Consider the following 124,048-nt stretch of genomic DNA (forward strand, 5'->3'; position numbering starts at 1 on the left):
GCACAGAAATTATCACAGCAAGGCGACCCCCAGCCAGGGAATGAGAGGTTCGACTCCATGACTTCAGGAGGCTGATGAATTGCTTTATTAAGCTGTACTATGTTATACTAAACCATCCTAATTCTATTCTATACTACTACAGTATGTGAAAAAACCCAAGATCCTTTACAGACAGCCACAACACAGCTTTGACATAATTGGTCAATTGTCCCAGTTTGGAAAGCTAAGGAAGGGAGGAGCCTCCTGTGAAATGGAAAATGTTAACCCCTCCCTCCAAATTGTTATAAATTTGAAATTAAAGGGGGCTTTCAGGCAAAAATATGGTGTGGTATTTGCTGGGTCCCCAGGATGAAGGGAGGAATTGAGAATCTGATTCCATGTTCTTAGAAGGCTAATTTATTATTGTATGTATTTATATTAAGTTAAAGAACACTATACTAAAACTCTACTAAAGAATAGAGAAAGGATAAAGACAGAAGGCTTAACAAGAATGATAATGAAAAACACGTGACTGACCCCTCAGAGTCTGACACAGCTGATGGTGATTGGTCATTAAGTAAAAACAATTCACATGAAACCAATCAAACATGCACCTGCTGGTAAATAATCTCCAGCCACATTCCAAAGCAGCAAAACAGGAAGAAGTAAATGAGATAATATTGTTTTTTCTCTAAGGCTTCTCATCTTCCCAAGAGAAGAAAGCCTGGCAAAGGGATTTTTCAGAAAATATGACAATGACAATATGGGAGCAGGAATAACAGTTCTTTAATAATGAAGAAAATGAAAGGATAAAATAAACAATGCAGTGAACTAAACCAACACTGCCAGAGTCAGAACCCAGCCTGACACCCTGTGGGTCAGGCTGTGGGCAGCAGAACCATTGGAATTGTGGCTCAGCCCTCCTGCAGTGCCAGGGCTGGTTCTGCTGGAGCAGGGATCCTGGAGAAGGGTGGAGTCTCTTCCTCTGAAGATCCAGGGGAAGGAGAGGCAGCTGCTGCTCCTCTGGGGAATCCAGTGGAGAAGCTGTGCTGGTGTTCCAGAATCTCCAGATTATATCCAGGTAGGAATGCTTGGCTGGTGTTTCAGAATCTCCAGATTATATCCAGGTAGGAATGCTTGGCTGGTGTTCCAGAATCTCCAGATTCTATCCAGGTAGGAATGCTTGGCTGGTGTTCCAGAATCTCCAGATTATATCCAGGTAGGAATGCTTGACTGGTGTTCCAGAATCTCCAGATTATATCCAGGTAGGAATGCTTGGCTCCTCCCTCTGGGCTCACATCTCCCAATGGGATGCTGCAGTTCTTATCAGCCATGCAGGGACATTCAATGGCCTCTTATCAGCAGATGTCTCCCTGGCTGTGGAAGAGATCAGGAGAACTGCCCCCTGAACAGAAGCCAGCTGCCATGCAGATGGGGAATAGAACACAATTTGCTTGGCAACCCAGGACGTCAATCAATCCTAACACCATCACCAGTGCCCAATTAACAAATCCCTTTTGGTAAACAATCTCCGTAACACATTCCCCGTGTGCCAAACAACAGATGTAGCAGGTGAAGATAAAAATTGTTTTTCTTCTTCTCTGAGTTTTCTCACAAATTTTCAGCTTCCCAGGAAAATCCTGGGAGAGAGAATTATGTCTCTGTTCAAAGTTTTATGTGAATACCATACAGAAATGGGATTGAAAATGAGCCAGGCTCCCCTGCACCCCACCCTGCTCCCTTTTCCTGGGGGGCCTCTGTTTAAAGCCCTTTTTGTGCCCTGGCTCGGGCATAACCAGAAATTTTCTTGGGTTTTGTCCTTCTGTTCCGTTCTTTGCTCAAAGCAAGAGGAATTTCACCTCAGAAAAGCTCCTCCAGCCCTGCCTTCACTGATCACATCACTGCCCACAGTGACAATATCCAGTGGGTGGAATTAACTCCCACTGTTGTGCCTGACTCCCATCCTGGAGGCACCAAGCAGTGCTGAGGATGTGCAGCTGTGATGGAGCTGAGCAGGTCAGGGGATCTTTTACCAGGATTTATTTATTTCCTTCCATTTCATGTGCAAAAATGTGTCTTTGTCAAAAATTTATCTTTGTCAATCAGCCTTTTGTCACTTATTCCCACTCTCATCCGTGACATTATGACATATCAATAACATTCTGGAGGCTCATCCCAGTGCAAGATGATATTAAAAAGCTGAGGATGAAATACCCAGGTTTGTAGAAATTTTGGAGGAGAACTCTACAAGCACTGATTCCTCCTGAGATACTGAGAATTTAAGAGGCAAGTAAATAATGGAAGATTTGCCCAAAGTGACTCAAAGCAGTGAGGAAGAGCAATTTGAACCTGGACATTATTCACAGTTATCCACTAATTACTGTCCCTCCTTAAATCTCACATAATAATAAAGGAAATTCCACAGAATTCCACACAAGAAAACCTCTCTAGTGCTGTGACCTCACCCATCAAGTGCTTCTCTCCACCTTTATCACAGCATGCCCTAATAAATACCTGCATCCTAAAGCACCTGAAGAAATCTGGACTCTTTTCTTGAATTCTCTGGACTTTTAATTAGGGACCCACCTTTAATTAGGGCCACAAAGGTGCCTGAGTCTGTTACAATTCCAGCCAGTTCAGGAGAAGATTCTTGCTCCTGATTTCTCAAGCCAGCAGGAGTTTTCTGTGGGCTGGGGGCAGCCCTGTGCACCCCCATCTCCTCTGGGAGGGGCAGAAATGCAGAGAAAGTTTTGGGGGTTATGCCAAGTGCTTTTAAATCCATGACAGCCGTGGCTGGGCCCCACAGACATTAAAATAACCTAAATATCTGTTTACTTACACCTTGTTACAGCTCAGGGATCCTTTTTCCTCCAACCCAGTGCCCTCCCCCTGTTCCACAGCTGATGCTCCCTCCAGATCCCTCTTGCCCATTTCTAACAAATTTGTTCTTTTGAAATGCAGAACAGAGGCAGGAACTGTGGTAGAGGTAGAATCCTGAGTCTGTAGCTGAAGAATCTTTATTTTAAAACCAGGAGGTTCACAAACATGAAGAGAAAAGCTTTGAGGAAGAGGGGTTGGAAATTCCTTCCCAGGCTGCTGATAATTCCTTTTCTCACCCAGAACTGCTTGGGGCCATCCCATTCCAGTGTACATTGAATTCCAGCCTGATTTTTTATTGATCCTGGGATTAAAGCAAGGGAATATCAGACCCTGGACCACAGGAACACTGCAAAGCTAGAAAATGTTACAGGAAAAATCAAGAATCCTGGAATGGGTGGGGCTGAAAGGGACCTGAAATCCCACCCAGTGCCACCCCTGCCATGGCAGGGACAGCTCCCACTGTCCCAGGGGGCTCCAGCCTGGCCTTGGGCACTGCCAGGGATCCAGGGGCAGCCACAGCTCCCTGGGAATTCCATCCCAGCCCCTCCCCACCCTCACAGGGAGGAATTTCTTGCAATATAAGAATCCTCCTATACAATTTAAAGTTTTGTTACCAAGCACCAAATCCTGCTATTTTTCCTTCTATTTTAGCCCCAGGATGTTGTGTAAGGGGAGATTCAGGATGGATTTTGCCTTTTATCTTTCCTGAGACCATTTCTGCCCAGCCTGGCTTGGCACAGCTGCACAGTGCCAGTGCCTGAGCTGTCTGGAGATCAGCAGTGACAGCAGAACATGACACAGATCAGCAGCCAAACTGACCCCGTGGATCCTGTGTGGCACTGCCCCAAACCACTCTGTTCTGCTGGCCTTTCCCTGCTTTTCCTCCTCTTCCTGCTTTTTTCCTCCCCACTGTTCTTTAAATATTTTATTCCTCTCCAAAAGACTCCCAGCAAAGATTATTTATTTAATGCAGTGCAGATTCACTATTTCCCTACCACACTCTGTTTGTCCTTGTCCTGTGTGCTCCACATTCCTGTTCCAGCCACCTCAGGATCCTGCCCTCATCCAGTTCCCATTTTAAATCAAATTACATCATGCCACGACATTTCTTTGGGAATGTTTGCTCCTTTGGGTACTGGAAGGCCACAATGAGCTCACCCCAAAGCTTCTCCTCTCCAGGTGAACATTCCAAACTCTCTCAGCCTTTCCTTCCAGCAGAGCTGTCCCATCCCTCTGATCATCCTGGAGCCTCCTCTGGACTCTCTTCAGCAGCTCCAGCTCCTTCTCTCCAGCAGCTCCTGCGTGCAGGGCTTGGCCAGCTCTGCAGGTTCTTCTCAGCTGGGTGGGACAGGATGGAAGAACCTGGGAACATTTCCATGGCTCCTCTGGCCTGGCTGGGACATTCCTGCAGCAGCCCCAGCACCCCCTGACTCAGCAGTGACTCCAGGCTCACCCAGGGAGCCAAAACCCCAACCCAAACCCAGGAGCTGCTGTGGGCACAGCAGAGCTCACACTCCCCCAGTTTGCTGCACCAGGCTCCTGAACCTGCCCCGTCCCAGGGGGCTCAGGGTCACTCCTGCCCCATCCCAGGGGGCTCAGGGTCCCAGGGGGCTCAGGGTCACTCCTGCCTCGTCCCAGGGGGCTCAGGGTCCCAGGGGGCTCAGGGTCTCTCCTGCCTCATTCCAGGGGGCTCAGGGTCACTCCTGCCTCGTGCCAGGGGGCTCAGGGTCCCAGGGGGCTCAGGGTCACTCCTGCCCCATCCCAGGGGGCTCAGGGTCACTCCTGCCTTGAGTGGGGGCTCAGGGTCACTCCTGCCTCGTCCCAGGGGGCTCAGGGTCACTCCTGCTTTGGGCTGGGGGGCTCAGGGTCCCAGGGGCCTCAGGGTCACTCCTGCCTCATTCCAGGGCATTTGTTGGGCTCCTTCCCCCTCTGGCTGGGGGTGTCTCACCCTGCCCTCACCCTGCCCTGCTTTCCCCCTGCTCTCCCCCTGGTGCAGCCTCAGGCTGGGGGCAGCAGGGCTGGCAGGGCCCTGGGCTGTCTCTGCAGTACATCCTCCTGGCCCTGCTGCAGAGGCATCAATAAACCCCAGAGCTTCCTCAGCACACCCAGATCTGGGCTGCCCTTCACAGGGGACTCAGGAGAATGCTGCTCTGGCTCTTGCCAGATTCCAGCCGGTTCTGACCTCTGGAACTGCTCTCATTTGTGCTCTGGGGCAGCTCTCCTGCACACCAGTGACACATCAAATGTAGGGAACTGCAGAATATCCTGTCCAGGTACTCAGATCCTGGCACTGAGGTGTATCCAGGGAAAAGCAGCAATCCAAGTGAAATATTTGTGTGGAACAGATGGATTTATTTGGTTATCTGACACAGATTCTTATCCTGGAAAGAAATTCAGGTCAGTTGTGAAAGGAAAAGTCAAAGACATTCCCTTAGGAGATGTTTCTCTGACTAACTTCAGCAAAGTTCCACTTTTGCTTCATACTTCTGGCCAAAAATCTTTTCTGAGCAGAGTTGGATTTACAAATAGTGAATTTTTCACCAAAATCAGAGCCTGTGAGAGAGTTAGTGTGGAGCCTGTGCCTCAGTTTACCAGATAAACCAGCTGGGCTTGGGAAAACTGCAAAACTGCAGTGTCATCCCTGCCTTGTAGTGGAGCTTTGCAGGGAGGATCCAGGAGCTTGGATTCCCAGGCAGGCACTTCAAACCCTGCTCCTGCAGCAAGGAGAGAAAAGGAACAAACAAAAATATCCTTTCCATGCCCACATGCACAGAAATATCCACTGGAACTTTGTTAGGAGGAAAGGGGCAATTGCAGCAAACACAGATCACTCCTACCTGGACTTTCTGGCTCCGACCCCGCATTTTCCTGCTCTTTTTTTTTTTGTTTTTTTTGAGGCAGTTTGTTCTGTAAAGAGTTAAGCTCTGGGTTTGGTGCCAGCATTGCAGCAAGGGGATGGAGCAAAGCTGAAGGGCAGCAGGATGGATGTGCTGCATCTTTAACTGGGTGTGCCCAGCACTTGCTGCAGTCTCTGCTGCAGTGAGGGCTCTGCTGCCTCGTTAACGCTCTGCAGTTAATGACAATCGCAGCTGCTGGCACACCCAGACAGACAATCTGTCTGCACCTCGATGGGAAACAAAAATTAGCCCAAGAAGGGTGGGAAACCTCCCCTAGCACATCCCCAGCTCTGCCAGCACCCAGCCCAGGGGTCTGTCCTTGATCCTGTGCTTTGGGGAGCAAAAGGGAACTGTCCCTGATCCTGTGCTTTGGGGAGTTAAAGGGAACTGCCCCTGATCCTGTGCTTTGGGGAGCTAAAGGGAACTGCCCCTGATCCTGTGCTTTGGGGAGTTAAAGGGAACTGCCTCTCATCCTGTGCTTTGGGGAGCTAAAGGGAACTGTCCCTGATCCTGTGCTTTGGGGAGTTAAAGGGAACTGCCCCTGATCCTGTGCTTTGGGGAGCTAAAGGGAACTGCCCCTGATCCTGTGCTTTGGGGAGTTAAAGGGAACTGCCTCTCATCCTGTGCTTTGGGGAGCTAAAGGGAACTGTCCCTGATCCTGTGCTTTGGGGAGCTAAAGGGAACTGCCTCTGATCCTGTGCTTTGGGGAGCTAAAGGGAACTGCCTCTCATCCTGTGCTTTGGGGAGCTAAAGGGAACTGCCCCTGATCCTGTGCTTTGGGGAGCTAAAGGGAACTGCCCCTCATCCTGTGCTTTGGGGAGTTAAAGGGAACTGCCTCTCATCCTGTGCTTTGGGGAGTCAAAGGGAACTGCCCCTGATCCTGTGCTTTGGGGAGTTACAGGGAACTGCCCCTGATCCTGTGCTTTGGGGAGTTACAGGGAACTGCCCCTGATCCTGTGCTTTGGGGAGCTAAAGGGAACTGCCCCTCATCCTGTGCTTTGGGGAGTCAAAGGGAACTGCCCCTCATCCTGTGCTTTGGGGAGCTAAAGGGAACTGCCCCTCATCCTGTGCTTTGGGGAGCTAAAGGGAACTGCCCCTCATCCTGTGCTTTGGGGAGCTAAAGGGAACTGCCCCTGATCCTGTGCTTTGGGGAGCTAAAGGGAACTGCCTCTGATCCTGTGCTTTGGGGAGTTACAGGGAACTGCCCCTGATCCTGTGCTTTGGGGAGTTGCAAGGAGCTGCTGGGCACAAAAAGGAGCCAGGCAGGGATTTCAGCACCTGCAGCATCTCCCTGTTAGAGCCTCACACTCACCAAACACTTCTGCAGAACCTGCTGGTGTGGCACTTACACAGAGATCATGGGGCTGCTGAGCTTCCTTTGCAGTTTTAAGTCCCTTAAACTCATCTATGTGTGGCCATGGAAGATGCTGGCTCCTAAAACTCCTGAGAAGCAGCTTTTAGAGGATTAGGACAGAAATTATTTTGAAAGTGTGTGTTATGCCTTCACAACTACAGTGGCAGCTGGGCTGTGTCCACTGGTGCTGGGAGGGTTGGTGATCCAAAGCTTTCCATGGGATGCTCTGGGGATCCAAAGCTTTCCCAGCCTCCTTGAGGGCTTGTTCTCTTTATATAAAAACAGCCATTTGTGACAGAAGTATCATTAAAATCCTGGGGAATTTGTTTGTTCTAAACTTGGTAGACAGTGTTTGCAGCTATTTTAGAGACATTTCTCAGCACACCTGGCAGCTCCTCTCTGTGCAGACACAAAGTGCTGCTCTCAGAACAATCCCAGTGTCACAGCTGCACTCACTGCTCCAAACCTCATCCTTTTTTAATTGAGGTTTTGATCACAAAATGCATCTGAGACTTCATCTTCCTTCTGAGAAGCTGGAGATGTATTTTTTTTAACCTAAATCCGAGAGTGATACTTTACCACAATAAAACTATAATTTCATTGCTGCTTTAATAGCAGCTTGCTCACACAGTCACGACTGGGGCTCATGGGTATGGATGAGCTCCTGCAGGATGTGTGGGATTCAGATAAACCTGCCTGCTCCTGCCGAGGGCTGATTGAGGGATCAATGCCTGCAGTCAGGGGAGGGCAGACACCATCCCTGCCCTCCCGAGGAGGGCTCGCTGTGCTTTTGGCACTGCAAACGGCAGAAGTTGTTCTGCTCCCACTGATGCTGTGAAAATTCCCCATTCTGAAACCCCGCGGAGACTTCAGGGGCTGCAGGAAGCAGAGACATTTCCCTCGGGATTAGAGGAACGGCAGAGCCAGGCTGGGCAGCTCGGGGCGGGCTGGAACGGAGGGAACCGCTCGGGAGCCAGGAGCAGCATCAGCACAGCAGCGCTGCTGACTCACCCGAGCGAGCCCTCCCCGCTGCCCGCCCTCCGTCCGGACGGGCTCTGGTGCCACCAACTGCCAGCTCCCGGTGCCACCAACTGCCAGCTCCCGGTGCCACCGGTACCAGCTCCCGGTGCCACCAAGTGCCAGCCCCCGGTGCCACCCGGTGCCAGCTCCCGGTGCCACCCGGTGCCAGCCCCCGGTGCCACCAAGTGCCAGCTCCCGGTGCCACCCGGTGCCAGCCCCCGGTGCCACCAGGTACCAGCTCCCGGTGCCACCAGGTACCAGCTCCCGGTGCCACCCGGTGCCAGCCCCCGGTGCCACCAAGTGCCAGCTCCCGGTGCCACCAGGTACCAGCTCCTGGTGCCACCAAGTGCCAGCTCCCAGTGCCACCCGGTGCCAGCTCCCGGTGCCAGCTCCTGGTGCCACCAAGGGCCAGCTCCCGGTGCCACCCGGTGCCAGCTCCTGGTGCCATCCGGTGCCAGCCCCCAGTGCCACCAAGTGCCAGCTCCCAGAACCACCAAGTGCCAGCTCCCGGTGCCAGCTCCTGGTGCCACCAAGTGCCAGCTCCCAGTGTAAAAAGGGCCATCTCCCAGTGCCACCAGGTGCCGGCCCCCAGTGCCACCAAGTGCCAGCTCCCGATGCCACCAGATGCCAGCTCCCGGTGCCACCTGGTGCCAGCTCCCGGTGCCACCAAGTGCCAGCTCCCAGTGCCACCCGGTGCCAGCTCCCGGTGCCAGCCCTGCCTGCCCCAGCTCCCTTCCATCCTTCCCAGGGAATGCAGTGGGACCATGACGGGGTCTCTGGGGTGACCCCGAGGTGTCAGAAATTCTCTTTTTCCCAGCCCCGAGACCAAAGAAGGAGACAGAATTCCTTGGCTCTCGTTCCCAAAGTTGTTTATTTTCTCTCATCTATCCCATTCCTTCTCTGACCTGCTGAGATCTGTCCAGCAGGTCGGGTTGGGGCACAGTCCCTGCCCTTGGGGTGGTGTTGGCTTTTTATACTAAGAACTGCCTGTGCTTTATTTACAATAATTTTCCAATACCTATCACCTATGTTAGACAGTCTGTCTTTGCTCTAAACCAATCCAAAAGTGGCACCATCACAGCAGAGGATGGAGGACAAGAAGAAGAAGGAGGAGGACAGGACACGCCCAGATTCCTCCATCTTGCCTCCTGAACCCCCATTCTAAATCCCCAAAATTCTGCATTTTCACCCTGTGATAAATTCACTGTCATTCTACTCAAACTCTTGTGGCTTGTAAACCTTCACACAAAGTTGGGAATTGTTTCCATGGGCTAAAATCAGAGGCACAGGTGTTTGTGACTCCATGCCAGGGTCTGGAATCACCCAGGGCAGCCAGAGCAATGTCCTGGGTTCTGATAGGACCAGAGCTCAAATAATCCTGAAACAGCACAAGAAAGGCTTGAAGTGGACATTTCCACCATGGGCCTTCAACCTGATTGCAAATTGGCTGTTAATAAGTGATTTAGCCCCGTTCTCAGCTTAAATGTGGTGACTGAAATGTCAGAAACAACAGCCCAGGAGCTGACCCAGCAGATGTCGGTCCTGCAGCACAGTTTAGACCCAAAGAAGCAGCAGATGCTTCATTCCTGAGCATGTCCTTCTCCTCCCCAGCTAGAGCCCAGGCAGGTTACTCAGCAAAATGTGCAGGGGTGGCCTGAGAGCCAACCTGGTGGTGCTGGGCTGGGTTTTGCATCCAGGGAAAGGGCTGGGAAAAGATTATTTTGAAAAATATTATTTATTCTGAAAAAGATTATTTATTTTCCAGGGAAAGAACTGGAAAATAAATTGAAAAAGATAATTTATTTTGAAAAAAGATCATTTATTTTGAAAAAGATCATTTATTTTCCAGGGAAAGAGCTGGAAAAAGATTATTTTTTTGGCCTCTGAAATCCAAATCGAAACAGAAGAGGAGGGAAGGTACAGCCTTAAACTGAGGCAGCTTTAAAGCTCTGATGGTGAGACAAAGGCACATCCTGGGGATGCACTGATCTTATGTAATGGCAGATGTAAGAGTGCCAGCACTGACGTAAACTGGGAGCTGGGACATTTTTAGGTCTTCACTCCTGAGGCTCAAGTGGACTGGCTCTGCCAGCACTCCCTGTGCTGCCTGGCTTTTGTTCTCAGCCACTCAAGGTGATTCAGGCTTGTCCTGCATTCCTTCTGGGAAGGGAATAATGCCTGGGCTTCAGAGCTCAGCTAACAGAGAATCAGAAACTCCTGCTGCTCTTTTCCCATCAGCAGAGCTGTGCTGAGCTGCACCATCTCCAGCCCCTGATTTCTTTAGAACAAAAGGTGGAATATTTTATACTGGCTAAGGATGGTGTGCTACTACAGCAGTGCTGTTCATAAGACTGGAATGATTTATAATTATAAAATAAATTTATAATTTATAATTCTAATATATGAAATTAAACCAATGTTAGCAGACAGCTCTGAGTCTTTGCAGCACATCCCTGCTGGAATGGGGACTCAGTGGAGATTTTCCCCCACAAAAATCTCCCGAATCACTATTTTCACTGACATTTCCCAAATCAGTGAAGATGGGAAGCAGCCAGAGGACAGATAATGCTCTCTGCATTTTTCTTTTCTGCTGTAGAAGAAAGGACAGAGTCCCTCAGCCTTGGCAAAGTGGATCACGAACCTCCCCAGGAGCTCAGCCTGCTCCTGCAGTGCTGAAGAAAACCTTTCCATGTTCACAGGGCTGGGATCATCAAACACCAGCTCCACTCTGCTCTGCCTCCCTGCCCTGAACCCATCCATTGATGTGCCTGAGCTGGGGCTCACTGGGAGCTGAGTCACAGCCCTGAGCTGTCACAGCTGGGCTGCAGCTGATGGATTTGTGCTTGTGAGGAGCATTCAGAGCAGCAGAGGTGTCAGAGCAGGCAGAGAGCGGGGCTGACTCACAGCAGGTCAGCCCCTCCACCCTCCTTGGCTCTGCAGTGCACACTTTGGATCAGCAATTAGGGACTGATGGAAGAAATGTGCTTATTTTCTCTTAGCACAAAAGGCTCCATCCTTCTTGTGCAGTTTTTCCTCTGCTTCTTAAGTAGTGTGTTTGTAATTCATCTCTGAGCCCTGAGTTAATATTCTGGGCTGAAAGCTCTCATCTCTCCTCTCACAGGCATTGAAGGATGTGCCTGATCTGGAATCTCACAGAGGTTAATCCTCCACCCTGAGAGCTGCTGCTGGGTCAGGCACTTCTGTCTTACACTGATCAGACTCGGATTAGGGAAGCAATAATAAAATCCAGCCTTCCTGCCTTTCTCTGCAGCTTTGGTGAAATGAGGCTGCTGTGTTAGAGATAACTCTGATTTGGGCTGAATTCCTGGGGCAGGGTATTGACAAGCTGCTCCTCGTCCATATCTACACTAAACTCAATAATTAAAATCCCAGCAAATAGGAGGACACAGAGAAGCTTTTCCTCACCCACTGCAATGAGTTACAAGTTGCCAGCAAGTAATTCTATTTTCCTTTGCTTGCTGGGTTGATTCCCAGCTCCAGGCAGTGGGTGCAGCTCTGAATGCCTGGCACAGGGAGCCCAGCACTCCTGAGCCTCAGGAACTGAGCTTTGTCAGGAATTCTCCTTGGCCAGAGCCACATCCAGCCCCTGCAGGCAGAGGCTGCTATTGGAAAATCGGGGTGACCTCGATGAAGGAAGTGATTGGAATCTGACTGCAAGGCCTTGGAATGCTGAACACTCACTTTATTAAAACAATATTATATTACATTATACTGTACTATATCTATATACAAAGAACCACTCACTTCTAACTACTGAGAAACTCATGACTGTCTGCCAACAGTCAGGACACAGCTTAGACCTGACCGGCTAATTAACATAAATAATTCCACCAGAATCCAATCAAGCAATTCCTCCAGGTAAATAATCTTCCAGCACATTCCACAGGAGCACAAACACAGCAGCAGCAAATGAGATAAGAATTGTTTTGATCATTCTTTTCCCTGTTTCTCTCACAGCTTCCCTCTGCTCAGAGGGGATGTGAATCCCTCGGGCTGGCTCTGGTTCCCTGGAGCAGAGAGTGGGAGCAGCGTGCTGGCTCTGCCTGCATGGGGGGATAAATCACTGCTGCTGCTGGGCTGGGAGCAGCAAGAGCCGCTTCCCTGCCGGAGAAAGTCTCTGCTTGTCACACGATGCCACCTTCTGTGCACGGCAGAGTGGCACAGCCACTGCTCTCAGCAATCTGTGCGAGACAGAGTTCCCAGCTCCACCCTCCCGGCTGGCACTGCCCCCTCCCAGTGCCCCCTCCCAGTGCCCCCTGCCCTCCTGGGCTCCCACAGGGACTCGGAACAGGTGATTTTACTAAAAAATCCATAAATATCCGTGTATGACGCCCTCAAACCCAAGCGGAGCTGGGATGGGAGGGGAGCCCCTGCCGAGGGGATTTGTCCCAGGGCTGGGAAGCTTGGGGGTTAAAACCCCAGAGTTTTGTGACTCCTAATGCTTCAGACAGGCGCTGGAGGTTTGGGGACGTGAGGGTGCTGGGGTTGTACTCGATGTCCCCAGCTCTGAAGGATCGTGACAGAGCATCACTGCAGAGTGCTTTCCGTCCCTGTCCCGGTGCTGCAGGGCTGCATTTCCTGCAGGAGAACACCAAACCTCTGCTCGTTCTTCTGTTCGCTGCAGAAACCTCCGGGGCCAGCAGAGACTCAGAAACCCCTGCAGGAACCCAAGCACCGCTCCCTGCCCGCAAACTGCTTTTCCCGGGGGCTTCCAGAGCTTTTCCCGGGGATTCACGGAGCTTTTCCCGGAGATTCACGGAGCTTTTCCCGTGCCCCTGGCGGTGCTGCTGGCAGGGAACCAGCCCGTGGCCGGGCCGGGGCTCTGCCCTCTGCCAGCCCCACTCGGGCTGTGGGGTGTGCGGAGCATCCTCTGTGGGGCTGGGGACAGGGCTGGGGACAGGGGAGCATCCTCTGTGGGGCCAGGGACAGGGGAGCATCCTCTGTGGGGCCAGGGACAGGGGAGCATCCTCTGTGGGGCTGGGGACAAGGGAGCATCCTCTGTGGGGCTGGGGACAGGGCTGGGGACAGGGGAGCATCCTCTGTGGGGTCAGGGACAGGGGAGCATCCTTTGCCAGGCCGGGGACAGGGGAGCATCCTCTGTGGGGCCAGGGACAGGGGAGCATTCTCTATGGGGCTGGGGACAGGGGAGCATCCTCTGCAGGGCCAGGCTCCTCTGGCTGTTCCCGGTGGGAGGCAGAGTGGAAATTTTCCAGAGTAAGAAATCCATTTTGATTTAGGTGAAATGTACATCTTTGAGTTAAGTCTGTAGGTTGCTGTTTAGTCTGACTGCCTGTTCTCGCAAAAAACCAAGGTTCTAAGAAACTGCTTCAGCCGAAGGACAGAGATAAGGGGAGGCCCTTGAACTCTGAAACAGAGAGGCTGCTAAGGAAAGCAGGGTCAAAGTGACCCAGGAATTCGTTCTGATAAAGAAGAATTAGCAGCAAAGGTCACACCATATCAATAGAATGAATATGTATGAACCTGTTGTGAAATTGCATGCATATGTATTTGAGAGGGAGCTAAAAAGGATCTGGAGTTCCCAGAGGCACACCTGTCATGTTAGGGGAAATGATTCCCACATGTGTCCAGCGCTGTAATAAACACACCGGGTTTACAACTTCCACAAAAGTTTGGAGTTTATTTGTTTCCCAAATCAGGTGTGCGGAGCATCCTCCGCCGGGCCGGGCTGTCCGCCTGCCCCTGCCCATGCCGAGCTCCTGGTGGCGCCTGGCACCGGCAGCAGCGGCTCCTCCCGGCCTCGGGGCAGCAGCAAGGGCTGAGATAAAGGGTTTGGGGCTCTCTGTACAGGGAATATCCAGCCCCAGCAGCGGGATGGATAAAACCTCGGAAAAAGCAGCTGAAGGATGAAGGGGAATGGCCCTTATTAGATTTAGATGAGATTTTAGGGAAGGAATTCCTCCCTGTGGGCGTGGGGAGGGGCTGGGATGGAATTCCAGAGCAGCTGTGGCTGCCCCTGGATCCTGGAAGGGCCCAAGGCCAGGTCGGACAGGGTTTGGAACACCCTGGGACAGTGGGAGGCATGACTGCCCATGGCAGGGTGGCACTGGATGGGATTTAAAATCCCTCTCAAGCCAAACATTCCCTGATTCCTGATTCTCTTCTCCTCCCTACATCCTTTGATTTTGGTATTTAGTGAGTCCTTTGTTAAATTCTGTTCATTAATTCTCACTCTCAGGGCTGTGGGATCTCTGCTGCCCTCAGCTCTGCTCTCCCTGGCCCCACAGCTGAGATTTCCCTGCCCGACGCAGCTGAAAAAGCTCTGCAAGCAGGGAGCACCAGCATCGCCCAGTACTGCCCAGTATCAGCCAGTACTGCCCAGTATCAGCCAGTACTGCCCAGTATCACCCAGTATCCTCACCCAATATCCTCACCCAATATCCTCACCCAGTACTGCCCAGTTTCACCTGGTATCACCCAGTATCACCACCCAGTATCACCCAATACCACCCAGTATCACCCAGTATGACCCAATATCATCCAGTATCACCCAGTATCATCCAATACCATCACCCAGTACAGCCCAGTATCACCCAGTACTGCCCAATATCATCATCCAGTATCACCCAATATCACCCAGTATTGCCCAATATCATCCAGTATCATCCAATACCATCACCCAGTACAGCCCAGTCTCACCCAGTACTGCCCAATATCATCATCCAGTATCACCCAATATCACCCAATATCACCCAGTATTGCCCAATATCATCCAGTATCACCCAATACCATCACCCAGTACAGCCCAGTATCACCCAGTACTGCCCAATATCATCATCCAGTATCACCCAATATCACCCAGTATTGCCCAGTATCATCCAGTATCACCCAATACCATCACCCAGTACAGCCCAGTATCACCCAGTACTGCCCAATATCATCATCCAGTATCACCCAGTATCACCCAGTATTGCCCAATATCATCCAGTATCACCCAGTATCACCCAATACCATCACCCAGTACAGCCCAGTATCACCCAGTACTGCCCAATATCATCATCCAGTATCACCCAGTATCACCCTGTATTGCCCAGTATCACCATCACTGGTAATGCTCAGTATCTATCACCCACTATCACCTGGTATCACCCAGTAGGGCCCAGTATCACTAAATATCACCCAGTATCACCCAGTATCACCCTGTATTGCCCAGTATCACCCAGTATCACCATCACTGGTAATGCTCAGTATCTATCACCCAGTATCACCCAGTATGGCCCAGTATCACTAAATATCACCCAGAATCACCCAGTACCACCCAGTACCACCCAGTATCGCCCAGTATCACCCAATATCCCCCAGTATCACTGGGTATCACCCAATATCATCACCCAGTATTGCCAAATATTGCCTAATGTCAGCCAGTATTGCCCAAAATCAGCCAAAATCACCCAATATCACCCAGTAATGGCCAGTATTAGCCAATATCACCCAGTATCACCCAATATCAGCCAAAATCAGCCAAAACCGCCCAGTACCAGCCAATATCACCCACTATCACCTAATATCACCCAGTATCACCCAATATCAGCCAAAATCAGCCAAAACCACCCAGTATCAGCCAATATCACCCAGTATCATCACCCAATATCACCTAATATCAGCAAATATCACCCAGTAACTTCCAGTATCACTCAATATCAGCCAATATCACCCAGTACCACCCAGTATCACCCAAACTTGGATTTCTGGAATGGAGGAGTTCCCATGAGAATCCAGCCTCTGGAGAATCAAACCTGGATGTGCCTGTACAATCAATTTCCTTTAAAATTTAAAGCCTTTTCCAAGCCAGAGGGAACTGATTTATGGAGGACACTGAAAGCTCTCAAGTCTCTTATCAGCAGCACTGCAAGCAGCAGCATCCTGGAAAAGAGATTATTGTGTTGCTTTTGTTTCTCTGTTGTGGTCCTCTGTATTGGGAATATGTCTCTTTCCTCTTTCTCAATGGGACAAAAGGGAAATAAAGTTAAATGAAGAAAATTTAGAAAGATAAAACTCATAAAAAGAGCCAGCATTGGATGAATGGAGAAATTCTTAGGGCTCTGAATGTATCATTGATGTGCTCACTTATTCCTATGCAAATGCAGTTGAGTCATAAAAGCAGACAGACTTTATTGTTTTAATTCTAAAATGTGTTTCTGCTTTTTTTTAGAGCATTTCTTATAAAGATCTCTAAGCTGCTTATGCAAATCAATCAAACCCTGCAAGCAAATAGAGAATTTGTGTTTAGAGAGGATGCAAAGAAGAGGCTGCCCTTAAGTTGTAAATTAGTGCTTCTGAAGAATTGCACAGAACCACTCTTTATTTGCAGTAAAATCAATCCCATCTGAGCTTTGTAGCTCCATCCCAAGGGGAGATCAGTCTGAGAGACAAAATCTGGTTTTTGAGTGGTTTTTTGGGTCCTTTATTGTCTGTGATTAGATCTAGAAATTGCTTGAGCTCATCAGCTCTAAGATCTGGATTTTATTTTTCTTTTTATTAGCATTGATTCGTTACTGAAGCAATAATTAAATGTGACAGCAGAGATAAGGAAGCAGCAAATCCTGGGAGAACACTCAGGTCCTTCCCTGCTTTGCTCTGTCAACAGAATCTAAAATTCCCATCCCAAACCAAAAGTCAGTGACTTTTTGTGAGAAGCAGCCCCTAAACCAAGGCTGAACAATCATTTTTTGGCACAAATTTCCTGAATTCCTTAGGAAAAACCCTTTACTCCTGCATGAGGCTGGAAAGGGACTTTGGGTGCATGGCAGGCGTGGCACTGGATGATCTGTAAGGTCTCTTCCATGATCCCAAACACATTTCCAGTTTAAATGTGGGATTTTGGCTCTCTGCTCTCCTGACTGCCACAATCAGAGGCTTCATTTTATAGCAACACTTTTCACACAAACCTCCCAGGAGCACAGGAGAAAAAAAATAAAATAAAAAATTACTGCTTTTAAAAGAGGGACTCATTAATTGCCATCTGCTGAAGACACGTCCCAAGAATTATTGGGAGCTCATTTCCAGCCTTGGAAATGTTGATTAAATCTGACCACACCACCCCCCTGCTGAGGACACTTTCGGGAACAAGGCATTAAAGATGTAAGAGCTGCATTAAATATAAAATAATCAATATCCAGGACCCAGCTGTGATGGATGGACACACAGAGGGCTCCTCCTAACAGGCACTTCAGAATTAGCCAGGGGTTATTAATGAAAATCCTGCCAGAACTTCCTCCTTTTAATCTTCCCCGTGGTCTGGGAAGGGAGGGAGGAAGGGAGGGAGAGAGGAAGGAGCAGAATTACTGGCCCAGAAAGGAAAATGTGAATTCAGAGTCTGGAATTCTCGTGGCACCCCCGGGTTTAGGGCAGTTCTGTAACCCTGGCTCTGGTTGAGGGTTCAGAGGTGCAGGAATAAGGGGGGAACTGGAAAAACCCCACCTGAATTCACACTGGTGTAAATTAAAGGAGTTTCTGCCTAAGATGCCAAAAAATCTCACTGAATTTTCATCCTATTAGCCCGAACATCACTCCTGATCATCTCAGCTCCTCAAGTGTTGCAAAATACCTTTTTGCTCTTAGTGCTAGGCCCAAACCCACTCCAGCTCTCCTTGCTGTGCAGTAATTAGGAATTCCCTCATCTTGTCCTTCATCCTTCAGCCTTTTTTTCCAGGGAAATTCCTCCCACAGGTGGGTGAGAAGTGCCACAAGAGCAGAGTTTATTCCTCCATGAGGAAACAAACTGAGCCCTGCCCTATGGCTCTGATTACAAACTCAGTTTAATTTCCAAGGTAAATGGGAACAGTAGAACAGAAGAAGCCCCTCAGCACTGAAATTCAGTATTTGATCAGCAATACCTTCCTACAGAACATTCATTTCCCCAGGAATTACTGAGGCAGAGAGCACAGGGGGCTCAGGCCCATTCTCAGTGTCATAAATGTCACCTTGCCCTGGGGACACTTGTGGTATATTTGGGGTGCCCCGTGGCAGGAAGAAAATGATGAATCTGACTCCATGTTCTTAGAAGGCTTATATTATATTATATTATATTATATTATATTATATTATATTATATTATATTATATTATATTATATTATATTATATTATATTATATTATATTATGCTAAAGAATAGAAAAAGGATAGAGCAGAAGGTTTAACAAAATACTAATGAAAAACTCCTGACTCTCCAGAGTCCCAACCCAGCCTGACCATGATTGGTCATTAAGCAAAACAATTCACATGAAACCAATGAAACAATCAACTGTTGGATAAACAATCCCCAACCACATTCCAAAGCAGCAAAACACAGGAGAAGCAAATGAGATAATATTGTTTTCCTTTTCTCTGAGGCTTCTCAGCTTTCCAGGAGACAAATCCTGGCAAAGAGGATTTTTCAGAAAATATGATGGTGACAGACACTTTGCTGCTGTTCCAAACCCAGCAGAATTCCCTGCTTCCTTTGCTTCTGCATAGCTCCCAACCATCCATGGAGCTGCTCTGTGGAATTACCTGCACAGAAAAAAATATTAGCTAATGGGGGAATGTGGGATTTTAATATGGTTGGAAACAAGGGGCCAAACCCAAGCCTGTGACCTTTTAGTTCTCTAGAAATTGTGAGCTGGAGGAAAGAAAAGAGGGAAGGGGAATGGGAAGTGAAGATGTGACAGAGATCTTTGTCTCCAAACATTTTGTAGTAAAAGCTGGGAGTACTAAAAGTCTGTATCTGCTCAGTTTGTTCACTCTTTTATTTCCTAGAAATAGTCACAACTTCCAGCCCAAGAGTTTTGATGATGAGATTTTACCCAAGGCCACTGACTTGCAAAACCTTCCACCAAACCCTCAGCAGCCTTCCAGACAGAGGAGCTGCAGCACAGCCTTTGCTGACCTGTTTGGGGGATGCTTGAAAGGAAGATAAAACAATTCTGCTGTAGGGAAGGATCTTGGCATCACTACATGGAACTCACATCACAGCCCTCCCCAGCACTGCTGAGACCAAGGTTTGGTGTGTGAAGTGTGGAAGGAAGGCAAAATGATTCCCTTCAGTGAAGCTGTGCTGATTTCCACCCCCTGAGCTGAGGAACTAAGCCTGGCTTCCAGCAGGGGCTCAGGCAGGAGCCCCAGGGCTCCTCTGCTGCTGCTCTGGAGGCTCTTCCTCAGTGCTTGGGGCACAACACACAGAGAAAATGCACAGCTGGGATCCCTGCATGCTCCACCACCGGAGGGATCCTTTCCCATCGTTTCCCTGTGGCATTCACATTCTCTGAAAAATCCCTTCACCCAGGATTCTTCTCCTGGGAAGCTGAGGAGCCTCAGAGAAAAAGGAAAACAATTCCTATCTCATTTGTTTCTCCTGTGTTGTGCTCACATGTGGAATGTGTTTGGAGATTGTTTACCCACAGGTGATTGTTCCATTGGATTCTGCTGTGAGCTGTTTCCACTCTTTGGCCAATCAGGGCCAAACTGTGTCAGGACTCTCTCCACAGTCAGGAGTTTTCATTATTATCTTTTTAGCCTTCTATAAGTATCCTTTCTGTATTCTTTAGTATAGTATTCTTTAATACAATATAGTATCATAAAGTAATAAATTAGCCTTCTGAGAACATGCAGTCAGATTCATCATTCCTGCCTTTGTCTGGGGGCAACCCAAATACAGCATTTCCCTTCAGGAACATTGATTTGGGATTTACACCTTCCTCCTGTACTCGCTGCTCTCTCCCTGAAGGAAGCTCAGGCATTTATCTGGCTGGCAGTGCAGCACAGGACGTGCTCTGCAGGGCTGCACATGAGCTGGGCCACCTTCAAACACTGCCCAGCCTTGCTGCCACAGCAAAAACTGATTTATGTCATTGATGCTTTGATCTGCACAGCCAGAGCTGCCTGAACAAAGGGAAATCTCCAGCTGGGGAAAGTGCTGACTGAATGGGAGCTTCTTCTGTCTCTCCTTAGAAAGAAGCCGAGGGAGGAGTGTTGTATTTGCAGGGTGCCAGACAAAGGCAGGAATGATGAATCTGACTCCATGTTCTCACAAGGCTAATTTATTATTTTGTGACACTATATTATATTAAAGAATACTATACTAAACTACACTAAAGAATACAGAAAGGATACTTACAGAAGGCTAAAAAGATAATAATGAAAACTGGTGACTCTCTCCTGAGTCCCTATGCAGCTTGGCCCTGATTGGCCAAAGAGTGAAAACAACTCCCAGCAGAATCCAATGAGTCACCTGTGGGTAAACAATCTCCAAACACATTCCACATGAGCAAAACACAGGGGAAGCAAATGAGATAAGAATTGTTTTCCTTTTCTCTGAGGCTTCTCAGCTTCCCAGAGGAATCCTGAGTGAAGGGATTTTTCCAGAGAATATGACTGCCACAGAGGAGGGGCAGGGAAGCCAAGCTTTTAAATTTTAATAAAATAGAAAGCAATGAAAATGGAAACAGCAACTGCCAGCTCTTGTGACTGCAGGGTACATCAAGGCAGAAACTCCCCCCTGCCCCAGGGCTGCTGCAGCCCCCATTCCTGTTTCATGGAGAGAAGGCAGCTTTCAGCAGTCAGGTGGCTCTGAAAAGATTTGCAGGGAATCACAGAATGGCAAAGATGACATTGCAGGGAATATTCCTCCAGAGAAAAAGCCATAAACCTGTCTGACAAATCATTGCCCTGCTCAGCTCTGTGTTACCCAATTTAAAATGGGCAAAATTGTCCTGAATCAACAGCTCTGCTATAGGAATGTGCCCTCTGTTGATGGAGTGACCAAACTATCCTTTGTCTCCTTAAAAAGGAAAAAAGCCCAGAAGTTTCTCTCCTCAGTTAGTGAAAAAGACACCTCATAGGACCTGGGGGACTTCACCTCAAACTTAAGGATAACTAATTGGACAGCCAGCCTGAGTAATTCACTAGAAAAAGAAGAGAACAAAGAAACTCATCACTTTGGTGAGGTGTTTTACCAGGGGCAGGAGGGCCTCTTGCACCTGGCTCAGTTTTTCTCTGTAAAGAGTTTTGTTATTTTGCCCTTTATTAAAACCTTTTTGTTTCCAACAGTACCACAGAAGCCATGCTGCTGATTTTATGCTTTCTGAGGTAGCTGAGCTATCTTGGGTGTGAAACAGATCTCCAAGAGCTTATGAGACCTGGCTTGAGGAGACCCATATTTCACTGTGCCCCACTCGGGCTGAGGGAATGCAGGGCTGATGGGGATCCAGGAATTCCGTGGCAAAAATTCCATGCCAGGTCCTGCTGAAAAAGGGAATTAAAGCCCTCTGGAGCTCTCCAAGGAGTCTGTGCCTGTCTATTGTTGGAATTCAGATCCCAAAGTCACTGGAACTGGGAGGCTTTGGACATTGCTGAACCCAGCTGAGTGAGCTGTGGGGGAGTCCCCACGCCTGGCAGTGTCCAAAGGCAGGGTGGGATCTGGAGATTTGGGGATGTGCTGGGCTGGGCACGCTGGCACTGGCTGGGGTTGGCTTTGGTGGGTTTTTCCCAACCTTGGAGGCCTTTCCCAACCTCAGTGGTTCCGTGCCAGGGTCTCTGCAGCTGCTGGGTTTGAGCTGGGAGTGCTGGGGAGGTGCAAAGCCAGGTGATTATTGACTCTGACACTCACTAACAAACCCAGACCTGAGTGACTCCTGGGGAATTCACTGCTCCTGGAATCCTTTCAACAGGAATCTGAGGCACTTCTGAACTCCTACAAGGTGCCTTTCAGCATCATTAAGCACCTAAACACCTTTACAGATCTGTCCCCAGGAAAGCTCCTGTCCAAATCCTGCAATGTTTGGTAGTTTTACACAAAAGCAACAACTTTTTCAGGAGCACAAATCCTATTTCCAGCCGAGGAACAGGCAGGGGACAGTGTAACCCACAGCAGCTCATGCATTGCTGCAAGGTTTGTGTCTCCTGCAAACCCACTTCAGTGTGTTTCACCTTCCTGCAGGGATGGAAAGAAATCATTTCTTTACTGCACAAAACAACAGTTTTTCTCTCCCCCGTCCAGCTGCAGGTGGGAATAAGTTTGTCACACCTTGGCTCCATCAGAGCTGGGTTCTGGTGCCTGTAAATTCAGTTTAATTCATGAACTCTGCCCTTTCTCAGAGCATGGCTGGAGCCACAGGGACTGGTGGCAGGTGAAGAGAGGTTTTGCTGAAAAAAGGTTTAGAAATACACCTGACACCTGAACAGAACACAGAATGAACTGCCAAGAGGGCAATGCAGACCAAGGGACAAAATCAACATTATCAGACAATTTGGTAACAAACTGCAGTAGAATAATCAGACAGAAAGTATCTGGGCAATGGGATTGTCAGACAATATCTTAAACATTGTTCCATGTTAAAACATGTTCAGGCAGATGGATAAACCCACTGCTTTCCTCCTTTTTGTGGGGTATTTACATATTTAATTATCCACCCTACTCTGCTGCTTCTTCTGTATGGTTTCTGCTGGGGACTGAAAATCAAGAGTTCAACTCTTACCAGACCTGATCATTCATCTTCCAGAGGAACTGACTTATTACACTAATGAACAGATGGCTTTTGTTGTATGAGGTTTTTCGTTGTGTTCATTTTTTTTTCTCCAGTTTCCATGTCCTTTCTCTTGCTAAAATATAACCTGGTTTATTCAAGGGCCCTCTTTGCTGTTTGTAAATGCACAGAACCTGGCTTGAAAGGATCCAGACTGATCCAGGAGAGTTCTTAAGCATTATCCCAGAAAAAAAAAACAACAGTTTTTTCTTTCTTTTCCCATCATTTTAGCTGTAGTAACAGTTCAACTGCTGTAGTTTTGATTTGAACACAGGAGGGCACCAGAATTCCATTTCGTATACTTCAGTTGTGCCACAAAAAAAAAGAGGAGAGGATTTCAGGAAAGTCTCTACAAACGGGGCTTCTTTTTAATGACTTTGACTTCAGATTTAAAAACTTAGAGACATTGAGAAATGTAGAGAAAGGCTCTGCTTTTGCAGCCTGATGGTTTGCAAATGTGCTGCTCTCTCAGCTATAAAGAGGTAACATGACTTTTGTAGAGCACTGAAAATGTGGGTGAACCTCAGTCACCCAAACTCTCCCAGCTCTGATCTGTCCCTCAGAATCAGGGGTCTGATGTGGCTGAGAGTTAATTTCTGCTGCAGCCTCAATTACAATTTAATGATTGATCCTGCTCCTGCTGGGGGCAGAGAAGAACAGGCTCCCACCAATGGCCCTGTGAAGCAATGGAGAAAATGAGCAGGAAAACATGGATTTGGTGATAAAAAATGAAATAAAAGACTTTCTGAAATAACTCCACCTTTCAGTGAGAGCTGAGCTCGCCCCCTGACATTGCAAATCCTGATATTTGATGGAGCATTCCCCAAGTTCCCCCACTTGGGTAAAACCAGCACTCCAGTTGCTACTTGCCTGCCTTTCATGCTTTGCTCTGGTTTTCATTTGCTGCCAAGAATTTGTTTCACCTGGGCTGGAAAAACACTGGCACAGCTCAGGCAGCTTATCTCAAAATCAGGAATCTTACAGTAAAATCAGGGCCTGGGCTGTCAGTTCCACTCCTGAGCAGAAAATTGGCAGCCAGAATTCAGCAGGCCTTGAAAAAGAGTCGGTGTCTCCATGAAAACTTTTCTTCTTTAATGATCTGGCCCAGATCTCAGCAGGTTCCTCAGTCCCCCTCCTGTCCCCTACAGGACACCTCTCATGGAGCTGTTTCTCCTCTTTTTTGGGGCTTGTGCTGCAGAAATCAATGCCCAGGCCAAGTAAAATAAAAGAAATAAAGAAAGAAATAAAACTGCCTTTCTAAGGAAAGAAACAGCTGGTTTTCCTCTGCTGAGGAAAAACATTTTAACTGATTTTGGGTGTTAGCACACAGAGGGCACCTTGAATTTCAGCAAGGAATATTCCATTCAAAGCATTGAAACTTTACAAGATTTAACCATCAGCCCTGGAGGGTGATGGATGGAGCATTCCCAGGAGGGAAGGGAATGCAGAGTGATCCAAAACCCCATTCCCCCCTGCTTCTCTTGTCGCCATACACTGCACAAAAAGGCCACAGAAAAGCCACATCCCGATCATAGCAGGGAATAGTTTGAAATCCAGGGAGTCCAAAATCAGACCTAGAAAATCACAGTTAATTGTCTTGACATCCCAGTGACCCTGCTCATCACATGAAGGCCTCAAACATCCCAGTGACCCTGCTCATCACATGAAGGCCTCAAACATCCCAGTGACCCTGCTCGTCACATGAAGGCCTCAAACATCCCAGTGACCCTGCTCATCACATGAAGGCCTCAAACATGCCAGTGACACTGCTCATCACATGAAGGCCTCAAAGCCCTTTGCAAGATGAAGTTTCCATTTATAAAGCCTGGCTGAATCTTTCAGGATTTGCCAAACCCATGAATGTTTTCTGTTCCCCCAGCTGGGACACCCCATCCCACCAGGAGGGGCCTCTCTGTGAGCCCCCACGTCCAGGGAAACCCACCTGGCCCCACTCAGTCCTTAACCAGAGGAACTGCAGCTTTTTCTGCATGAGAACAAGGATTTTATGTGCCAGAACAATGTCTGAGTGAGGCTGGCTGTGCTGAGTTGGTGTTTTATAAATAACAAATCAGTTGAGCAGCTCCAGCTTGCAAATCTCGTCTCCTTTTCCTTCTGTCCCTCCCTCCACACTGTGCTGAGGCCTCAGGTGCTGCTGCAGTTCTCAGGAGCACCTTGAGCCCCTGGAGCATCTCCCCAGCAGCAGCCCTTGGACACGACCCAAACATCATTTCAGGGCAGGGTTTGGGTCAGGGTTATGAATTTTCTATAAATGGGGTTATGAATTTTCTGTTGGTTTCTTGACCTCTGAGCCTCAGGCTGAGCCCTGCCAGGGGCTCCCCTGTTGGGAGAGACTCTCCTGGAGCTGTTTTGTGTCAGGAAAGAGAGATGCACTAAATTTTTTTGGGTGTTCAGGTTCTTGTTTATTGTTATCTTATCTAAAGTTTTGCACTCTCTCCACACCAGGCTCAGTGCACTGGAAAAACACCACAAAAATGGCCAACAATCTCTTGTTCCAAGGTCTTTCAAGATTAAACTATCCAATAAAGAACTGACACCTGGATTATTTCCCCTTTTAACCCAATAACTGATCCCAAAGAGCTGCAATGGGGACTTTTCTGCCCAATTACAAAATGCCACCCAAACCCATGGAGGAGAAGAAGAAGAAGGAAGAAGAAGCATGAAGAAGAAACCCAGAACAGCACCCCGTGCTCCCCATCTTGCTTCCATCCACAACACACTAAAAACCCCAAAACCTCAATTTCTCACCCAGTGATCCACCTACACTGCTCTCTATAATTATTTCACACTTTTGTGCGTTCCAGTCTATCTTGAAGTGCAGGCAACTTTCTCCACGAATGAGGGTCAAAGTCAGAGCTCCCCTTGGGGGTCAGGGCACCCCAGAGCAGAGAGAAAAACATTCCCTGTGGTGCCCTGGGTTTCCACAATTTTCTATAAATTAATTTTCCCCATTTGGCTGCCTGCTGCACACTAGGTGTGACAGGACTGCACATCCTGGGAGAGTAATGCTGTGTGTGTGTGTGTGTGTGTGTGTGAGAGACAAACCCAGCTCTGTCCTGGGGGTGCCAGAGCAGCACCACTGTTACAAAAACCAGGGCACTGTGCACTGAGACTGTGCCTAAGAGTGACATCGAGTGTCCTGAGTGCAGCTTTTGGCTTTTATTTGGGTTCATTTGTTAGAGCAAATTGCTGATAATTAATTCTTATTTAGGCTGCTCTGCCCTTCCAGGCGCCAGTGAAGAGGAAGGAAAACTGAACTTACTGGAAACACAGGTGAGAGAGGAGGGAGAATGGAAAACTTCCTGAACACGCCAGGCTGGGATCAGAGGGACCCAAAACGATCTGCCCAGGGCACCCTGAGAGCTGAGCAAGAACTCTGCTCTGCCTCTCACTTGCAGCGTAAAATAATCAAAAATGATTGAACTCTCCAGATCTTCGTGCTTTAATGAAGTTAAAGAAGTGGTCAGGTGTTAAAATACTCTGAATAATCACTGCTCTTTTTCATGAGAGACAGAGGTGTCCTGTCCATGGCAGGGGGCTGGAAGGAGATAAGATTAAAGTCCCCTCCAGCCCCACAGGCACTAATACAGACCCCATCCAATTACTACAGCCCCGGAGAGATGGGAACAACCTGGATCTCCTCAGTTTGGCCCTAAGGCTGGGTGAACAATGTGATTTAACACCTCTCTAGGTGTTACTGAGCACCCCTGCGCCGGGACCTTTGCCAGCCCAGCCCACACACCTGCAGGATGCAGCCAGCCCTGCTCTGGCCCTGCAGGACCCAGCCGTGCTCAGCTGGTCCCCGTGTCCCCAGCTCGAGGTGCTTCACCTCCAAGCCCTTCCTGGAGTGGCAGCTCCTGGCCCTGGAGTGGGGCTTTGCGTCACCGAGCGCCGAGTCAATCTCTAGAACATCGAGTCTCCTGTCAAGTGTGGCCCTGTGACATTTCCCAGATGCCTGGAGTGCTTTTCCAGTAACCTCGTTGTTTTCTTAGCTATTAATGAGTGACTCTGAACAGCACAGCAGCCTTGGAGCAGCCTGGGCTTGTGGAAGGGGGTGGGACAAGATGGGCACGAAGGTCCCTTCCCACCCAAACCATGCCGTGATTCTGTAGAACCCCAGAATATCCTGAGCTGGAAGGGACCCACTGGGATCACTGATCCAACCCAGGCCCTGCACACACCCCAAAATCCCACCCTGGGCACCCCTGGAGCAGTGTCCAAACTCTCCTGGAGCTCTGGCAGCTTCGGGGCCGTGCCCATTCCCTGGGGAGGCTGGGCAGTGCCAGCACCCTCTGGGGGAAGAGCCTTTCCCAAAATCCAAGCTTTCCCTGATCCCCAATGTCTCCCTGATCCCCAACCTTTCCCTCACGTCCAACCTTTCCCTGACCCCCAGGCTCTGGCTGACAGCAATCCCCTCATTTCCAGCGCCAGCGGGGCCATTTCTGCTCGCTCCCACTCCAGCCTCGAGGCAGCGATACCGAACCCAGACCCGCCCCAGTCCCGAGCGGGGCCGCTCGCGGCTCCGGCCGTGTCCCGGTGCCGGGGCGGGGCCGTGCGGGGCAGGTGATGCCGGGGGCGGGGAGAGCCGCCTCCTTCTCTTCTTCCTCCTCCTCCTCCTCCTCCTCCTTCTCGTCCCGCCGCGCTCTCCCCGCCCTCTCGTCTCTCGGCGCGCTGAGGAGGCTGCGAAGTTGGGCGTGTGCCGGGGAGTTTGTGGAGCGTGTTTGGGATCGGCTTTGGGAGGCAGGAGCGGGGCATGGCTCAGCAGCCCGGGGCGCCCGGCCCGGGGCTCCAGCGCGGGGCTGCGGCGGGCGAGGCGCGGCGCTGAGGCAGCCCCGAACCCCCCGGTTCCCCCCGAACCCTCCGGGAGCTCCGGAGCCGCCGGCATGGCCCGCTGGATCCCCACCAAGCGCGAGAAGTACGGGGTCGGTGAGTGAGTGCCCGCCGGGATGCACCGGACCTGTGCGCCCCTTCCCATCCCATTCCCCCCGTTCCGTGCCTTCCCTCTGTTCCGTGCCTTCCCTCCCACTCCGTCCCATCCCTTCTCTTCCATCCCGTCCCTTCCCCTCCTTTTCCTTCTCTCTCTCCTTTCCTTTCGCTCCCATCCCTCTCGGGCTCCTCTCCCTGTCCCGGTCGGGCAGTGACCGCTCCCTGAATCCCTCGGGGTGTGTGTCCAGCGCTGGCTTCCAGGAATCCCTCAAAGTTCAGGGCTGATTTTTATCATTTTGCCTCCTCCAGCATGTTTTACACTGAAAAAAGCTCTAGCACAGCAGAAAAAATTTGCCTGCTGGTGTGCCTGGAAGGAGATGTGGCTGGAAAAGGATGAAGAGGGTGTCATGGGCAGATTGAGGGCTCTGGGTGATGTCTGTGCCAGCGGCTGGAAATCTTGATTTAGGGTGAGGCATCGATGGGGAAAGCCTGACTGGAAGTGAGCCAAGCCAGGCTGGACGGGGCTTGGGCAACCTGGGGTAGTGGAAGGTGCCCCTGCCCATGGCAGAAGTGAAACTGGAGGAGCTTTAAGGACGTTCCAACCCAAACCATTCCATGATTCTGTGACTGACACCTTGTACCTCCTGCTCTGTCCCCTGTTTAAAAGGATTTTTCTGAGTGCTGGCTCACTTGTGTCTAACAGGAACAGAACTCTGTGGTGTTGCTGATAAAATTCTGCTTTGCTTGAGAGTTTTAAACCCACAGTTTTGAGGTCGGTGGTGAGAATTGGGCAGGGAACAGTTGGCAGGAAGCCACTTATGACACAGCGAGCTTTTGATAATTTGTGTTAGTAAGACTGGTCTTCTGTGCCACTGGTGCTCAGTACTGGACTTCTCAATGTGGGAAAAAAATTACTAATTTCGTGCTTGCAAAGTGTTCATCACCCCACTCCCCTGAGGGTGCTCAGCCTGTGAGCTTGAAGGTGAAAAACCTCACCCTGCATGATTTTCACAGCAAGTTGAGCTGGGTGACCCCTCCACTTGAGCGTGGCTGTGCAGGAGGCAGCTCAGCTCCTCGCAGGAGCTGCAGAGACATTTTACAGCCTTATCTGGTTTCTCCAGGTAACTGGCAGGGTGTGGAGTGCTGACACCCTGAACTTTGTTTCTTGCTGTTTATCCATGGAAGTGTGCACATGGCCTGCTGAGATTGCTGTGGGCATCTGTAATTTCCAAACTTTGGTGGATGATCAGATAACCCATATCCTGCCGGGGTGATTGGCTCTGCTGGTGTTTTCTGAGCACACCTTTGAGCTGTTCCCCAGCTCTGAATGGCCTTGGGCAGCAGATGAATCAGAGGCACTCCTCTGACTTCCCTTTTATTTATTACCTTCCGGGGTGAGTTTTCCGTGCTGGCCTCAGCCAGCTGCTCCTTGTGACAGCTCCTCTCCCAGAAAGGCACTGGCCTGAGAGTAACCAGGGTGGAGGGAAAAAATGCCTCTTCCTGCATGTTTCCACCCAAAAGTGTGTGCTGGGATGTACCCTGTGACTCCTGGGTGATCAGCTGGGTGAAAAAGGTGTTTTCTTTGCCAAGTGCCATGGGGGCTGTCCTGCTGCAGCTCTGGGGTTTCATTTGCAGCCAGGACTGATAAGGTTGATCCACAGGCAGTGCCAGAATTATTGAGGTTTTGTCAGGCCATGTTTGACTCATTGCACTGTAATTTTGTCAATTTGGTGTTTGCAGACACTTGGTGAGTTTCTTATCTGTGTGTCCTGTGCTGTGCTCAAGGGCCCAGCTCTCGTGGTTTGGGGTTACCTGGGAGGGTTGATGGGGTTTGAGAGGGAGATTTGGGCTTTTGGGCTGGGACTGTACCAGTGCTGGAGTGGCTGCAAGGAGGGGAATGCCCTGGGTTGTGTGGGGTGGTGATACATCCCAGCCAGGCATGAAGTGTAACAACAGCTTTTATTCAGAAAGGAAAGAAAAGACGGAGGGGGGATCTCACCAATTCATATAAACACCTCCAAAGGATGCCAGGATGGTGCCAGAGCCTTCCCAGTCATGGCCATAAAATAAAACACAAGTTCCACCTCACCCTGAGGAAGAACTTTTTCCGTGTTCTGTGGAACGGCTCCAGGGAGGGCCTGGAATGTCCCTCTCTGGTGACATCCCAAACCCACCTGGATGATTCCTGTGTCCTCTGCTCCAGCTGGCCCTGCCTGGGCAGGGGCTCGGGCTGGATGAACTCCAGAGGTCCCCTCCACCCCTAAATAGTCTGGGATCCTGCAAAAGAACACCCAGATTGTAGCTGCTGGTGGTCTCTGCTTTGGAAACTTCTACAGAACTACTTGGATTTATTTAAAACGTGACCCTGGAAGCCATGGCAGTGTAGTAGGGAATTCCAGGAAGTCAGCTGTGTGATTCAGTGTCACTTGTCTGATTTCTGCCCTTCAGAAGGGTTTCTGTCCTGGGTTCAATTTTACAGATCCATGCATGGTGAGTTCCAGTGGATTTGCTGATTTTATTCTGCCCTGAGCTGGTTGAAGCTGGGGGGGGCTCCCTTCCCCACAGATGGCAGAGGGCTGAGTTTGGAGTGGCAGCAGCAGGGAGGGCAAAACTGGGAATTGCAGTTTTTAGGGAAGCAAAGGTGAGAGACAAGCAGCTTGCAGCTTCTCCCTGGCAGTGAATTCCCAAGCAAGTGACAGATGGGGTTTGGGGAGGGACAGAAACACCACGGAGCAGCTCACAGGCAGCATCTCCTCCCTGGCTCTGACACAGCCTCCTTGCCACAGGCTTCACCTCTGATGGCAGATTGAAAGAGCATCTTCATGGGAAGCTGATCAGTTCTTGGGCCACACTGAACAAAAGAACCTCTTCTGGTCATGTGTTTCTCTCCAAAAGTAGTCCTTATTTGCAGAAATCCTTTCACAAAGTCTCCTTGCAGTCAAAGAACTCTGCTCTGAGGGAAGGAACACCTTAGTGAATTCCTAAGACTTTTAACTTTTCTTATCTATTTGTTTTAAAATTATTAACTTAGAGCATAAGGAGTCAATAATGTAATTACTTTCTTTTTCTGCTGGCAGTAACCTGGATTTGCACTTTACCTCCAGTGCTACACCTGGGTTATAAAAGCAATGCTGTCATTGCTCATCAGCTGTGCCTCACTTTGTGGCCCGAAGCCTTAATGGAGTGAGAGAACCTGGAGTCTGTGGAATCCTAAATTAGTCTGTAATAAACCCATTATAAACAAGCAGCCAGGTCCCTTTTCCTGACCCTTTCTGCTGGAGCTGCCCCAGCTGCAGAGCAGTGCAGGGTGGCAGTGCTGCCTTTGGGCCAGGTGCTTTCCCGTGGCTGCAGTGATGATGGATCGGGCACACCAGGTTCTTGTGGCCCCTCTGACTATGAACCAACAGGATGTGAAGTGTTTATTCATCCTTGTGCAGCCTGAGCTGCAAATGCACCAATTGTTCAATGAATACACAAATCTGAGCTTCCAGAATCAGGAATTATTAACTCAGGTTTGCTTGGAAGAGCCCTGAGATGTGAAAACCAGAGTAATTTGCATTTTGGTGAGGAGGTGCCTTGCACCTGGATGCACTGGGAGGGCTGGGGGGATTCCACTGTCCTGAGGGAGCAGCTGGAGCTGGGCCAGGGGGTTTTAGGTTGGATTTTGGGAAAGGCTCCTCCCCCAGAGGGTGCTGGCACTGCCCAGGCTCCCCAGGGAATGGGCACGGCCCCGAGGCTGCCAGAGCTCCAGGAGGGTTTGGACACTGCTCCAGGGGTGCCCAGGGTGGGATTTTGGGGTGTCTGTGCAGAGCCTGGGCTGGATCAGTGATCCCAGTGGGTCCCTTCCAGCCCAGGACATTCCATGATTCCTTGACCCTCATTTTTGGGGCAGTGTGGCTGTTCCACAGAGTTTGTGTGGTGGGACTGGGGAGGGAGCTGGGAGATGATCCTGGAATCACCCTGCCAGGTTTTGGTGGCCTCTCCCACCCCTGGCACCTGTCCTGGCTGGCAGGAGCAGAGCTTGGGCTGCTTTATTTGAGGAGAATCGTTGAAGTCTTTCCTTTGTCCCATCCCACTGGTGGTTGGTTCCAGTCATGGCTCAGGAATGGCAGCAGCTCCCAAACACCAAGCAGGGCCTGGCAGCCCTGGGTGACTGATGGAGCAGGACCAGCTCTGCTCACTGTGGTTTGGTTTGTGGTGACTCCTGTGATGCCTTGGAGTGGCTGCCTAGAACAGGGGCTAGGCAGAGTTAGATAATAAAGTGGGCATTTATTAATAATAAAAATTATTATTAATAATATAATAATTAAAGATAAATAATAAATTAATAATTATTAATAATATAATAATTAAAGATAAATAATAGAAATTAATAAATCATTAATAATATGATAATTAAAGATAAATAATAACAAATTAATAAATCATTATTAATAATATAATAAGTAAAGAGAAATAACAACAAATTAATATATATTTATTAATAATATAATAATTAAAGTGCATTAATAACAAATTAATAAATATTTATTAATAATAAATAATATTAAAGGCCTCCAGTAGCTACACCTTGGGCAGTCAGCAGCAGCCTCCAGGATGCACAGGGATCACGAGTTTTTCAGACAGGTATGAGTTTGGTTCATTTACATATCAGGGGTTAATTGTCCAATTACAGCTCCAGCTAATGAAGTCATTTACCCCCAGTTTGCACCCCCCAATTCACTTTTGTTGATGCTTTTTGGGGCCTGAGGCAGCAGAGTGTCCCTGGATCTCAGGCCTGGAGGGATTGTTTGTGTGGCCAGGATGTGAAGCCAGGAACTGACACTCTCTGGAGTTCACAGTGATGCACTGAGGCAGCACAGGATCTGCAAAATAGAAATGCTAAAACTTGAGGCATCACCTGGGGTGCTGGGCCATCAGCTCCTGGCCCCCTGTCCCGTTCCAGGCACCTGCAGAGCTCTCTCCTCAGTCAGTCTGGGATCAAAGCCCTTCTCAGTGCTGGGAGTTGTGCATTGTGTCAGATTAGGGCAAAATCCATATTTGTCTCAACTTGCTCCTTGCTTTTCCCCCACCATTCCTGTTCTGGCTTGGAGCTCACATCCCCTGTTGTGCCTCTGGTTCCTTGCAGGGGCTCCAGAGGATGGAAAAGCCAATCCCCCCATTCCTGCTGCACAGCACCCACCTTCCTTCCTATGCCTGCAAACACTCTGCTCATTTCTCCTGCTTTATTATCATTTATGGCTAAAAATTGGCTGATGGCAATGCCAACAAAATTCCCAATGGGAAAAGCAAACCCTTGGCATTGTTAAGAGCAAAGAATTGAATCTTCCCAGCAGATGACACTTCATTTCTGACCTAGTTTCCAGCTTTTATTGCTGTGTCTGCAGTTGATTTGATGGGAAATTTGGCCGAACTGCTTCTTGCTTCCATAGTCCTTTCTATTTTTTTTAGAATCCATATTAGCCAGAGTCTGTCTTCTCTTATTTTTGGTGATTTCCACTCTATTGCTGAAGTCATTCCCTGTGAAATTAATCCTGTGGACTTCAAAGGCTTCTCATTGCCATGAACAAGACTTGTCAATGTTCCTTATCTTACTCCTACTTTGAAAAGAAATATTTCCCCAAGTGTTTTGTGACTTGTGTTGAGTTTGTGACTGACATCACCTTCAGGAACTGTCCCACAGTTCATCTCTTTAAAAATTAAAACCCTTTGTGGAGGCTCTAAAGAGGCATCCGGAGCTGCTGGGTGCTTCTGGAGCTTGGGCTGAGCTCTGTCCTGCTGATTAGATGGGGGTGAATTGTTCTGAGGTGGCAAGAGATCATAGGAACCAACTTCCCCCAGAGCTGGGTGTGGGACCAGTGCTGAATTTCACACCAGTTCTTGATTGTTCTGGTGGTTCTTCCTCTGGCATTGGGACTGTATTTGCCAGCACAACTGCAAATGGGAGTTACAGGAGAGGAAAAGCGAAGTAAACACTCCTGAACTGAGAAAAACATAAATATATTGGTCAAGAAACAGTGACAGTGCATAATGTATAATATTCTTTATCATCATGTGTGATAATCGTTATTGTTCAGCTTTGAATAATGCACACCCCTTCTACCTGCAAACTTCAGTTGGAAATGTACATTTATTGCTCTTCAAATTGCATTTACTTGACTGGTAGGACCTTTCTCTCAACTATTGCTTTTAAAGAAAAAAGCTCCTATTTCTGCCAGGACATTAAAGACACAGCCATGACCAAGCTTAGAACCACGTCAGCCCACAGCCATAAACACATTTCCCCCTTGCTGCTGGAGCTGAGGGGATGTTTCAGGTCCAGTGCATTTAACTGCTGATGCCTGAAATCCTGCCATGGACTTGGGTGCATTTGCCAGCAAACCTGTGCTAATAAAACCAGCCCATAAATACAAGTTACTGAACAGCTTTTTGGGCTGGCAGTCTGTGGTTGCCTTCATAAAGTGATGATGTTGCAGGGCTTTAGTTGGAGCAGTTGCTAAAATGATAAAAAAATGTCTTTTTGGTGCAGTACAGGCTGTTCTTCCCAGGGAGATCTCCCTGGGCTAGAGGGGGAAGCACCATTTACAGGATTCATTCTCTGGCTCATTGTCACACAACACAGCCAAAGCCAGCAGTGCTGTGGGAGCATTCTGTGCTCACTGACACTGAATTTTGGGAGGTGGTGGTGCAATCCAAGCGCCCCTCGTCTTGGAGGGTGCTGTGTCTGAGCCAAAAGTTCATTAAGGTGCAGTGGAGATAATGATTCCTGCTCTTGGGAAGTCTGGAACTTTGATCCTCCATGGCAATAAAGCCATTTATGGCTTCAGCTCCAAAGTTCTGAGAGTGGCTTAGAATGTCAGGGGCAGGTAGTGGCCAGTTAGTTCTGGAAAAGTGCGTTGTTTTTTTTTTTTTTTTTAATTTTTTATTTTTTATTTCACCTGATTCTTCCAGCAGTTCCATTCTCCTGCTCTGACAATGCCATGGGGGCTTCAAGCTGCTGAGAGTTTGATGTAAAGGAATAAAGTAGGGAAGGCTTCAGTGCTTAATTCTTCATCTCCTGGCATCTCAGGCAGTTTAATTAAAACTTACTGCAAATTTTGGAGCAGTTTGTTCTTCATTCTTCCTGGCAGCAAAGGGATCAATATTCTTGTTTGGCTTTTTGCTTCCAGTGTAAGACACCCCCCCACCACCACCATTCCCTGCCAGAATTTCCTGCTCCTCATTTTAATCTTGTTCCCCCATTTCTTGTTACCTGGGATAGGTGGCAAGAGAAAAATGCCTTGGAATTCCCATTTCTGTGGAAATGAGGAGCTGTGACCCAGTCTGTGCAGTGCCAGTTCCCTGATGGGTTCTGTTCTGCAGAATGGGAGCAGTGAGCCCCAGGCCATTCAGGGAAGGTCAGTCTGCCCCAAAGTCCACCTTGGCTGAGCAGAATTGCAATCCCATTGTTCTGCATGTCAGGATTCTCCTTGTGTTACCCCTGCCAGCTCCAGAGAGCTCTGGGGTTTCTGAAACATAAAGGGCTTTCCCAGTGGAGCTAAAATCTTCCTCAGCACCCAATCCCCAATTTCTCCAAATGGGCTGAGCCATGCTGTGAGTTCTTTTCCCAGACTGGGAGAGCTGCTCTGCCTCCTCCTGAGCCCTGGCTGGGCAGGGAGGGTGTTGGAGCCCTTGTTACAAATTCCCAGCTGTTACTGAGGTGGGTTTTGTTTGCAGCTGACAAGGGGGGGTTCCTCAGCTTTAGCCTGGATTTGCTGTTGGTTGTGTTGAAGTTTGAGCTCAGGGTTCCTTTCTGGTGCAGTTCAGCCCCCGGGCACAGCTGGACCCTGTGCCCAGATGTTTCCCTCCTTAACCCCCTCATCTCTGCCCCTGCAGTGTGCAAACAGCAGAGCTCAGCCTGGGAGCACTCACAGCTCCGGGCAGGGGCATTTCCAAGTTTTCCTCCTCCTGCTTTGATGTTTTGCCCAGTGAGAACTGGGACAGTCATTTCAAGCCAGTGGCAAATTCAATTAATTCTTTTGTAAGTGCCACACGCTTTCAAGTTGGAAACGAGCTGAGCAGTCCAATTTATGGAGTGCTGGGGTCTTGCTTTTACAAATCTGCCTGAAACTATTATTGGGAAAGTTACTGTGTTGTACTTAAAGTACCCAAGCACAAATTGCACTTTTAGCTCAGAGGAGAAAAGGTAATTACAGTCAGACTTGGTGAAATCCAGTTGCAGTTGTGTGGGTGTTGTAAACAAACACTGCATCTTCACAGGCTGTAAAAATGAGAATTAAATCAGAGGTTGCTTTTGTGGAGTTGGATTTCAGAGCCCTGGTAGGGCTGTGCAGTTGTTAAATCAGAATTAGTGCCACAGTACTGTGGGGTATGAACTCCTTCTTGTGGAGGGCACAGCCCCAAGAATGGCTGTGTGTTCTCCCAGGTCTCTTTGTCCAAAGGAACAAAGGAAAACCATCACAGCTGAGGTGTGTTGAGTTGCAGTGAGGCCAGCAGGCTGGGCTGGACACAAACCAGGCTCTGCCCCTCGTAAACCAAAACCAGTGGCAAAACCCTTTGTGCTGTGGTCATGTTGGAGCAATTTCATGGGTCGGGGTGATTATTTAAAATGTTTTAATGTATTTTTGGGACCATACTGATCCTTCAGTCTGGGTGTTGGTGCTGGGATCCCAAAGAGGCAGAACAAAGCTGCAGGGCTTGGAGGACAGTAACACCTTTAACCCTGGCAGGATCCCTGGCAGGGATCACCAGACCTGGAACACTGCAGCCTTCAAAACTGTTTGGTGCTCAGGCTAAGCTTCATTATTTATCTGCCCTTTTCATGTGCTGCTCTCACTGGGATGCACTGGGAGCAAAAGCTGGGGCATTCCCAAACCACAGCCTGGGGAGTCACAGGATCAGGGAGGATCAGATTGGAGGAGACCTCAAGGATCATCTGGCCCAACCTTTCCTGGCCAAACCTTGAAGAGCACCATAAAGAGATGCCTCAAACCTGCTAAAATGTGCAGAGGTGTGAAGAGAGGCCAGGCTGTTTTTCCAGCTGTGTCTCTGCAAAGGGAACATTTCCTGGTGTTCCAAGGGGACTGGAATTGCAGGTCTGGGTGTTTTGGTTGGTTTCTTTTTTCTGAAATCACGGCCTAGATCTGGTTGGGTGCTGTAAATTCAGGAGCAGCCTGGCTCCTCCACTGGCAGCACTGATTTATTTCTCCTCTGGCTCACAGCACTCACTCCAGACAGAAGCTGAGACAGCTCATGTAGATTAATTCCTTATCTGAGCTTAAAACCCCCAAGGGCCCTTCAGAGTGAAAATAATAAAGGAAATGGAGAGGCCAGTGAAGAAAATGACACAGCAAAAGGTTTGTGTGTGGGTATTCACTGGGTGGAAAATAAACCAGAGTGTCTGTGAGGGTCAGAGCACAGGAGCAGCTGAAGTTTGGCTCCTTCCACCCCAAGCACTCTCAGAGACAAAACAGTTTGTGCTGGGCCCAAATCTGGGTGTTGAAGGTGTATCTGTGTCCTGTGTGCAGCTCAGATGCACTCTGAGAACTGAACATTCCTTATTTTTACACAGATACCGTGGTGTAAACACTTTGTGACAAATATTTGAGGGGAAGGTGACGAATGGGGATTCTGCAGACGTGAAAATACAGATATTATCTCTTTTTTTCCTTACAATCAGGATATCTTGTGCTTCAGCAGTTCTGAGTGATCTCAGTTTGCCTGATTTGGATCTGAGAAGCTCTAATTAAAATCCAGGGACTCATTTGTCCCTGCTCCAGAGCACTGTTGTGGAGCTGCCTGTGGGTTTGGGGTGTTTAAAGCCATAAGAGGCCATGGGATCATCCCATGGGAGCCTTGTGTAACCTTGGGAAAGCCTCCTCATTCCCATGGGCTGGGCTGTGAGGTTGTTTTTCCTAAAGCAAGCCAGGCTTTAGGAGATTAAACCATCGAGCCCAGGATCTGATCCAGCCCCGGACGGGGAGTGAGACAGGATTAGCCCAGAGATGCTGAGGGCATGGCTGAAAGCCTTCCCTGCTCCCAGATCTGGGAATGGCTTCCATTTGGGCTCTTTGGGCAGGACAGTCTGTAAAACCCCTGATTGTTCGCCTGTCCCACTCCAAAATAATCCATTATTCAGAGAAATCAGGGAAGTCCTTCAGGCTTTGATCAAGTGTGCATCAAGTCCTTGTCCTGGGCAGGTGAGCAGGGCACACGCTCAGTTGGCTTTGGCTCCTGGAACAGTCTGAGGTTGGAAGTGTTGGAAGCCTCTGGAGGGCAGTGGCTCTTCCTGCTTTTCTCCTGGTTCCCAAAGAGGGGGTGAATGTAAAACCCCACAGTTACAGCATCCAGATTACAAAGGGCATGTCCCATCCTCCTGCAGAGGCAGCTGATGTCATTGCTCAGATGATTTCATGCTCATTTTTGAGATAACCCAGTTTGGAAATGTGGAGAGCATTCATTGGGTGAGGTCAGCCTGGACCAGGGAGTGCACAAGGTGCTGCAGTCATAAACCCCCAGAATTCCAGGGAGTTTGGGGCTGGAAAGGACCTTAAAGAGCCTCTCATTCCCTGGGCAGGGATAGTCTACCTACAGCTCCTCACAGGCTGGACTCTGCTGTCTGAGGGTGGCTGTTAATGAAAGCATTTCCAGCTGCATAATCCCATTAAATCTGAGTTACTGACACCCCAGATGCTCAGCACTCACTCAGAACTTTTGGAATCGATCTGAATGGCAGCAACCACCATCCAGGAGTGGGAATTTTTCTGTAACAGTGACTAAATGTCCATATTTCCCAGTGTTGAACCATGAATTACTTTTTTCTTTTTAAGCAGAAGAAGTAGCCTGACATCTAAATCTTAATTATGCCATTCTCAGTTTGTCAGACAGAAATTCCTGAGAAGTTACCAGAATGTTTTTGCTCCATACATAAAAAAGACTTTGTTCTTCTGAAGAATGAATTCCTGGGTAGTTCCTTGTTGTTTCAATAAAGCCACTGTGTTTTTGGCTGAATCTTGGCACCGGGGACCATCCCAGGCTCCTCCAAGCAGGGCTGTCCTGCAGAAAGGCCATTCCTGGGTGCTGCAGCAGAGCTCCAATCACTCTGGTTCTGGCTGTGGGCTTTGGCTGTGGGGCTGAGGGATGGAATGAGCTGGGGCTGGGTTCCTGCAGGGCCCTGAATGGGATCCTTTGTTCTGGGGAGCTGCCCCAGCCTCTGCTGGCAGATGGGGGGGCAGGATGTGGCATTTGGACAGGGTTGTTGTGTCTTTGTGCTGGGTGGGGCAGGGGGGTTCAGAGCCAACTCACAGATAATGGATCTTGCAGGGGCTCTGTTTTCCAGGCCAATAATTCACATTTCAAGTGCTCTCATGGAGGGAAAGATTCCATTTCCTTCTGATTTGAGTTACACAGAAATTGTGTGTGACAGTTGCTGCTTCCTTCTCTTTGCATTTTGAGGCATTTCAGCCCAGCTTGGCCTTTAGGGCAGTCTTGAAAAGGAATTAATCTGTGGGAAAAATGGGTCTAGGAATTACCAGAAACATGGAATCATGGAATGGTTGGGTTGGAAGAGACTTAACAGCTCATCCCACCCCACCCCTGCCATGGCAGGGACGCCTTCCCCTGTCCCGGGTGCTCCAGCCTGGCCTTGGGCACTGCCAGGGATCCAGGGGCAGCCACAGCTCCCTGGCAATTCCAGGGAGGAATTCCTTCCCAATATCCCATCTAACCTCCTCTCTGTCACTTTGAAACCATTCCCTCTGAAAATGCCACATCTGTCCTGGTTCCCCTGAGCCCCAGCTCAGGTTCCATGAGCTGCTCACAGACCTCTTGCAAACTGAGGCTTCTCCCTGGGCTCTTGCACCAAGAGGAGCCTGGTGGGTTTTAAAGTGTGTTTTGGGGTTTTTGCTTGCAGTAGAATTGGACTATTGTTATTGTACTTGTTATTTTTTGTGCCTGGTGCTGGGGCCCTGTCCTGTGGGTGGCCCTGGCTCGGGGGTGTGTGCTGGGGCTGCCCTGTGGCCAGGGCAGTGACAGGGCCACAGCTGCTCCCTGAGCCGCCCTCCTGAGCCCTGGGGAGCCCAGGCTCTGCCAGGTTTCCTGTGCCACTCCTGCAGTCCCTGTTTTGGGGTGACTTTGGGGCAGAGCAGCCCCAGGTTGTGCAATGCCCTCGGGGCTCCTCCTCCAGCCCCGCTGAGGAATCACCCTCTGCCCTGGAGCATGAAAATTGCTGCTCATCTTCAATTCTGGCCCTGGCTGTGCCGTAAAATCAACTGTTCACAGAATTATCTGCTGCCCTTTCCAATGCTGATGGATTCCATGGGCTGGGTGCCCTTGGAAAACACATTCTTCACCTTTTAACCAAACTGAAACATAAACCAAACACGAGACGTTGCCTCCAGTCCTGCTCGAAGAAATGATCATTAAACAAACCCAGGCTCATGTTTTCCACCTCTGCCTCCTTATTTGGATTAAATTTCCTCAATTTCAGTGCTGCTTTTCATCTGGGATGATGAAAGGAGCAGGATCAACACTCTGAAGTGAATTTCAAAGGACAAAATCACAGCTGAAGTTTAGCTCGGAGCAAAAAGACTTAACTTCAGATATTGCTGCGAATTGGAATACAGAAGTCTCTGTATTAGTTTTCCTTCTTCCTTTCTTGCTGCTCTGTCAGGATTTAAGTGAAGGGGTTTTATTTTTCCACGCCATGCCCATGTTTGTGATGTGAAGCTTCCTTTTCCTTTCAAGTCAGTGAGAGGTCACAGAGGGGGCTCCCAGCACAAATCCCTGCAGATGGGATGGCTGGGGACAGCTCTGACTCCAGCAGCAGGAAACATCACTTGCAACCAGCAAAATTCCCAGGGAAAATATGCCAGCAATTTGTCTTTTATAATCTTGTACATAAGCATGAGGGAGGAGGTTTCAGACAGTGACCCTCTGTTCTGGCTTAGTTCAGTCTGGCGGGGCAAGGAAAGATAAAATTGACTTTTTTTGTTGGTTGTTTTGATGTGGGAGCTCCTCCAGGTTGTAAATGCTGCGTGTTGGGATGTGAAACCTGCCTGGTGGAGCAAGCAAGGGGAAGGGAAGGGGAGTGCAGGGGTTGGTTCTGTCTTGTGGCTGCTGTGATCTTCAGGAAGGGGAAGGGATGGCTGGGTCCTCCCTGGCGCTCTTTGGGCTGAATTAACTCTGTGTTCCCAGCAGGAAGGCTGGGCCTGTGTCCACCCACCTTTCCCTGGGCAGCAGTTGATGGGAAAAATGCTGCCTGGTATTTGTATAATGGGTGATTGTCCCAGAAAAACCCGGGGCATGTGGGGATTGTGTGTGGGAATCCCTGGGTGCAGCAGCCCTGCAGCACCACAGGGACCTGGAGGGGCCAGGCCAGGCCAGGGGGGAACTGGGGGTGCTCCAGGGCTGGAACCCCTCTGCAGGGCTGGGAGAGCTGGGAATGTTCACCTGGAGAGGGGAAATTCCAGAGAGAGCTGGGAATGTTCACCTGGAGAGGGGAAATTCCAGAGAGAGCTGGGAATGCTCACCTGGGGAAGGGAGAGCTGGGAATGTTCACCTGGAGAGGGGAAATTCCAGAGAGCTGGGAATGCTCACCTGGGGACAAGAGGGATCCAGGGGGAGCTGGGAATGCTCATCTGGATCCAGGGGGAGCTGGGAATGCTCATCTGGATCCAGGGGGAGCTGGGAATGGTCACCTGGAGAGGGAAAGGGTCCAAGGAGAGCTCAGAGCCTCTTCCAGGGCCTGAAGGGGCTCCAGGAGAGCTGCAGAGGGATTTGGGCAGGGGATGGAGGGACAGGACACAGGGAACGGCTCCCACTGCCAGAGGGCAGGGATGGATGGGATACTGGGCAGGAATTGTTCCCTGTAAGGGTGGGATGGAATTGCCAGGGAGCTGTGGCTGCCCCTGGATCCCTGGCAGTGCCCAAGGCCAGGCTGGAGCCTCTGGGACAGTGGGAAGTGTCCCTGCCATGGCAGGGGTGGCTCTGGGTTAGGGGATTTAAATCCCCTCCCATCCCAAACTACTCCACACTTCTCATTCACATTCAGCTTTGGCCATGAACATTATCCAGATTTTTCTATTAGAATGTGAATGGAATTTTTACTTCTGGGCCAGTTCTGGATCTTTAAGGTGTCTGAGCCACACACCCAGCTCACCAGTCAGCTTCAAAATCCTGATTTGCAGCCCCTTTGTGGGGAGGGAGAGGAAGGTGGGTGTGGAAGCAGCTCTTAGGAGCAGAAATCCAATAAAATTCCTGTGATCCTGTGGAAATCATGGGTTCAGAGCATTGTCCATGTGTCTGGGGCCCCAGGGAACAAACCCTGCCCTGCAGCAGAGGAAGCTGTCCCTGCCTGGGAGCAGGGATCCTGCAGGGATGCACATCCCCAGCCTGCTCCTGCTGGGATGTTTGTCACCACAACATTTGGAAGAAAGCTCTGATCTGGGAGAGAATTTCTGGTGGTGAAAGCCCCAGGCTGTGCTGGAGCCCCTCACCCCCATGGGAATGGGAGGCACTTCGTGGGAATTTCCTGGAGAAGAGCTCTGATTTTCTGATTTTTATTTATTTATTTCATTTCCAGTCCAGAGCTCCTCAACTACAAACTTTGGGAAGTCTCAAGAATTCTCCTCTGAAAATGTTTGGGTGTTTTTGGGTTTTTTTTTCTTTCTTTAGAACAAATGTGGTTGTTCACCAATGGATTTCCTCAGGGATACATAAATATGGGAACTTTGTGTTTGGGAAGATTTCATTGCTGCATTTAGGATGTGATCTATTCTTAAATCAGTATTTTAAATAAATCAGGTGGTCTGGGTTTGGTCTGCTCTGACTTTGCTGACATTTCCTTGAACCACAGCAAAAAATGTCACTGATTTTATGTCTTTTTCCTTGGTTTGAAAGGAAATTCCATTTAAACTTTCTCACCTGGTGCCAGGGAGGGCTCTGCTTTGCCCAGTGAAGCTGCAGGAGTCCCAGGGAAAAGGCACTCCAGCACTTAATCCTATTCCCCCTGGAAATCCCATAAGCATCCAGCTTAACTTTGTCTTTGGGAGGGATTAAATTCACACAGAATCATCCCAAGGTTTGGTGCCAAAATTGGTTCTTGGCTGGGGAGAGTCTTTAGCAGCAAACAAGTGTGGTTTGGTTTGGAAAGGAGTGGTCTGGTCTGGAATGGGGTGGGGTTTCTTACAGCATCCCATTTCTGATGTTTTCTGATGCTGGAGTTACTCCTGAAAAAGGCTAAAAAATGAGAATTCCAGAAGTGATGTGCCTGAGGTGGTGGTGACTCTGTGGGCAGGTTTTTGGCAAGGCTGAACATTTTTGGGAATGTTCAGTTCCCCAGAAGGTGTCCCAGGCCTGTCTGGAAGGTAAAACCCCCCCTTTGTTGTCTGTTAGTGATGCTTCCTCATGATAAAATCTGGAAATAGATACATGCTGTCCTTTCCCAGTGTATTCCATACCCAGGGTGGCTTCATCCCTTTGTTCCTTTTCCCAAACCCTGCCCTGCCTTTTGAGAGCCCATTCCCAAAGCTGATTCCCTCATGGTTTTGTCTCTTTTCTCCCCATTTTTCAGCCATCTACAACTATGAGGCCGTGCAGGACGTGGAGCTGTCCCTGCAGGTGGGGGACACTGTTCACATCCTGGAGATGTACGAAGGTAGGTGCAGCTCATAGGGGCTGGGAAAGAAAATAGCAACAAATCAAGATTATTTTTCAAATTTTAGATCTGTATTTTCAACTTCTGTTACACCCCAAAGCACAAATTTAGTGTGTAGCGGCTGCTGTAGCCTCTTAATTTTTAAAATAGTGTTAAAATGCAGAAATGCAGAGGGTTTCTCATCTCTGTGCTGTTCCAGGCAGAGTTTATCAAGGTCAGTTTTCACCCCAGTATCTCAAAGGCAGCACTAAAAGGGAAAGAAACATTTAATTCTGGCTGTTCGCTGCTGTTTTCACCTCTTTGCTTTGGCTCCTCTTTGGGCCAGGCCAGGCACCTGTGCTCATCATGGGATGAACTGATCCTGCTGGAAAGTAAGAACAATAATTTAAAAAACCCCTAGCTTTTACCTGAGTTAGGTCTTGATCTGAGTGGATGACAGAAAAGGAGAGGGAAGGGCTGATTAGTTCATAGTTCATGTTGTTTTGAGTTGTAATATCACAAACTGGCATTAAATGTTCTTCAAATGCTCCAGTTGTGGAGCTTCCATGCCCTTTTTGGGCTGTTTCTCCTCATCCTTCACTGGGACATTTTTCATAATACCTTCATGTAAACCACAGAGTGAACAAAATTCTTAATTTAAAGATTAAGATGATGCTTGAGTGTTTCGACTCTCCCTATCAAATTTGACTCTTTGACAACGATTTCATTATTAAGACTGGAACAGAGCCATTCAATCATTTTAAGGAATGCTCTGGTCACTGCTTCCCTCTCCAAAACTCAAAGGTAAAATACAAATCCAATTCTTTTCAACAAGCAGCATTGATTTGAATGAAGATTCTGTGCTCAGGATCAGCGCTGAGAGCAGGGAGCTGCTCCTTTAGCAATTTGTTCTTGGCCCTTTGTTCCCTTCCCATCCTCAGCCCTGGGAGCAGCTCCCAGTCCTGGCAGGTTCTGCCGTGGTTTTACCCCTCTGAGGGTGATCATGGTGGGGGAGAGGGGAAAAAGGGAAATACCCTGTGGAAATCACTGATTTATGACATGGTTCTGCAAAAAGACACAGGGAAAGGGGAGGAGAACTCCCTCGGGAAGAGGAGGCATCTTGCACTTGCCAAAATTTGGGGGATTTACTTTTTTCTCCCTATTTTGAACTTTTTTATAATTGTTTAACCCCTATTTCTTGTAATCAGTTCAACAGAGGCAGGAACAGGGAATGAGTACATAAATGGCACCTCTTCTTTGGCCTGAAATCTCCCAGTTTGGAGCTTTGTCAGGAGAAAATTGCCTGTGAATAGTTTGGGAAAGATTTGAATGTTTTCATGTGTGGAGGGGAAAGTGATGGTTCCCAGATGCTGAGCCACCAGTGGGGAGCAGGAATCTGTGGCTGAGGCACCTCAGAATTCCTGCAGGGCACCAAAAATGCCTTTTCCCAGCAAGAGCAGCCAGAAATCCAGGCCAGACAGTTGGGAGTGTACAGGAGGAGATCAGAGATGGTGACTCTGCTGTGGGTCTGCTCTAATTTCCCATAAATTCACCTCAAACCCTCCCCTTTCTGATATTCTGCCTGCCTGGGAGGAGCTTCTTGTGTCTTCCTCAATCTCTGCTTTTGGGATAGCAGCTCTCAGCTGTGTTCCCAGCTCTCTGGGGGCCTGGTTTTGAGGGTAAATGTTCTCACAAGAGGCTTTTCCTGCTCCTTTTCATGCTAATGCTGCCTGCTCACCACTAGAGCTGATAAAAACTGGTTTTGTTCCTCTAATCACTGCTCTTATCTGGACACACAAGCCTGACTGAGGAAAAGTTTCCATGGAAGCAGGGCGGGGGCTCTGTGGGAGGAAAGGCTGGAGATGCCCTGTGGAGTCATTTTTGGGGCTGGGAGATTCCCCATGAAGTCATTTTTTGGAGGGTTGGGACATGCCCTGTGGTGTCATTTTTTGGAGCTGGAGATGCCCTGTGTTGTCATTTTTTGGAGCTGGAGATGCCCTGTGTTGTCATTTTTTGGGGCTGGAGATGCCCTGTGAAATAATGAAATATGGGAAATATGGGAAATATGTGAAATAATTTTGGGGGGTTGGAGCAAACCCTGTGAAATCACTTTTGGGAGTTGGAAGATGCCCTATAGAATAATTCTTTGGGGTGGGAGGAGGAAGCCCTGTGAAGGCACTTTGGGGCTGGGGGATTCCCCATGAAGTCATTTTTTGGGGGGTTGGGACATGCCCTGTGGAGTCATTTTTGGGGCTGGAGATGCCCTGTGGAGTCATTTTTGGGGCTGGAGATGTCCTGTGAAATAATTTTGGGGGCTTGAAGCAAACTCTGTGAAATCATCTTCGGGGGTTGGGAGATACCCTATAGAATAATTCTTTGGGGTGGGAGGAGGAAACCCTGTGAAGGCATTTTTGGGGCTGGGAAATTCCCCAGGTAGTTATTTTTTGGGGCTGGAGATGCCCTGTGGAGTCATTTTGGGGGGCTGGGAGGTTCCCCATGAAGTCATTTTTTAAGGGGTTGGGACATGCCCTTAAAGATGGTGTAATTTTTTTGGGGCTGGAGATGCCCTGTGAAACAATTTTTGGGGGTTGGAGCAAAGCCTGTGAAATCATTTTTGGGGGTTGAGAAATGCCCTATAAAATAATTGTTTGGGGCTTGGAGGAGGAAGCCCTGTGAAGGCATTTTTTGGGAGATTGCCTGGGTAGTTATTTTTTGGGGTGGAAGATGCCCTGTGGAGTCATTTTTGGGATGGAAGATGCCCTGTGGAGTCATTTTTGGGGTTGGGAGGTGCCCTGTGGAGTCATTTTTGGGGTGGAAGATGCCCTATGGAGTCATTTTTGGGATGGAAGGTGCCCTGTGGAGTCATTTTTGGGGTGGAAGATGCCCTGTGGAGTCATTTTTGGGGTGGAAGATGCCCTGTGGAGTCATTTTTGGGGTGGGGGGTGCCCTGTGGAGTCATTTTTGGGGTGGAAGGTGCCCTGTGGAGTCATTTTTGGGGTGGGGGGTGCCCTGTGGAGTCATTTTTGGGGTTGGGAGGTGCCCTGTGGAGTCATTTTTGGGGTGGAGGGTGCCCTGTGGAGTCATTTTTGGGGTGGGGGGTGCCCTGTGGAGTCATTTTTGGGATGGAAGATGCCCTGTGGAGTCATTTTTGGGGTGGAAGATGCCCTGTGGAGTCATTTTTGGGGTGGGGGGTGCCCTGTGGAGTCATTTTTGGGGTGGAAGGTGCCCTGTGGAGTCATTTTTGGGGTGGGGGGTGCCCTGTGGAGTCATTTTTGGGGTTGGGAGGTGCCCTGTGGAGTCATTTTTGGGGTGGAGGGTGCCCTGTGGAGTCATTTTTGGGGTGGGGGGTGCCCTGTGGAGTCATTTTTGGGGTGGAAGATGCCCTGTGGAGTCATTTTTGGGGTTGGGAGGGGCCCTGTGGAGTCATTTTTGGGGTGGGGGGTGCCCTGTGGAGTCATTTTTGGGGTGGAAGATGCCCTGTGGAGTCATTTTTGGGGTGGGCGGTGCCCTGTGGAGTCATTTTTGGGGTTGGAAGTGCCCTGTGGAGTCATTTTTGGGGTGGAAGATGCCCTATGGAGTCATTTTTGGGATGGAAGGTGCCCTGTGGAGTCATTTTTGGGGTGGGGGGTGCCCTGTGGAGTCATTTTTGGGGTTGGGAGGGGCCCTGTGGAGTCATTTTTGGGGTGGAAGATGCCCTGTGGAGTCATTTTTGGGGTGGAAGATGCCCTGTGGAGTCATTTTTGGGGTTGGGAGGTGCCCTGTGGAGTCATTTTTGGGGTGGGGGGTGCCCTGTGGAGTCATTTTTGGGGTAGAAGATGCCCTATGGAGTCATTTTTGGGGTGGGGGGTGCCCTGTGGAGTCATTTTTGGGGTGGAAGATGCCCTGTGGAGTCATTTTTGGGGTGGGGGGTGCCCTGTGGAGTCATTTTTGGGGTTGGGAGGGGCCCTGTGGAGTCATTTTTGGGGTGGGGGGTGCCCTGTGGAGTCATTTTTGGGGTGGAAGATGCCCTGTGGAGTCATTTTTGGGGTTGGGAGGTGCCCTGTGGAGTCATTTTTGGGTCACCTCACCTTGCCCACAGCTGAGGGCATTCCCAGGCTGTCAGTGCCATTCCTTAGGGGTTCAGGGGGGTTTTGGGGCTCTCCAGAGGCTCTGGGTGCAGCCCCTGGGTGTTGTCACTGTCACTGCCCAGCCCAGGGTGCTCAGGAGCACATCCCACCGTGTCCCCAGGGCTGCTGCTCCTGGTGTTCCAGAACATTCCTGCATTTCCTGCTGTTGGCAGCAGCTGCAGTGCCTTCCTCAGCCACCTGGAGTTCTCTGTGCTCTGGGGCTCTGGTTCTGCAGGGATCCAGGTGGATCCATCCTGGGATGTGGCTGGGCTTTGGTGTTTGCAGTGAATGTTATCTGCTGCCAGACACAGCCCTGGGAGAGCTCAGCTGCCCTGGGGCTCAGGCACAGGCAATAAAGGGGATTTTGGGTGCGCTTTGGGGCAGCTCTGAGCTGCACAAACCTCTCCTGAGGTGGCTCCCAAACCCTCTGGGCAGTCCCTGCAGTCAGGTGCTGCTCCTGTGCTGCCTCACAGTGCCAGGAAACTTCCTGAAATTGCAAAATCCCTGCTCAGTTGTGCTGTCACTGCAAAGGCTGGAATCACAAAATATCCTGAGTGTAAGGGACCCACAGGGATCATCCAGTCCAACCCCTGGCCCTGAACAGACACCCCAAAATCCCACCCAGACTGGGGCTGAGGCTCTGAACATGCTTTGCCTCTTGTTTTCCAAGCCCCAGTTTCCAAGTTAGGCTGATGCAGTTGGGGTGGATGGTGAGTGCACCTGGGAAGATTTGGGGGTGATAACAGAGGGGGTGATAAAACAGTGGGGATCACACAGGGGGTGATAATACAGGAGTGCTCACATGGAGGGGATAACACAGAGCGTGATAAAACAGTGGGGATCAGCCAGGGGGATCAAGAAGCAGTGATAACATGGGGTGATGAAACAGTGGGGATCACACAGGGGTGATAACATGGGGTGATAACACAGGAGGGGTCACACAGGGGTTGATAACACAGGGGGGATCACACAGGGAGGGATCACACAGGGGGGATCACACAGGGAGTGAACACAGGAGGGATCACACAGGGGTTGATAACACGGGGGGATCACACAGGGGGGGATCACACAGGGGTTGATAACACAGGGGGGGATCACACAGGTGTTGATAACACAGGAGGGATCACACAGGGGTTGATAACACAGGAGGGATCACACAAGGAGTGATAACACAAGGGGGATCACACAGGGGATGATAACACAGGGGATGATAACACAGGAGGGATCAAACAGGGGTTGATAACACAGGGGTTGATAACACAGGGGGGATCACACAGGGGTTGATAACACAGGTGTTGATAACACGGGGGGATCACAGAGGGGATGATAACACAGGGGATGATACAGGAGGGATCACACAGGGGATGATAACACAGGGGGGATCACACAGGGGTTGATAACACAGGGGGGATCACACAGGGGATGATAACACAGGGGATGATACAGGAGGGATCACACAGGGGATGATCACACAGGGGATGATAACACAGGAGGGATCACACAGGGGATGATAACACAGGAGGGATCACACAGGGGTTGATAGCACAGGGGGGATCACACAAGGAGTGATAACACAAGGGGGATCACACAGTGGGGATCACACACAGCAGGGATAACATGGGAGGGAATAACAGAAGGGGGTAGCACAGGGAAGTTGATTCATTTTTCTGACCTGCAGCTCCCCTGTGCCAGGGATCCAGCAGGGGGTGACTTCCCTGGAAATGCAGCTCCAACTTGGACAAAGGACATAGGGAAGGAGGTCAGAGGGGAAACCACAGGCTGAGCAGTGTGAACTGAAGGTTCCAGATATTTCCAGTACAAGCTGTCCATGGAGTCATTGAATGCTTTGGGTTGGAAGGGACATTAAAATCATTCTGTCCCACCCCCTGCCATGGGCAGGGGCACCTCTCACTATCCCAGGTTGTTCCAGGGATGGAAACACTTCCAGGGATGCTTCTGTGTGCCAGTAACAATCTGTATAGGACACCTGAGAGCTCTCAGATCTCTTTTCTTGGATCCCTTTCCCTTTTACACACACAGAGCCAAACCCACTGTAGATCCCAGGGCTGTTAGTTCAGGTCCCACACTGCAGAGCAAGGTTTTGTTTTCCCCTCATGTCTCTGCCTGCACAGGGGCACGAGCTCTGGACAAGATTCTCCTTCCCCTGAGAAGAAGACACTCAGTGCATGTTCCTGCTGCCTGCCAAGGGTTCAGCACTCTGCACATGCTGCAGAATGCAGGAAAAGCAGGGATTGGAAAAGGAACCTTGCTGCCTCCAGGACTTTGGAGGCTGCTCCGGTGCAGGGAGTCTGTCCTTGAGCAGGGAGCTGGGAGGACACTTTGCTGTTGAGGGGAATCTCTCCACTCTGCAGGATTTATCATTATTATTGCTAGCTGTAGGATTTCAGGGGAGCTGTGGGTGGAAGGAATGTGTGCTCACATACTGTGACCCCTGGCAGGTTCTGCTCCTGCTGAAGAGAAGTTTACCTTGAATTTGTTCCTGGTTTCAGTCAGCCCTGGGGAGGGTGAAGCAATGCTCTGAGTGCTGTGGGGCAGGACAGGCCCCCAGGAGGAGGAACAGGGACCTTGTGGTCCCACATGTGACCTGGCCTTGCATCACTGGGGAGAGCTTGATCATCACTGGAGTGTTGTCCTTAGATTTTTCTTTTCCATACTGCATAAAGTCCACTTAGTGAAGGGTAAAGTTGAGGACTTGATCAATAAAAAAAGCCCAACAAAACAACAACCCCAAACTTTGAGTCGTTTCTTTGCAAGTCTGCTTATATTTTTGTTTTCACTCAGATTTCAGTCTGAGTGTTGGAGCAGCTGAAATTTTCCATGTCATCATCAACTGCAAAACCTTTCTCCATTTTTAGCCCATCTCTGCTTGGGGAAAACACTCAAACACTTAAACAGTCTCATTCCTCTGAAGATTTAAGCAGATTTTGGGGTTTTTTTTAAGAAGAAATCATGTAATTAATTGACCACCGCCCAAAGATTGATGTTCCTGTTAAAGTGATGGATAAAATTACTGAAGGTGGGAGCAGAATTCCGATAGAAGTTGCATGAGGTTCTTGCAGAAACAGCTTTGCACAACCAGGCCCAACGTGCTTTTATGCAATGATTGCAAAATATTTTACAGGAATGGGGGGAAGGCCAGGGGGCCCTTTGAAACAGGAGGAAGTTGTGCTGTCAAAGGGCTCAATGTGTTAAATGGGATTGAAATCCCTCCTGGTAAATTCCATGAGCTCTGTCTCCCACCCTGAGTAATTTGTGCTTTCCCCTTCAATTAATAACAACTTAGATAAAAATAGAACCTAAATCTTCTCATCCCTAATCCAGGACCTCATCCATGGCTCCATGAGCAATGGATAATCTTGTTTTCCTCCTGTGAAAATAAATGGAATTTCTTCTTTCTCCTAACTGATTACTGGAATATTGGAGGTTTTGAGGTGGAGGTACCTCCCCATTGCTGGAGAAAGGGTACAAAGCTGAACTTCAGAAAATAAATAAATAGAAATACAACCACATGCATATAAAAATACTCCAAAAACCTGAATTAAATCATTCTAGGCTCTAATTTATGATTGAGGAGTGTCAGATCCATGGTTCTTTATGGAACCTTCTTTGATAAATATAGGAATATTGGAGGGACCAACAATAAAACCACCAAAAAAAAAATCCACAAAAAAAAATTTAAAAACAATCCCAGAGAAACCAGCCTCCCCTCCTCTCTTCTTTGCCTGATTATTCCCTTAAACCCCTTTGCCTTCTTGATGCTGCCACTCAGCTGGACATAATCTCCTTGGATGGGCTTTAATGTCCCTCCCAACCCAACGCATTCCATGGAAATCCTGGTTAAAACCCAGGTGCCAAAGAGAGGAGAAATGTTCTCTCAGAGACGTTTGCTCTTGAGGCCTGGGCAGCACAATTGTTGCTTCTGTCTCTCGATCTTTAGATCTTACCGAGGTAGGATTGATAAACAGGATTTGTGCCAGGGCAGGGAGCTCAGCTCCTACAAACAGAGCTGTCTTCCCAGGAGTGGATCCCAAATGAGAAGATCAATAGATTGGTGTTGTAGAAAGGTGGTGAGAATCACAATTTGTATTTCATTACTGTCAACAGGAAATAATTCAATACAGATATCTGTGTTTGCCTTGCCAGGCTGGTACCGAGGATACACACTCCGGAATAAATCCAAGAAGGTACGACCTGACTTTTGGGTGACTCCCATTTTAATTTCACACCTTGCCAGACCCCATCTGGTGCTGAAAGCTCTTGTATTTCTTGTCTTAACCTCAGGCAGGACTCCTGGTCATGGTGTCCTGTCCTCAGTGACAGAAATCAATGACCTTGAGCTGAAAGTTCAGAGCCATGTGTTAGGAATTCCTCCATGGAAGCATGAGGAATGCAGTTGGAACTTCCAAAATTACCTGTTCCCATCTCCATACAGGAGATTATTGCTTTATTATGATGCTCTGGGACCTGTGCACAACCAGCATTAGTTCTAGTTAATGGGAACATCAGAGTTTTGACTGGAAAATATTCCAGAAATTACACATCCCTGGCTCTCAGCCAAGCTGCTGGAGCTGGGGCTGGAAGCTGCCTGGAAATCCAGGTTCCCCCAGGAATGCTGGCACCTCTCCTGTGGTAACATCCCCCACAGCTTCTGCTTTTAGGGGTAAAGAGGAGAGAAAAGGGAACAGAAAAGGATTCTAGCATTTCCAGAAGGTTTCTCTGTAACAACAAAAATTTGGGAATTTCTGCAGGTGCTGGTGGTGGGAGCTTTTCTAGAGAGCACAGGGTAGTCTGACAGAGGACTCCAGGAATATTTCATGGCAATGACTGGTAATTTTTAGGAACTTCCAGCATTTTCTGCAGGAAGGTGAGAGTCATTGGTGTAAAACAAGGAATCAGCTTCTCTGAGTTGCCAGAGTGGAACCTGCTGCTCCTCCCTGTCCTTTTTTCTTGGCGTACTGGGACATTTCTTACTCCTTTCCCCTGTTTTTTGTTAAATATCTTCTTGTCACAGCCTATCCCACAGTCAGATTGATTTATTTCATTTCTCTCTTTATTTTTAGGGCATTTTCCCAGAAACTTACATCCATTTAAAAGAGGCCATCGTGAAGGACCGGGGGTAGGTTGGCACTTCTTTGGCAGCAAAACCCAGGGAATTTCATTCCATTTAAACCCCCAAAGAACCAGTTGAAATAGCTGTGGCTGTCACAAAGCCAGGGTGTACCTCCTGAGCTGGACTAGTGCTGCATAATTCCATTTTTCAGGCACTGACAAAGCAGAGCAGTCGGGAGTAGGGGCAGCAGGAGATGATTTGCAGAGTTAAGGAGGCTCTGCTGGACAAGTCACTGCTGGGGAGGGTCAGCCCAGCTCCATCCAGCTCTCCTGGGGACTCCTGGAAGCCATAGCAGACTCCTGCTGGCAGCCAGGGCCCAGCAGGAGCGTGGATTCCTTCCTGTCTTGGAAAACACTGGAGGAAATGACTCCTCCTTGGATTCCTTGAGCTGGGTCTGTGCTCATAAAGTGAGAGCAAAACAGCGGCTGCAAAGGAAGGAACTTTATAAAACACTTCTTTTTCAACTCTCATTTTCAAGTAACTTTACCATTGCATGTGGGGATTCTTCCAAATTTAATTTCTGTCTCTTTATCCTGGGTTTGGAACAGATGCACAGGGAATAAGAGGGGTGAAAGGAGCTTGAAGCATTTTGCATTAAAAATGGATGATGAATGTGGATGTGTGTGTTGAGAACAGCTTAAGGGTCTTGACATCATGTGTGAGTGAATTGTGTGAACATCAATTTCTCTGGAGTTTCCATTTTTACATTTATCAAAAAAGGGTGTTTTGCATTAACTGTAAACCCTGAGTGTGAAACCTTTCTCTGGTTGTCTCCCTTCTCCCCAGGCAGCACGAGACAGTGATTCCCAGCGAGCTGCCCCTCGGCCAGGAGCTGACGGCCACGCTGCGGGAGTGGGCAGTGATCTGGCACAGGCTGTACGTGGTGAGTGCCAGGGCTGGGGCTGTGAGGGGAGCTCAGCCTGGGAATGGTGAGGGTGAGGGGAGCTCAGCCTGGGAATTGTGGCTGTGAGGGGAGCTCAGCCTGGGAATTGTGGCTGTGAGGGGAGCTCAGCCTGGGAATTGTGGCTGTGAGGGGAGCTCAGCCTGGGAATTGTGGCTGTGAGGGGAGCTCAGCCTGGGAATGGTGAGGGTGAGGAGAGCTCAGCCTGGGAATGGTGAGGGTGAGGGGAGCTCAGCCTGGGAATGGTGAGGGTGAGGGGAGCTCAGCCTGGGAATGGTGAGGGTGAGGGGAGCTCAGCCTGGGAATGGTGACTGTAAGGGGAGCTCAGCCTGGGGCTGGGGGCTGTGAGGGGGGCTCAGTCCAGGGCTGGGGGCTGTGAGGGGAGCTCAGCTTGGGGCTGGGGCTGTGAGGGGAGATCAGCTTGGGCTGGGTGCTATGGGGGGAGTGGGCAGTGATCTGGCACAGGCTGTACGTGGTGAGTGCCAGGGCTGGGGCTGTGAGGGGAGCTCAGCCTGGGAATGGTGGCGGTGAGGGGAGCTCAGCCTGGGAATGGTGACCTTGAGGGGAGCTCAGCCTGGGAATGGGGCTGTGAGGGGAGCTCAGCCTGGGAATGGTGGCTGTGAGGGGAGCTCAGCCTGGGAATGGTGACCTTGAGGGGAGCTCAGCCTGGGAATGGTGACTGTGAGGGGAGCTCAGCCTGGGAATGGTGACCTTGAGGGGAGCTCAGCCTGGGAATGGTGACTGTGAGGGGAGCTCAGCCTGGGAATGGTGACCTTGAGGGGAGCTCACCTGGGGCTGGGGCTGTGAGGGGAGCTCAGCTTGGGCTGCTGGCTATGGGGGAGTGGGCAGTGATCTGGCACAGGCTGTACGTGGTGAGTGCCAGGGCTGGGGCTGTGAGGGGGGCTCACCTGGGGCTGAGGACTATGAGGGGAGCTCACCTGGGCTGGTGGCTGTGAGGGGAGCTCAGCCTGGGAATGGTGACCGTGAGGGGAGCTCAGCCTGAGAATGGTGACTGTGAGGGGAGCTCAGCCTGGGAATGGTGACTGTGAGGGGAGATCAGCCTGGGAATGGTGACTGTGAGGGGAGCTCAGCCTGGGAATGGTGACTGTGAGGGGAGCTCACCTGGGTTGGTGGCTGAGGGGAGCTCAGCTTGGGCTCTGCAGGGGAGCTCATCCCAGGGCTGGTGGCTGTGAGGGGAACTCAGCCTGTGAGGGGAGCTCAGCTTGTGAGGGGGGCTCAGCCTGGCAATGGTGGCTGTGAGGGGAGCTCAGCTTGTGAGGGGGGCTCAGCCTGGCAATGGTGGCTGTGAGGGGGGCTCAGCCTGGCAATGGTGGCTGTGAGGGGAACTCAGCCTGTGAGGGGAGCTCAGCCTGGGCTCTGCAGGGAGCTCTGTGCCTCTGCCTGGGGCAGAGCTGAGTGATGGAATGGGGGGCTCAGAGTGTTCAGCTGTGGGGTCTGACAGGCAGGGTGACACTGTGGGTGTCCCTGCCCTGGGGCAGAGCTGAGTGATGGAATGGGAGGCTCAGAGTGTTCAGCTGTGGGGTTTGTCACAGGCAGGGTGACACTGTGGGTCACACTGTCACCGTGTCAGGGCTGCCTGGGGGGCCCAGCTCACCTGGGAGATCCAGGCCCTGCTCTGCCTGTCCTTGCCAGCCCTGCATGAGGGCAGGAAAGCCCAGCTGGGCACAGAGCTGGAGTTTGACACAGCTGTGGGCAGGGTGGGCTCTGCTGGGCTGGGAGAGTTGTAGGAACCCCATGGACTGGCTGATGCCCACCCAGAGCTCCCCTGGGAAACAGGGACAGAACCAGGGATGTGTCATGGGGGGAGACGTGACTTGTCAAAAATCCACATCATGGAATGTTCTGGGCTGGAAGGGATCACTGATCCAACCCAGGCCCTGCACAGACCCCGCAAAATCCCACCTTGGGCATCCCTGGCAGCACTGTCCAAACTGTCCTGGAGCTCTGGCACCCATTGCCTGGGGAGCCTGGGCAGCCTTTCCCAAAATCCAGCCTGACCCTCCCTGGCACAGCCCCAGCCATCCCTGCTCCCATCCCTGCCCCACAGAAGGAATTCCTCGGCTGCTCCAAGGCCTCCCATGTCTGGAGCTCTCATGTCCTAAATCCCTGAGCACAGAGTCCCCTCAGCAGTGTCACAAGCCTGGCACTGCAGGGATCTGAGGGCTGTCCTGCAGCAGGTGCTTCTTGCTCAAAGAAATGAGTCCACAGGGACTTGCTTTATTTTAAAGGCACATTAAAGAGTCAAATTTGATTTTTCTCTGAGCAGGAACGACTTCAGCCTGCACAAAATGTGCTCCAAGACTTTAATTAAGAAGAGGGAGTGAGTTTAAATGAGCTCTAATCACCCAGTCCACCCAGAGCAAGTTTTCCTATTGGAAATTTCACCAGGCCACAAATAAGTTGTGTTTGTGTGCCACGAAACCACAAGAATTTATTCCACCCTCTCAATTTAATGAGAAGCTCTACATGATGGTATTACTGTGTGAAAAGAGAGTTTTGTTCCTGGCATTTTTTCTTTCTGAATAACTTTCAGGTCCCAGCCTCAGAATCTGTTTTTTTAACAAGCAGAAATCTTTCATGTTCCTGTGCTTAACCACTATAAGTCTTAAAATAGGTTTGGAAAATGTTGTGGTTTAAAATGGATTTGAGTTTATTTTATTTTCCCTGCAGTATGTATTAAAAGAATTTTTTAAAAAGCTAGAGGAGGAAGGAGGCATTTGAGGAGAAAAAGGAAACACGAGGGGATTTTTTATTTTGGCAGCATTTAATTTCACTTCTTTAATTTCTGTGGGTTTCATTGCAGCAGTGGCTTTATCTCCACTGCAAAATAAATACAGAAATGGGGAGAGTTTTTAATTGGTCTAGTTAATAGGAATTAGCTGTGGAGATAACTCAGGTCAAATTGAGGTCTGCTCTGAAAATTCACATGAATTGCCTTTCTTTGCAAGCTTTTTTATGCAAGAACATGGGGTGGGGGGGGGTTGTTTATGAAATGTATCTCAAATATCTTTTCTATGGAGCTAAAAACTCAAGCAGCCCCTGTCAGCACCTAGGTATTCACCCAAATCGAAGGGAGGATTGTTTTCATACCTTTAAATTTGAGGGAAATATGAGTAGTTTATGTCATTCCTGTTCATTGCAGAGATGAGAATGGGGAGGTAATTGCAATTAGGTTCTTTCTGTGCTGTGTGGGAGCAGGAGGGGTTTGTATGAACAGCTCCAGCCCCCAGGGAGCACCAGAAGGTGACAGGGGCTGTGGGGGAGATGTGACCCAAACCCAGCTCCTGGCCTTTGGGATCTCAAACCCCAGGGAAGGCTCTTAATGCAAAACCAAGCACTGAATTAGGCTTAAATTTCTCCTTTGGAGCTGAATGACCTCATCACTGTGCCAGTAACTCAAATCTGTGGCAAAAGAGTCAGAATCCTCCCAGGAGCTGCCCCACTGAGGTGGCAGAGAGAGAGAAGCCTGGGCTCCCTTTTTAATGGGTTAAATGTCATCCCTGACACTTTAAAAGCTTATTTACTTATCTAAGCACACACTGCCACAAACAGGGTAGGTTACCACATATCCATGTTTAATTACAGCCTTGGAGCTTGGAGGTGCAGGAACAAGGTGTGGGGATGGGACTGATTTTATGAGGGTGGAACCAGTGAAGGGCATGGGAAGTATTTTCATTAATTAGAGATGGTAACAGGAATGGCAGGAGGGGACTCTTCACCAGGCAGGTTTTGTTCAGTGTCCTTGTGCAGTTGTGATCTTTTAACATAATTTCTCTGTGCCTTTTATGAAAAAACTCCATCAGAGTGGTCTGGAAGTGCTGGAAATCACCAGTGGTCTATTTTTAGTGGGTGAGGTTTTTCTGAAATAATGTCCCAGGGAAAGGTGAAGCCCTTAAAGATCTTAAAGGCACTTAAACCTTGGCAGTGCCAAGTGCTGCAGAATTTCCTGTGTGGCTCTGATCTTGTGGTGTCACAAAGTGCCAGGTATTTTTAGTTCAATAAAACTTGTGTGGTTCTGCAGCTGCACACATTTCAGAAAGGTTGCTGAGCTAAGGTTCCCAGGTTTTCCTTGATTAAAATTGCCCTTTTTTTTTTTGCCTCAGAACAACAAAACCACGCAGTTCAGGCATGTCCAGCAGCTCACCTACAGCCTGATAGAGTGGAGATCCCAAATCCTCTCTGGGACCCTGCCCAAGGATGAACTGGCTGAGCTCAAGAAAAAAGTCACTGCCAAGATTGACTATGGCAACAGGTGAGCTCCAAACTCCACCTGCAGGGCAGAGGAGGCTCCCAAACCCCAGGGAAGGCTCTTAATGCCAAAGCAGGCACTGAATTAGGCTGAAATTAGGTGAAATGGCAGCTTTGAGTCCCTGTGACATTGTGCCCACCTGGCAGGTGGAGATGGAGCAGTTGGTTCTTGATGTGCCACAGATCTCTGTGCCTTGCCAGGAATTCTCCTCTCTGAATTCTGCTCAAATCCTGGCACGGGGGGGCCTTTCCCTTGGTGTGTGCCTGGGTTTGGATGTGTGGGGAAATGCTCTGCTTTGTCAGCAGCTGTGGGGCAGGATTCCACAGACACCCCAGCCCTCAGTGGTTTGCAGTCCCCAGGACTCATTTATCTGCCTGTCAGCTGTGACTCAGGTCATAAGTGAATTAAGAAGAAGCTTATGGCAAAGAATAACAATGAGCTGCAATCTGGGAGCTTGGTAGACGTTCATCCACCTTTGAAACAAAGCCATTGAAGCAGGAATAAGGGAGATGTCACCTTAGGATTGAATTGCCTGACAAATTCCTTCTCTCTTCAATGGGAAAATGGGAGGGAGGAGTTTTCTGAGGCAGGAAGAGCAGTAGTGAGTGAGGTTATTCCAAGGAGTGGGATGTTGAGCACTGGCAGCCTGGGCAGGGATTTGATCTTTGCTGCTGACACATTCTGGCTCTTTTTTTGTCTCCTGGGGCTGTCCAGGATCCTGGGTCTGGACCTGGTTGTCCGAGATGACAATGGGAACATCCTGGACCCAGATGAGACCAGCACAATCTCCCTCTTCAAGGCCCATGAAACTGCATCCAAGAGGATTGATGAGAGGATTCAGGAGGAGAAGGTACCTCTGCTGTCCCTGGTTTGTCCTCTGTGCCCACTGAGCTTTTATATTCCTCTTAATGTTGAGCTCCTCTGGCAACAGAACTAAATTCTCCTGTGTTTGTTTGTCGTGGAAATAGAAAATGTAATGGAAATCTGGAATTCTTTGCAGTCCCTGCAGCAGAGTTTGGACCTCCGGGGACAGCCAATATTTAACTCCACACACACTTACAGCCTCTATGTGAACTTCAAGAACTTTGTCTGCAACACTGGGGAAGATGCAGAGCTGCTGATGAGCCTCTATGACCCTGACCTCTCCAAATTCATCAGGTAGGGGCTTTTTTGGAAATTCTTAAGCAATGTAGTCGTCAAGGTGATCATTCAAAGAAGTCAGCGGGTTAGAAAGGGACATCCAGCAGATGTTTTCCAGTTCTGTTGGTTGCTGCCCCAGTGGGGGAAGATGAATTCCAATTACTTTGGAATGAGTTTCAGAGAGATAGGAAGTCCAGGCACTGTCCCTCCTAAAGCTGGGTATTTCTTTGATCCCACATTGTCTTTTTATATTCTTAATTTTCCCTGCTGTGGCTGCAAGCCTTGGTTAAGCATTTTATTAATTGTTTCCCAGTAAATCATGGGTTTAAATGATGTTTGCTGTCCAGCCAGTGCCAGTTCACATCTGAAGAGTTGGGAGGATATGAGGAGCTTTATCAGGGAGGCAGTTCCGTGTCAGGAACACTCTGTGTCCATCACTGCAGTTATCAGGTGTGGCCATGCAGTGGGAATTGTCCAGGGAAGCAGCTGCCAGGGCTCACCCCATCCTGCCTCCATCAGTGAGTCACTTCAGAGGCATTTTGGGATAAAAGATTGGTCAAATATTCCTTAAAGGTTAAAATGCTGTTGGGCTTTTGCCAGGAAATGAGGATGTCAGGTGTTGATTTGTTAAAATTTACTTTTTCTCCCTTTCTTTGCAGTGAAAATTACCTGGTTCGTTGGGGCAGCAATGGGATGCCTAAAGAAATTGAGAAACTGAACAACCTCCAAGCAGTGTTTACTGTAAGTTCAGAGAATCCCAGAACAGGTTGGGTTGGGAGGGACCTGAATCCCATCCACTGCCACCCCAGCCATGGGCAGGGACAGCTCCCACTGTCCCAGGGGGCTCCAGCCTGGCCTTGGACACTTCAGGGATTCAGAAGCAGCCACAGCTCCCTGGGGATTCCATCCCAGCCCATCCCCACCCTCACAGGGAAGGATTTCTCCCTATTATCCCATCACTCCCTCTGGCAGTGGGAAGCCATTCCCTATGTCCTGGCACTATCAGTATCTCCGTCCCCCTCACGGTCTCCCTCCAGATCCAGAAGGCCACAATTTTTACCTGTGTAGAACTCAACAAAACCCTCCTGTGGTATTCACATTCTCTGAACAGAGAGAGACATCATTCTCTCTCCCAGGATTTTTCCTGGGGATGGAAATGAGAAGCTCAGAGAAGAAGAGAAAACCATTCTTACCTCTGCTTGCTGCTGCTGTTTGGCACATGTGGAAGGTGTTATGGAGATTGTTTACCCAAAGTGATTTGGTTACTGCACACTGGTGAAGGTTGTTTTGTTTCCTTGACCAGTTGGGTCAAAGCTGAGTCCTGGCTGTCTCAGACAGTCATGGGTTTTACTTTAGTATCTCTTTGGGATGTAATTTAGTATAGTATTAGTGTAGTATTATAGTACAGTATATATATATATAGTATATAATAATTAGTATTATTACTATTTAGTATAGTATTACTATTTATTATAGTATTATATAGTATAGCTTAATAAAGCAATTGTTCAGCCTGCTGAATTCATGGAGTCAGAGCACATTATGCCCTGGCTGGGGGATTGCCCGTTTCCCCTCCCTCCTTCTCTCCCTCCTTCTCTCTTCTTTTCCTCTCAGAAAGGACACTGATGGAAGTTGATGTGAGCTCTTTTTTCAGGACTTGAGCAGCTCAGACCTGATCAGGCCCAGGATCAGCCTGGTGTGCCAGATCGTGCGGGTGGGGCACATGGAGCTGAAGGATGGCAAGAAGCACACCTGCGGGCTGCGCAGGCCCTTCGGCGTGGCAGGTGGGCACTGCCCCCCTGGGGGCACCTGCAGGGCTCACTAAACCCCTGGGGTCCTGGGACATGGGGCTGAGAACTGGGAGCTGTGTGCTGTAAGTGCCAGCACACACTGGGAGCTGCCAGGGCCAGCATTTCTGCTCCAGGGCGGATCAATTGTCCCTCTGAGATGTTTCATGAAGGTGGTAGCTGGAGATCAAACTCTGTCACTGCTCACTTCTGTCACTTTTGTCACCTCCCACAAATATAACAGGCTGCCAGGCTGCAGCAGACTTATCAGGGCTTTATCAGAGTGGGATTTGCTCTTCAGGACTCATGGGATAAAGCTGGAGGTTTTAAAGGAGCCTTGGTGAAAGAGACTGCCAATTCTTATTTTATTCCAGGGACTTCTTGTGAAGGGGCTTGCTTGAAATCCTTGGTGGGAATCAATATCCAAAGAAGCAGCATTTGAATACAAGTGGAATTTCTTTGCCTTGAAATGCCCCAGTGCCACCTGGTTTTCTCAAAGAGTGTATTTTATAAGAGTATTTTATCAGGGTGTATTCAACATGTTCACACTCACTGCTATGCAGAGCTGACAATGCACATCATTGTAAATGTGCTTTAAAAAAAGTTAAAATGAGAGCGATGCCCTCCATTGCTGTCACAGAATCCCAGATTTTTTGGGAGTTGGAAATAACCATAAATCCCATCCAGTTCCACCCCTGCCATGGCCAGGACTCCTTCCACTACCCCAAGTCGCTCAGAGCCCTTGTTTTGAATGACACTGGCCCAAAATAAACCCTTATTGTTTCCATTCTGAGAGGGCAGGGCTCTCTCTGGGTTCTTGGCAGCTCTGAGTGATGCTCTGCTCTCGTTGCAGTGATGGACATCACTGACATCATCCACGGGAAGGTGGACGACGAGGAAAAGCAGCATTTTATTCCCTTCCAGCAGTGAGTACTGGGCTCCAGGGCTCACCCACCCCTGGCCAAAGCAGGCATCCTCTGGGGAGGGACAGATGTGTCTGGGAGCCTGGCAGAGCCCCAGGGGCTCTACAAACAGATCAGCTGATAGCAGCAGGCAGCTCTTTGCAGGGAGAGGTTTCTGTCACCCTCAGGAGCCTTTGTTCCCCTTGGTTTTCGTGGCTCTGTCAGAGACTCAACTGCTTGGGGACTTCAGCCCTGCAGCTGGAATTTCTGGGTACCTGTGGGGTGAGGAAGAGGAACACAGAGTAAAATAATGTGGGGCTGGAGGAATGTGACTTACAAAATGTTGAGGGGTTGAAAGGCAGGATTTTCAGAGAGGCTCAGCAGAGACACAGCTTTTTGTCACTGCTGTGTGGGAGCCTCTGTGCCACTCCCTGCCCGCCTTTCCTGGTCAGGCTCAGTCATAGGGAGGGAAGGGGGTTCTCCCTCTTTCTGGGGAGGAAATTCCAACCCAAATGAGTTCTGCATTTCTGCACTGAGAGTTAGACTTGTGTGTTTGTTCTGTCTGCTCTGATTGCTCCCTTTTTTTGGCACATTGGAGTGACAAAAATGGAGCTTGTTTGGGTAGACCCAGCCTTGTTGTTACAGCCCTAAATAGAGCAAAGCATTGGCTGCAGCCATTTGTTTTTACAGGGTATTTTCAGGGGAGATTTGGGTTTGTTTCCCTGCCCTTTCAGGGCCTGGAAGGATGGCTTTCCCTTTGCAGAATAATGTTAGTCTGCTACTTTTTCTTTTTTTTTTTTTTTTTTTTGGGAGTTTGATTGGTTATTTTTTATTTGTTTAGGGGTTTTTGTTTTGGTTTGGCTTTTTTGTTTGTTTGTTTGTTTGTTAATTGTTCTGGTTCGGGGTTTGTTTGGTTTTTCTAACTTGTTTGATTCGTTTTTTGTTTTGTTGGTTAGGGTTTTTTTCCCATTTTTTTTCTGCTCCAGTGAGGCTGAGTTCAGACTCCCAGCTGGACACCAGGGTGGGCAGCCTGTGGAGACCTCGTTTCTCCCTCATTGTTGGTGGTATGGGTACAGGAGTGAAGTCAGGGTCAAGATCCAAACCTCACGAGTCTTGTTCGTGACTAGGGATGGGTTCATCACTTAGGTGTTGTCACAGCAGTCATTAATTTATATTAATTTATATTAGTTTACCAATAGTTAATCTGCATAGAGACAGCTCTGAGACAAACCTGAAGTCAGGGCTTAAATCCTAAGGTCAGTGTTACTTACCTTAGGCCTGAGGGATAGACTGTGGTGCGTTTCCTAGTGCGAAAGTTTAAATGGATTTTGTGCAGGTGAAGGAATGAAAATCCCCATGGAATCCTTAAAAAACCCCCATTGATTTGTAAACCAGCCAGCTGTTGGCCAGCCCTCTCTTGCATGTGATTGGTGTCAGCCTGTCCCAATTCCTGACCCCGTTTTTGTGGTCCCCCTGCCCAGGATTGCCATGGAAACCTACATCAGGCAGCGGCAGCTGATCATGTCCCCCCTGATCACCTCCCACGTCATCGGCGAGAACGAGCCCCTCACCTCTGTCTTCAACAAAGTCATCGCTGCCAAGGAGGTCAACCACAAGGGCCAAGGTGCAGCCTGGGGCAACCCAGCCTGGGGGAGGCTCCAGGGAATAAATGGGTGGTGAAAGTCTAGGGAGCAAGGTTTAGTGGAGTTTAATCCCTTCCCCAAGCCCAACAGTCTTTGCCGTGGTTCTCACTTTGTCCCTTTGTCCCATCGCACATGGAGGTGGAATCCAGATAAAACCAGACAAAACTTGCATGAGAACAGCTCCCCCAGCTCCTTGCTTGCTAGTCATACATTTAAGGTCAATACATTTTAACACCTTTAAAATAAAAGTGTGTTATAGGGCATGAAATACTTGTAAGTGGACATGGCTGCATGTCCCAAATGGCTTTGGGGTTAAATCACATTATTCCAGATTTTTCTGGTCTTCCTTGTCTCAAAGACACTCAAGATTCATCTCTGAAAGTTTGGGGCTTGTTTCAGAGAATCTTCTTGCCAAGAAAAATCTTTCTCAGATTCAGGGACAGGAAGGACTGGGCAAGAGAGAACCAGATGGGGACATGGAATTGTCATGAAAACACAGATTTTTTTGGAAGCACAGGCTTAAATTTCACGGGTTTGTACCTGTTTATTTTCAGTAAACAAGTGTCATCTCCCTTTTCTTAGGTCTCTGGGTCTCCCTGAAGTTGCTCCCTGGGGATCTGGCTCAGGTTCAGAAGGATTTTTCCCACCTTGTAGACAGATCCACTGCAGTGGCTCGAAAAATGGGGTTCCCTGAGATCATCCTTCCTGGTAGGTCCTGTGTGCTTCTACATTCCATGGAGTGAAAGAGCCACCTGAAATGCTAGAATTTCAGTCACAAAAAGATTTATTAAAAAAAAAAAATCTGAAAACTTTATATTTCTCTTCAAATTTCCAGGTTATTTTCTTATTTTTTTGTCACAAGAAGTTGAAAACATGAGTTTCCTTTCTTATGGCAAAATGATGGTTTATGGAGCTTTTGGAAGAAAATGTCTCTTTAGTCGAAGGAATTTTTGTTGCATATGGCTTTGACCTACCCATTCCGAGTGGGTTTAACTCTAGAGAGCTCATTAAATTAAAAAACAAAACAAAACATAAGTACAGAGGTTTGTAGAAAGGAAAATGGTTCATTTTAGAAGATTTCATGTAATTTGAGACAGAGATGAAAATGGTGTGATGGGGGTGTTGTTAATTAAAGGGTAAGAGGAAGTTAGGATAACGTGGTACCCAAGGGTGTTTAATTTCAAGCTGTCACAGTGGGAATGAGAATCCAGCTCATTAAACTCTGGGAATTGCAGGTGATGTCAGGAATGACATCTACGTCACCCTGATCCAGGGGGAGTTTGACAAAGGCAAGAAGAAAACCCCCAAGAACGTTGAGGTCACCATGTCTGTGCACGACGAGGACGGGAACCTGCAGGAGGTAGGACGGCCTCTGACATCCTCTGGAGATTTACACCCAAAATCCTCCATATTTACCTTTTTTCCCCCTGCCTGTGTTTTGTCCAAAGAAAGCCATCCACCCTGGGGCTGGCTACGAGGGAGTCTCGGAGTACAAGTCTGTGGTTTATTACCAGGTCAAGCAGCCCTGCTGGTACGAGACTGTCAAGGTATGGCTCTGTCATCACTGCATGTGACCGTGTTCACAGGGGTCTTAGGATGAGGGAAGAGATGAGAATGTTGACTCTATGTTTTAGAAAGCTTGATTTATTGTTTTTTGATATATATTATATTAAAACTGTACTAAAAGAATAGAAGAAAAGATTTCATCACAATGCTAACTAAGAATAGAAAAAGAATGATAACAAAGGTTTGTGACTGACTGAGACAGTCCAGACTGCTGGACTGTGATTGGCCATTAATTGAAAACAACTGCATGAGACCAATCCCAGATGCACCTGTTGCATTCCACAGCAGCAGATAACCATTGGTTACATTTTGTTCCTGAGGCCTCTCAGCTTCTCAGGAAAAAAAATCCTAAAGAAAAGATTTTTCATAAAACGTGTTTGTGACAACTGTGTGTCGCTGCTGAGTCAGGAAGGGAGTGAGGAGACACATAAACTCTAACTCACTTCAGCTGGTTAATCTGAGTTTATTAGAAACCCATTCTTTGATCCACCCTTCTGATAGAGGTGGACCTGATTGGTCATTTAATCAACACCCCTCACACCACTGGCTAGTTAAGAGGACACCCTTAGGTAAACATCTTATGAGAAAACAGCTGTTCAAAGCACCAGCTGCAAGATTGGTTTAATTCTTTCTCTGAGTTTCTCACAGCTTTGTCCAGAACAATTCCTAGGAAAGTGATCTATTCCTGTCTCTCTGACTACACTGCCACATCCACAGGTCCCCCTTTTTGTTTAAAGGAGGGGGCAGTGTTTGTTATCCCCTGCAGGGCCCCTTGCAGGAAGGAGAACAAGCACAGCTCAAGAGTCTTTTCAGCAATTTGCCAGTTGTTAATCAGAACCTCAATCAGACGCTGGTTTAGAAGGGTCAGAGACATTTCCAACATAGACCATTGAATTCTGTCCAGTCAAGCCTTGCTCTGTGTGTTTTTCTGATAAAAAGCCCTTGCTAATTCTGAGGCAGTGACACACATCATGAGTCTGCTCAAGGGTCGGGTAATCGAACTTGTCAACAGCCCTTTTCCAGAAACTTCTACATCTGCCTTCTTCTCTGTGTGCAAAGCAGGACTGATGTAGAACAGCAGCTGCATCAGCACCAGATTGTGCTGCAGAGTGCCTGGGGAAGGGACAATGCTGTTTTCATCCTTTCTCCATGCAGGTGGCCATTGCCATAGAAGAAGTCAGTCGCTGCCACCTGAGGTTCACCTTCCGTCACCGCTCGTCCCAGGAGTGTGAGTGCCAGGAAGGGGCACCTGCAGGACTGCTCTGCTCCTCCCACTCCCACTGAGTGTAGAACTTGCATTTCTGCTTATTCACAGCGTTACAGATTTTCTTCTTCCTCAGTTTACTTATTCCCAGTTTTGTGGCAAGCAAAAAACCAAAAATAATTCAATATTTTGCACCCAAAATTTGGTGCTGGTTTTGTCCTGAAACTAAAATTTTGTAAGGAGCAGCAGTTTATCCCCCTGAAAGACAATTGTGAATGTTTGGTATTGCTTTGGCTTCTGAGTGTAGGGTGTGGCTTTTAATTTATTTCCCAAAATTCACTGCAAGGCCTGGTGGGCTTCTAATGATCTTCCTATAGGAGGATTTGTAATTAGGCTGATGAAAGGCTAATGAGAGCATTAGAGCCAGAAGTTCCATCAGATCACTTCAGAGCCCTGAAATGAGATCAATAATGTGAGGCTCAGCCATTTAAAGGCTCTCAAAGGTGCCTGGTTCTGAGGGCAGTGACATCCTTCCATATCCACAGCTCACAAACCAAAATCCCAACCAAAAGTATCTATAGAATTCTATCTCAGAGGATCATTGAATTGTTAAGGTTAGAAAAGACCTGGAAGATCAAGGAGTCCAACCATTAATCTGTCCAGAAGAAACACTAAAATTGTGTCTGGGAGATGCTCCAGGAGGATGTGTTTGTGTAGCTGCAGTTACCTGTTAAATAAAGCTGCTGATGAGGTTAGAGGGCTGCATTTGGGATTGTGTGGACATGAATAAGACAATGGCTAATGAAGATTTCTCCTGTTTTGCAGCCAGGGATAGATCTGAGAGGGCTTTTGGCATGGGCTTTGTGAAGCTGATGAATGCAGATGGAACGACGCTGCAGGATGGCAAACACAATTTGATTATTTACAAGGTAACCTGGGCATTTCCAGCCTTGTCTCATGTTTGACTCATCAAAACTCTCTCCTGGCTGATTTTCCAAGCAGTAGAAAGCTACAAAATGTGTGTGTGGGGTGGGAAATCCTCCTAAACTTTGTGGCTTTGGAAATAGCTCAGTTCATTGCAGTATGGGCAACTTATCCCTGAAATTAGGAACTCAAACAATGATAGAAATGAAAAAGTGTTTCAAACCCATTCTGGCTGTCACTGTGGGCCATGACCCTTCTCCCTGCTGTGTCCAACCAACAGGGTGACAACAAGAAAATGGAAGATGCCAAGAGTTATTTGACTCTTCCTTACACCAAAACAGAGATGGAGGAGAAGGAGGCTCCCTCAGGGAAAAACCTGCACTCTCTGGCCAACTTCACCCCCACGAAAGACAGCACAAAGGACAGCTTCCAGATTGCCACTGTCATCTGCTCCACCAAACTCACCCAGAATGGTAGGGCTTCTGCTGGGCTCTGAATTACAGAGGGCATTTTCTCCATGTTCTCCAGGCAGCTTTTTGTGTGTGGCCAGAGAGCTTCAGCTTTCATTTTGCTGCTCATGTGTCAGTGGCAGCCCCGTCCCATCAAGCTGCCAGAAGAAGCTCCCAGAATGTTGTGCAGCCCCTAGAAACCCTTTCACACAAATATTCGATCCAGACTGCCAGTGCTCTGCCCAACAAGTTTGCTGGTGCATGTGGAAATGTCACCTGTCAGTGACAGTGTCTGTGTTTTATCAGAATTTGAAGTATTTGGGGTTAATTGCCTTCTTTCCTCTGCCTGTTCAGAGAGCAGCAGTTAGGGCTGAGCTCTCCAGGGTGATGATGTGCATTAGCTCTGCCCTGCTGCCAAGGGGTCACAATGAAGAGCAGTGTGTGCCTGAGTCCAGCCTGGGCTGGTCACTGATGGGAGACTTCCAGCAGCTCTGGAAGGGCCTGTGCTGAGTCGTGCTCTTCTTCCAGTAAAATTCCTGGCTTCAGATACCTGCTCTTGAGACCTTAAAAAAACCTGCAGAATGGTCTCCAAATGTGTTATCAGGCAGCCAGGTTTCCATTTATAGCAGAGCTTTGCTGTTTTGCCAAGACAAAAGCACCTCAAGGTAACATTCTGTACCTCAGGGTGATTGCTCTTTGTGCACTGACTAAAAATAGCCTCCAGCCCTGCTGTGGGCTGCTCTGCAGCCCTTCAGGCAGCTGTAATTGCTGATTGCTCTTTGTGTCCTTGCAGTTGACCTGCTGGGTTTGCTGAACTGGCGCTCCAACGCCAGCAACATCACCCACAACCTCAGGAAGCTCATGGAGGTGGAAGGAGGAGAAATCGTGAAGGTATTCCCAGGGATCTGAGCCTCCTTGGTGCACAACTCTCGTGTGTCAGCCTGGTGTTGAACCCACCACCAACCCTGGTGTTGAACCCACCACCAACCCTGGTGTTGAACCCACCACCAACCCTGGTGTTGTCTGGGTAGGCTGGGAGGGCAGGTCTGAGTGCTGAGGAATGGGAGAATCATCAAATCATGGGATGGTTTGGCTTGGAAGGCACCTTAAAATCAGCTTTTTCCACCTTCCACTGTCCCAGCTTGCTCCAACCTGGCCTAGGACACTTGGACACCAGGGATGGGATAGCCACAGCTCCTCTGGGAACCTGTGCTCCACCTCTCATAAGTGGAATTCACCAGAATTACAGAAGTTGATTATTACAGGGATTAGGGAGAGAGCAGTGACTTTATTTTCCTCTTTATCCTTATGAAATAAGAGATACATCCAAAGCCTAACTTTTCATTTTCAACTCCTTTGTGAATGAGGAGGGGCTTGCTGTGAATCTGGGAGCAGAGACAGCCCAGAGATCTCATAGAATATTGTGGGGAGACCTGAAATGGGGGAATTCCCACAGAAAACCTGAAGGATTTAGGAGGAAGCCTTACCTGCAGAGAGGGGTCTCAAGAGTGAATGTGCTGGGATTTTGCAAGGTGATGGTTTTATGGAGCAGCTGAGCATGAAGTTAATGTGTCCCTGTGTCACTGCAGACAGGCTGAGTGCAGGGTCCTGCCTGGGACAGGGCCAGGCTGCTTTGGAGAGCTCAGGATCTTCATCCTGTGGGATGAAAAAGCAATGGAACAGCAAAGTAGGGCTATTTAGAGCTGAGAAGAAAGATCTTCCTTACTCTAGAGATGATCATGACAGTCGTGTACATGAACACAGGGCTGGGATCCCTTCTGAGATGTTTCCTCATGAACACAGGGCTGGGATCCCTTCTGAGATGTTTTCTCATGGACACAGGGCTGAAATCCCTTCTGAGATGTTTTCTCATGGACACAGGGCTGGGATCCCTTCTGAGATGTTTTCTCATGGACACAGGGCTGAAATCCCTTCTGAGGTGTTTCCTCATGGACACAGGGCTGAAATCCCTTCTGAGATGTTTCCTCATGGACACAGGGCTGGGATCCCTTCTGAGATGTTTCCTCATGGACACAGGGCTGGGATCCCTTCTGAGATGTTTTCCTATGGACACAGGGCTGGGATCCCTTCTGAGATGTTTTCTCATGGACACAGGGCTGAAATCCCTTCTGAGATGTTTCCTCATGGACACAGGGCTGAAATCCCTTCTGAGATGTTTCCTCATGGACACAGGGCTGGGATCCCTTCTGAGATGTTTTCCTATGGACACAGGGCTGGGATCCCTTCTGAGGTGTTTTCTCATGGACACAGGGCTGGGATCCCTTGTGAGATGTTTTCCTATGGACACAGGGCTGGGATCCCTTCTGAGGTGTTTCCTCATGGACACAGGGCTGAAATCCCTTCTGAGATGTTTTCCTATGGACACAGGGCTGGGATCCCTTCTGAGATATTTTCTCAGGGACAGGATTTACAGTCCAGCCAGGCTGTAAGGGGAGGAATGATCCAACTCATGCTCCTGTGCAGGATGCCAGAAGCAGTTGCCTTTCCCTACCCTTTTACTGTTCCTTTTCCCCTCTAGTTTTTGCCAGACACCCTCGATGCACTTTTCAACATCATGATGGAAATGTCAGAAAATGAAACCTATGATTTCCTGGTGTTTGATGCTCTGGTGAGTGAATCTTCTATGGTTGCAGAGTTTGTTTTCAGCCACATTTCCTGGTGATTCCAATGAGCAATTGGTATTTTGCTCTAGAATTAAATGATATTTAAACACTTCTTAAGGCTTTTTCAGGAGCCAGGACTGAAATGCACATCAGGTTTTTAGTAGGCACAGTGGAAAGAGTAATAAATTGCACACACACAGTATTTAGTGACTGTTATAACATTATTAACACTCTCTGTAGCATTAATGCTGTTGATAAAACAAAAATTATAACCCAGCAAAATAAATTAGAGACTGTTCTATTCAAGTTAGTGTGCAGCTCTGTGCATCTGTTTCCTTCTGGACTTTTGGCAGGTATTTATTATTTCTTTGATTGGAGACATCAAGTTCCAGCATTTCAACGCTGTGCTTGAGACTTACATCTACAAACACTTCAGTGCAACCCTGGCCTATGTGTGAGTATTGGCCCAGGCCTCGGGTGTCACCCAGCAGTGTCACTGAGGGCTTTGAGGATGACATCAGCTCTTGGTGATGTATTTCATTAGGTCATTTTGATGATGTTAGTGGGATAAAGGCAGCAGGGAGCAGACTTCTATCCCTTCTCTGTGTTCAGGAGAGAAAGAATCCTTCTTATTGCTCTTTTTGCCCTCTAAAAAATTCTGTTGTGAGATTTTTTTTCTGTGAAAACAGACAGAAAAGACACTTCCCTCATAGATCTTGGCTTTCCAGCCCTTTGATCAAGAACCCCTCAGCCAAAGGTCACCACCCTTGTGGTAACAGAAGTGAAAAGTTCAAGCTGAGGCCAATAGGGAGGGCAAAACCAGAAACCAAATTGCTTTTCCTCTCTGAAAATCTCCTTTTGATTTTTACTGATCCACATTAACTGGCTGTCACCCTAAAATCAACACAACTTGAAGTTCCCCTCTCCTGGAGTGCCTCCTTCCCTGCCCTGCCACACAATCACTGCTTTCCTGTTCTCCTGCTCCCCTCCTGGGAATCCTCACACAGGGACAAAGCCTCAGTCCCTTCCCCTGGGAGTGGGGTTTGCATCTTCCTGCACAGCTCTTTTTAGGGCAAAGAGCAGAGCCAGAGGGTGGAATCTGTAGACTTTCAGCCCAAGGTTTGAGAAGGAGATGGGCTGTGAGGAGGAGCCCTGGGGTGTTCCTGGGCCTGCAGTTCCTCTCTGGGGTGAGGAAGCTGGGCTTGCACAGGAACTGAGCTGTACCTGTATTGGTTCCTTTTTCTGTTTCCAAAGGAAACTCACCAAAGTCCTGAACTGCTACGTGGGGAATGCTGAGGACTCCAGCAAGACAGAGCTGCTCTTTGCAGCCCTGAAAGCCCTGAAGTACCTGTTCAGGTTCATCGTGCAGTCCCGGGTGCTGTACCTGAGGTGGGTCCAGCCCTTCCATCCCTGGGCCTCCTCTGGGAAACCCACTGGAGTTCCTTCAGTGAATATCACTAAAGCAGATACTCTTCACCAAATCCTCTATCACTGACTGATTAAGAGGATCTTTGTCTGTGGCTGGAACAAATGAGTTGAGCAAAAATTGAAATACCTGATTAGAAGGGAGAAAAACCTTTTAGTCCCCCCTAACATGCAATAAGCAGCACGTGGTAGAGCTGAAAAGTAACCCAGTATTTATTTTTATAAAGTAAAACATGGAATTTCCTCCGCATTTTCAGAAACTTTAAGAAACCAATACACAGATTTCTTCAGTCATTAGATGAGGTGGGAGAAGACACATTCTCCAGTTGGAGTAAAATCAGAGTGGTTTAATTGCAGCCTCAAAAACATCTTTCCAGAGATTGACAGTGAGGGTTTGAAACCCTTTATTCATGTCCATTCTGGATTTTTTTCCTGTTTAATACTCGGAACCCAAGTAGAATTTGCTGCAGTGGCAGCCTAAAAAGTGTGGGTTTTCCCCTATAACAGATTCCAGCAGGAAATGGCTGCTGCAAAATCTCCAATTTCCATTTTAACCCCCATGGCTTTGTCGAGGGAGAGGGCATGGAGATGTTGTTCCACAGGATGAAATCCTGTTTCAGCTGCTGGATTTCTGTGTGTAACTGGCCCTGTTCTTTGCAGTGTGTATGGGAAAAGTGAGGATGGGAATGAATTCAATGATGCAATTCGCCAGCTCTTCCTCTCCTTCAATGTCCTCATGGACCGGCCCCTGGAGGAGGCTGTCAAGATCAAGGTGAGCAGAATTTCCAGGGAAAAGTGAAAAACTTCTGTTACATCAACTGGTGCAGTTGGGAAGGGGCTGGGCCAGAAAAAGGAATGAGAGAATTATCCATGAATCCCTTCTCTTCCATCTTTCCCACTCTGCCCTGCAGATCTGGCGTGGCTGGAGGATCTTTGGATTCATAAATTTGATTTTTTTGATTTTAAAGCAGTTGTCTGCAGTTGTCCTCAGATTAGCTTTTGACAAAAACTGGATTTCCCACATGCATTTCATGTCCTTGGTTTTTTTCTTCTTTCAGGGGGCAGCTCTAAAGTATTTGCCAAGCATCATAAATGATGTCAAACTGGTATTTGACCCTGTTGAGCTCAGGTAAGTGTATGAAGTTTGTTTGTCCTCTAAACCCAGTTTATCTGCTGGGGAGAATTTTGGAAACTTGGCTGAAAACAGCCACTCTGGTTATGATCTGATGGTGCAGATCCTGTGCATGGACTCAAGGAAGTGCTTGCTGGGCTTTAGAGGAAGTCAGTGGAGTTCAAAGGATTCTCTGCATCCCAGTTTTTCAGTCTGGGAGTGTCCAAGCCCAGGCTGGAAGGGGCTTGGAGCAACCTGAGGTAGTGGGAGGTGGCAGCGGTGCAGCTGGGTGACTTTAGGGTTCCTTACTACCCAAATCATTGCAGGATTCTGGGATCCTTACAGGCACCTTGAGATTTTACTGAAAAGCAAAATCTGAGGGCAGTGAAGTGTGGAAATCTTACGCAAGTTTCCACCAGTTCTTGGTGAATGCTCCTGTAAAGTGTGACAAAGGCTGAGCCTTGGCTGGGAAACCAAAAGTTATGTTTATCCAGGAAATTCTGAGCCCTGTGGGTTCCTGGTTGTGGTGCTCAGGGCTTTGCCCAGAGCTGCCCAGCCCTGTCTCCCTGTCCTGACACAAGTGATTTGCTGGGAAGCAGCAGACAGGCAGCAAATGTCTGTGGAATTTCATTAAAGGGAATCTGGGGTTGGAGTGAGTCACCACTGCTGATGGAAGGGGCATCTGGGAGGAGGCTGTGCCTTTGTGCTGGGGATGTTCCAGCTTTCTCCAGGCTGCTGAGTCTGTTCAAATGAGGCTTTCAAACTGTCCCTGGGTGTGACAGCCACTGTGATTAACCTGTGAGGGCACAGAGCACTGCCTGCTTATAGGGTTTGGGATGCACCTGGGCTGTCCTGGAATAAAAGCTTCAGTTAAACAGGTTTGAGCCTGCAGTTCCTGAACACTGCTCAGTTTTACCTTCACAGAATTCACAGAATTCTGTGACTAGGTTGGAAGACACCTTAAAGATCATTGAGTCCAACCCATGCCCCACCACCTGAACAGGACTTCAAGTCCTGTGCTGAGTCCCTTGAAAATCACTCAGGGCTCTGTGGTAATGTGCCTGTTGGATGGAATTCCCAGAGGAGCTGTGCCTGTCCCATCCCTCCCACGCTGGAGCATCCTGGGGCAGTGGGAGGTGTCCCTGCCATGGCAGGGGCTGGAGTTGGTGAGCTTTGAGTCCCTTCCACCCCAGCCCGTTCTGGGGTGCTGTGGTTCCATGTGTGGCCCAGGTGCAGGGCAGTGTCTGTGGGGGATGGCTGGGCTGATGCTGGGTGGCAGTGCTGACCCCCTGCTCCCTCTGGGTTGCCCACAGTGTCCTCTTCTGCAAGTTCATCCAGAGCATCCCTGACAACCAGCTGGTCCGGCAGAAGCTGAACTGCCTGACCAAGATCGTGGAGAGTGACCTGTTCAAGCAGGCTGGTGAGTGCCACTTGGGAGGCTCTGGGCTCTGCCAGGGCCCACACAGCCTTCACAAGGAGCTCCCTGACAGTCATCAGGGGCAGTCCACCACTAAATCCAACTCTAGAAACATTCCTTGCCATGGAAGAACTGAGGTTTTTTGCTGTCCAGTCTTTATATAATGCCCAATGTGTGGGATCCTGATCCAGGGTGGTGATTCAGAAGGAGGGAGAAGCTGTGGGTGCTGTTTGATGGAATTTACAGAATTTATAAATGAAACAGTGGGGTTAGATGGGATATTGGGAAAGAATTCCTCCCTGTGAGGGTGGGGAGGGGCTGGGATGGAATTCCCAGAGCAGCTGTGGCTGCCCCTGGATCCCTGGAAGTGTCCAAGGCCAGGCTGGAGCCCCCTGGGCCATAGTGGGAGGTGTTCCTGCCCATGGCAGGGGTAGGATGAGATGATCTTTTTGGTCCCTTCAACTCAACCTATTCTGAGATTCCATTATTCAAATACTGATCATTTATGACTCTCCAGCCCATTTGTCATAACTCCAGTGGCTTTAAGCAGGTTCTGGTGTCCCAGACGGGATCAGAGCAGGACCCTCCTGTGAGGTGCCCATACCCAGGGCATGCTGAGGCTCTGCTCTGTCCCTTGTCACTTTGCAGAGTGCAGAGATGCCCTCCTGCCCCTGCTCATCGATCAGCTGAGTGGGCAGCTGGATGACAACTCCAGCAAGCCCGACCACGAGGCCAGCTCCCAGCTCCTGAGCAGTGTCCTGGAGGTCCTGGACCGCAAAGATGTGGTGAGCACACGCTCTCAGGGCTGCCAGTTCAGCTCAGTTCTTATTTGAGAAGTCACAGTAAAGAAACATCCTCTACTTGTGCTTTAATGAGTCAGAATTGTGATATTTATAGAAACTGTGATGTCTTGCTGTGCAGTTCTTTGTAAGGGCTCTGTCTGAAGAGGAGCCAGGAAAGGTTGAATTAGTTGTTATCACTACTAGAAGCATTTACTTCCCTTTCTAGGGACCAAAATGTCATCTCAGCTGCTTTGGTGCCTTGTTCAGTAATTTGGAGCAAGTCAAAGTATTACATGGTATAAAAATGAGGAGGTTGCTCATTCTCTGTTATAGGGAATAGGGACAACAATCACTGTTCAGCCAGAAAAATGCACTTCCCACTCTGGCCATGGGAATTGTTCTGAGTGCCTGTGAACAGAGAGGTTTGAGCTGGTCAGAGAAGAGATGTCAAAGCCCCAGGATGAGCTGATGAAGCTGGGGCAGATCCATTAAGGGAATTCTCCACCCAGAGAATCCCAGAGTGCTTGAATCAATTGCTTGTGCACTTAAATCTCCTTTTTCTACTTCCCCTAATGAAATTCAGCCCTGCCAGGGCAGTCCTCCCACACAGGGAGCTGCCCCTGGAAGGCTGTGCCTGAGGAATGGTCTCCAGTGTCCCTTGCTGGCTGTCCCCAGGGTGCCACTGCTCTGCACATCCAGCAGATGATGGAGCGGCTGCTGCGCCGGATCAACCGCACGGTGATCGGGATGAGCCGCCAGAGCCCGCACATCGTGAGAGCCCTTCCTGCCTTCCCTGCCTCTGACTGAGGGGTTCCATCCCCTGAGAGCCCTTCCTGCCTTCCCTGCCTCCTCAGAGCTCTGACTGAGGAATTCAGTCAGTCCCTGAGAGCCCTTCCCACCTTCCCTGCCTCTGACTGAGGGGTTCAGTCCCTGAGAGCCCTTCCCTCCTTCCCTGCCTCTGACTGAGGGGTTCAGTCCCTGAGAGCCCTTCCCACCTTCCCTGCCTCTGACTGAGGGGTTCCATCCCCTGAGAGCCCTTCCCCACCTTCCTGCCTCCTCCAAGCTCTGACTGAGGGGTTCAGTCCCTGAGAGCCCTTCCCACCTTCCCTGCCTCCTCAGAGCTCTGACTGAGGGGTTCCATCCCCTGAGAGCCCTTCCCTGCCTCTGACTGAGGGGTTCCATCCCCTGAGAGCCCTTCCCGCCTTCCCTGCCTCCTCAGAGCTCTGACTGAGGGGTTCAGTCCCTGAGAGCCCTTCCCTGCCTCCTCTGCCTCCTCAGAGCTCTGACTGAGGGGTTCAGTCCCTGAGAGCCCTTCCCTGCCTCCTCTGCCTCCTCAGGAGCTCTGACTGAGGGGTTCAGTCCCTGAGAGCCCTTCCCCACCTTCCCTGCCTCCTCAGAGCTCTGACTGAGGGGTTCCTCAGTCTCAGGGAGGCTTCCCTGCCTCCTCTGCCTCCTCAGAGCTCTGACTGAGGAGTTCATTCCCCTGGGAGCCCCCCTTGCTTCCCCAGCAGCTCTAACTGAGGGGTTCAGCCCCTGGAGCCCTTCCCCAGGACCTTTAACTGTGAGGTTCATTCCCTAGGAGCCCTCCCTCCTTCCCCAGCACTCCCTGGCAGTGGGTTCATCCCCTGGGAGCTCTCAGTGGGCAGTAGTGCCAGCTGAACTCATCTGTCCCTGCCCTGCAGGGCTTCTGTGCCACCCAGCCGTGGCTCCTGGTGTTTTTCTGAGGATTAGGATTCAGGTTATCCCACTCCAGTTCGAGCTGAGTCACTAGGGGTGATTTCATTTCCTTTTGGCCCCTGTGCACAGAATTTTGTGTCAGTGCAGTGCCTGACACAGGATCTTTGCTGCATTTTGTCACCTGGGCTCAGCAGGATGAAATGCTGGGGGATGAGACCCCTCAGGGGCATTTCTGACCCCTGGCTGGCAGCTGAGGGGTGCAGGCAGCTCTGGGGTGTTTTAATTCACCCTGGAGTTCATGTACAGAAGGATGGGGAAGCCAGGAGCTGGGGATTTACCTGATTCTTGGTAAGTCTGGGATCACTTTTATGAGCCACCCATGAGAATTGCAGCTGGCCCTGCTAAATCTGAAAATCAGAGTCAGCTTGGAAAAGATCTTTAAGATCTGATGGAGTGGATCAATATATATAAAATAAAATTCTGTGTTTGTAGGATGTGTTTCTCTTGTGATCCATGGGGAGAAAGAAGGCAACACCCAGATTTCAAACTTGAATTTTAGGAATTCTTGACTGGTTTAGAGGAGCAGTCTCAGGTTGATGTCAGGACCCAGATAAGGAGGATTCTGATCAGTGGTATTTGATCAGGTCACACTGACGTGCCACACTTAGCAGTTAGAGTGCTTAACCCAGGAGAATACCCAGTGATTTGTGGTTTTCCCTCTGCAGGGTATTTTCGTGGCCTGCATGACAGCCATCCTGAGGCAGATGGAAGATTTCCATTACAGCTATTACATCAACACTTTCAAAACCAGGCAGGACATCACTGTAAGTCAGCCTGGCTGGGAAGTGAGCTCAGCCCACCCAGCAGCAGCACTCTGCTCTGCAGGCTCATTGCTCTGCTCAGTTTGGGGTGAGCAAACCCTCAGCAGTGGCTCCTGGGGCCACAGTTTCTGGGAATTCATTCCTGCCACCCTTGCTGGGTATTGGGGGGTTGCTGACTCAGCAGAGCCCAAGAGCAGCATTTGTGGCATTGAGGAAAAACATCTTTAATGGGTAAAAAATGTTTGATTTGAGTCAGGAACCAGAAGAGGGAATGAAGATAGAAAAGAAAAGCATTTCATTGTCTGGCTCTCACTTTGTGCCCCTGTTCTCTTATATCTCATTCTTTTCCCTCCTCTGAAGTTTAATTAAATGCTTGAATCTTGCTTTAGTGGCAGCAATGCAGAAAGTTCTCAGAATGTTAAAAATTCACATCCCCAAAAACTCTGGGTGTGAAACAAGGTGAAATACATTTCTGAGGGGTTTTCTGCTTAAAATTAGCAGAAAACAAACTCCCCACAATGGCCCAAACTAGTATCTCAGGAAGACTGGTGCAGAACACAAGAACTGTTGGAGCTTTTATGTCCCTTTATTCCTTATTTTGCAATTGGGAGGGGGCTGTTTATTGAAATACCAGCTGGAGAAGGGCCTGGAGTTGTGTTCTTCCTGTACCAAAACCCTCCAGAAGGTTTGGAACTCAGTTTGGGGAGCCAAGGTGATCCCTTTTTCCCCTGTGCAGTTGGAATTACAGAATTTCACAGAAAATCACTTGCAAAATCAGCTCTTGAGGCAGCGTGGAGCAACACAGCCATCTACAGGTCACTCACACTTCATGTAGGTTTGGGACTGCTTTTATCTTACCTGAATCATTTCTTGGGAAGGAAGGAAAAAAAGCTCAAATCAGGCAGATTCAGGAATTCTGGAAGGGTTCATCCAGTGAGATTTTCAGGATGATCATGGGAAATAATAATTTCTAATCTGATTTTTCTACACCTTTAAATCTACAGGAGCAAACCTGCCTTTGTAGTGGTGTAGTAGTTGTTAATACCAACAGAAAATTTTGTTTTACTGCAATAACTGCTTTTATTTTTCTTGTTCTTTATTGGGTTTCTTTGTGCTGGTACTTCCAGCCCTGCCTTGGCATCATTCCCTGTTAGTTTGGCACTTTTAGGAGTTAATTCATGTCCTCAAGGTGCCCGTGTCAAGGCCAACCCTCTCATCAGGCTCTGATTTAATAATGCTGAAAGGATTTTTACTGAGGCAGCACCAAGTTCCCCATTTCTCCATCAATATCTTGCCAATTCTTCAGCCCAAACTGTTCAGCTCAACAGATTTTTTGCTGGTGATCATTTCAAGGGGATGGCTCCTCCTGTGACCTTCTTTGTGTCCCTCTCACATTTGAATATTAACGTGCTGCTGCAGAGAATAGAATTGATTTAAGAGCTCAGAGTGGCTTTTGTACCTGCAGAGACCACAAGGAGGAGATCAATATTCCTGATACTCCCTTCTTTTGCTCATCTCTGTTCATTTTCCTTTTTTTTTCTCTTTCATTCTGCAATTCAACCTTGTTTGTTCCAAGTTTGAAGTCTTGTTTGGAGGGTGTTGGTGCAAAATGTGTCTTTTCTACAATCATGTAGGATAATTCTAAATCACATCTCTGATGTTATATTCACTGCCTCTCCTTAACTGTTCCTAAACAGGACCAGGGAAGATTTAACTCTAATTAGTGAGTGAAAATACATTGTAATTTCAGGCTTTCTAGACCATTCTGTTGCATTGTCACCACTCAGAGATTTGGGAACAAGCCCTGCAATATTGGTTTTGCTCTCTAATCCAGCTTGTGCACGGCTCCAGCACAGCTTAATGCAAAACAGCAAAGACAGATATCATTAAACAGACCAACATTCCGTGTAATTGTTTATCCTTGTGCCACTGGATGGATGAGATGTCAGGAATAATTTCATTATTGGGCTGTATCCACAGAATGAGAGGCCCCTGTTAGGCAGGGCAGGGCACTGATTGCCAATCAGCACGATCATTAATCAGTGCACTCCCAAACATTTGCATTTCATGAGGTCACAGCAGCCTCTCCTGTAATCCCATGGACACAAACCCACCACGTGCAGCCTGATGGGTTTTATTTTTCCAACAGGACTTCCTGATGGAAACATTCATTATGTTCAAGGACCTGATTGGGAAGAACGTGTATGCACCTGACTGGATGGTCATGAACATGATGCAGAGCAGGTACAGGCTTAAGTCTGGGTTAAGTCTGGCTTTGGAGCATCCCTGACAGGAGGGTGACTCACACAAGGCAGTTTTCTTGTTTTTTAAAAAAAAATTGTTTATTTTATTTATGCCCTTTTATTAATTTATTTCTTGTTATTTTTATTTATTTATTTTTATTTCTTAAGTCTGGTTTAAGTACAGGCTTAAGTCTGACTAAAGTCTGGCTTTGGAGCCTCCCTGGACCTGACAGGAGGGTGACTCAAATGTGGCAGTTTTCTTGTTATTTTTTTAAATTTATTGATTTCATTTATGTTTTTTCCTTTTCATTTATTTATTTATTGATATTTTTATATATTTTCTTCTTATTTTCTCCAGCCACTTCAGGTTGGTTTCAATCAGATCCCAGCTATTTTTAGTTCCTGTGCATTTCCACTGGTCGAATTGGAAATCTCTGTCCTGCCCAGAAGAATGAAATCAAACCCTGGGGTCTTTTTTCCAGCTTAAACCAGAGAAGCCTTTTTGGTCTCTGTTCTGGGGGAATCACATGGGAAACCTAAAGCCAGGACTGGCCAGTGCTTAACCACTTTTCCAGAGAGAAAATTTTCCCTGATATCCAATTTTCCCTGAGCCTCCCCAGTGCAACTTGAGGCTGTTGAACCAAGGGTTAACTTTGCCTGAATGTTCCCTGCTTTAGAGGAATTCCTGCCTTTTTGGGAGCATCTGTTGCTGTCTGCTGAGCTTACACATAGGAGCTGTGAGCCTAGAGCTGCAGTGTCATTGATTTTGGGTACAGAATCACCTTTATTTGATGGTTTTGTCTCTTCAGGGTTTTCCTCCGGGCAGTGAACCAATTCACCTCCGTCCTCAACCGCTTCTTCCTGGATCAAACTCATTTTGAACTCCAGGTGATTGTCCTGTTTTCTCTGGATTTTCTTATGGATCCCAGTCCTGTTTTCTCTGGATTTTCTTATGGATCCCAGTCCTGTTTTTGCTGGATTTTCTTATGGATCCCAGTCCTGTTTTCTCTGCATTTTCTTATGGATCCCAGTCCTATTTTTTCTGCATTTTCTTATGGATCCCAGTCCTGTTTTTACTACATTTTCTTATGGATCCCAGTCCTGTTTTTTCTGCATTTTCTTATGGATCCCAGACCTTCTAGAACAGCTAAACCCCACTGTTTACAGGCTGTAGCTCACTGAGGTTCCCCTCCTCATGGAGGGAGCTCTACATTTGGGGCTGGGCAGCTTTTTTGTGCCTGTTGTTGTTTTTCCTTTGTTTCCTCCCCTCGGGTTTCTGTGGTTGGGATGACCCTGAGGTGTTAAAGTCTCTTTTTCCCAGCCCCGCGACCAAAGAAGTTGAGATTCATCAGTTCTGCTTTTCAAGGTTGTTTATTTTCTCTCATCTATCCCATTCCTTCTCTGACCTGCTGAGATCTGTCCAGCAGGTCGGGCTGGGGCACAGTCCCTGCCCTTGGGGTGGTGTTGGCTTTTTATACTAAGAACTGCCTGTGCTTTATTTACAATAACTTCCCAATACCCATCACCTGTGTTAGACAGTCTGTCTCTGCTCTAAACCAATCCAAAAGTGGCACCATCACAGCAGAGGATGGAGAAGGAGAAGGAGGACAGGACACGCCCAGTTTCCTCCATCTTGCCTCCTGAACCCCCATTCTAAATCCCCAAAATTCTACTTTTTCACCCTGTGATAAATTCACTGTCATTCTACTCAAACTCTTGTGGCTTGTAAACCTTCACCCAAAGTTGGGAATTGTTTCCATGGGCTAAAATCAGAGGCACAGGTGGCTTTGACTCTGTGCCAAGGGCTCTGAGCCCCTGCCAGGGTCTGGAATCACCCAGGGCAGCCAGAGCAATGTCCTGGGTCCCAACATCCTCCCATTTTAATCTCCTTTCTCCCCCCCAGCTCTGGAATAACTATTTCCACTTGGCCGTGGCCTTCCTCACTCACGAGTCCCTGCAGCTGGAGACCTTCTCCCAGGCCAAACGCAACAAAATCATCAAGAAGTGAGTTCCCATTTCCCTTTTTGCTGTCAGGAGGCTCCGTTTGGGCTGGTCAGACACCCCAGGGTGGGAGGAGGGGCTGTGGAAATGCTGATTAGGGCACTGTGATAAAGGGGTGGCCAGGACAAGATGTCAGGGCTGTAAATTAGAGCTGGCTGAAGTTTGCTCAGGCAGATCTTGAGCTGTTGCAGCACCTCCAGGGGTCTCTCCCTCCACTGGAAGGTCTGTAATGGAAAGGTTGGCATGATTCCCAAAATTCCCTTATGCAACTCCTCAGCTTTTGTGGAAGGTGGGTCAGAGGAGTCCTAAAAGCCCTCCAGCTTTTTAGTCCCCCACCTTTTACTTTTCTTCATTTCAGAGCCATTCATAGCCCCAAACCAGCAACTTTTAATTACTGAGCAGCTTTTACCTCTCCATTCCCTTGGAATTGGGTGCCTGGATATCTCTGAGGATCTTGACACAGACTTTTGTTAGGATTTGTCCCCTTTTTTTTGCAGAAGTGGCTTGAAGAAGCCTGATAATGAAATCTTTTTGCATTGCCTTGATGTCAGAGGTTAAAGCTTTAGGAAAAAACACCCAAACCCAACCAGAGTGGGGTGGAATTGCAGGAAGCAGAAGGGCTGCAGCTTTCAGGAAATCTGAATTCCCAGGAATTCTGCAGTGCCCTGGCAGAGTGAGCTGTGTCCATTTGTGGCTCTGCCATTCACTCCTCCAGGAGCATTCCCAGGATCATTGCAGTGCTTGGGCCTTTCTCATCTCTTCTTTCAATGCTTCATCTAGGTATGGGGACATGAGGAAAGAAATTGGCTTCAAAATCAGGGATATGTGGTATAACCTGGGTGAGTTCCAGCTAAAGAATTATCTTTATTCCAGCTCTCAAGCTGCCTTTCAAATCCTTTATTTCCTCATAAAAGCTGCACGTGTTTAATGTGAGGAAATGCACTTACAGTTCAGCTGTTTCAGCACACAAAAACCTCTTTTTTCTGTGAATAACTTGGAAAAGCTGATTTTCTCCTCACATCAGCTGCTGAGATAATTTCTTAGATTCCTTCCAAAGGATGTTCTGCCATGTAAAGCATGAGTGGGATTTTTCAGTGAGCCATTTTTGTGATTTACAATTCAGCTCAATTAGTCCTTGGGCTATTCCTGAATTTTGGAGCTGTAACCTGTTAATTCTTCCTTAAGTAACATGCACATAAAATCCACATTCTGAGCAGAGTGGTTGTTGTGTGAATAATGTGCTTAAACATTGGGAAATCCAAATCCTGCCACTGGATGTATTTGACTCTAAATTTTTTGCAGGTCCCCACAAAATCAAATTCATCCCAGCAATGGTGGGGCCAATCCTGGAGGTGACCCTGGTCCCAGAGCCTGAGCTGAGGAAAGCAACAATTCCCATTTTTTTTGACATGATGCAGTGTGAGTTCAACTTCAGTGGGAATGGGAACTTCCACATGGTAAGGGATGCCATATATAACCCAAATATATAATAATACAATATATAGAGATATTAAATGCAATATAATATGGAATATATATATATAATGATGAAATAATTATATAATAACATACATCCTAATGAAATGTATATAATAAATTTAATATGAAATATATATACAGTACGTAAAAAGACACAATATTTTAGTATATAATATTATATATACAGTATTATGCACAATGTAATTATATATTCATTATATAATAATGAAATAATTATATAATAATATATAATGAAATAATTATACAATAATGAATATAATATGAAATACATATACGATATGTAAGAAGACACAATATTGTAATATATAATATTATAAATACAGTACTATGCACAATGTAATTGTATATTCATTATATAATAATGAAATAATTATATAATAATATATAATGAAATAATTATACAATAATGAATATAATATGAAATATATATACAATATGTAAGAAGACACAATGTTGTAATATATAATATTATATATACAGTACTATGCACAATGTAATTGTATATTCATTATATAATAATGAAATAATTATATAATAATATATAATGAAATAATTATACAATAATGAATATAATATGAAATATATATACAATATGTAAGAAGACACAATGTTGTAATATATAATATTATATATACAGTACTATGCACAATGTAATTGTATATTCATTATATAATAATGAAATAATTATATAATAATATATATAATAATTTAATATATAATATTGAATATAATATGAAATATATATACAATACATAAAAAGACACAATATTTTAGTATATAATATTATATATACAGTTTTATGCACAATGTAATTGTATATTCATTATATAATAATATATATAATTTAATATATAATAATTACTATAATATGAAATAGATATATACAATACGTAAAAAGAGACAATCTTTTAGTATATAATATTATATATACAGTATTATACACAATGTAATTGTATATTCATTATATAGGACTATAAAATAATATCTATATAAAAGTATATATATATAAAGACACTATAATACATGTATTTGCAATATATACACAATACTGCTATTTTCACTACAACTATTCTGCATTGTCCCTAGGGCAATAGAAAAATAGAATACTTAAAGAAAATTAAAAAATCCCTACCCAAAATTGTGCCAAGCCCCTTGGGAAGTCCCTGTGGTTTGTAGGGTTCAGGACTTTCCAGTTGTGTCCTGACTGAGCCTTTCCATGACATTGATGATCCCTGAATTCCCCTTTTTTCACCCTTCCCCGCATTTGCAGAGCTGTCAATGCTCACCTTTAACCTGGGAAGAGTTTGGAGACCCTCAGAGGGTCTAAAATGCAATTTTAGCTGTTTATTCACCTTTACAACAGCAACAGAAATCCCCGCAAGGCGCTTTGGCAGTGAGTGCCTGCAGAGAGCTGCTGGGCAGTCGGGATCAGGGGTATCAGGGTTTCATTGCACCAGAACGTGCCTGGCTGGGCTCACACAGGGAGCACTTGCTCCAATCTTGGCATTTGGGAGTTTTATCCCTTTATTCTGCCTCAGCCCTGGGAACAGCCTGGGCCTGGCCTGCAAAGCCAGCGTGTGCTGGGGGCAGGCTCAGAGCCCCAGGCTGCTCCTCAGAGCTGCTCTGTTTCCCTGGGGGCTTTGTCCTTGCAGTTTGAGAACGAGCTGATCACCAGGCTGGACCAGGAGGTGGAGGGGGGCCGAGGGGATGAGCAGTACAAGGTCCTGCTGGAGAAGCTGTAAGTTTTATTTTGTATCTTTTATATTATATACATTATTTCTATAGATTTTATTATTTAATATTTTATATTTTATATTTTTTATTTAAAAAATTATGTTACATTTATTATTTTATATAAATAATAAAATATTTAATAAATAATAAAATAATTATTTTATGTATTATATTACATTTATTTTTTCATATTCTATATTATCTATATATTATATTTTAAACATTATCTTATATTTATATATATTATATATAATATAATATATATAAAAATATTATATATTTTTATTATCTTATATTTTATATATTATCTATATATTATATCTTTTAAATTCTTTTATATTATATATATTATTTACATATTGCATATTTTTATATTTTCTATTTTATATATTTATGTATTATATATTTTTATATTATTTTATATATATTATCTATATATTATACATATTATATCTTTCTATATTATTTTTAGTATATATATTATTTATATATTATATATTTTATATTATGGTATATTTTATATATTATATTTTACATTATTTTAACATATTATTTACATATTGCATATTTTTATATTATTTTCTATTTTATATATTTATGTACTATATATTTTATATTATTTTATATTATATATAATATATTATATATATTATATCTTTATTATTTTAGTATATATATTATATTATATATTATATTATATTTTATATATTTTATATATTATATTTTTACATTATTTTATATATTATTTACATATGTTTTTATATTAATTTATATTATAGATAATATTTAAATATTATATATTTTTTCACACTTTATTGGGCTGCTTTCCTAATGCAAAGAAGCCCTAATTCATTAATTATTCCATGAGCAGGAAGCTGCTGCAGCTGCAGTGACTTTAGTGCTGTGCAGGTGTTCTGGGGCTGATTGCCCAAAAATCAGGGGTTTATTCTGCACTTTTAACTGCCCTAAACTGGAGATGCAATTCAGAGTCAGCTGCCAAACTGGGGAGGGGGCTGCAAGTGGAAGTAATTGGGTAATTTTTGAAAATTATTGAGTAATGAATCTGGCATCCATTTTTTAAGATTGCTGTAAGATATTCCATGTAATCAGCAGACTTGTCGAATTCTAATAAAGAATTTTAGTGACAAGAAATGTATGAAATGTCTATTTGAGTCCAGTCTGCTTTAAGGTAATCTGGTACTTCTGAGACAAATGGCTTTATGGCCAGGTACTGACTTCATTTCCTGTGTGTGGATCCAGAACCAGCAATAAAATCAAGATACAGAACAGATACTTAGTTCAGAGGATTCAAAGGCTCAAAGTTAAAGCAAAATTGGAGCTTTTAGCAACAAAAACTCAATTTTTTTGACCAGCAAGTGCTGTCCTGTCCTGCCTGAGTTGGCTGTCTCAGGTATGGGTGTCCAGCACTGAGTGTCCATCCAGGGAAATTGGGTAATTCACACCAAAATCCCATTTACCGGTACTGGGAGGTGCAGCTGAGTGTCCTGGTGTCCTGCAGGCTGCTGGAGCACTGCAGGAAGCACAAGTACCTGGCAGCCCCAGGAGAGGTGTTTGCCCTGCTGGTCAGCAGCCTCCTGGAGAACCTGCTGGACTACAGGACCATCATGCACGATGAGAGCAAGGAGAACCGCATGAGCTGCACTGTCAACGTGCTGGTACGGCTGGGGACACCTCCCTGGGCTGGGGACACCTCCCTGGGCTGGGGACACGTCCCTGGGACAGCTCCTTGGGCTGGGGACACCTCCCTGGGCTGGGGACACCTCCCTGGGACACCTCCCTGGGCTGGGGACACGTCCCTGGGACACCTCCCTGGGCTGGGGACACCTCCCTGGGCTGGGAACATGTCCCTGGGACACCTCCCTGGGCTGGGGACACCTCCCTTGGGCTGGGGACACCTCCCTGGGACACCTCCCTGGGCTGGGGACACCTCCCTGGGCTGGGGACACCTCCCTGGGACACCTCCCTGGGCTGGGGACACCTCCCTGGGCTGGGGACACCTCCCTGGGACACCTCCCTGGGCTGGGGACACCTCCCTGGGCTGGGGACATGTCCCTGGGACACCTCCTTGGGCTGGGGACACCTCCCTGGGACACCTCCCTGGGCTGGGGACACCTCCCTGGGCTGGGGACATGTCCCTGGGACACCTCCCTTGGGCTGGGGACACCTCCCTTGGGCTGGGGACATGTCCCTGAGACACCTCCCTTGGGCTGGGGACACCTCCCTGGGCTGGGGACACCTCCCTGGGACACCTCCTTGGGCTGGGGACACCTCCCTTGGGCTGGGGACATGTCCCTGAGACACCTCCCTGGGCTGGGGACACCTCCCTGGGACACCTCCCTGGGCTGGGGACACCTCCCTTGGGCTGGGGACATGTCCCTGGGACACCTCCCTGGGCTGGGGACACCTCCCTTGGGCTGGGGACATGTTCCCTGGGCTGGGGACACGTTCCCTGGGCAAGGGACTCATCACCTGTGCTGGGGACACCTCCCCAGGCTGGGGACCCGTCCCCCAGGCTTTGGGCACCTCCCCCAGCCTGGAGACTCATCCCCTGGGCTTTGGGCACCTCTCTTGGGCTTTTCTAGACCCCCTTGGAATTATTTTTCATCTAGAGGAGGATTTTAATGAAATCCTCATGCCATTTTTGGTTAATGATGTGCTCAAGTTAGGCTCTGGAGCTACAATCACAAAAAGATGGGCAGTCCAAAATCAAGTCCTTGGCTGATCCTCCCAGTCTGGAACCTTGAGACACAGGCAGAGAAGGTGCCTGGTAAAGGCTGGGATCCCTGTTCCCCTGCAAAGAGCCTGTATCACTTTAGACAAGTGATTTCCCTGATTTGTCCCTTTTTGGAGGTGCTGGTGCCCCTCTGGTATGAAGGGATGGTCCCAGGGCTGAGCAGCCAAAATGACAGCAAATATCCCTGAAATGCCTAAAACTGCTGCTCAGGTTACTTGTCTGGAGATGATTCTGCAAATCTGGGCTGCTCTGCATTGCCAATGTTTGACTTTTTCTCTTGTTGGCAGAATTTCTACAAGGAGAAGAAGCGAGAGGACATTTACATCAGGTAGGCTGTGTCCTGGTGTTAGGGAACAAGGCTCCCTTGGCTGCAGGAGTCCTTCACACCAGGAATTGTTTTGCTTTGCCCAGGTATCTGTACAAGCTCAGGGACCTGCACACAGACTGTGAGAACTTCACAGAGGCTGCCTACACCCTGCTCCTGCACGCTGAGCTGCTCCAGGTATCCCAGGGCTTGGGCTTTAGTGAGGCACAAACAGCTCAGAATAACCAAAGTACTTCTATTTCTGCTTTTAATGGGACTTGGAATCATCAAGGGGCTTCACAGTCTTGCAGATTCCACAGCAAAATAGTTATAACTATGATATATGTAATGATAGATCTAAAATGGCATAGTTATATGTATAATGATAGAATGAGATCTAAATAATCATACATGATATATAATAATTGTATATTATAAAATGATTAAATAAGTGATATAATTAAATAATAATGATAAAAGAAAAATCATTATTAGCATCAGTTTGTTGCATCCTCCTGCTGCAGTGAGCTGGGAGAGAATGTCTCAGGTTTGTGTCCCTGCCAAACGTCCTTTGCCTCCATGAGGGGTTTGTTTTGGGTCACCCTGTAAGGATTTCTCTGGAAGTGTTCCAGTTGTTTCACCTTTACTTTTTTCCCTGTCCCAGTGGTCAGAGAAGCCCTGTGCCCCTCACCTGCTGCAGAGAGACTCCTTCTGTGTGTACTCCCAGCAGGAGCTCAAGGAGAAACTCTACCAGGAGATCATCTCCTTCTTTGACAGGGGCAAGGTGAGTGTTCACCCTGGTCCTGCAGCAAACCCTGCCTTGGCAGATTCACTCTGGTGTGGATTTAGGGTTTGTGTGGTTGGGGCAGGCTGGGGTTGGTTAAAAGGGGAAAAGCAGAAGTGGTTCCACACCAGGCTGGGGTTCTGACAGGGATCCCCACACTGCCATCAGCAGGGCACCTGCCTGTCTGGAGACATTTAAATCCTGTTCCTGTGTTGGCCAGAGAGTGTCTGGAAGGTGAAGGGGTTCAAGGTTCTGGGTGGATGGGAGCAGGGCAGGTGTTTTGCTCCCTTCCTTCCCCTGGGGGGGGGCTCCTGTCAGGTTTTGGGCTTGCAGGGGGAGAGGCTTCCCTGCTTGGCACTGACCCTGGGAGCTGCACCCTGGAGAGAGGGTGCTGCCAGGGCTGAATGGCTTCCAGCTGAAATAAGGGAATTTCAATGGGATCCTGGGGAGGAATTCCTCCCTGTGAGGGGCTGGGATGGAATTCCCAGGGCAGCTGTGGCTGCCCCTGGATCCCTGGCAGTGCCCAAGGCCAGGCTGGAGCACCCTGGGACAGTGGGAGGTGTCCCTGCCCATGGCAGGGGTGGCACTGGGCTTTGAGGTCCCTTTCCACCCAAATTCCACGATCCCATGATGAGACAACCCCCAGGAGCCCCTGTCCAGGTGCTGCTGGAGGAGGAGACCCCTGGCCTTCTCTCTCTGCTGTTCAGACCTGTCCTTCCTCCTCCCAGTTTGTCCTGTCAGGATCTCAGTGGAGACCTGGCTTTGTAAATCACTCTCAGGTCTCCAAATCACAAGATCTGTATGACTGTAATAATCCCTGCAAAAAAAAAAAAAAAAAGCCCAGCAGAGTCTGAGGGAAACCTGGCAGAGCATGAAAGTAGTGCCTGAATTAAAATCAGCTGCATTTTTGTTTACCTATCTGTGCTAATGAAGGCTTTTAACTGAGTCTTTCATGTTGCTTGTGCTCTTCTCCCCCCTCCTGCCTGTCCTCACCCTCGGTGGAGATGTGGGAAAAAGCCATTCAGCTGAGCAAGGAGCTGGCTGACATGTATGAGAACAAGGTCTTTGACTACGAGGGACTGGGCAATCTCCTGGTGAGGCTTTTTCCTCCATATCCAACAGGCTGCTGACTGCTTCAGTTAATGCTGTTCAAGCAGGAGAAGCCTAAAATAAATGTATGTTAAAGACAAACAAACCAACTTAACCCCATGGCTTTGTAAAGGTTAGTAGTAGAATAAATATTTTCATGGTGTCTTTTCACCTCCTAATTAGCATGATAATACCATGTGCAGATGTTTAGAATTCTTGGTCTTAACCAAATGAAGTAACAACCAGGGTGTATTTTCAGGCTCCATAAATCTCATCACCTTGGTATTCCTGTGGTAAAAGTGCTGGGCATGAACACAGAGCTACAGAATCCTCTTGGCTCTGAATTCTGCTTTTTAGTGGTTAAGGATGGAACCAGATGGTCTTTATGTTCTTTCACAGCAGAATCATCTGCCCAGTTTTATTTCTGCCAGTTCTCTGACATTTGTCACCATTTGTGTCTTCTTCCATTCAGAATATATTTGTATTTCATTTGTTTTCCCACAGTGAAGGATTTCAAATCTCCTTCTGGAATCCTAAAGCCATGGCATTGTTCTCATGCCTGCAGAGCAGGAAATGAAGTTGGTGCTGGCCCAGACAAAGCAAATATTTAATCAAGTAAATGGATAAGGATGAGAAACTGCATCAAAAAGCAGTTGTGAAGTGTGTTCTGAGGGCAGAGCTCAGAGATCAGGAATTGTCCCTGGGAACGTGTCCTGGAGCATTCCAAAGTGAAAGTGTGGTGGTGTTTTCTTTTCCAGAAAAAAAGAGCTACTTTTTATGAGAACATCATGAAGGCCATGAGACCTCAGCCCGAGTACTTTGCTGTTGGATACTATGGACAGGGTTTTCCCTCTTTCCTCAGGGTAAGGATCCTTCCCCACTCAACTTCTGCACTGCTGGAGACCCTGAAAGTCACAACTTCTGCACAGCTCCCAAGAAAATTTGGTGCCAAACTCCTTTTCCTTCCAGTGGCACTGACAGATCTAAATCCCAGGAGTGTTTCAGAGCATTTCAGTGCCTAAAAAGAGTCAAGTCAGAGATGAAATTTTGTGTGTTACCAGCTCAAGTGGGGTCTGGGTGTTACAGTAGGTTTTTTAGATGATTGATAAGTTCTTCTATGGATTTAAGCAGAGTTTACCTTTTGTGTTTGTGCTCCCTCTGAAATGTGATTGTTGCTGTTAGGAAATTTTCAGCCTGTAAAGAATTTATCCCATTGCTTTTCAGCCTCAATCAGCCAAATTTTCATAACAGAGATTATTTCAGTGGTCAGGGAGAATTTGTCCCACACAGAAGAATTCAAGTGCAAAGGTGCTGCTGAGCATGCTGGATCTGTGGGGAGGACAGGAATGACTCAGATCCAGGGTCAGCAAGGCTGAAAATACTCCTGTTATTTAAAATTCAGCGCCATTTTACCTTCTCAGACTGGAGCTGTTTGAAGCTCTGGTCTTCAGTGGAAGCCAAGCTCAAAAAAGGAGAAGAATGTTAAGTTAGAACTGTGTGAGGAGATGGCATGGAGGGCTTTCAGCTCCAGGCCATGTTTTGGAATCCATCCCTTCCTGAAACCACTGCCAGGTGGACACTGATTGGCCATGGTCTGGTGTTGGGTGTGTGGAACAGACCTGCCAGGGGTGACATTGTGGGTGGTGGTGGCCAGGAGTGGGGCTGAGGTGAAATTCCTACCTGTGCCCAGGGATGTCCCTCAGGGAGCTCACAGCAGGGCTGGCAGGCAGGTCCCTGCAGTTAAGAATTTCCTGGCACATTTATTCAAAATCAGCTCCTGGCTGAGATTCCTGTGCTGAAGCTGGGAGGTGTGAGCAGGGCAGTGATCTGGGATGTGTTTCTGTGGACAGCAGCATCTGTTTGAGGGTGTCCCTGCTCATTGCAGGTGGCTTTAAAAGCTCCTTTTCAGCCCTCTTTGATGATTCTCTGTGCAGCAATGGATTTTTCAGACAAATCTGAGGTTGCCCTTGCCAGGCCTGGCTCCCAGGAGTTGCTGTGCCCTCATTCCAGCCCATGTTCCTTCTCTCACCTCTTCTGTCCAGCTGGGATCAACCCTTCCCATAAACCAGCTCTGGAGGGGTTTGGGAAGCTCTGTCCCTCTGCTTTGCTGAATTTGAATTCCCTTTTTCTTCTCCTGCCCCCAGAACAAGATTTTCATCTACCGTGGCAAGGAGTACGAGCGCAGGGAGGATTTCAACCTGAAGCTGCTGACTCAGTTCCCCAATGCTGAGAAGATGACCAGCACAGCCCCTCCAGCAGAGGAGATCAAGGCTTCCCCCAAACAGTGTATCTTTTGGGTTTGGGGCATCTTGGCACACCCAGAGCTCCCTGTTCCCTACAACAGCACAGCTGGTGAACAGCAGTGATGGGAACTGAGGGGGTTCTTGCTCCTGGGGGATGTGGGGGCAGGCCCTGGGCATGAAAATGTCACAATGGGGCTATCCAGAGCTGTAAGGGTGGATTTAAAGGCTGTCAGAGTTAAACAAGTTGCTGTCAGGGTGAGGAGCAGACTGCAGGGAGGGTTTCCTGTGCTCTCACTCAGGTGGTGCTGGCTGCTCTGGCCGTGGTGGGACCAGCTGGGTATTTCTGGGTGATAGATGGGAAATGCAGGATGTGAAAAGTGAAGGGTACTCCCTTCTTCCTTGCAGTCCTTTAGCATTTATGAAGTGCTGGGGTTTGTGTGTTTTTCCCCTTTGTAAGAAGTGTGAAGTGATTATGTCACTAAAAGTTGTTGGGTGCAGAGCCCTTACTATTTTTAATTCTTATTTTTCTCCCTTGCTGGTGGGACTCCAAGCTGTGTCCCAGGCTCCCCACCAGGCTTAAGATCCTCTGAATTGGGAGTGTGAGCCAGTGGAGATGCTCCAGATTGCTGCCAGTGACTTCAGTCAGTGGCTCCTGGAGGATGCATGCCAGGAAAACCAAATCCTGGGCTTCCAGCCTGTGCTCACCAGGCCAGGCTGGAGAATCTGAAGGTCCATTTTGGCCCTCAAACCCTGTGCACAGAGGCCCAGCCCAGGCAGTGATAGCAGATGCTTCCTGTGCAATCCTCCTGCCAAGCACTGAATCCACAGAGGAAATTAAAATCCATTCAAGATCAAACTTGGTATCAAAAATGCCTCCTCTGCTGCTGCTTTGTTTCAGCTGCTTCCTCTGCATCTGTTTGTGTTTGTTCTGATGTTCCTGGCTCGGGATGAACCCGAGCTGCAGAGTTTGGAGGCAGATCTGAGCCATCCCCAGGGTTTGGGGGTGTTGGGTTCCGGGGCTCTGGCACAGCCCTGGGATGAGGGAGCAGCTGCAGGGCTTGGATGTGGGACAGGATCTCCCTGCACTCCCACAAACACCTCCTGACATGAGGAGTGCCCAGATCTCTGTTGTCTTAGGCAGACCTTGCTGCTCCTGGGCTTGGTTTTGCTTTCAGGCTCCTTTAACCTTCTTTGCCTCAGGCTGTTTTTTATTTCTTTAGTCTGTTTTTGCTCTTTTATGACAAAACACCTCATTCTTCTTTTGGTAGGGATGTGCTGGGGCCACCAGGTGAGCTGTGCTGAGCCTCAGGGTTCCCTGCAGCCCAGAGCAGCCCAGTCCCAGCAGCTGAGCCCAGGGAGCTGAGCAGGGCTCAGCCCAGGCTCAGGAGCTCTGCTGGGACACACAGCTGGGCTCAGAGCCTCAGCTAACCTGGCTCTGTGCTTCTGGGCTCAGCTCTGCCTGCTGGCTCCTCACACAGCAGGGTGACTTTGCTCTGCCTCTCAGAATGCCCTTCAGAGCTGCCTCAATGAGTTAAAGGATGTGTGGGGCTGCCTTAACCCCCCACTGAAACACTGCTGAAATTTGGGTCTCCTCAGGCCAGGTCTCATAAGCTCTTGGAGATCTATTTCACACCCAGGATTGCTCAGCTACCTCAGAAGGCATAAAATCAGCAGAGATCTATTTCACACCCAAGATAGCTCAGCTCAGAAGGCATAAAATCAGCAGGATGGCTTCTGTGGTAGTGTTGGAAACAAAAAGGTTTTAATAAAAGGCAAAATTACAAAACTCTTTATAGAGAAAAACCAAGCCAGGTATAAAAGGTCCTTACCCCTGGTAAAACACCTCACAAAAGTGATTAGTTTCTTTGTTCTCTTCTTTTTCTAGTGAATTGCTGAGGTGGGACTTTTTGCTCTTTTCCAATTAGCTATCTTTAAGTTTGAGGTGAAGTCCCCCAGGTCCTATGAAATGTCTTTTTGGCTAATTGAGAAGAGAAACTTTTAGGCTTATTTCCTTTCTAAAGGAACAAAAGATAATTTTGTCACTCTGTCAACAAGGAGCACATTCCTATACACTGCCACTCAGCAGGGGATTCACAGAAGCCTTCTCCTCATGGGGCCAGGTTGGCTAAGCCTTGCTTTTCCAGCCAGCTTTTTGCTCCTGTAAAGCCTCAGCACAGTCCCCAAAGCAGAATTTTGGAGGAACACGATAGGCTGTTGTTCTTGGGGATACAGTTACTAAGATCTCTTTAATGTCTGTCATTATTCCCAGGTACAAAAGCTGAGTGTGAAGCCATTCCTTTGTTCAGTTGGCTTCACGAATCTAAAAGGTGGGAGGGAAGGAGCAGCAGCCTCTGGTGAATGACTGTGGGGTGAGAGAAGAGGCAGATGCAGCACAGAACCTCTGCAGAGCCCTGCTGCCCTTTTCTTCTCTCCCAAAGGAGAAATCAGTGGTGCCAAGGACTCCCAAGCATTTTCAGGGAATTTCAGCACCTGGAATTGTCCAAGGCCAGGCTGGAGCACCCTGGGGCAGTGGAAGGTGTCCCTGTCCATGGCAGGGGTGGCACTGCATGAATCCCAAGGTCCTTTCCAACCCAAACCATTCTGGGATTATTATTTGTGAAGTCCTTTTCCTTTTGGGTTTTTAATTCATAAGGAGCCTTCAGACTGCAAGATGCAACATAATGCCTGTGATTTGTGATGAATTAGTCAGGTTTGAAGAAAAATACTTAATGAGAGCACAGGGATTTGTGGAAAAGTCTGACAATGAAAACAGGAAGGGTTTTTCTCTCCCTCTCCTGTTTTCCCAAAAGGGTTCCTCGTTTTTCATCCTTAACCAGAGCTGCTCAGATGTGCAGTGCTTCATTGTGAAGCCTGTGATGAACCTGCCACCTAATTACAAAGATAAACCTGTTCCTGAACAGATCTTAAAGTAATTAATTTTTCTTCTCCCTCAACATCTTGTGTGTGTTTTCCCCACTAACAAGGTGCTGTGCCTTGGTATTTTGTGTAAATTGTGTCAATTCCTCCCCACAAACTGTGAGGAAACACTTGAACATTTGAGTGAGGAGGATGGGAGGTGAGGAAATCACCTTTTTACTCTGCTTCTTCCCAGCTACTACAGAGCCAACGAGGTGCAGCAGTTCACTCACTCCAGACCTGTCAGGAAAGGAGAGAAGGATCCAGACAACGAGTTTGCTGTGAGTCCTTTGCCTTTGGTTTGGTTTCTTGGTGGCATTTTGACCAAACTGTCACTGTGTGGCCACAGGGCTTGGGAATGAAAAAGTAGGAGACACAAAGGGCATTGCAGCCTCCACCTGAGGCTGGGGGTGATGCCAAGGGGCTCCACAGCTGGAGTTGGAGCATTCAGCATCCATCAGAATCCATAAATTGGTGCTGTGAGAGCCCAGGCTCAGCAGAGCCCAGCATGGGGCACTGTCCCACTGAGGGGAGGTGGCTGTGGGGAGGTGGGAATGGCCGTGGGGAGGTGGGAATGGCCATGGGGAGGTGGCCATGGCCGTGGGGAGGTGGCCATGGCTGTGGGGAGGCGGGAATATGGCCATGGGGAGGTGACCGTGGCCGTGGGGAGGTGGCCATGGCTGAGGGGAGGTGGCCATGGCTGTGGGGAGGTGGCCATGGCCGTGGGGAGGTGGGAATATGGCCATGGGGAGGTGACCATGGCTGTGGGGAGGTGGCCATGGCCGTGGGGAGGTCTCCATGGCCGTGGGGAGGTGGCCATGGCCGTGGGGAGGTGGGAATACGGCCATGGGGAGGTGACCATGGCCGTGGGGAGGTGGCCATGGCTGAGGGGAGGTGGCCATGGCCATGGGGAGGTGGGAATGTGGCCATGGCAGTGGGGAGGTGGGAATGGCCATGGGGAGGTGGCTGTGGCCGTGGGGAGGTGACCATGGCTGTGGGGAGGTGGGAATATGGCCATGGGGAGGTCTCCATGGCTGTGGGGAGGTCTCCATGGCCGTGGGGAGGTGGCCATGGCTGTGGGGAGGTGGCCATGGCCATGGGGAGGTGGCCATGGCCGTGGGGAGGTGGCCATGGCTGTGGAGCTCTGCCAGCTCCTTCTGGAAGCCGCACTCCACACAGGAGAGAGTTCAGTTGCAAGGCCAATATTTTCCTTACACCTCAGATATCTTTTTTTCCTTCTCTGCCCAGAACATGTGGATAGAGAGGACAACCTACACGACAGCTTATTCATTTCCAGGCATCCTCAAGTGGTTTGAGGTCAAACAGGTCACAACGGTGAGTTCTCCACAGGGGCTGCCTCTCCTCCTCCTCAGTCCCTCATGGAATAAAGCCTTGAACACTTGGGAGTGCCAGTCCTTCCACTGCTGGATGTGGCACAGCTAAAAGCAAATTATTTCCTTTCTTACTCAGTGGAGAGGAATGAATCACAGAGCCATGGAATCCCAGAATGCTTTGGGTTAGGATTTACTTAAAATCATCCAGTGTCACCCCTGCCATGGCAGAGACACCTCCCACTGTCCCAGGGGGCTCCAGCCTGGCCTTGGGCACTTCCAGGGATCCAGGGACAGCCACAGCTCCCTGGGAATTCCATCCCAGCCCCTCCCCACCCTCATGGGGAGGAATTTCTCCCTAAAAATTGCGCGAAGGTTTGAAAGGTTTATTGTGTGACTCTGAAGGAAGTTCATTCTGTTTCCTCTGTCCCTCAGGAGGAGATCAGCCCCCTGGAGAATGCCATAGAAACCATGGAGCTGACCAATGAGAGGATCACCAACGTGGTGCAGCAGCAGGGCTGGGACCGCAGCCTGCCCGTGCACCCCCTGTCCATGCTGCTCAGTGGCATTGTGGACCCCGCCGTCATGGGCGGCTACACCAACTATGAGAAGGTCCTGGCACGTCCATGGAGCCCCTCTGCAGGGCTGGGACACCTGAGGGTGCTCACCTGGAGCAGGGAAAGCTCCAGGCAGAGCTCAGAGCCCCTGCCAGGGCCTGAAGGGGCTCCAGGAGAGCTGGAGAGGGACTGGGGACAAGGGATGGAGGGACAGGACACAGGGAATGGCTCCCACTGCCAGAGGGCAGGGCTGGATGGGATATTGGGAATTGGGAATTGTTCCCTGGGATGGAATTCCCAGAGCAGCTGGGGCTGCCCCTGGATCCCTGGCAGTGCCCAAGGCCAGGCTGGAGCCCCCTGGGACACTGGGAGGTGTCCCTGCCATGGCAGGGGTGGCACTGGGTGACTTTTAAGGTCCCTTCCAACACAAATCATTGCAGAATTCCCTGGAGAGGGACTGAGGACAAGGGATGGAGGGACAGGACCCAGGGAATGGCTCCCACTGCCAGAGGGCAGGGATGGGTGGGATATTGGGAATTGGGAATTGTTCCCTGGGATGGAATTCCCAGAGCAGCTGTGGCTGCCCCTGGATCCCTGGCAGTGCCCAAGGCCAGGCTGGACAGGGCCCTGATCCCTGAAGTCCCTTCCAGCCCAAGCTCTGCAGACTCTGGGAGCTGCCCCTGGCCCCATGCAGTGTGCAAGGACCTGGCAGGACCTGGCAGGTCCAGTTCCATCTGCAGCTGTCCCAGCCCCGTGTGGGGCTCTGTGTGTGCAGAGCTCAGGCAGCAGGAGGAGAGGACAAAGAGCAGAGGTTTGCACTGACTGCAGGGTGGAAATGCTCAGCTTTAGAGCTGCAGGGTCCAGCTCTTATGGGCCCCCTTTGCAGTGGGATGAGAACCTCTCCTGCCTTGGGCAGCCCAGGTAGCAGAGAAAAGCCCAAACCTGGCCTTTCTGCCCTGGATTATTGGGGAATGAGCAGGCAGAAGAGGCTTTCTCTTGCCAGCAGCCTCTGTGTCTTTGGAGTCTTGCAACAGAAATGATTCAGGAAAAAAGCAGCATTTCCTGTGCAGGTTTACTCAGCTGACTTCACTTGAGCAGTGTAGGTTGTTCTTTTTGTGATGTTTAACTTAAGCTGTTGATTCCCTCCACCTAATGATGAAATGCCCAGCCCAGAATGCACTGCTTGTTTCCACAAAGGGGGTGGAATGTGGTAAAACACATTTAATTCTCCTCAGCTGTGTCCCAGCCCCATGAAATGAGGTGCACACGTTAATTGGGAGAGGGGCTGATTGATCTGGGGTCTGACTCTGCTGATTCCAGAGGAGTTTGGGTGCTTTGCCAGGGCTGAATTTGGCCCTGAATCCTCCCATTTTATGAATTAAGGTTGACATCAAGTTTAGAATTACAGAAGTGGGAAAGCAGTTAAAACTAGAAAACACAAAATCTCTGCAGCCACATCTGGAAATACTCATTTCTGGTTCATATTTTCCTATTTCAGCTGCAGATCAGTTCAGAACATTTGGCTTTTGTGGGCAGCTAAAATCTGAGTTTTAATTGTTTCATTGTAGCCAAAACCCAAAGTTGGGGTTTTTAAACATCTTTCCTCTTGCAATAATTAGGCACTTTCAAGGAAAATCCTCTGGGACCAACCCAGCAGCCCTTTCCCAGGCTCACCTCCATCCTGTTCAGGATAAACCCCCAGCCCTATAAACCTGTACCACAGTCCAGTCTTAGAAAAGTAAAGAAAAATATACTCAGAGGCTGAAATAGCTCAAAGAAACAAATGAAAAACTTATTAGGGGGTTTATCTAGGGAAAAAAAATATTCTGAGCAGGAATTGGGATCCATTTTAATGGGATACATCATGGGAATTGGCACAAATTTAAGTTTTCAGTCCAGGAAAGTGGATTTGTGTTTGTTCAACTTCAAACCAAGACCAGATTGTGCTGATTAAAGGTAAACCCAGGAGAAGTGGAGACTAAAGGTGCTTTGTTGAAGGAAGCTGGGAGCCCAAATCCCAGCATGGTCTTTATTTCTACTGAATCTTTGTAACCAGCCCCAGGTGAAAACGAGGGATTTAGGGGCTGAAATAAGGAAATTGCAGCAGGAGCTGCTTTGCTGTCCTTGGGGCAGCTGTGCTCTGGGGCACTGACTGCTGGGAAAGAAAGAGGCTTTTTGAAGTCAGACTTGAGGTTTTGGGTCTGTCACTCGCATTTAAGTGAGAAGTAGAAGTGATGGAACCTCAGTTATTCAAATCAATGCTGGTTTGTGAGAAGGGGATCAGGACTGAGCAGAACCCTTCTGATGCAGTAACTGTTTTTCCATGTGTTTCACTAGAAAAAACATTACTTTTTTAAATTAAAAAGTGGGCTTTGTTCTCTCTTCCCAACAGATAACCCTGGTTCTTTGTCCCTCAGCTTGGTGCCAGCACAATTTGGGTTTAATATGAGGAATAATGGCAGTGAATTGCTCTTAAAGGATCTTCCCCTCAGAGCTGCCTGAGGAGGAAGTGTGTGTGTCACCTGTGTCACCTTCTCTCTGTGCTTCCAGGCCTTCTTCACAGAGAAATATCTCCAAGAACATCCTGAAGATCAAGACAAAATTGAGCTGCTCAAGCAACAAATTGCTATACAGGTATGGAACTGGGGGAGCTGGAGGCACTGATGGAGTGGGGAAGAGGGAACCCTGGAATGGTTTGGGTGGGCAGGGACCTTAAAGCCCATCCTGCCATGGGCAGGGACACCTTCCACCATCCCAGGCTGCTCCAAATCCCATCCAGCCTGGCCTGGGGAAAATGTTGGGGTTTGTTCAACACCTGGAGCTGCAGCACTGACGTTCCCTCACTGGCAGCAGCTCAGCTCCCTTGCTGTGTCCCTGTTTATCTTCCCCTCTGCAAACACAAAACACATTGATTTCAATCCTTTAATTTTATCTGAGCTGCTGAACTCACCCTCTGGGGAGCAGGAGGGCTGGTTTGTGCTCCTGCAGCTCATTCTGCTCCTTCCTCCCTCCCTGCCTCAGATGCCTCTCCTGGCAGAGGGGATCCGGATCCATGGCGAGAAGCTGACGGAGCAGCTGAAGCCGCTGCACGAGAGGCTCACAGCCTGCTTCAGGGAGCTCAGGAGGAAGGTGGAGAAGCAGTACGGGGTCATTACTCTGGTGAGGGAACCTGGTTCTTCCATGTTTTGCCCCAGAGGAACCCAACTCCCCCTTTTCCACCCGTGGGTGGGTGTGAGGTGGTGTCACAGAATCCCACAATCATCAGGGTTGGGAAAGAGCTTTGAGACCAGGGAGTCCCAGCTGTGCCCAGTGCCCACCCTGTCCCCAGCCCAGAGCTCTGAGTGCCAATCCAGGTGACCCCTCCAGGGATGGGCACTCCAACCCTCCCTGGGCAGTGCCAAGCCCTGAGCCCCCTTTCCATGGGGAAATTCCTGCTGTGCCCACCCTGAGCCTGCCCTGGCCCAGCCTGAGGCCGTTCCCTCTGCTCCTGTCCCTGTTCCCTGGAGCACAGCCCGGCCCCCCCGGCTGTGCCCTCCTGGCAGGAGCTGTGCAGAGCCACAAGGGCCCCCTGAGCCTCCTTTGCTCCAGGCTGAGCCCCTGCCCAGCTCCCTCAGCCTCTCCTGGGGCTCCAGACCCTTCCCAGCTCCCTCAGCCTCTCCTGGGGCTCCAGCCCCTTCCCCAGCTCTGTTCCTTTCCCTGGATTCTCTCCAGCCCCTCCATGTCCTTCTTCAATTGGGAGGCCCAGAACTGGACACAGCCCTCGGGGTGTGGCCTCCCCCATTGCCCAGGGGACAGTCCCTGCCCTGGTCCTGCTGGCCACTCTGATCCCACCCAGGTGCCTTTGGCCTTTTTGGCCACGTGGGCACACCTGGGCTCGTGTCCAGCGGTGTCCATCAGTGGCCCCAGGTCCTTCTGTGTCCAGCAGCTCTGTCCCCAAGCCGGGGGTTGTGGCCCAAGTGCAGGACCCTTGGTGTTGTTAACCCTTGTGTCCCTGGGTTCAGGCCCTGGGCCCAGCCTGCCCAGCCCCCAGTGCAGAGCCAGCCCTGCTGCTGAGCCCAGCTTGCCCAGGCCCCAGTGCAGAGCCAGCCCTGCTGCTGGGCCCAGCTTGCCCAGGCCCCAGTGCAGAGCCAGCCCTGCTGCTGAGCCCAGCTTGCCCAGGCCCCAGTGCAGAGCCAGCCCTGCTGCTGGGCCCAGCTTGCCCAGGCCCCAGTGCAGAGCCAGCCCTGCTGCTGGGCCCAGCTTGCCCAGGCCCCAGTGCAGAGCCAGCCCTGCTGCTGGGCCCAGCTTGCCCAGGCCCCAGTGCAGAGCCAGCCCTGCTGCTGGGCCCAGCTTGCCCAGGCCCCAGTGCAGAGCCAGCCCTGCTGCTGGGCCCAGGCCCCAGTGCAGAGCCAGCCCTGCTGCTGGGCCCAGCCTGCCCAGGCCCCAGTGCAGAGCCAGCCCTGCTGCTGAGCCCAGCTTGCCCAGGCCCCAGTGCAGAGCCAGCCCTGCTGCTGGGCCCAGCTTGCCCAGGCCCCAGTGCAGAGCCAGCCCTGCTGCTGGGCCCAGCTTGCCCAGGCCCCAGTGCAGAGCCAGCCCTGCTGCTGGGCCCAGGCCCCAGTGCAGAGCCAGCCCTGCTGCTGGGCCCAGCCTGCCCAGGCCCCAGTGCAGAGCCAGCCCTGCTGCTGAGCCCAGCTTGCCCAGGCCCCAGTGCAGAGCCAGCCCTGCTGCTGGGCCCAGCCTGCCCAGGCCCCAGTGCAGAGCCAGCCCTGCTGCTGAGCCCAGCTTGCCCAGGCCCCAGTGCAGAGCCAGCCCTGCTGCTGGGCCCAGGCCCCAGTGCAGAGCCAGCCCTGCTGCTGAGCCCAGCTTGCCCAGGCCCCAGTGCAGAGCCAGCCCTGCTGCTGGGCCCAGCCTGCCCAGGCCCCAGTGCAGAGCCAGCCCTGCTGCTGAGCCCAGCTTGCCCAGGCCCCAGTGCAGAGCCAGCCCTGCTGCTGGGCCCAGGCCCCAGTGCAGAGCCAGCCCTGCTGCTGAGCCCAGCTTGCCCAGGCCCCAGTGCAGAGCCAGCCCTGCTGCTGGGCCCAGGCCCCAGTGCAGAGCCAGCCCTGCTGCAGATCTCCTGTTTGCTCACGGTGTCCCCTCTGGTCCCTGCAGCCCCCGGTGCTGGTGGACAGGAAGCCGAGCCGCTCGGGCTCCGTGGTGCTGCCCTACATCATGTCCTCCACCCTCAGGAGGCTCTCGGTCACCTCCGTGGCCTCCTCCGTGGCCTCCACCTCATCCACCTCGTCCGACAGCGCTTCCTCCAGGCCGGGCTCCGACGGGTCAGTGATGGCGGGGATGGCAGAGATTGAGAGGGACTGGCAGTGATGGCAGTGCCTGGAAAGGATTGGCAGTGATGGCAGTGCCTGGAAAGGATTGGCAGTGATTGCAGTGCCTGGAAAGGATTGGCAGTGATGGCAGTGATTGCAGTGCCTGGAAAGGATTGGCAGTGATTGCAGTGCCTGGAAAGGATTGGCAGTGACTGGCAGTGACTGGAAAGGATTGGCAGTGACTGGCAGTGATTGACAGGGACCAGCAGTGACTGGCAGTGATTGCAGTGATGACAGTGATTGCAGTGACTGGCAGTGACTGGCAGTGACTGGCAGTGATTGCAGTGATGGCAGTGACTGGCAGTGATTGCAGTGATGACAGTGACTGGCAGTGACTGGCAGTGATTGCAGTGACTGGCAGTGATGGCAGTGACGGCAGTGACTGGCAGTGACGACAGTGATGGCAGTGACTGGCACTGATGACAGTGATGGCAGTGATGGCAGTGACTGGCACTGATGGCAGTGATGGCAGTGACTGGCAGTGATGGCAGTGATGGCAGTGATGGCAGTGATGGCAGTGATGGCAGTGACTGGCACTGATGACAGTGATGGCAGTGATGGCAGTGATGGCAGTGACGACAGTGACTGGCAGTGACTGGCACTGATGACAGTGATGGCAGTGACTTGCAGTGATGACAGTGATGACAGTGACTGGCAGTGATTGCAGTGATGACAGTGATTGGCAGTGACTGGCAGTGATGACAGTGATTGGCAGTGATGACAGTGATTGCAGTGATGACAGTGATTGGCAGTGATTGCAGTGATGACAGTGACTGGCAGTGATGGCAGTGACTGGCAGTGCCTGACTATAGTACTTGCAGGGATCCCCATGGCAGGGAGGAATGATGAGGAGGACTCCATCTTATCAGAAGGCTAATTAATTACTTTATTATACTATATTATACTATATTATATTATATTACATCTAAACTGAATCTACCAAGCACTCAACTCTGCACACACTGCACAGAATCTCAGCCAACAGTCCCAACACACACACCTGGCCCTGACAGGCCAAGGAAACAAAACCCCATCACTGTGGGTAAACAATCTCCATATTGCATTCTACTTTGGCACAAACACAGGCACAGCAAATGATAAAAATTGTTTTTACTTTCGCTGAGGTTCTGAGGTTGTGAAACTCAGAAATATTCTTGGGAAGAATTGTGCCTTGCTTTTCTCTGTGAGGAGAAATGTGGCTACACCTGACAGTGACTGGCAGCAGGGGGAGGTGCCTTACACAGGATCAGGTGTCACCTGAGTCAGGAACAGCAGTGAGGCACACACAGACTCTGGCTGTCTCCAGCAGGTTAACCTGAGTTTATCAGAAACCCATTCCTTTATCCACCCTTCTGATCCAGGTGCACCTGATTGGTCATTTAATCAACACCCGAACACCACTGGCTAATGAAGAAAACACCCTTTGGTAAACATCTTAGGAGAAAACAACTGTTCACAACACCAGCTGCAAGATGGTTTCAATTCTGTCTCTCTCTGACTAAACTGTCACATCCACAATCAGGTGCTCTGAAAATCAAGATTTACTCCATGGAAATACATTAAAATTGTTCCTGGAGGTCAGAGTTGTTGTTCCATTTTACAGACAGGGCTTTGGAGCACAAACAGTGGGAACTGACCCCAGCTGCTGCCTGTGGAGCCCCAGTTATCCCCAGTGCATTCCAGGTGCCCACTGCTTCTGTTTCCCGGGAAAACAGGTGTGAGGCACCACCAAGGGGTTTGTTTTGGTCAGCCAAGAGGGGAATCAGGCACACAGCACTTGTTTCACCCTGTTTGCAGCTGCATCCATGGTGTGGAAAGGAGCTGCCACACCTGGGGACATCCCCTGATGTCACTTGTCTGTACATTGGCTTTACACTGGGATAAGCAGAGTTCAGGTGATTTGGTGCAGGTCGGTGAGAAACAGGGCTGAGCAGGAACTGCAGCTCTGGCTCCCTCTGCAAGCAGATCACACTTTACCTTGGACAGAAACCACATCACACTCAGAATTCCAGGGGTAACAGCACAAATCCCACTGAAAAATCCATGGTCCTGCCTCACTTTTCACAGTAATCCCTTACACGAACTGAGAGATCACAGCTTTTTAACAGACAGCCTTGCCATGTCTGATGGACTTGTGTTTCATGTTTTTCTCACTCTTTTGGGCCACAGATCTACCCTGGAGCCTCTCCTGGAGAGGAGAATATCCACATCTTCCAGGGCTGAGGAGCTGCCTGTGAAAGAAGATGGTGACAACAGGATTAGCAAACTCAAGAGGAAGGAGTGGAGCATTAGCAAGTCTCAGGTTATTGTGGAGAAGGAGCCAGAAACAGAACTGACTTCCAAAATGGTAAAAACCCCATCCCAGTAATGACAGCAGTAATAAAGCCACAGCAGGAGCTGAGTGTTTCCATTGCTCTCAGCCATGCTGCTCAGGGGGAGCCCATCAGACACTGGGAGGGGCTCAAATACCAGCAAGGCTCAGTCATCTGAGTAATTCTCTTCCATAATTTGGAAAATTCCTGTCACAGGCCCAAGTGCAGCTTGGCTGGAGGTGCAGCCTGGGAGCAGGAGGTGCTGAGCAGAGCTGAGCCCTGGGTGCTCTCAGCACCATGGCAAAGCCCTGTTTGGGTTGGAGCAAGGAGCCCCTGCTCAGCCAGGCAGGGATGCAGCTGCCCAGCCTCATGTGCAGCTGCTCTCAGGCAGCAGCACTGCACAAATCCAGTGTCCTGTGGGGTGCAGAGCCCTGGGATGGATCAGGCACTTGGGAGGAGATGCTCTGGTGGTTCAGTCAGCACCTCTGGAAGGCTGGATCTGCCAGGCTGGGCTCTGCTGCAGCCCCTGTGAGGGCAGGGTGGTCATTGATGAGGAATAAACCAGAATGTGCAGCCCCAGAGGGGGCTGGGATGAGGAGCAGACCAGAGGCTGCTGGGCTTTAGGGCTCACAGTGGGGTCAGAGTGGTCACCCAGAGCACAGGGAGGAGTTTCAGCCCACAAGCAGAGCTGTACAACCTTGGGATATTGTCCTGAAGGACATAAAAACTGTGTTACAGCTTGGGATATTGTCCTGATAGATGTAAAAACTGTGTTACACCCTGGGATATTATCCTGGTGCATGTAAAAACTGTGCTACACCCTGGGATGTTGTCCTGATAGATGTAAAAACTGTGTTACACCCTGGGATGTTGTCCTGATAGATGTAAAAACTGTGTTACACCCTGGGATGTTGTCCTGGTGCATGTAAAAACTGTGTTACACCCTGGGATATTGTCCTGGTGCATGTAAAAACTGTGCTACACCCTGGGATATTGTCCTGATAGATGTAAAAACTGTGCTACACCCTGGGATATTGTCCTGATAGATGTAAAAACTGTGTTACACCCTGGGATGTTGTCCTGGTGCCTGTAAAAACTGTGCTGCACTCTGAAGCTGAGAGAATTAGGCACCTGGGTATTTCAGTGCTCCTCATCTCACTGAAGTTGGTTGCTAATGTGATTTAACACAGGCTCATTTTTCACAGTAACAAGAAAACAGAAATTCCTGTTTCCCTTTCCTCTCCCAAGGCCCAGCTGAATCTGGCAGGGACAGGTGATGCTGATCCATTCTCAGGAATTCCCATCAGCTCTGGGGGATGCTGCCAGCACTTGGAGGCTGCAGAGTGTTTCTAAGAAGGGGATCTGTGGTGCCAGGGGGCTGTCACTGGTACTGACAGCATTTCCAGCCCAGGAAAATTGGGGTTGTGGATGTTGGAGCTGCAGGAGGCCTGGCACTCTGCCTCTGGAATTGCTGTTGGATGAAATCCCCAATATCTCTGAAGGGAAGGAGCCATCCAGAGTTCCAGTCCTGCCTCAGGATGCTGAAAAGCCCAGGAAAAGCTGCTTTTATGGCTGCTCTGCTCCATGGCTCCACAGTGAGCACAGGAGTTGCACAGAGGGATTTTCTGGAGCTCTGGACTGAGCTGTCTGGGAGCTGGAAAGGCAGAGGGAGGCAAAGACTGCCTGGGCCTTGTGTGTGTGGTCCCTTCTGTGCAGAGAGGAACCCTGAACTGCTCAGGGATGGAGAACTGACCTCTGAAAAAGAGTTGAATGATGGGTTTGGGTGACAGCCTGTTCTGGGAAGCAATGAACTAATCCTGAAAAGGACCCCAGTATTATGCACTGCACTTTTGAGGCCACACTGAGGTGGCCTCTTTTGAGTGAAGAGCACAAAGGCTGTGACATTAGAAAGAGCTGGATGTAAATTCCCAAATGCAAAGGATTTGCTCTGTAAAGCCTAAAATACACTCATTTAACAGCCCTCAGGAGCTGGAGGACACCAGCAGCCCTGACCTGCACCCAGAATTTTATTTTTCTTTATTTCTTGGAAAGAGTTCACCCTCACTCCCCTCCAAAGTTTATTCACAGAACTGCAGCAATTTTTCAGTGTAACACATTCCCTCCTTAATTAATATATGTTAATTAATACAACTAATTAATACATTAATAATACCATTAAAAGCAGTTTAGTGCTGCTCAGGAAGCCCAGGGGAGGCTGGGCTGTGTCCTGGGAGCACAGAGGGTGCCTGTGACACAGCCAGGCCAGGGCAGGGCTTACTCCTGTTCACCTCTTTGTGCCAGGTGTGCTGTCACTGTCACAGCTCTGGGTCACCTGGCTGTGCTCACCTCTCTGTGCTTGTGACAGCTCTGGGTTCCCTGGCTGTTCTCACTTCTGTGTGTCTGTGCTTGTGACACTGTGACAGTTCTGGGTCCCTGGCTGTTCTCACCTCTCTGTTCCAGGTGTTTGTGACAGTTCCCTGGCTGTTCCCTGGCTGTTCTCACCTCTGTGTTTGTGACACTGTGACAGCTCTGGGTTCCCTGGCTGTGCTCACCTCTCTGTGTCTGTGTTTGTGACGCTTGTCACAGCTCTGGGTTCCCTGGCTGTTCTCACCTCTGTGTTCCAGGTGTTTGTGACAGTTCCCTGGCTGTTCCCTGGCTGTGCTCACCTCTGTGTTCCAGGTGTTTGTGACACTGTGACAGCTCTGGGTTCCCTGGCTGTTCTCACCTCTGTGTTCCAGGTGTTTGTGACAGTTCCCTGGCTGTTCCTGGCTGTGCTCAGCTCTGTGTTTGTGACAGTTCTGGGTCCCTGGCTGTGCTCACCTCTGTGTTCCAGGTGTTTGTGACAGTTCCCTGGCTGTTCCCTGGCTGTGCTCAGCTCTCTGTTCCAGGTGTTTGTGACAGTTCCCTGGCTGTTCCCTGGCTGTTCTCAGCTCTCTGTTCCAGGTGTTTGTGACAGTTCTGGGTCCCTGGCTGTTCTCACCTCTGTGTTCCATGTGTTTGTGACAGTTCCCTGGCTGTTCTCACCTCTGTGTTCCAGGTGTTTGTGACACTGTGACAGCTCTGGGTTCCCTGGCTGTTCTCACCTCTGTGTTCCAGGTGTTTGTGACACTGTGACAGCTCTGGGTTCCCTGGCTGTGCTCACCTCTGTGCTTGTGGCAGTTCTGGGTCCCTGGCTGTGCTCACCTCTGTGTTCCAGGTGTTTGTGACAGTTCCCTGGCTGTTCCTGGCTGTTCTCACCTCTGTGTTCCAGGTGTTTGTGACAGTTCCCTGGCTGTTCCTGGCTGTTCTCACCTCTGTGTTCTCTGTTCCCAGCAGGGCCCAGCAGGGAGGGCCCAGAGGCCCAAGAGTCTGCAGCTGGGGGACTCCAGGCTGACCCTGCTGCAGGGCCCCTCGCTGCAGCCGCCCGCCTGCAGCCCGCCCCCCATCACCCCCAAAACCCCCCGGACCCAGAGTAAGTCCTGGGGTGGGGTGGGGCAGGGTGGGAATGGCTCTGTGGGTGCTGGGGGAGGGAGGGAGGAGCTGCTCTGAGTTACAGCTCAGGGCTCTTGGAAATCTCGAAAGTGAAGATTTACTCCATGGGAGTACATGAAAAATGGTGCTGGAGGTCAGTGGTGTTGTTCCATTTTACAGACAGGGCTTTGGAGCACAAAGAGTGAGAACTGAACCCCAGCTGCTGCCTCTGGAGTGCAGTTATTATCACCAGTGCATGCCAGGTGCCCCCTGCCTCAGTTTCCCAGGAGGACAGGGGTTATCATCCTTGTCAGAGAACAGAATTTGGCTGTGCTATCAAAGAGCAGATCTGTGGCTTGCACATCACTTGCTGAAGCAGTGCAAAACAGGAACTCCAGGGAACAGTTTCTGAGTTTCTCAGTTCCTTTCTTGTTTTTTCCTGTATTGACCTGGACAAGAAGGATGGGGAGGGACTTTTCACAGGGCTGTGGAGTGATGGGACAGGGGAACAGTTTTAAGGTGCCAGAGGGCAGGGTTAGATGGGATTTTGGGGGAAATCCCTCCCTGGGAGGGTGGGGAGGGGCTGGGATGGAATTCCCAGAGCAGCTGTGGCTGCCCCTGGATCCCTGAAGTGCCCAAGGCCAGGCTGGAGCCCCCTGGCACAGGGGGAGGTGTCCCTGCCATGGCAGGGGTGGCACTGGGTGGGATTTAAGGTCCTTCCAACCCCACCTGTCCCATGACTCTGAATTTTGGGCAGGTTTTTAAACCCTGAAGCAAACAGCAGTGCAGTCAGTGCAGGTGGCTGTAAATCACCAGTCAGGTCTGCAGGAGCATCTCCAGTGGATCCCAGGAGGGCCCTGCAGGGATCCCAGGGTGTTTGTGATCTGTGCCTAAATTATCAATGCAAGCCCTGAGGGTTCTGTTCATTAATGAACAGTTAATGAACAGTACCTCCCCTCACATGGCAGAGTTCTAGGAGAGCTTGCTGTGCAGCTTGGACAGTCAGCTGTAAATGGTGGAATTTATCTTCAAGAATTAACAAAAGGAATCATTTCAAAGGTTTCAAAAACATGCTGAATGTGAAACAGTAATAATCTGATCCTGGAAAAGAAGAGGGGAAAAAAACCCTTTCTTGTATATTCAGGAAATTCTGTAGTTAATTCTGAAGCACCTTTAAATGTGGCTTAAGGTAAAAATAAAAATCCTTGGGCAGTTCCACCCCTAGAAGTCCCTGGCTGCTGCATTTCTGTCTGCTGCTCTTTTTTGAGAGGAACAGAAGTTCCTGGGCAGGACCTGACTGTCTCTGTGTGGGTATCCAGTCAGAATCCAGTGCAGATAATGATCCAAACCAGCATAAAATTGTCATGAGAAGATGAAAACAAAAAAATCCTTACCAGGGCAGTTGGGGAGACAACCAGAAACAAATTCAGGAACTCTGTGAAGAAAGATCCATGAAAGGGATGTAAAGCCTCTCTCTTCTCCTTAGCAAGGCTTTAATTGCTGGAATCCTTCTGAAGTTTGGGTTTTATCTCCTCCATCAGCTGGAGCTAAAATCAAAGTGAGTTCTGAGGGGCAGCCCCAGGAGCTGCCCAGATGTGCTGATGGAAGCAGTTTGCTGCCCAGATGTGCTGATGGAAGCAGTTTGCTGCTCCCTGGGGCAGCTCAGAGCCCTCTGGGGAAGGGGAAACTCCTCAGGGCATTGGGAGCTGGAGGGGGACTCAGCTGGACCCAGCACGTCCAGGCAGGCTCAGTGCTGGAGCAGGAGCTGCTCACAGAGGGAAACCAGAGGGCACTGAATGAATCTCCCTTAAAGTCTGTGTGCAACCCCATTTCCCTTTCCCTTCTCTCCTTTCTTATTTGTCCTTTTTTTAAATTTTTCTTATTTGTTCTTAATTTTTCCTTATTTTGTGTTATGTCTTCTCTTCTTGTTCCCAGGCTCCCCCTCCTTGCAGGCTGATGGGTTGGCCACACCACCCCCCCCTCCCCCCAAAAGCAAACCCTACGAGAGCAGCACCCCCAGGAACTCTGTGGAGGTGAGGAAATGGGGGCTGACAGCTTCTGGAGAGCAGCTTTGGAGCAGGAGGCACCAGTGGAATGTTCCAAGCTGATCTTAGGGTGGTGCTGCTTGAAACCTGTCTCATCATTTCACTGCTTCACTCCCTGAAACCACAGAAGAAGGAAAAAAGGGTTTTTTCCTTCAGGAGAAGGCAGTGGAGGGCAGTGCCTTTATTATTTTTTTCCAAGTGGGAGTTGTGTTGTCCTTGGTCAGGAAAAAAGTGTGTGGGGGTGGCAGAGACATGGAAAACACACCAGCAGCAAAATTTCAAAAACATGATCAGCCCAAAATACTGCAATGATTTGGGCTGAAAAAGAAGTGTGGGGGGAAAATCACAATTTTCAGAGGTCTCCAGTGTCTCCTTCTAAGCCTCAGCTCAGCAGAATCTGATTTTTCAAGCCATCAGTGACTTTTTTAAAAGCCAGTATTTAAACCCTGCCCTTTGTCTCAATTCCATGGAGTGATTTTCTTGTAGGGATATCAAACTGTCCCTGTGTCAGTGCAGGGATATCAAACTGTCCCTTATCACTATAGGGATATCAAACTGTCCCTTATCACTATAGGGATATCAAACTGTCCCTGTGTCACTATAGGGATATCAAACTGTCCCTGTGTCAGTGCAGGGATATCAAACTGTCCCTTATCACTATAGGGATATCAAACTGTCCCTGTGTCACTATAGGGATATCAAACTGTCCCTGTGTCACTATAGGGATATCAAACTGTCCTTGTGTCACTATAGGGATATCAAACTGTCCCTTATCACTATAGGGATATCAAACTGTCCCTTATCACTATAGGGATATCAAACTGTCCCTGTGTCAGTGCAGGGATATCAAACTGTCCCTGTGTCACTATAGGGATATCAAACTGTCCCTGTGTCAGTGCAGGGATATCAAACTGTCCCTGTGTCACTATAGGGATATCAAACTGTCCCTTATCACTATAGGGATATCAAACTGTCCCTGTGTCAGTGCAGGGATATCAAACTGTCCCTGTGTCAGTGCAGGGATATCAAACTGTCCCTGTGTCACTATAGGGATATCAAACTGTCCCTTATCACTATAGGGATATCAAACTGTCCCTCTGTCAGTGCAGGGATATCAAACTGTCCCTGGTCAGTGCAGGGATATCAAACTGTCCCTGGTCAGTGCAGGGATATCAAACTGTCCCTGTGTCACTATAGGGATATCAAACTGTCCCTTATCACTATAGGGATATCAAACTGTCCCTGTGTCAGTGCAGGGATATCAAACTGTCCCTGTGTCACTATAGGGATATCAAACTGTCCCTGTGTCACTATAGGGATATCAAACTGTCCCTGGTCAGTGCAGGGATATCAAACTGTCCCTGTGTCACTATAGGGATATCAAACTGTCCCTGTGTCAGTGCAGGGATATCAAACTGTCCCTGTGTCACTATAGGGATATCAAACTGTCCCTTATCACTATAGGGATATCAAACTGTCCCTCTGTCAGTGCAGGGATATCAAACTGTCCCTGTGTCACTATAGGGATATCAAACTGTCCCTGGTCAGTGCAGGGATATCAAACTGTCCCTGTGTCACTATAGGGATATCAAACTGTCCCTTATCACTATAGGGATATCAAACTGTCCCTGGTCAGTGCAGGGATATCAAACTGCCCCTCTGTCAGTGCAGGGATATCAAACTGTCCCTGTGTCCCTATAGGGATATCAAACTGTCCCTGTGTCACTATAGGGATATCAAACTGTCCCTGTGTCAGTGCAGGGATATCAAACTGTCCCTGTGTCAGTGCAGGGATATCAAACTGCCCCTCTCTCAGTATAGGAATATCAAACTGCCCCTGTGTCAGTGCTGCATCACTGATGTTTCTCTCACACCTGGGTGTCTCCAGGCTGTTTGGAATCCCTGACATGCAAATCTTGTGTCAGAATCGTTTCACCTGCCCCTGGAATGAAGGTGCTGCTGGTGCCAGAGTAATTCCTTAGCAGTGGGAAGCAAAGAAAGGATCCTGTTGTGACTGAGAGAGGGATGGAGCCCTCCCAAAACCTGTCAGGAATTACATTTTGCAGTTGAAAGGGAGGGCTGTCTCCCCCAGTCCAGTTTACAGAGAGGATTTGGGGGTACCTGAGTGAGATAAACTGGGATTTGTCCAAAAAGAATTTGGAGATGGATCACAACTACTTTAGCAGCACAGGAAGACAGCCCATCACTTAATTCAGTGCTGTGACACTGGAATAAAGCCTTGAAATATGGGATCAGGGGGAAGTTTTTCTTCTTTGCCCTTGACTTGGCTGGAAGTGACTGTGACAGCAGAGAGATCCCAGCTCCAGGGATGCTGTGGGAATCACTGGATCAAGAGGATTAACAAAAGAGCCTCCTTCCCTTGGGTCTTGTAAGGAAACTAATTACTGCCATGTCCTGCCTGCAGCATCCCCTTGGCTGGCAGCCAGAGGGCAAGGATTCACAGGGCTGGAGACTGGGGAGGGTTTTCTGAAGGGGTTTGTTCGTTTGGTGCTGTGAAGTTGGGTCTGTCTTCCTTTGGTTAAAACAATCCTGAAATGTTGAGTTTTGGCTGAGGAGTGATGAACCACACAACCTCCTCCCTCTCCTGGCCTTTCCCATCTCCTTTATTTACAGGATGCCCCTTAAAACAGGCAGTGACCACATGAGCCCCCCCTCAGTGCAGTTTTCTGCAAGAGCAGGAAACGCCCTCCAAGCCCCTCTGCAGGCAGGCAGGATGTGCCTTGTTTAATTAGAGCTGCCCTTGCTTCCATTTTAGGGTGTAAAGTTCTGCCATTCTCATTTGAACACATTTTTCATCCTTTTGGGGCAGCTCACCCAGCCAGCAGGAGAAAAAAAAACCTGAATTTTGAAACCTGGAAGGAAATGGGTTTGTAGCCATTTTACTGATCTCCAAAAGGAGGATAAATGCTGAAGTTGGGCTGCAGGTCAGGAGCAATTAAAGTCTGTCCTAGGCATGCTCTAGCAACTGAAACATTTCAGCTTCTGGTGTCTCCTGGGGTCTGTCCTTGCTTGGCCCTGTCACGTGGAGCTGAGGCTGAACTCCAAGCTTTGCTCCTGAAGGAGCCATCAGGACTTTTGGGTTTCTCATTTGGTGAAGCAGAATGCCTTCCACTCACCAGCAGTGATTTATTGTTGTGTTTCCATCTCCTCAGGTTGCTCCAGCGCTGCCCAGCAGGCGAGAGGCCAAACCTCCCCCTCCGCCCCCCAAAACCAGGAAATCCAGCGTGGTGTCCTCGGAGCAGGGGCTGCCCTGAGCACTTGGGGCCCCAGCAGTGCCCAGCCTGCAGTGGCTGCTTCATTCCCAGCCAGCTGGCATCTCCCCTGGCCCTGGAGCTTTCCTGGGAAATCCCACACAGGAAATGTGCTTGGGACGGGGCTCCCTCCCTGAGACACTGATCCAGACCTGTCCCTGCTGCAATTCCCCTCCCTCCTGGGCTTGTCTGTCCTGGGTTGGTCGCTGCTGCAATCCCAGCAGCTCCTTCCAGTGGCACTGGGAATCCTGGCTGATCTCACTGTGGCACCACTGCAGGGCTCAGGGTCTGTGCCCAGCTCTGGTGCTTTGGTACAAGATCTCATTTTGTGCTTTTAATGGGCTGGGAAAACCCCTCCTGTGAATGTTGGAGATGACAAAAGCTGCACTTTGGCCAGGGCTGGACTGGTACCACTGCACTGATACCAGAACTTTACTGGTACCACTGCACTGATACCAGAACTTTACTGGTACCACCTGTACTGGTACCAGAACTTTACTGGTACCACTGCACTGATACCAGAACTTTACTGGTACTACCTGTACTGGTACCAGAACTTTACTGGTACCACCTGTACTGGTACCAGGGCTGGACTGGTACCACTGCACTGATACCAGGTCTTTACTGGCACCAGGACTTTACTGGTACCAGTTCCATAAACACCTTGTGGCGTCTTTATTTATCATCAATATTGATGAAGATTTTGCTTTCTCTTCCAGGAAATAATTTTGTTTGTTCATTCTGTCATTTTGCTTCTGATTATCTTGTAGAAGTTGGGAAGAGCTACTAAAACCCTGCTGAGGGTGTTGCTCACAGCAGGAAACACAATTATTGTTGGGCTGGGGGTTCAAGGGCCATTATTGTGCTCCCCTGACTGAAATGGGTTTCTGACCTTACTGAAAAACCAAAGTTTGTTAAACCTAATGAAAAGTTTCCTCAGCAAAATCTTTTTCAGGGAAAATCAAACCCAACAAAACCCAACCCAACAAAAACCACCCCCAGGAGGGTTTTGCTCAGACTGAAGTTGTCATTTTCTTTTGTCCTTCCCAATTCTTTTGACATCAGTGTGACTGCAGGGGCTGGAAGCAGATTGCCCTCATCCCAGAGTGATCCCAGAGTGCCATCAGCTGCAGCCTGGAGCTGCTCTGGAGGTGGCACTGCAGTCACATCCCATCCATCCCCAGCCTGACTGCTGCACACACTTCCAGCTGGCTCCAGGCTGCTGCTCCTCAGGGGAGCTCTTGGGAGCCTCCCTGGACACCCTGGGCAGCTTTTCCCCTCTCTGGGGCACTGTCAGCTCCTCCTTGTGTTCCTGGACACAGACACTGCTTGACTTGAAGACCTCTGGGTTTTCCTGCCCTTCCATTTCCTGTGCACTCTCCGTCCCTGGCTCTGCACCACCCCGGGATCCTCTGAAAGCTCCCCTCAAAGCAGCTTTTTGTCTGAGGGTTCTGCTTCAGGCAGAACAGCAGGATGTGCTCTGAGCTGGCTGAAGTGCATCCTGACAGCACCTGTGGTCAATTCAGTGCCTTTCCTGCCTCTGCCCTCAGTGCTGGGTGCGTTTCAGACAGGGTGGGTTTAACTCTGAGTGAATCAGCGGGAGCAGGGGAGGCTGAGCAGGGATCCCAGGAATGGTTTCCCTGATGTGGGCAAGCAGACTGAGCTGTCAGGTTTGGGTGTTTTGGTTCTAAGTGACTTTGGAGTCCTCTTTTCCAGCCTTTTTGTTCTGCTTTAACAACCTTAACATATGGAGGTAGCTTTTGCATCCAGGTTTTTTCCTGGAGAAGGAAAACTCCGTGCAGAAAACACTCACAGGAGGAGGTCTGACCTTAGGAAGAATTTTTCAGCTGATTTTTAACCAGCTATTTGCTCTCAGATTTGGCTCTGGCTGCATTTTTTGCAGTTACAGACCAGGATTTTGAGCAGAATCTTTGGCATGTCAGTGGTGAATTATCCCTCCCTCTCTGCCTTTCCTTGGGCAGTGCAGCTGCCACCTTCAGCTCTGCCCTGCCTTGAAACTGCTCCTCTCACCTTAAACCTGCCCTGGCTTTGCTGCTCACAAGGTCAGGATTCTCCTGTCCCTCCCTGTGCCTGCCCAGTTTGGGATGGGCACCCCCTGACTGGGAGGAGAGGAGCAGCTCACACCAAAGAGTTCAGAACAAGTTTTCCCTTCTCAGGGCATTTTGGGCATTTCACTGGCAAATTTGCCAGAAAGGGCTCTAAATTTGGTTCTTTTTTCCCTTCTCAGTATTATTTATGTTCTAGAGTTTTAAGCTTGTCCCACTCCTGCTCCTTTTAGCAATGTCCCCAAAGTGGTGTCCAGTTCTCTTACCTGGCTGATAAAAGTTGGCATCACTGGGCTCAGAGGTGCAGATGGAATTTCTGTTCTGTGCCCAAATGATTCAGGGCTTTGGGTCAGTTTTGGGGGAAAAAAATCATCCAAATGTCAGATTTTTAAAGGCAATTGGGCATTTAAGTGTGTGAGGGTATTCAACTGATTTTAAATGAGTGGAATTAAGTGCCCACTCTTAGGAGAAATCCCACTGGAATCCTCATTTGTGAAGTGTTTGCTCTTTGCTCGGGTACCTGACTTGAGTTGGGAGATTTAATTTTCAGAGGAAATTTAAGGTGTCTCTACCTTTGTTTTTAAATGAGAATCATCTCTTCAGGTTAATTAGGTGCTTTAGGAAATGCCTCTAATGTGTTTTCAGCTGCAGGGTTTCAAATGGGAAGAGGACATTCCATAATGATGATCTCTGCACACCACAAATTACAGCAATTTCTGCCCAGTTCATGGTTTTGAATCAAATCTCAAAGTTAAAACAGCCACTCTGCAGAGGAGACAAAACCTAATCCCATTTCAGAGCCAAGCTGCTCAAAGCTGCTGTGAAATTTCAAGTCTTTGAGGATTTCAGTTTTTCTCCTTTGGAGAAATGTGCTCAACACTTGTTTTCTGGAGCTTTTAATTAAAATTTGTCGTGCTGTGATAAATTCCTTGAAAATTGTGACAGGCTCTAATCCACATCAGGGCCAGAGGGGAGCAGGCAGCTTTGCCTGCCATGGATTATTGGGTTAGGAAAGGACAGGGATTCCAGGGGGCAGCTCTGTGGCTGCAGTGGCTCCGAGCTCCAGCATGGACGTGCAGGGGCTTTCTGGGCTCCTGCATCCATAAAGCCCCTGCTCCCAGCCCCTGTTTGCTCCAGACTCACACTGAGTTGGACTTGCAGTGACAGTGCCCCAGATTTTCCTCTCCTTATTTATTTTTACCATTGTAAATGGAAATAATAACTTTAAATCTGTAATTTAACTGATTTTTTTATATAGTGAAAATATTCCTGACCTGCTTCTGCTACCTTCTTTTGATGATTTTTATTTTAATTAAAAACTTGACCTTATTTTTACTGTTGCAGACCAAATCCTGCGGTGGACCAGGGTAAGCTTTTCCAAAGTGTACAGCAGGGAGGAAAAATAAACAAATAATGGGATTTTCTGGCTGTTCAAAAGCACAAGGTTCCCCTGATTCTTCTCTCTGAACATTAATTAAATCACTTCTAGGATGCTTTGGGCACTACAGGGTTACTCAAAGGAGGTTCACACCTTAACCCATTTTTCAGGTCCATGTGGTGCTGGTTTGTATTTTTAGGCAGAGTTCACCCCAAAGTACATTTGATTCATTTTTCTTACTGTGGTATTACAAAGGTTTCATCACTCTAAACCCTGGGATGTGTTTGCTGGGAGTTCAGGAGGATTTGGGTGTTGTGGAAGGAGTTTTTGTGTTCTGGGATCCTGGGTTGGTGGTTTCAGTGCAAATCCACTTTTGCAGACTGCAAATAAAATGTTTGGGGTTTTTTTTTCAGTCCTTTGCAACTGAATCAGTAAAAAATTCAGCTTTAAAGTGGCTCTGGAGAGCGCTTTGGGAAGGGACTGCAGCTCTCTGGGTAAATGCCACGTGATTCACTGAATCTGTAAAGCAAGGTGTACACATCTTTGTGGGGTTTTTAAATGTAATGATTGTTGTAAAGTTTGTAAATACATTTTTCAAATAAATGTAGTTTTTATGACTGGACCAGAAAAAAGAGCAGTAAAAGTCTTCCATGGCCCACTGGGGGAAAGGGGAGTTAATCCCAAAAGGAGTTTGTTCTCTTATCCAGGTTCCCCTTGCTGTGTCACCCAGAGGGAGTGAGATGAGGCCGTGGTTTTGTCTGGACATGTAAAACAAATTTGTCACATCCAAATTGTCCCTGCAGGACCCAAAGCAGCCCCTTCTCTGCTGCTCCCACTCTGGGCTGGATGTGTGCTCTTCTACATAAATCCAATAATCCACACAACAATTTTCCACTGTTTTAATGCAATGTCAGAATATTTATTCACATATTGATCCAAGCAAAGGCCATCTGAGGAGGAATTTATTTTAACACAATTTTGAAACCTCTGGCTCCATTTCACTTTGGAAATTTTTAAACCTTCCTTCTTCTGCCTTCTCCCTCCACCAGCCTCTCCTGTAACCACACACCAGATTCTGGGTTTAAAGAGCAGAAAGGACTTGAGGATGGAATTTTCAGGTGCTAAAATAGCACAGAGATGAAGCCCTGGGGTGATTTGGAGGGAGATGAACTGGGTGAATATCTGGGGCTTTGTTCCCTGAGGTGCCTCAGGGAGGGGAATTTTGTGCTGCCTCCCACCTTCCCCAGGAAATGATGATAATTGGAGTTTTTCCATAGGGTGGAACATTTCCAGCCACTCCCCTCTTTTTCCCTGTTTAATATTCCTGTAGCAACACCAGGAATGTGTTGGGTTGGAAAATCTGGGTGTGGGAAAAGCTCATTTGTTTTCAGTGTTATTAAGCAGCAAGAAATGAGAAGTTCCTGAGCAAACCTCAGGATCTGGTGGGGTTTGGTCCTTTCAGCTCTGCCAAGACAGGCCAAGTTCCCTCAGTGAGCCAGAAAGGACTCATTTCAAATATCCTGGGAATTATTCTGGTGTGTTTTCCTGCCTAACATCATCTCTTGCAGTAAAAATATACTTAACTATGGTAAATTAGTGCTGCTGGCTCTTCACTGTTCAGTCATGGGCCGCGATTCCAATACATGTTCAGTACAAATAGGATTAAAGATGAACTAAAATCATATTTATTTAGGTAGTTTCTGCGTGAAAATCCAGTGGAATTCAGGCTCTGCATTACTGGTCCTGATTTTAGGAGCCTTTTCCAGGCCTGGCTCCTCGGTGAGCCTCGAGAGCTTTGGGGTTTGGCTTCAACTTTGAAGCAGAGCTTGAGCTTTGGGATGGCCCAGGGACACTGCCCAGGAAATGGTGCCCATCTGGCCCCATCAAGGGGCTGCTGGGTTAATGCAAAAGCACAGATTTGCCTGAGAAGGCTCCCTGTGTGTGTCAGTGAACTCAGCTGTGAGCTTTGTGCAGCAGCCAAATGGAAAAGCATTTCCAGCCTGGGGACCCTGGGAGCAGCAGCTGCCATCTGGCTGTGCCCTGCAGCCCTGGGACAGCCCTGGGACAGGGACAGCTTGGGGTAGGGACAGGGACAGCAGCTGGGACAGGGACAGCAGCCCTGGAACAGCCCTGGGGCAGAGACAGACCTGGGACAGCAGCAGGGACAGACCTGGGACAGGGACAGGGACGGGAACAGGGGCAGGGACAGCCCTGGGACAGGGACAGGAACAGGGACAGGAACAGGGACAGCCCCCTGGGACAGCTCTGGGACAGGGACAGCTCTGGAACAGGGGCAGGGACAGGGACAGGGACAGGGGCAGGGACAGCTCTGGGATAGGGGCAGGGACAGCTCTGGGACAGGGACAGGAACAGGAACAGGGACAGGAATAGCCCCGGGACAGGGACAGGGACAGGGACAGGAACAGGGACAGCTCTGGGACAGGGACAGGGACAGCAGCCCTGGAACAGCCCTGGGGCAGAGACAGACCTGGGACAGCAGCAGGGACAGGGACAGGAACAGGGACAGGAACAGGGGCAGGGACAGCCCTGGGACAGGGACAGGAACAGGAACAGGGACAGGAACAGGGACAGCCCTGGGACAGCTCTGGGACAGGGACAGCTCTGGGACAGGGGCAGGAACAGCTCTGGGGCAGGGACAGCTCTGGGACAGGGACAGCCCTGGGACAGGGACAGGAACAGGGACAGCTCTGGGACAGGGACAGGGACAGGGACAGCCCTGGGACGGGGCAGGGACAGCTCTGGGACAGGGACAGGGACAGGAACAGGGACAGGGACAGCTCTGGGACAGGGACAGGGACAGGGACAGGGACAGCTCTGGGGCAGCTCTGGGGCAGCTCTGGGACAGGGACAGGGACAGGAACAGGGACAGGGACAGCTCAGGGACAGGGACAGCCCTGGGACAGCCCTGGGACAGGGGCAGGGACAGCTCTGGGACAGGGACTGGGACAGCTCTGGGACAGGGACAGGGACAGGGACAGGGACAGCTCTGGGACAGCTCTGGGGCAGCTCTGGGACAGGGACAGGGACAGCTCTGGGACAGGGACAGGGACAGCCCTGGGACAGCCCTGGGGCAGCTCTGGGGCAGAGCCGGGGCTGCTGTGGCTCTGCAGGGGCCGGGGGCCGGGGGCTGGGCTCGGTCTGGGTTGATTGAGGCAGGAAATGTCACTGCCAGGGGAGCTCTGGAATGAGGGATCCCTGCGCTGGCAGTGTCCAGCGAGGGCTTTGGGAACGCTGCAGGTGACAGGGAGGGACCTCTGCAGGTAATTTTGGTCCAGTGGGAGGTGCCCCTGCCCATGGGACAAGGTGGATTTTAGGTCCCTTCCAACCCAAACCATCCTGGGATTCCATAATAAGAAAGATCAGAGCCGGTATTTCCTCATGGGAGCTAAACTTTACTCCCTCATCCTCCTCCACCCCTGTTTTCCCCTCCCCTCATGTATCTCCTTTAGATTTTCCCATAGTGATGACAGAAAAACCACATTACTCACCATGGCCTCCTTCAGATCCCTGATCCTGGAATTCTGGTACGAGCCTGGGCACTCACTCTGCTGCACCTCCTCTAACTTTTCCATTTCATTTGGAATCTGGATTGGAAAAGTGACACAAGCAAGTGACACAATCTTCTGGAAGGGAGAAGGGAGATTTTTCTGCCAAAAGCAACCCCAGGTACAGATGGAGATGAAACTACAGCCCTGCAATTGTGTGGTGGAGTGTTCACTGCACACCTGACATTCACCTTCTCACGAGCCCCAGGATGCTGAAATGAGGAGGAACAAGACATGAAGTATTGATTGGAAAAGAGGGGAAAACCACTGCTGGACACAACCTTGCACATGTGCTTTGTCGTTTAATTGCTGAGCACCCACCACCTGCAAATTGCCAAAATGTTAAGGGAAGTGGAGGAATTGTCACAAAATAACCCATCAGAAGGTTGCAGTTTGGGGAGAGGATGAAATCAGATTTAACCTGGACCTCAGAGCTCCATCCCTCCCTGGGAGCTGGCTGCCCAAATTATTCAGTGAAAGTTCAAAGATATTTTACACACAGTGATTATGAAAATATATCTATTTTTCTCCACACAATAGTTTTACTTCTGCCAGCTGCAATGCACTGTTCTTTGTGCCAGGCTGACAAATGTCACCTCGCCCCTGTTTTTCCAAATCCTCCTTCAACCAAAGTGTTCATCCCCAGATCTGGGGGTGTTTGGGGGACAGACACAGGGCCAGGTGCAGAGGGAACCCTTTGTCACCTTTTTGGCTGCCTGTTTTGCAGGCCAGGGTTGTTTCCCAGCCCAGGACCCACCTCCTGGAATGGTCCCAGCAGGGCCTGGGTGCTCCTCTTGCCCCCTGGCTGGAGGCCGTAGGACCAGTGCTGGGCCAGGCCCAGCCCCACGGCCAGCACGCACAGCAGGACAGTGGCCACCATCCTCCCGGGCTTCTCCATCCTGGAGAGACAAAAAACCACCAAAAACACCAAAAGCCTGCTCACAAAGGCCCTGCAGCTCCAGCTGTACCTTGCAGAGGGGTGGAAATGAGGCATTTCTGGCTCACAGAATCATGGAATGTGCTGAGCTGGAAGGGGCTCCCAGCGATCGTGGAATTCCAGCTCCTGCACAGACACCCCAAGAATCCCCCCTGTGCCTGCTCCCGTTCTGACCTGCTCCTCCTGGCCAGGAGCCCCAGCTGGATTTGCAGCCTCTCAAAGGGTGGATTAGCTCACTTGAAAGAGATTGGACATCTGACAATTTTGGCTGAAGATCTAAATTAGGATTTCTGAGTCCAGGCATGTGTGGACCTCAAAGGTTGCATTCCCTGGTGGTGCTTGGCAGATGTGTTCAGCTGGTTTCTGCTCTGATGTCCCTGCTCCTTAAAACCTGCCCTTTGCAGTCTCTTCTAATATTGTTTTTTTTAATAGGAGCATCTGTAAGCACTGGATAAATAAAAAGGGAATGTGGGATGTTGTTCCAGCACATTACCTGCTGCCTGAGAGGTTGTGGAGTAAGTCCAGCTCTTCTCCTCTGGAAAATGTCTGTAAATGTGCTCTCACCTCACTTTTTATAGCCAAGAACCCCAGTGCCACCCCGTTCCCAGCAGGAGACTTTTCCACTTCTCCCTCCCAGGCTCAATTTTGGTGTTCCTGTTACAGTGGCTGTCATGCAGCACAAGCAAAGCCCATAATTGGGACACCCCGGTGCAGCAATTAAATCCAGCTCTTTTCTCTAAAAGTCATAAAAGTAACAGCTTTGCTTTTAAGAGGTTGTAAATCCCACATTGGGATCCAGATGATCCTGCTGGGAAATACAGGAGCTTTTTTGTCAGTGAGTTCTGGTTCCTTTAGTAAAAGTTCTTGGGTGAGTCTGAATTTGTTGAGGGTGGGAAATGGGTGAGGAATTGAGCTCGGTCTTTAAGAATCCTGGAATGTTTTGGGTTGGAAAAGGCCTTAAATTCATCTATTTCCACCCCTGCCATGGGCAGGGACACCTTCCCCTATCCCAGGGTGCTCCAAGCCCCATCCAGCCCAGCCTTGGGCACTTCCAGGGATCCAGGGGAATCTGTGGTCCAGGCAACACCTCCTGCCCATCTTCATTGATATCAGGCATGAAGGAAACAACCCCTGAGTGCTCAAACAGGAGCACAAGTGCCCAGAGCAGCTTGAAACCCTCCTCCTTAACATTTAACTTCAGGTGCCTGTTGTTCCTTGCTCTGTAAAATGCCAGCTGGGATTAACCTGGATGAGTCCATGACTGTAAATGAACTTTGCTGGCACCATGGAATCTCTGGTGTGAACAGGATCCCTAAATCCTTTTTAGAAGGGCCTGGAGTGACAAGGACAAGGGGGAATGGGTTTAAACTGACAACAGAGTCAGAAAGAAATATAGAATTGGGGTTTATATTAGGACAAATTCCTTCCCTGTGAGGATGGGGAGGGGCTGGGATGGAGTTCCCAGAGCAGCTGTGGCTGCCCCATCCCTGGAAGTGTCCAAGGCCAGGCTGGACAGGGCTTGGAGCAGCCTGGGACAGTGGAAGGTTTTGGGGATGGAGTTGATGGAGTTTGGGAAGGACTCTTCCAACCCAAACCATTCTGTGATTCCCTATTTTTCAATCTGTTTGTGCACTGCAGATTTATAGAATTGTTTACATGCAGGAGCTCAATTCAGTACTTTGCAGAAATTGCATTTTTCCCCACCTGGCTGCTCCCCTGCCTTGCTGTGCACTGAATGTCTCGTGTTCCCTGTTCTCCAAGCATCCTCTGCCCCAGCTCCCATGACCTCTTGGAGCTTTAATGGATTAAAGTAACTCAGTAATTCAGTGAGTCAATAATTCAGGGAGGATTTGGTGACTCTTAGCAGAGTCACTCTCCGGCCCCAGGGCTCCTCCCACTCCTGGCAGGGGCAGCCAGCCCTGAGCTCCAGCTCAGCTGCTCAGGCTGTGACAGCAGCTGGGTCCAGAGCAGGAATGGTGGGTTCAGAGCAGGAACGGTGGGTTCAGAGCAGGAACGGTGGGTTCAGGACAGGAATGGTGGATCCACAGCAGGAATGGGGGGGTCCACAGCAGGAATGGTGGGTTCAGAGCAGGAATGGTGGGTCCAGAGCAGGAATGGTGGGTCCAGAGCAGGAATGGTGGGTTCAGAGCAGGAATGGTGGGTTCAGAACAGGAATGGTGGGGTCAGAGCAGGAATGGTGGGTCCAGAGCAGAACTGTTGGGTTCAGAGCGGGAATGGTGGGTCCAGAGCAGGAACGGTGGGTTCAGGACAGGAATGGTGGGTCCAGAGCAGGAATGGTGGGTCCAGAACAGGAATGGTGGGTTCAGGACAGGAATGGTGGGTTCAGAACAGGAATGGTGGGTCCAGAGCAGGAATGGTGGGTTCAGAACAGGAATGGTGGGTCCAGAGCAGGAATGGTGGGTCCAGAACAGGAATGGTGGGTTCAGAGCAGGAATGGTGGGTTCAGAGCAGGAATGGTGGGTTCAGGACAGGAATGGTGGGTTCAGGACAGGAATGGTGGGTTCAGAGCGGGAACGGTGGGTCCACAGCAGGAATGGTGGGGTCAGAGCAGGAACGGTGGGTTCAGAGCAGGAACGGTGGGTCCACAGCAGGAATGGTGGGTCCAGAACAGGAATGGTGGGTCCAGAGCAGGAATGGTGGGTCCACAGCAGGAATGGTGGGTTCAGGACAGGAATGGTGGGTTCAGAGCAGAACTGTTGGGTTCAGAGCGGGAATGGTGGGTTCAGAGCAGGAATGGTGGGTTCAGGACAGGAATGGTGGGTTCAGGACAGGAATGGTGGGTTCAGAGCAGGAACATTCCTGCTCCTCTGGCAGGCACGTGGAGTCACCCAGGGGTTCTCCTGTGTTTGGAGCCTCCTTCCTGCTGAGCCTTGCAAAAGTGAGGGTTATTTAAAGGTAAAAGCAGAGCTGGTTTGGACATTTACAGAGCTTTGCCCAGTACTTGCAGCTCATTAACCACCCCTCACCCTGCCTCTGAGCACTCTGCCCTGAACAGCTCCCAACAACTTTTTCTCCACAGGTTTCTGGTGCATCCACAGGAATTGGGCTTTTATGATCCTTGGGTCCCTTCCAGC

General features: G+C 49.1%; 2 protein-coding genes across 2 annotated transcripts; one reads left to right on the forward strand and one right to left on the reverse strand.

The window, feature by feature from the left end:
• Positions 1-27,544: 27,544 nt before the first annotated feature.
• On the forward strand, positions 27,545-113,397 carry DOCK5 (dedicator of cytokinesis 5). The gene is made up of 52 exons (XM_066567197.1): positions 27,545-27,614; positions 43,186-43,269; positions 51,519-51,559; positions 52,436-52,491; positions 53,272-53,368; positions 57,511-57,659; positions 58,371-58,506; positions 58,657-58,814; positions 59,456-59,537; positions 60,451-60,580; positions 61,437-61,509; positions 62,967-63,109; positions 63,711-63,836; positions 64,364-64,488; positions 64,577-64,675; positions 65,850-65,922; positions 66,724-66,827; positions 67,103-67,295; positions 68,065-68,162; positions 69,811-69,900; positions 70,249-70,349; positions 71,150-71,284; positions 71,981-72,092; positions 72,379-72,449; positions 73,745-73,851; positions 74,497-74,633; positions 75,306-75,401; positions 77,033-77,131; positions 79,278-79,372; positions 80,181-80,259; positions 81,275-81,375; positions 82,153-82,211; positions 82,675-82,829; positions 84,525-84,610; positions 86,126-86,282; positions 87,649-87,689; positions 87,773-87,863; positions 88,330-88,449; positions 89,454-89,543; positions 90,297-90,401; positions 91,683-91,824; positions 94,629-94,710; positions 94,894-94,978; positions 95,946-96,032; positions 96,464-96,640; positions 99,136-99,219; positions 99,607-99,744; positions 101,713-101,879; positions 104,097-104,274; positions 107,552-107,690; positions 109,625-109,722; positions 112,908-113,397. The coding sequence occupies exons 1-52, from the start codon at positions 27,572-27,574 to the stop codon at positions 113,007-113,009; spliced, it is 5,616 nt and encodes a 1,871-aa protein (XP_066423294.1). The 5' UTR covers positions 27,545-27,571; the 3' UTR covers positions 113,010-113,397.
• A 3,948-nt stretch (positions 113,398-117,345) lies between these two features.
• Positions 117,346-121,484, reverse strand: GNRH1 (gonadotropin releasing hormone 1). The gene is made up of 4 exons (XM_066567198.1): positions 121,447-121,484; positions 120,774-120,915; positions 119,960-120,055; positions 117,346-117,505 (listed from the first exon to the last, which is right to left on the reverse strand). The coding sequence occupies exons 2-4, from the start codon at positions 120,912-120,914 to the stop codon at positions 117,464-117,466; spliced, it is 279 nt and encodes a 92-aa protein (XP_066423295.1). The 5' UTR covers position 120,915; positions 121,447-121,484; the 3' UTR covers positions 117,346-117,463.
• Positions 121,485-124,048: the final 2,564 nt, after the last annotated feature.

Source organism: Molothrus aeneus, chromosome 29 (genome assembly GCF_037042795.1).
Source record: "Molothrus aeneus isolate 106 chromosome 29, BPBGC_Maene_1.0, whole genome shotgun sequence".
Taxonomy (NCBI): domain Eukaryota; kingdom Metazoa; phylum Chordata; class Aves; order Passeriformes; family Icteridae; genus Molothrus; species Molothrus aeneus.

Excerpts from the sequence above, each read along its gene's own strand:
- GNRH1 (XM_066567198.1), bottom strand. The coding sequence starts at position 120,914 with ATGGAGAAGCCCGGGAGGATGGTGGCCACTGTCCTGCTGTGCGTGCTG. Across the intron at positions 120,056-120,773 it reads TGCTGGGACCATTCCAGGAG|ATTCCAAATGAAATGGAAAA; the intron begins GTGGGTCCTGGG and ends TTTCCAATCCAG. Across the intron at positions 117,506-119,959 it reads GGGATCTGAAGGAGGCCATG|GAGAGGCTGGTGGAGGGAGA; the intron begins GTGAGTAATGTG and ends GTGTGGTTACAG.
- DOCK5 (XM_066567197.1), top strand. The coding sequence starts at position 27,572 with ATGGCCCGCTGGATCCCCACCAAGCGCGAGAAGTACGGGGTCG. Across the intron at positions 64,676-65,849 it reads GCTGGTACGAGACTGTCAAG|GTGGCCATTGCCATAGAAGA; the intron begins GTATGGCTCTGT and ends TTCTCCATGCAG. Across the intron at positions 73,852-74,496 it reads TGACCTGTTCAAGCAGGCTG|AGTGCAGAGATGCCCTCCTG; the intron begins GTGAGTGCCACT and ends GTCACTTTGCAG.